Raw genomic sequence first — 125,159 nt, 5'->3', positions numbered from 1 at the left:
CTACACTCCAACAGTAAGCTCAATTCCAAATATCAGGATTCCAGCTCTATCCGTTCAACCAAATCCCTATTGTACCAAATTTAGTACTATTTAGTACTTTTCGTACACATAAGCACGAATTTCCAAAACTACACTCATATCTCAATCCTACACTACAACAGTTATCTTAATTCCAAATTTCAGGTTTCCAGCTCTTTACGTTCACCCAAATCTAAATTGTACTAAATTTAGTACCATTTAGTACTTTTCGCACACATGATTAGTAATTTTCCAAACCATTTCCTTTTAGAAGCACCACTTCCCAACCTAGATTTCCATACCAAATTCCATGATTCTAGCTATATCCGTTCAAAATATACAACTGGTACTAAATTTTAGTACTTTTCGTACACTTAGAGGTTGAATTTCCAAAAACCCTTTGGTACATCTTTCTAACTCTCCATCAGTTACCCTCATTCCAAATTTCAGAATTCTAGCTCTTCCCGTTTGCCTTATACAAAGGGTACCATATTTAGTACCTTTTAGTACTTTTCGTACCCTTCTAGGTCGAATTTCCAAAAACCCAGCCTTATCTCACCCCTACATACCGACAGCAACCCACAGTCAAAATTTCAGCTTTCTAGCTTCAGCGGTTTCGTCTGGGCGATGATATGTCAGTCACTCACTCACTCATCACTAAGCTCTTTTATATATATAGATTTTTGTTTGTTATAGAGAATTGCCTTATCCACTAATTCAATTTGAGTTAAATAAACAAATCGTAAGCCTTGGTTATGGAATCAGGTGGTCTCATTTACTGTTTATATAACCTGGTACCTTTTTCGTACATCTGGCAACCCCTTCTGATTTAATTATTCTGAAGGTAATTTTTATTTTAGTTGATGGCAATCCATCCTAGAAACTCATAAAAGTCTTAGTTTTCATATATTCCCGGTTTAAAACCTACAGGACCCTGTTTACATGTAATATGACCTGGTACTCCCTTGGTCCATATGGTAACCCTCCTAGTAGGGATATTCGATGCCTAATATTGTTGATACTTGTTAGTAGTAACTCCCTGTTAAAAATAAAATTCATAAATTGTCCTGATTCTCAAGTATTTACCAAAAATATGGGGTATATTGGAACCTCCATTACATTTCGAAAACATTTATTTGACAATTTGCATTACATGTAGTTATTGGTTTTCGTTATTTTTTGTTGGACTACGTGGTTTATTTTTTTATTTATACATCCTATCGTGTCTTAAATAAATCGTCCAAGTAATTTTTTCAAAAAACCCGACATTTTTATCAAAATTATCAGAAAATTTTCATAAATTAATACAGAAAATTTTTAGTTTTCTTGGTTCGAAAACAATTATTTGACAAACTGTATATTCTTTCTCATGATAGAATCTCTCAAATAAAACGCTTGCATTTAAATTATGAATGGTGGCAAAATTAAACGGCAAGCGTTTTATTTGAGAGATTCTATCATGAGAAAGAATATATTTATTGAGGCTTAGCGACAAATTATTTCCTAGTTTTAAGAGCATTTCTAAATAAAACACTGAAACTTATTTTTTTTTAAATTATTTTTTATTTTTAACTTTTTAGTAAATACATTTTTTGACCACTGAGATCCCCAAATGCCGAATTACAGTCCATTTGAGCAGAAAATGTAGATTAAAATGCTTGAAATTTGGTGGTACAGTTATATGGATGCTATATTAAACCTTGACCTACGTCCACAATTTTTAGTGGAAAAGTTCCTGGACTATTGAGAACTCCAAATGCCAAGTTACAGCAAATTCGGGCTAAAAATGAAGACAAAATCCTCAAAATACCAGAAGTCGGGTGGTACCGTTATATGGAGGCTATAGGAAAAAATGGACCCATGCACAGTGGATCCACCCATTGGCCAAAAATAAAAAAATGAATTTTGAAACAGTTCTGCCTCTCAACTGGTACATTAAACGAAAACACCGAAGAGTTAAATTTCAAATGAACACTTTTATTATTACTCTGAGCAAACTTATCTGATAGTTACTATAGCTCTGTTCCTTTACGTTCAAGAATCTTCAATTTTTACCACTTTTTACTCGAAAAGCGTTCCTTTACTTCAGACACAATACAATTCATATGGGAGCGGTTTTAAACTTTTACTACTTTTGCCGGTTTTACTATTTTCAGAAGTAAAGGAACAGACCATATGTAACGCGTTAGAATGGAGTTTGCTAAATGAGCGAATTCTTTAAATTTTCTTCCACTTAGCTGCTCGGTATGAGAAGCGCGAAAGTCGTCTAGACATAGTTGCATTTGAATACTTAATTTGTAATTCAATTCAGGGTTGTATTTCCTTAAACTAGGTTTACATTAATGTTTAAATTACTATATACGTTTACATATTAATTCATGAGTTTTAACATACTAAATAAAATATTTACAAAATATACACAGTGGACCGTTTCAGTCTCCCCCTCGGATGCTGAAGACGTCCCGACGAAGCATCCGTAATAAACTGGACTATCTGTTAGGAGGGAACGGCTGCTTCGGTTGGATCTCCCCCTGGAGATATGGTGGATACGGTAATACAATCTGCTTATGTTGGTCCTCCCCCTGAAGTGAAGGTAGATAACTAACAGCAGTGTCATCTTTATGGCTAACTCCAATGATGTGCGGCGGCATCGACGTATTCTTACGCGCCTCCCCCTGGAGTAAAGTTACCTTCGTTGCATGAGGAAGGACGACAGTGGGAACTTCTGCTCTGGCCTTTCTCTTACGAGATCGGTGCGGAGGTATTGTGTCGATTCGATGAACCTTCATTGTATTTTCTTCATTGGCAACATTTATAAATTGTATCGAGTACATTGGAATGGATGACACGTTCGAATATTGCGGAGGAATATCTTGTAGGGATTCGTTGGTTGATGGTGGATGCGGAATATTTTTGTTACCTTCCACGAACTGGACGAACTTTGATGCTTTCTCAGTTTTGATTGGCTCTTTATAAATGCGGTCATCAACAGAAAGAATCGGTATATTAATCGGACTGGAGAAGGGATACTTGACGCTATGGTCATCTTCAAAATACCAACAGCGTTTTCCCATATTCAAGACTATGCCGCATTCTTCCAAAAAGTCTGTTCCAAGTAATGTGCGATTATTGGTGGCATATGGAAGACAAACAAATCGGATCTTACGGCTTCTGTTTCCAATTACGACGTCACACACTGTTGATTCCACGACAGAGTTTTTTGATGAACCATCTGCCAGACTCACATCAGCATTTACTTTTTGGAAATGGCATCCGTTTCTTCTCAAAATATTTGTAAGGCTTGGGCTGGAAACACTTATTTTCGCTCCAGTGTCAAATATTGCTTCACCGTGTAACCCAAAGACTTCTACATGCGTCGTTGGAAGATTTCGACCCATCATTCCGGTTACAATTGTATTAAAATTTAGCTGCTGAGGACTTTCTTTGTTACTGCTGCTGCATGTTGCGCAGTTTGCTCTAAAAACCCCAGGCGCTCCACATCCATAGCACGCTATTGTTGTTGTTCTTTGTTGCTGTGTCTTACTCACATTATGCGTTTGTTCTTGTTTCAGTTGAGTCTTCGCATATTCGTCTTGCTGCTGTTGTTGGCGTGCCACTCGCTTTTCCAGTTTCTTGCACAGATCTTCGCTGTGATTAGTTTCCTGGCAGAAGCGACAGCGCACAAACTCTGTCGCACACTTTGGTTTTCCCTTGTTGTGTGTTTCGAAAAGCGTCAACTCAGCTTCTCTGCAGGTAGACAGCAAATCCTCAAATGTTTTCACATTTTCTCTACGCACACGCTCTCTAATGTTTGTATTGAGCAATCCAAAAACAATGTTGAGTTGAACCTCTTCAGACACAGGAACGGCCAGCTGTGCAAACAACAACCGTTGCTTACACACAAAATAGTCTGTGGGTTCGTTTTGTTGTTGCTTCGTCTCAACAATGCTTGCGAAAATGCGCCAATCAGGTAGCGGTGGTGCAAATGTTTTCTTGATTAGTTGTATTGCTGCATCAAATGTGGTGATTGTGTGTTTCACACCAATCCACCAGTTGGCAGCATAACCCTCAAATAAAAGTTGTAGCCCTTTGACAGCATCTGCATCTGTAATCGACTCAATTTCCTTGTACACACTTATCGCTGTCACAAATTCTTCAACAACGGCGGCGTCTCGCTCTCCCTTGAAGCGAGCAGTGCAATGCGCAAATGACCCAGCACGGCCAATTCTACGCATTGCCTGGATAAGTTGTTGGAATTGTGCATCGGTAAACTGCGCCATAATTTCGTCTCCAGACAGGTACTCGTCACTATCGGCTTTTTGTTCTTCCTCGGCTATAATGTCGTTGTCCGTGGCCACAGCGTTGGGCGTCAATGAAACAGTTCTTGTAGTGCTCCACGTTGGTGCGCCAATAAAACGGTGCTGGTCTCTCAACGTACATTAAATAGAAAGCACCGAAGAGTTTAATTTTCAAAAACACTTTTATTATTACTCTGAGCAAACTTATCTGATAGTTACTATGTAACGCGTTAGAATGGAGTTTGCTGAATGAGCGAATTCTTTAAATTTTCTTCCACTTAGCTGCTCGGTATGAGAAGCGCGAAAGTCGTCTAGACATAGTTGCATTTGAATACTTAATTTGTAATTCAATTCAGGGTTGTATTTCCTTAAACTAGGTTTACATTAATGTTTAAATTACTATATACGTTTACATATTAATTCATGAGTTTTAACATACTAAATAAAATATTTACAAAATATACACAGTGGACCGTTTCAATGTCAAAATTTTAGTACAACATCTGGCAACTATGACAGCTATGACATGGACCTTTTTAAAAATATATTAATTTTTTTTTGATTTGAACGCGATCTTCTTAAGAATAGCTTCAAAATTCGGAACATTCGACTAATATTTTTTCTTGTAAGTACAACCTATATTTTAAGTGCAAGTAAATATATTCAAAATATCGCGAAACTAATACGTATAGCAACATATTATAGTGGATTTTGAAGGAGGAGGTAATAGCTTAATTTTCATTAAAAAATAGTGTTTTAGCGTGTTGTGGAATTTTAGTTAGCTGCATATTTTCTTAGTGTATTTTGTAATGCCAATTCGATCATATACTTAAATTTGACGTAAGGTTTTAGTCATGATGCCCACCAGTGCCCACCTGGGGAATAATTTTCCAAAGTGGGTCATGGGTTAAAGATTATTCAGTATTAAAATCAGCTGCCATCTAGTGCCAGACTATAAATGGTGGGCTGCTGACTAAAGCTGCCCTCGAATTGGGTTTCTATGGATATATTAGCGTATAACTCTGTTATCTGACCACGTACAATAAGATAATTGGCATCAGTGGCAAGATGAAGAACTCTTTTTCCAAATTTGTCTTACGTTGGCGGTACGTGCCTTCTAGGAAGAACGCTATAAGATCTATATTAAAAATTTTACCAATTTTCAGACAAAAATGTTGATTTTTTTTAATCCGCCAAATTGGTTGGATTTTATGTTGTTTTGGGGATTGTTTTGTTTCCCCAAGCCTATTTTTGCATCATAAGATAATCGGGACCTTTGTTCATGTAATTTTGAATTAACAGTATAAAATAATTCTTACCGTATACCCCCTCCAGAGGGGAAAGGGGGGAGAATGTTACGCTCGTGGTTTTTTAAAACACTCTTCGCAGCAGCACAAAGCTGTACCCGGCGCATTGGCTTGATTTTTACACACTAAATATTTTTGGCCACTTTCTCCATACAAGTGGATCCACTGTGCCATGTTGGTTTTGGTTTCATATTCATGTGTTGTCATCTAAATCTGAAAAATGTGCAAAGTGTTAGTTCGATTGGTCAACTGCAACCGTGCTAAAAATCAGTTACCAGATTTTAAAAGGGGGTCAAGTTAGACACCGTAAAAACACTATAAGAATGGACCAATATTAGTTTTGATTTCATATTCATGTATTGTCATCCAAATCTGAAAAGTGTGCAAAGTTTAAGTACGATTGGTCACCTGCAACTGCGTGAAAAACGAGTTACCAGATTTGAAAAGCAAAATACCGGAAATCGGGTGATACCGTTATATGGGGGCTATAGGAAACAATGGACCCATATTTGTTTTGGCTTCATATTCATGTATTGTCATCTAAATCTGAAAAGTGTGCAAAGTTTTAGTTCGATTGGTCAACTGCAACCGTGTTAAAAATCAGTTACCAGATTTGAAAAGGGGGTCATGTTAGACACCGTAAAAAGACTGTAAGAATGGACCAATATTAGTTTTGATTTCATATTCATGTATTGTCATCCAAATCTAAAAGGTGTGCAAATCTTAAGTTCGATTGGTAAACTGCAACTATGTGAAAAATGAGGTACCATATTTGAAAAGCAAATTAGATAAAACACTGTAAAACAGTGTAAAAATGGACCAATGTTGGTTTTGATTTCATATTCGTGTATTGTCATCCAAATCTGAGAAGTGTGCAAAGTTTTAGTTCGATTGGTCAACTGCAACCGTGTTAAAAATGAGTTACCAGATTTGAACTAAACACACACCAAGGCAAGTTAAATAAAACACTGTAAAAAAAGAAGCAGCATGGCTGACTTCCGTATCGTCATTTGCTTTGTGTTGTTTAAACTTTGTTAAAATATTTCAGTTGCACACTCATGCATTGTACTCAAAAATGCAACTGTGAACATCGTTTACATTGACGATGTGAAACAGATGACAGATGTTATTAGGAAAAACAAACATGCAAAAATTTCGTTTGAACATTTTTTAAATTTATCACAGTGCGAGAATGATAAACAAAATAAAATGAAATATGGTTAATTACGCGGCCTTGTTGTGAGAAGAAATTTTTTGCTCGTATCTCCATCTATAATCACTGTTAATGAAAACAACATTTTTGTACAATAATTGCTATTATTTATTGCTTATATATACCTACCTTCTCGAATCATCAATTTTAATTATATATTTTTTTGTTTAATTACAAAGTTAACAAAATCACATGCGAATGCATCAGAAAACAAAGTGATGCTTGTTTGCTTTTTGTCTGCGTTAAAAATACCTGTTTTGACGTTTAAAAAAACGTAGCTACATACTTGTTAAGTACATCGGCGTTAAGAAACATAATAGGTCTGTACGATAACTTCGCAAGTGAAAAGCACTTGCTAGAAAGACTCTTGGTGACGACGCCGTGGCGTATAGTTGTGCTAAATTGTGCTTTCGTGAACAATAAAATTGAATCAAGTGGAATTGGACTTTCGTTCATCTAAAAACAAGCCGGCCTTTTGTGAACAATAAAAAACTCTTTTTCGTGAAAAACATTAAAACAATATCACATAAGTGAATTCTATTTAAAATTTTGTGCGGGTTTAAACAAAAACGCAAGGAATTATTGTGAAAAATCAAAAAATGTGTTGCGCCGCCGGCGCATAACCTCAAAGCATTGCGATGCTGAGGAGAGTTTGTTTAACAAAGAGGATCCTTATTTAAGCTCTGAAACTTTTAAATTAAATGATCAAAATTAAGTCGAATTAATTCAATTAACTTACTGAAGTGATTTTTACTGGCCAACTCAAAAATTTGGATATAAGAGTTTTTATGAATCATTCACAATAATAGTGAAATCGATAAAAGAAAAGTGATTTGCATAAATAAAATCGGCCTTAAAATAAAAAGGCTTTCGGTTTAATGTACTAAATTGGAAATCAGATTTAGTGAAATTATTATATAATCTATTCCAATAAAAATTCAAGTGGAAGTAAAGCAATAAATTATTGGAAAACATACTAGTTCCAAATATTCGGTTGTGTGTGTTTGCTTGGAAACAGCAAAAATTTGCAAAAAACTAAATTCCAGAAGTTACGGTAGTTAAATACCGTTACTTTTTGTGGCTCATCGGTGTATATCAGTGTATACATACAAGAGGACGCCATTAGAAAGAGACAAATATAACTTATATATGAGTTATGGAGGCGGGAGTAGGACCGCCGCCATGGCCGCAAAGAGAAAGAGCGGCAAGACTTAAGAGGGAGAATAAAGAACAAAAGAGGGATCGAAGTCGAAGTAATGTCAGGCAAGAAGGAAGCAAGAAAACAGCTGATAGTGAAAATATAAACAAAAAGCTTGACCAAGGAAATAGCAAAGAATCAGAGATGGATGTAAACAACCCAACCACAACAAATATGGATGTAGCTGAACAAGATTTCAATGTCACTCTAAGGGAAGACACAAACATCAACAATAGCCCCAGAGGCCTAGTAAGTGAAGAAGGGATCTCCTCAGGTAAGAGAAATGTAGTTACTGATGAGTGTACTTACGATGATGACCACAAAGGGCCATATATAGTTTATGTTGATAAAATTTACCAAGAAGGCGTTGACCGTACCACAATAAATGTTGTAAACCTTTCAAGACTGATTGATAAGCTTAAACTAAGGGGTATTCTAGATGTTAGGAAAGTCGGTTTTGGCAGAGCAAAAGTCCTTTTTAAAAGTGGCACTCTTGCTAACATATTTGCAAGCAATACTGATTTAAACAATGCTGGCTACCAGCCTAAAATCTTTGCGCATTTAGTCTCAAAAATAGGTATGGTTTTTGGTGTCCCTACGGACATACCTGAAAAAGAATTAATGGAGGTCATACAGTCGGACGTTAAATTCACCAAAATATTAAGAGTCACTCGTAAAGACGGTGACAACATAATACCAACTCAAAGAATCAAAATATTTTTCAAAGGCTCTGAAATACCAAAGGAAGTAAGGTTCTATAGTTATACCAAAAAAGAGGTTAGACACTTCGTATCTTTTGGTCAGTGCTTCAAATGCTACAGATTCAATCATTATGCGGACCATTGTAAACAAAGACTTCCATCCTGCGATAAATGTTTCACAACGCACAACAAAAGCGATGAATGCGTCTCACCTGTGGTTTGCCCTAATTGTAAGGGGGACCACAAACCGTGGGATAAAAGGTGCCCAACTAGAGAAGTAGAATACCAAGTTAAGCGGATGATGACCATTGAAAATCTATCCAGGTTAGAGGTTCGGGATAGATACGGCAAATATTTTGGTAATAGATATTCAATCCTTGAAGATCAAGTAGACAAAGAGTTTCCCACAATTGTAACAAAAGGTCCAAAGAGAATCGAATCTTATAAGACATCAGATAGTAGAAATACGGCCAATAATACAGAAGATGCTATGAAGTGGATGTTTTTGAAGAATCCCTTCTCAAAAGTAGTTAAACGTAATATAAATAGGGAAAGAGAGCAGGAAAATGCTAGAAAGAATATGGAAGAGTATAGGCAGGCTTTAAATGATGGAGAAAATTACGAGTTACCTAATGGTAGTGCCTTAAAGAGGGCCAGTGACAAGATTGACAACGTTGAAAGTTTGCTTAACGCTTTGACCTCCAGTGTCAAAGATCTCGTAGATGAGGAAGAAAAGGGCAACCTAAGCATTGAAGAAGCTAAATTAGTTAACCAACTTAAAAGAAAGCTGGCTGATGAAGTGATTAATATTGAAGTTTCGCTCGTTAGGGCAAGTAACAAGGAAGTAAATAAAGGAAAGAGCATTATACAGGAAGTAATATAGTATTATTTCTTTTTTTTATCTCATTTTATTTTAAATTATGTTAAAAGTTTTACAATATAACATACAAAGTATTAACAAAAAGCAAAATAAAGATTTACTTGAACTGTTTCTAGAAAATGAGGGTTTTGATGTTGCATTGCTGACTGAAACTTGGGTCAGGGATGCAACATCAACCAACATTTGTAATTTTAACTTCTACGGAAAAGGTAGAAGAGATGGTTATGGCGGCGTAGGAATCTACGTGAAGCGTAGCCTGAAATTTTCTCTTTTAAAATTTGATCAATGTGATGATGTAATTGGTATAACTACTCAAAGCTTGAAAAATAATCTTAATCTGGTTGTGGTTTACATTCCTCCTAACACCAGTGTCGATGTCTTTAAGAACATTTTAGTGGGTATTTTTAAAAAGATCTCAACGCTTAATCTACCGACTTTGCTTGTAGGGGATTTTAATGCAAAATCAGTGTCTTGGGGTAATTCTAACTCTAATCCGCAAGGAGAAGTCCTTAGCAGATTAGCTGACCAGAATCATTTTGTCTGCTGTAACTCAGGCGAACCCACATTCATCCTGAATGAAAATACTCAATCAGCTATTGATTTGACCTTCATTAATAGTTCGCAGTTTAGATTGAACTGGAAAGTTGGAGATGTTAAGGTTACTGGAAGTAATCACATGCCTATTACGATAGAGCTGGAGGGGAATTGTGTCCCTCTCACTGACACCAAGGTTCTACTAAAAAAGAAAATGATCAGGCAATTAGCAAATCTCAACATTGGTGACAATCTTAAGGAAACGTATGAGGCATTTAGGAAAGTTAGGTCAGATAATACTGTAGTTATTAACACCAACAACAAGTACATTCCCAAAGCCTGGTGGAATGATACTATACAACGATTGTACAACAAAAGGACTGCGCAAAGGAAACTTTATGAGACAACAAAGAAATGGGAAGATGTCCAAAAGCTTGCTGCTATTGAAAAAAAACTATATAGACAAATCGCTAGACTCAAAAACAAAAACTTCAAGGATTTTCAAAATCAGTTGTCCGAAGAAATTCCGAATAAGGAAATGTGGAGAAGAATGAGGAACCTCAAAAAATACCAAAAAATCAAACCGATTAACAACGTATGGGATCAGGAGCAGAACGGTGAATTTCTTAATCATATTGTCAGTTCGTCGCTGGTGGGAAGTCAACCAATGCCAGTCTCTTTTGGAAATATGTCCGGTACCAAACCCGTTCTTGAGGTGGCTGACATGGATAATTTTCTTAGGACTAGGAACTCGGATTCAGCTCCTGGGCCTGACCAAATTTCATATTCAATGATCGAAAGTCTTAATCAACAGGAACGCTTAAAATACTTTAAAATACTGCAGCAAGTGTGGACTGACGGAAATTTTCCGGAGGAATGGAGGAAGATAAAGATTGCACCAGTTCCGAAGCGGGGGAAGGACTTGTCGAATGTCACAAATTACAGACCAGTTGCATTGATGTGCACAGGTCAAAAAATTTTAGAAGGTGCTCTTAAAGTAATCATTCAAAGGCATATTGAGGAGAAGCATATTATACCAAAGAGATCATACGCTTTCTGCCCGGGTAAATCCACCACAAATTGCATAAATGATTTGGTGAATTCAGTTGAGGTACTCAGAAAAGAGAAGTTTACGGTCTTAGGGGCGTGTGTTGACATAGAAAAAGCCTTCGACAACACTGACATAGGCAAACTCGCTTTGATTTTATTTGGTTTTGGTTTTAACATGCATATCATTAAGTGGCTGTACGAAGGCATGGAGAGTCGAACACTAATCTTGAGCAATAAAAGCACAACAATAAGAAATGGGATCCCTCAAGGAAGTGGACTTAGTCCAGTCCTGTTCAACATTTATACTGCCGGTTTACACCACTTAAACACAGACAGTTGTACTCTTTATCAATTTGCGGATGACTTCTTCATCTTGTGTCACGGCAGAAGCTTCCATGAAGCCCAGACATTGATGAGGAACAAGATCATTGAATTTAAAAGGGAATGCGAACAACTTAGGCTGAATTTTAATATGGATAAAGTCCATATTATGCATTTCAGCAAAAAACCGCAGAGTTTAGATATGACTATTGATGGGAAAGTGATCAAATTAACAAATAAAATTAAATTTTTAGGCGTACACATAACATCAAGCGGTACAGCCAGGGTGCATGTGGATGAGACCACAGCTGCTGTTAAAAGTAGTTCTGGCTTCATACGGATCTTAAGTGGATGTAAATTTGGTATCAAACCTCAAAGGGCCATACATTTCTATAAAGCGTTCATAAGACCAAAACTTGAATATGGTGCAGCATGTCTCTCCAACTTGACTAAAGAATCTGAGCGTAAACTCACCTGCTGTGTAAATGACAACTTGCGTAAGGCTTTAGGTTTAATAAGATCAACCCCAATACCCATAATATATAACTTAGCTGCAGAACTGCCACCCAGGTATAGGTTTGAGCTGGCGACTGCAAAAGAGCTAGTGAAAAGTGTTGCTTTTAATCTCCCAATTGTTGAATTACTTAGAACAAACGCACAAATGAACACTAGTTGCTCGAGGGTATGGTGGAAACACAAAGATATTTTTCTAGAGGTTGCTAATACAGATCTTATGGGGTTTTCGTCGAGAAAAGTTAAAACGTTTGGAAATTTTTTCAATAATTTTGTTACCAGGAAGGCTGATGCTAACCATGACATTATCAGACAGTTGTGTAATGAAAAAGTCAATAAGCTTGTGGAGGAGGGTTTTGACATCTTCTTCACTGATGGCTCAGTGATTGGGGATGTCACTGGAGCAGCGTTCTTTCATGTGGATTCAGACACCACCAAATCATTTTTTGTAGACAAAAGATTTTGTTCGATGTCGGCTGAAATTTTAGCTTTTTGGCAAGTGGCACTTTTTGCTGAAAGCAGAAATATAAAAAAGCTTGCCATTTTTACGGATGGATTAAGTGGGCTGCAAGCCATCAACAATGGGAAACATAGGAATTATTTAATTGACAACTTTCTGAAAAAAATTGACTCTGTTGCTGAGGAGGTCGAAATACACTACATACCAGGTCATTCGAACATTGAACATAATGAAAAAGTAGACAAGGCGGCTAAGAATGCGAAGTTGGAGGGGGTTTGCCTTTCGGTACAGTGGCCGATAGGCGATGCTATCAATGCAGTCGCTAAAACCATCTGGGATGAATGGGGGAATCAGTATAGAGTTGAAGCCAATAATAGTAATTCTCAATTTTATAAAATATTCCCTAATATATCTAGAATACCCTGGTTTAAGAATACAAAGTTTAGTCCTGAGAAGCAGAAATTAATTAACAGAATACTAAGTGGTCATTGTTTCTGTAAAAGCACTCTAGCGAAAATGAATGTGGTTGATAATGGACTCTGTGAGGATTGTGAAGTAGACGAAACGGCCTCACACATAATTTTTAATTGTATAAAATATGACAATATGAGGAGATCCTTTCAACCACTGAACGAGTTCTTTACAATTGAAGATCTCGTTGGCGCCAAGGGCTTAGATTGTCTAAACATTGTGACAGAATTCTTGCAAAAGGCTAATATTGAGCTCTGACGAAGAGTTATGCCGAACAGATATGGCAAACACAATCATCCTTTGAGGAATATCATCTTTCATTGAACTCATTTTTAACATACCAACCATCAGACGAATAAATTCAAGCATCCAGTCATCAAGATTTAATCACCTTTCATTGATCTGAACCGTTTCATACTACCTCATGATTAACAACAAGCATCTATCATGCACGAGTTATCAATCTCCATTGAATTGCACCTCATCATATTTAGTACCTGTAGTGGGATTCTGTAACTCATTTTTGCTGTTATCGATAATTGTCGGTAAAATTAAAATGCTTATAATTTCGATAATTAACGAAATTTTTCGGTAAGTTAACGATGAATAAAAAGTAGTCGCTAGCCTCTACCGACACAAACAGTGATGCCAACTTTTCTTTATGTTTTTAGTCATAATTTTGCGATTTAATTTTACCGATTTTTGTCGGTAACAGCAAAAATGAGTTACAGAATCCCACTACTGAAGACAACTACAATCATCTAACTAAGGAAGAACAATCTTTTGATTTTTAACAAGGAATTACTCCGAATAAATAAACGTGCGCTTCACAGTTGAAGTTCACGTTGACGTCACTTGGCCACTGGTCTACAACATCAATTCAAATCATCACAGAAATCGGTACATGAAGGAAAATAAAAAAGAGGAAAACAGACAAACGTAGATAGTCTACACATTACTACCTGGATCTTTACCATTAAATTTGCACCATTTTTGGCTTTATGGTGGTAGCGGTGTGATCTAAGGGTTGAAGAAGGAGTTAAAAGCCAAAAAAAAAAAAAAAAAAAAAGCACTTGCTAGTACTCAGTAACGCCTCTCCACCAATTTTACTCTCTCGAAGCTAAAAATTTGCAGATTGTTATCGAACAGCAATATGCAAAAGCTTGCAAGAAGTCAGGTGATTTGAAGAAGAAGTTGGCGGAAAAGATTAAATAAATAAATAAAAAAAGTAGTCACCACAAACTACAAAATAAGTTATTTTATTTACATTATCGTTTTCCATAATTTAATAATTTTTCCCTTTCTTATTTCTATTTATTTTAATAACCAAACGTTTGTTTATATTTTTGCCAAGAAGTTCGCCACAAAACTACAGTGAGTGTCAAAAATATTCGGTTTTCAATTTCACCAATAATAACACCTCAGTATTTTAGAAGCCCATGTCCAATATTCAAAAACCAAAATACTTAAAAAAATGTTGGTCCTGCGGCAATTAAAAAGTGTATGTAACATGGATCCATGGCAACCCTATAAGCGAGAATAACAAAGAAAACGTTGTTAACCCTGTTATCTATGCGTCAAAAATATTCGGTTTTTGTTACTTTTGTTAAATATTTTGCCAAAAACAGGTCATTATCGAACCTTTTCTGCAATATTAGTATACATTTTGATAATTGCAAACAGAATCTTTGTTCCTGTGTGCAAAAATATTAAATTTTATAGCAAATTATTAAAATTTAGCGCTAAGGAAAAACGCTATCCCAGAAAAGAGAAAACTGGTCATATTTCATTATAAAAACAGCAGAAATAAAAGGAAATTTTGCTTATTTTTGAATATTTAGTCGAATATAGTTGAAATAATGTGCAAAAGTCACAAAAATATAGAAATAATCGATTTAGTGAAACACATAAGCCAGGCAAAACCAAGAACTGGGAGGGAAGGTAGAGGAACCTCCTGAAAAATTACGGCTAAATCGCCCTTAATTTTCTTGAAATTGGTCACTGAGTCCAAAATGACGTTCAGATGATAGAAAATATGCACTTACATTACAAAAAAATCGCAAGGATAAAGCCTTTCATGGCCTTGTAACACATCATAAGTCATTGATAAATACATGTCTCCTAGAAGCTCCTTTGTACTTTTTGTATTGGAGTACACAGAAAGGCCGGAAACTTGGTGGTATACTGATTTTCCGGCTTAGGCATTCAAAACTAACTCCATTTAACCAAGTTTCTGATGTACATCAAGTTTTGAAGGTACATCAAGGCGAAGCTTGAACTAGATTTTTGGTTATGTAAATAGCAGATGGTTTATGATGTGTTACAAGGCCATGAAAGGCTTTATCCTTGCGATTTTTTGTAATCTAAGTGCATATTTTCTATCTTCTGAACGTCATCTAGGACTCAGTGACCAATTTCAAGAAAATTAAGGGCGGTTTAGCCGTGATTTTTCAGGAGATTCCTCTACCTTCCCTCCCAGTTCTTGGTTTTGCCTGGCTTATGTGTTTCACTAAATCGATTATTTCTATATTTTTGTGACTTTTGCACATTATTTCAACTATATTCGACTAAATATTCAAAAATAAGCAAAATATCCTTTTAATTCTGCTGTTTTTATAATGAAATATGACCAGTTTTCTCTTTTCTGGGATATCGTTTTTCCTTAGCGCTAAATTTTAATAATTTGCTATAAAATATAATATTTTTGCACACAGAAACAAAGATTCTGTTCGCAATTACTAAAATGTATACTAATATTGCAGAAAACGTTCGATAATGACCTGTTTTTTGGCAAAATATTTAACAAAAGATACAAAAACCGAATATTTTTGACGCATAGAAAACAGGGTTAACAACGTTTTCTTTGTTATTCTCGCTTATAGGGTTGCCATGCATCCATGTTACATACACTTTTTAATTGCCACAGGTCCAACATATTTTTAAGTATTTGGTTTTTTGGATATTGGTCATGGGCTTCTAAAATACTGAGGTGTTATTATTGGTGAAATTGAAAACCGAATATTTTTGACACTCACTGTAAGTTCGAATGTTTTGTGGCGAACTTCTTCTTCAGCTGATCAAACTTGCAAGTTCTTACAAGAAAAATTTTCCTTGCAAAAACTTGTAAACAAAACTCGCCAAAGCTCTCCAAAATTCTCTCACTATTGTCTCCAAATTCGCTCTCTTTTACTTTACAAGTTTGTTATCGAACAGCATTTTGTAAAAGTTTGTGAAAATTTGTACAAACTTTTGGGTTATCGTACAGACCTAATATGTACATGGTATATAATTTGTCATTTGTAAAGCAACTGACGATACCGAAGTCAGCCCATATTTGATAAGGTATTTAGATGAATATCAACTCCCCGTGAGTTATTTCACTCTCTCCTTTAAATTGCGTTGGCAGAGAGACAAAACTCACGGGGACTTTACATTCATGATCGGTCTTATTAAGTAGGACAAATGTTCAATTAACTGTCACCTTAAGGCTGACTTCCGCGTATTGTCAGTTGCTTTGTATTCGTGCATGAAACTAGGGGGTTCTTAAATCGAGTTCCATACTGGAGTAATTTTATGAAATTGCAGTAGTGGGAAAATCGATTTAAGAACCCCTAGTTTCATGCACGAATACAAAGCAACTGACAATACGGAAGTCGGCCAAATACAACCCAATATTGTAGCCCTCTAATGGATCCAGGAAAACAGTTATTTCCCTTTCAAAACAAACAAAACCCTTTAATTATATTAAAGTATTCTTTACATTTATTATTTTAATATATATATTTTTTTAATATGTTTCCAAAGAGTTACAGTTAAAGTAAACACTAATATTTATAAGCTACAAAAATATAAGAAATTAAAACAAAGAACTACTTCTTGTTTTCTTCCGTTTTTTTTTTTTCAAATAGTTTGAATAATGGAACAATTTTTAAAAAAAATGTTTTATTTTTGTTTTTCAAATGTGATTGATGAAGTGACAAAAATAACATAAAAATGAGAGAAAGTGGTGAAAAACAAGTATGTTGTTGCATGGCTAATAAGCCATTCTTATTTGCAAATGAACTACAACTACAAAAAGAAAAAAAAACTAATAAATAATAAACGAACAAATACCAAAAAATAACATCGAGTAAGCGGCAACAAATTTAGAGATTTAGAAAAATGTGGAATAGTGGATTACCAGGATATCAACTTTCAAATCCAATAACCATCCAATTCCAAAAGTCCGTACTTCTCGAATAACATTGTTTTTTCTTTCTTCAAATATTCATAAAAACGTTTAAATTATCTTTAAAAAAATCTTATCCAATAAATATGTGTAAGTGTAAGTATGTATCTAGGTTTCTAAAGAAGTATTAAGTTATTTACGACGAACTCGCGTTGCACGTTTTGTCGTCGTTGCAGCTGTTGCTTGTTCTTCAGCAGCAGCATTTTCTTGTGGTTGTTGTTCTGTCGGCGTTGCCGATTCTTCACTTCCAACTACGGGAGTAGCGACATTTTTACGGCCACCTCTGGTGTTTGAGCGGCTACTAGTTGCTGTTTTGGCAGGTTCCTCTGCAGTCACAACTTGAACTTCATCATGGTCTGTGGCTTCTTTGCCTCCTCTGCGAACACGTTTGGCTACAGGCGCCACAGCTGGGGAATCTGTTGTTTCTGGCACAGTGGCCGTAGCTTTGCGTGTTGCAGCTGCACCTCTTTTTGAAGCTGGTTTGGGTTCAGCATCATCTTTGTTGTCTTCATGGTGTTCTGCAGACGCTTCACCTTTTTCTCCACCCTCCGTGGCAGATGAAGCTGTGGTTTGTTGTTCACGTTTTGTTACAGCCTTAACTGGAGTGTTTTTCACTCGCTTTTTAAGTACTTTGTCAATGGCAGCTGCGGTGAAAGCTTCTTCTTCCATTCTTACTTTTGCAGCTGCAGCAGCATTGCGACGTCCCGTTGTTCTGGCAGGTGTGGAGGAAGCTGCTTCTTCTGGAGATTCCAAATCTTTTTTCTCCGCCTCCAGTACTTGGGGCGATTTCTTGGCAGGTGGTTCTTCTGTGACATCTTCATGTTCAGCTTTAACTTTTCGTATGCCTTTACGTGCTTTAGTAGCTGTTGTGGCGGGTTGGGTTGGGGATGTGGCTGTATGACTTTCAGTATTAGTTGTTGGCTCCTCTACCTCAGCAGATTCCTGTTCTCCCTGTTTACCCTTGCCACGTTTAGTGGTTTCGGATGTTTCTGGCAGTTCGGTTTCCACAACATTAACTGTTTTGCCAACACCACGTTTACCGGCCAGACGTTTAGTTGGAGTCTCAGTACCGGCAGCAGCACTAGGTATGGCACCAACACGCTTTTTGGGTGATTCAGCCTTAAGCCTTTCCTCTTCCAAAAATTGTTGTACTCTGGCAGTGGGTTTTCTGGTACGTCCTCTGGCTGTTACTAAGCCGGGTGATTGATCTGATGAAGATTCTGAGGATTTCACAGTATCGACTTGTTTATGGGTTTCTTTGCGCGGAGATGTTTCAGTTTTCTTCTTTTTCTTTTCTGGTGGTACCTCGGAATCCGAAGTTTCGTCATAACTATGATGTAAGGAGGCCGCTCGACGTTGAGGTACATTACGGGCACGTTTTTCGGAATCAGGTGTTTGTTGTTCATTTGTTGCTTCTGGTAAACGTGTGGGCGTTTTTGGGGGTTCTGTCGTAGTTTGAGGTGTGGTACTGGTATGTTCCTCCACCTCGGTATTTGATTCTTTTCGTCGACGAGTTGTTTTCGCTTTTGTTGCCTGAGGAACTTCAGGTTCCTTAGTTTGTTCTGGAGGATGAGAAGAGTCTACTCGATTTCTACGACTACGCCCTTTCTTCGTATCTGACTTTTCCACTTCTTCATGAACTTCTTCGTGTGGTTTTTCTGAAGACTCTTGTACTGTTGGGTGTTCCTCCGTTTCTTCCCTCCCGTCTTTAGTAGCTGCACGTTTTCTAGCAGGACCCTTTCGCCGACTGCTATTTTCTGCATCATGATGTTCACTATCGTGGTCATGGTCTTCATTGTGAGCTTTACCACGCCCACGAGCTGCTCGAGTTGGTTTTTCTTTTTCAATACTTTTGTTGTGCTCGTCTGTAACCTCCTGCTTTTCTTCAGTTTCGGCAGCCGGAGCTTCTCCTTCGTGGTGTTCCTCTTCATGTCCTTTACGACCTCCCCGTCTGGATTTTGTGGCAGTTGTAGCATCATCTTCTTGATGTACAATCCCTTTACGTCTTGTCGCCTTGGTTTTAGGAACATTTTCATCACCTTGTTCATCTTTTTCTATGACGACTTCTTCGGCATGCTCCTCTTCTTCCTCATGATTTCGTGGTCTTACACGACGTCTAGATGGTGGTTCCTCATCATCGGCAACAATATGTTGACGTTTGGTTGTGCGTTTTGTCGCCGTTGCCTGGTCGTGTTCCTCGCTGGGGATATCCTGAACTTCTTGTTTTTCCTCAACAGGATGATCCTCGTGGTGATCATCCTTGGCATGGCGACCTCTTTTAGTTTGCCTTAGATTGCTATGTTCAGTTTCCTGTTGCTGAACTGTTTGTTGTTTACCACGTCGACCTCTACCACTTGATGGCTCCGAAACATCATTTGTAGGCAATTCGGATTTATGATCTTCTTTAGTTTCCTTTTCTGTTGAAATTTCTTCATGACCAGCGATTGCTTGTTTGCCCTTACGTCGACCACCAACTGCTCGGTTATGTTGGGAATTGTCTTCGTGTTCGTGTGCAGTTTCTTCTCTATCCACTACCACTTCAGGTTTATGAGCATCGTCTTTTGTATCGGCTTCTGTTGAAACTTCTTCAACAATATTTTTTCCCTTTCGACGACCACCAACTGCTTTTCGTGGATGTGAAGTGTCTTCGTGTTCATGGGAAGAAGGTTCTTCTTTATCGTCTTCTTTTGATTCAACTTCTTTTGAAACACTTTCATGTTCAACGGCGAGCTTTCCTTTGCGACGACCACTAATAACTTTGCGCGGATGTTCTGAAGTGTCTTCGTGTTCGTGAGTGCCTTCCATTTCATGTTTATCATGGGCTTTTGGTTCAGCTTCTTTTGAAACTTCCTCATGATCAGCGGCATGTTTGCCTCCTCTACGACGACTGACACCTCTTCGCGGATGTTCTGAGACATGTTCATGAGGTGGACTCTCAGGTTTATCATCTGATTTTGATTCGGCTTCTTTTGAAACTTCTTTAGCATCTGCTTTTGATTCAGATTTTTCTTCATGTTCAGCGGCATGTTTACCCTTACGGCGGCTTCCACCTCTTCGGGGATGTCCGGAGACATCTTCATGTTCGTGAGAGTCCACCGTTTCAGGTTTATCATCTGATTGTGATTTAGGTTCTTCCACCGCTACAGGTTTATTATCTGCTTTTAATTCGGCTTCTTTTGAAACATCTTTAACATCTGCTTTTGCTTCAGCATTTTCTTCTTGGTCAGCGGCATGTTTACCCTTACGACGACTGCCACCTCTTCGGGTATGTTCTGAGGCATCTTCATGTTTGTGAGAGTCCACCGCTTCAGTTTTATCATCAGCTTTTGATTCAGCATCCTTTGAGTCTTCATGTTTGCCTCTACGACGCCCACCAGTGGCCTTCCGAGAGTGTTCTGAAACGTCTTCGTGTTCATGAGAGTCCATCGCTTCAGGCTTGTCATCAGCTTTTGATTCTGCTTCTGCTGGAACTTCATGATCAGCAGCGGCCTTATTGCCCCTGCGACGACCAGTAACTTTTTGTGGGTGTTCAGATTCATGTTCAAGGGATTCCACCGCCACCGTTTTATCATCCACTTTTATTGCATTTTCTGTTGAAACTTCCTCATGATCGGTTGCATGTTTGCCTCTACGACGTCCACCTGCCTTTCGAGAGTGTTGTGATTCGTCTTCATGATGTTCTTGGGATTCCAACGCCTCTGGTTCTTCAATTTTCTTACTTTCAGATCCCGTTGAAGTATCTTCAGTAGCATTCTTGCCCTTGCGACGACTTCCTACTTTTCTAGGATGTTCTGAAATTTCCTCATTGTCATGAGAAGTTTCATCGATATGTGGTTCATCTTTTTTGACGGTTTGAGCCTCTTCTTCGTTTACTGCGGTTTCCGGCTCCTCTGAAACATCCACAGTGGTAGCCTTGCGCCGACCACCTCTGGTATGTTTAGATTCGGCATCATGATCAACTTCTTCATGATGATGCGGATCTTTACGACGACTTCGTTTGCTGGCGGCCTCATCCACATGTTGTTCAGTTTCATTTTCTTTGCCTTTGGCATCTTCTTGGGGCTCAGATGCTTTTGGCTCTTCGGCTTTGTTGTCATCTTCGGTGGTTTCATGAACTTTTCGACGGGTGGCTTTTCGAGGGGGAGCAGCAGTGCCGACTTCCTCGTGGTCAACTTTACGTCTTGTACGTTTAGTTGCAGCTGATGCTTCCTTTTCATCGGCTGCTTCTGTTGCTTCTTTATGTTCATCTGTTGACGCTGATTCCTTCACCGTTTCGGCTTGTTCATCTTTCTTTTCCTGAACATTTTCTTCGGGTACGGTGTCTTCAACAACATCCAACACATCATGTTTTCCACGATGATGCCTGCGTGTGGGAGCAGGAGCAGTGACTTCCTTGACTTCATCTTGGCTAACTTTTCTTCTAGTTCGTTTAGAGGATTCTGCCTTCTTGGCATCTTTATTTTCTTCAGATATGTGAATGTCTTTTTCGCCCGATTTAGTATCATCATCGGCATGATCAGTTTGTTGCTCTACAGGTTTCTCTTCAAGGTGATCGGTGGTATCTTCAGCAGCAGCCTTGCGTCGACTCTTCTTATTTGTTGTATGAGTTGTTTCAGTTTTTTCTTCTGCTTTAGCTGCTGACACTTTTTCTTTACCTGTAGTTGTTGTTGGTGTTTCTTCAACAGTAACCAACTCCGTTGGTATATCTGGAGTGCTTGTGTCTTCCTTGGCATGTTCTGTATCTTGACTTGCCTTTCGACGACTACGCTTGGCAACGGGTTTTGGTTTCTCAGTTTGTTCTTCCAACAATTTACCAGATTCTTCTTTGGGAACTGAAGTTTCATCAGATTCCCCAGCTACTACAGTTGAGGCTGGAACTTCTTTAACTGCTTCCAAAACATCGGTAGCATCTGATTTAGTAACTTCCTTAGCTGGGTGGGTATCCTGACTAGCCTTACGACGAGCACGTTTGCCAACAGCCTCCTTTTCTACTTTTGTTTCTTCGGGTTGTTGTTCATTTTCTTTTGATGCTTCACTTTCTTCTATCACTGTTTGTTGTTGTTTTGATTCATCAGACTTCTTGGAAGTAGAAGACACTTCAGGATTTTTAGTTTCATCAATTTTATCCAAAGCCGTTGTTGGATCTGTTGTTTTGTTGTCAACATTTTCAACTTGTGTATCTTGACTAGGCTTACGGCGTCCACGCTTGCTGGTCTTTTCTGGTTCTTTATGAGTATCTTCGGATGGTTGATTCTCACTTGGCTTGGATGTTTCATTTGATGTAGCAACCTCTTCGGATTTTTGGGTTTCCACATTTGGTAGAATCTCTTCAATTTTATCCAGAGTTGTTGCTTCAACTGCTTTTGTTTCTTCCTCGACTTTTTCGACTTGAGTATCTTGGCTAGGTTTACGTCGTGAACGCTTGGTGGTGGCCTTTTCCGGTTCTTTCTTCGCCTTCGAGGGTTGTTCCTCACTTTGTTTGGATGTCTCATCAGATCGTTCAGCCTCCATTGCAGGAGGGATCTCTTTTCTCTTTTCCGGTTCCTTATGTGTCTCTGATGGTTGTTCGACAGTTTGTTTGGATGCTTCATCAGATTTTTCAGCCTCCACTGGTAGGGGAGGGATCTCTTCAATTTCGTCCAGAGTTGGTGCTTCATCAAGTGCTTTTGCTTCGTCTTTAACTTTTTCGTATTGAGTATCTTGGCTAGGCTTACGGCGTCCACGCTTGGTGGTAGTCTTTTCCGGTTCTTTCTTTGTCTTCGAGGGTTGTTCCTCACTTTGTTTGGATGTCCCATCAGATTTTTCAGTCTCCACTGCAGGTGGAATCTCTTCAATTTTATCCAGAGTTGTTGCTTCAACTGCTTTTGTTTCGTCTTCAACGTTTTCGGTTTGAGTATCTTGGCTAGGCTTACGGCGAGCACGTTTGTTTGTCTTTTCTGGTTCTCTCTGTGTCTCTGATGGTTGTTCCTCACTTCCTTTGGGTGCTTCATCAGATTTTTCAGCCTCCACTGCAGTTGGGATCTCTTCAATTTGATCCAGAGTTGTTGCTTGAACTGCTTTTGTTTCGTCTTCAACGTTTTCGGTTTGAGTATCTTGGCTAGGCTTACGGCGTCCACGTTTGTTAGTCTTTTCTGGATCTTTCTGCGTCTCTGATGGTTGTTCCACACTATCTTTGGGTGTTTCAGCCTCATCAGATTGCTCAACATCCATGGCAGGTGGAACCTCTTCAATTTCATCCAGATTTGTTGGTTGAACTGCTTCTGTTGTTTTGGCAGCAACCTCACTGGATGTTTCAGCTTTCACTGTAGTTGCGATCTCTTCAATTTTATCTGAAGTTGTTGGAGTTTCGTCTTCAACTTTTTCGGCTTGAGTATCTTGACTTGGTTTACGTCTACCACGTTTGCTAACACTTTCATTTTCTTTCTGCACCTCTGAAGATTTCTCTTCATTAACCTTGTGTGCTTCTTGGGAGGTGGTAGCAAACTCATTGGATTTTTTAGCTTCCATTGCAGTTGGGATCTCTTCAATTTTGTCCAAATCCTCTGTTGGCGTATCTGTTTTTGCCACTTCTTTTGCTTTTTGAGTGTCCCGGCTGCCTTTACGTCCTCGTTTAGGCTTAGTGGTTACCTTAGATTCCTCCGTTTCAGTTTCAATTGATTTCTTTTCTTCAATTTTCTCCAAAACGTGGATCTGCTGTTTTACTTCTGTTTCGGCAGTTTTCTCTTGACTAGCCTTTCGACGAGTGCGCTTATTTGTTTCAAGGTCTTCGTGTGATTCTTTAGGTTCTTTTGAAGTTTCTATATTACTTTCTTCAGCAGGTAAGGGTTTAGGAATGTCGGCCGCTTCCATGGCTTCAACAGTAGGTGTTTCTATTTTTTCAGAATCTGTTTGCATTTGTTCTTCTGTTACAACGAACTCTTCTTGGGCGACAGTTGGTTGTGCATCCATTGCAACGTCTTTCGGTGCAACAGTTTCGGTTGTAAGGTCTTCAGCTGCAACAGTTTCAGTTGCAATGGCCACTTCAACCTCCTCTGTGTTATTTGATTTAGTGGTGTCTTGACCAGCCTTTCGCTTGCTACGTTTTTTGCTTGTTTCAGATTGTTTCTCTTGATCTTCGCTCGCTTTAGCTTCTTCTTCTTCTGACTTTTCTGTAGCTTGAGCATTTTCAACTTCTTCGGGATGATCCTTTTCGGCGGATACTTCTTGTGACCCGAAAGATTCTACGACTTTATCTGCGGGAACTTCAACTTCTGCAATTGTATCCAATTCAATGCCGACAACTTGCTTTGTAGATGTTGTACTTTCCTCCTCACCATGTTGAGAATCTTGGCTGGCCTTTCTTCGAACACGTTTAGATTTGCTCGCTTGATGTTCTTTGACTTCATTCTCCTCCGAAATTTGTACTTCGGGCATTTCTTCTTCCGCTTTCTCATTAACTAATTCCAAATTCGCCTCTCTATCGGCTGTATGTGTGGCATCTTGTCGTGATGTACGACTGGCACGTTTACTTGTGGGTTCTACAGTATCATCTGCCTGTAGACCACCAGCAGTTTCCTTTTCTAGATGCCCACGTTTACGACCACCAATTCGTCGTTTGGTGCTACTACCATCTTCAGAATGCATCGAATCAGAACTAGCTTTGCGACTTTGTGTACGTTTTGAAGACTTTTTAGGTAACTGTCCTTCATTTTCTTCATATTCTGGTTTCTCAACGGACAGTGGAGTTTCACCAACGGATGATGTTGAAGAAGCTTCTTCTACATGTTCCTTCACTGGAATTGTGAGATCTTGTGATTTTTCCGAAGAAGCTGCCGCTTGTTTTACTTCATTTTGTGTTGCTTCAGTGACCTCTTCTTGTGATTTTTCCGATGAAGCTGTCGGTTGTATTACTTCATATTGTGCTGCTTCTGGGGTGGTTGATTCCGCAGGCTCTGCGATAATAGGTTCATTTGTATCTCCTTCTTTAATAAAGTCTTGCTCAGATGAAACCTCTTGAGATGTAGACGAAGTTTCACCATCCTTTGCTGGCTTATCTTTGTGTTTGGATTTAAGTTGTTCTTTTTCGATACCAGACGGTTCTTCGGAAACAACAGACTTTTTATTGTTTTTATCTTCATCAATTGACTTCTTTTGCTTCGTATCGCACATAACTTCTTCAACCTCCACGACAGCCTGCAATTCCACCACTGGCGTTTCACTTCTTGTGGGTTCTTCAGTTTTTGATGTTTTTCGGGTTCGTCTTGTTCTTGCTGGCTGTTCAGAGATGTCATCATTTGAACATACACTAGACTGGGAACCTTTACGTGTGCGTCCAGTACGTTTTTTCGTTTTAGAAGCATCATGCTCAACATGTTGCTCAATAACTTCTTGGGTTACTTTAACATCTTTAATTGTAACTTCAATATCGTAGGTTTTAACAGTTTCAGCAGCAGCTTGGGAAGAAGAAATAATGTCCAGTGCCTGAGCGTCATCAGATTTTGTTACTGAACACTCTACAATAACTTCTGGTTGTTTCTTGATTTGCTCTGGCTCGATGGCAGGTGTTTGTTTGGTGTCCACATTAGTCTTGGAAGCAGATTGAAGTTGTTCGGCTTTCAACTCCGGTATATTAGTCTCGTTTTCCTCAGAGACTTTAGTCGCATCTGCAGTGATCTCCAATTCAGATTGTTTGGAGTCCATATCAGTCTTTGAATTAGATGAAAGTTCATCGGATTTAGACTCGGTGATGTTTGTCTCATTTTCCTCAGGACCTTCTTTAGTGGCATCTGGAGTGGTTTCCAATTCAAGTTGTTTCGAAACTTCTTCTTCTTTCTCATTTGAAGTTTTTGGTTCTTCAGATTTGGCACTTGTTTCTTGAGCAGTAACCTCATTTTTGTCTTCAGATTGGAGTTCTTTTGACAATTCTTGATTATCACCAGCTTCGGATATATTTTTACTTTCAGAATCTTGTGACCTTTCCGATTGAGACTCGGCTTCTTGCTGCTCCGATGATTGACTGCTAAAGATTTCGACTATATCTTCATCGGCTTGGTTTATATTGTCATCGGTTGATTGGCTGCTAGAGATTTCGATTATATCCTCATCGGCTTGGTTTATAATATCTTCAGATACACCTACATCCGTGGTTGCTTCCACATTTTCTACTGTCTCTTTGCCCTTTGAAAGAACTGTGTTTTCAGTTTCACTTTCATCGTTAGCTTGTTTAGTGCCCATCTCATGTTTATGAGTCTTATCATCAGAAATATCGGTCTCAGAAGATACAACGGCCCTTTCCTCAGTTTCTGTACCCTTTAGAGAAGAAGATTCATTATTGGCGTCCATTTTATCTGAAGTTTTCACTTCAGCCTCCTGGTCAGCAGATTGTGAAACCAACTTTTGAGACACTTCTTCCGTTTTATCCACACTTTCTGAAGTAGAAACTTCATCAGAAGTTTCCTCTTGAAGAATGACCTCTTTAGTTGTGGATTCCAATTCTTTATTGTTTTCCAGAATTTCCGATTCAGGAGTCTCCTTTTCGATATGTTGCGATTCGGGCAATGTTGTGATTGGTGTTTCAAGAGCTTCTTCTATGGTTTCTGTTTGTTCGGTTTCAGTAGGTTCTTTACTGGAAGTAGACGATGATACAGCATTTTCTGTTTCAGACTTCAATGCATTTTCCTCAAGATGTTCCTTTTCTTCGAAATTATCTGCTGAAGATTTTTCAGATATGTTTGATTCTGTCATTTGTATTGATGATGCCGCCGCTTCTGGTTTGGATTCCTCAAGCTCATCTCCTTCTAATCTTAAAGGCTCTAAAATATCTTCGTCTTCACCCATCAGTTGCGGTGTCATATCTTCCTTTTTCGATTCATTAGATGTTTCAGGGACCATTTCGGTATCTTTTGTTTGTTCAATTGGCTTTTCGTTGGTGGAATTGAGGGTTTCTACTTCATCTTCATCCGTCTTCTCTTCTTCTGGCTGTGCTAAAGACTCATTTATGTCATCGAATACCTTCTCTGATGTTTCTGGAATTAATTCGCTATCTTCAGCATCCTTTTCTGACGCCTCGGGCACTACTTCGGTTTCTTCCGCATCCTTTTCTGACGCTTCGGAAACTAATTCAGTCTTCTCTAAGGGGGAAGCTTCTTCGGGCTGTGTCAAAGACTCATTAATTTCAGCAACTACCTTCTCTGATGTTTCTGGAATTAATTCGGTAGCTTCAGCATCCTTTTCTGATACTTCAGGAACTAATTCGTTATCCTCAGATTCCTTCTCTAATGCTTCCGAAACTCTTCCGGTGTCTTCGACATCATTTATTGATTCGCTTGCTGCTGCTGAATCATTGGTAATGTTTACATCTGGCATTTCTTTTGCCTCTTCCTCCAAAAGAGAAGTTTCATCTGATTGTGTAACCGAAGCGTTCTTTTCATCATAAGATTGTTCCAATGTTGCTGTAACTTCTGTACTTGAGATTTCATTAGATGCCACCACATTATCAGCTACTTTCTCCAAATCGACTTCAGTTTTTTGATCCTTGGCAACATTGTCATCGGTTGTATTGCTCACAGGTTCATCATCAGGTTGATCGTCTGAAGTGGACGATATTTCTGCCCTTTGTGAATCTTCTTCAGTTCTCGTAGACTCTGCGTTTTTGTTCTCTATCACCTCTTGAATCACATCAGAGGACGATTCCACATGACTTTCTTGAGTTTCTGGGATTTCTTCATTCATGGAATCATCCATGAAAAGATCATCTTCCTGTTCTTTTTTGGAAGTATCTTTGTTAGTCTTTTCATGTTCCTCTTGGGTTTTCTCTGCAACTTTATCGGAAGATTTTTCAATTGCCTCCTCTTCTTCCTCCTCAATCTTATCCTTATTGGCACTGCTGCTTTCTTCAGTTTCAAGTGATTGGTCTAGGAAAATATCTTCATCCTTACTTTGCATTACTTTGGTTGGTGTTTTATCGATCTTGTCTTCCTGTTTACTTGCAGCTGAACATTTATCGGTGGTATCATTACCAGAGTTATTTTCTTCTTTAGCAAAACTGCTTGGCTCTTCGGCGGTTTCATCATTCATAGATTCATCTAAGAAAATATCTTCACACTCAATACTAGGTGTTTTGGTAATGATTTTCTTTGGGACTACATCCGTTGATGATTTAGCTTCAGCTTTATCAGCATGTTTATTTTCCTGCAGAGTAGTCACCATGGATACGTTGTTAGTTTCAGTTGCTTCTTCAGCTGAATCTTTAGATTCCACCTTTTTGGAATCTTGCTTTTTCTCTGACACATCTGTTTCTTTGACTTCATAATGTGTGACAGAACTCTCCAATAATTCCGAATCATCCTTCTTTTCAGAAACTTCCAATTTTTCATTTGATTCCTCGGCTTCTTTTTGTGTTGTGACAGAGCTTTGCAACAATTCCGAGTCATTCTTCTTTTCCGAAGCTTCCAAAGTTTTATTTGGCCCCTCAACTTCTTCAGGCATTACAGAGCTTTCCAGCGACTTTGAAGCGTCCTTCTTTTCTGAAGCCTCCAATTTTTCATTTGACTCCTCAACTTCATCATGTGTCAAAGAACTTTCCAACAATTCCGATTCATCCTTCTTTTCTGAAGCGTCCAATTTTTCATTTGACTCCTCAACTTCATCTGAAATTTCCAACTTTTCATTTGGCTCCACAACTTTTTCAGGGCTTTCCAACACTTCAGAAGCTTTCCTCTTTTCTGAAACTTCTGATTTTTCATTCAGCTCCGCAGCTTCATCGTGTGTTACAGAGGAGCTTTCCAACACTTCAGAAGCATCCTTCATTTCCTCCGATATCTCTTTTGGTTCCTTCTCCCCATCGCAAACTACCGAGCTTTCCAAATTTTCACTTGTTTCCTTTTCATTTTCTTCACTATCGCTGCTGATCAATAAAGATTCGGAAAGTTCATTAACCTCTTCGCACAATGTAGTATTTGTTTCCTTCTCTGTCTCCTCCTGCTCTTCTTTTGTTGCAGAATCGTTTAATGTTTGGTTTAAATCCACAACATCACTTGGATCGACTACGTCTATTGAGTTGTCAAGAGTTTTATTAACATCAGTAACTGGTGCCGCCTCTTCCTCATCATCACTAACAAGTAGGGAACCATCCAAAGCCGATTCACCAGTTTGATCGAGTAAATTAATGCCACTTATATCAGCATCGCCAGCATCAATGATTGGAGTACGTGGACGTTTTTCACTTGCTCTCAATTTTGATGCAGTTGTTGCCAAAGGATCCTTGGATGATGTACCCCCCACCACAGATGAACTAACATTTATCATTGCTTCGGATTTATTCAATTCAGTTTTTGTGCAAGTTTCGGGAACAACACACAGGGAATCGTCATCGTCTGCCAATTCAACAACTGATTCATTAGGGTCTTCAAGTTTGGATTCTGTCAAATCTTCTACATCATGAACTTCTTCAACATCTGCTTCAGAGGATATTGTTTGTTGTAAAGGATCAATTTGATCTGCCAACTCCTCTACTTCGGTTCTAGAGAGATCCGACAAAACATCTGCCGCTGTGAAAGGTGATTGTAGTTTGGATGTGCTTAGCAGCAGAGATTTACGTGGTAGAGTCTTGGTTAAAGGCGTTTTAATGTTGGAAATATCATGTGATTCAAGGTTTTCTTCTGATTCGGCAGTAGTAGCAGCTTCGTCTACTTCACCAAAGGAATCGGTAATTGTTTTGCCAAAACGGGAGACAACTGGTGTCTTAAACAACTCTTCCAATTGGCTAGTACCTGCCCCTTCATTAAGCGTATCATTTAAATCATATTCTGTGGAATGTACCATTTCCACGGAATCTTCACTTTTCTTGATGACAGCACTTGAGGGCGTGGTTGGTATCATAATATTCTTGGCAGTTGGTGTTTTAAGGAATTGTTCCAGATTGTCATCGCCTTCTTCTTCTCCTCGTTCAATCTTCTTTTGGGGTTTGGGAGTATCTAGCATTTCCTTGACACCACCCAGAATTGGAGTTGAGGCCAATTTAGGCGTTTTCATGAGTTCACGCATACCCTTGAAACGTGGTGTGCTACAGCTTTTAGGAGTTCTCATTAATTCTCTAACACCCCGCAACTCTTTGTTGGTGGCATTGTCTGCAGCAGCAGTTGATGTGGTGGCAGTTTCTTTACTTTCTTCAGCCTCTTCCATTAGTTCTTTTACACCACCCAAGGCAGGTGTTGATGCCTGTTTGGGAGTTTTCATTAACTCACGCATACCCTTAAAGCGTGGTGTGCTACAAGTCTTGGGCGTGTTTAATAATTCTTTAACACCTTTAAGGTCTTCATCTTTACAAGGACTCTCAGCTTCGGTTGCGGCAACTTTTTCTTCCTCGTGCTCTTGTTCTGATGTGTCCAAAAGTTCTTTCACACCACCCAAGGCTGGTGTGGAACATACTTTGGGTGTTTGCATAAGTTCGCGCATACCTTTAAAACGTGGAGTTGTTGAACTTTTGGGTGTTTTCATTAACTCCTTAACACCTCTTACATCAATGGCCTCCTCGTCCTCTTTCTCGCCAGTTGTTACTGCTGTAGCTGTAACAATTTCTTGCCTTGGTGTATCCATTAATTCCTTGATGCCCCCTAGTACAGGTGTGGCACTGGCTTTTGGTGTTTGCATAAGTTCACGCATACCCTTAAAGCGTGGTGTTTGACAAGTTTTGGGTGTATTTGTCATTTCTTTAAGGCCCCTCAAGTCAACTTCATCCGATTCCTCATTAAGGGCTGCAGCTGGGTCTTCTTTCGTAGCTTCTTTGGGTGTATCCAAAAGTTCCTTTACACCACCCAAAACAGGTGTATCACAAACTTTGGGTGTTTGCATAAGTTCACGCATACCTTTCAATTGGGGAGTGCTAAGAGTTTTAGGCGTTTTCAATAACTCCTTGACTCCTCTGACATCATCCTTCACTTTTTCCTCCTCTTGGCACATGACTGAAGAGCTGGGGATTTCTTCTTCGTATTCGTTTCTTGCAGTGTCTGGTTTGGGAGTGTCCAAAAGTTCCTTTACCCCACCCAACACTGGCGTGCCACTAACATTGGGTGTTTGCATAAGTTCCCGCATACCCTTGAAACGTGGCGTACTACAGGTCTTGGGTGTTTTAAGTAATTCTTTGACACCTCGCAGGTCTTTTGTTTCTTCTTCTTCCTCCTCTTTATTGTCGACTGTAGTTGGTTTATTGATTTGAGGTGTTTTAACCAGTTCCTGTAGGTCTTGTAGCTTTTCAGCCTCTTCTTCCTCAGTCTCATAAGGTTTCGATTTAGGTGTTCTCACCAAATGCCTTAAGCCTTTAAATGTTGGTGTACCTTGTTCGGCTTTAGGTGTTTTGAGCATTTCACGCATACCCACCATAGCCGGAGTCTTGGGACTTTCAACATCAGCTGCTATTTTTACAGATTTTTTCTTTCTTAGCGGTGTCTTAGCTGCTGAAATGAATTTTACATATTCACAATAATGCAGGGATTTATCCAAAAAGCTTTATATGACTTACCTGGGTCTTCGTCCTGAACAACATTTGTAGCTTCATCTCCGGATTGTTCCTCATCATCCGACATCAAAAGTGTTTGCATATCTACAAAGAATTGCAAAAAATGTTAATAAAAAATTGAAACAAAAAGGACAATAATAGTGGAATGGAATAAAAGAATGCCGTAGGGGTCTTCTATAGAATGGAAGACCACAGTAGGAGTCTCCTATAGAATGAAACGCCACCGTAGAGGTCTTCTATAGAATGAAAGACCACTTTAGGAGTCTTATATAAAATGGAAGACCATCGTAGGAGTCTTCCTTAGAATAGAAGATCACCGTAGGGGTCTTCTATAGAATGAAAGACCACCTAGAGAATAGAAGACCACCTTAAGCGTCTTCTGGAGAATAGAAGACCACCTTAAGGGTCTTCTAGAGAACAGAAGACCAGCTTAAGGGTCTTCTGGAGAATAGAAGTCCACCTTAAGGGTCTTCTAGAGAATAGAAGACCACCTTAAGAGTTTTCTAGAGAATAGAAGAACACCTTAAGAGTCTTCTAGAGAATAGAAGACCACCTTAAAGGTCTTCTAGAGAATAGAAGGTTACCGTAGGCGTCTTACATAGAATGGAAGACCACGGTATGGGAATTTAGAGTTCATAAAAAAAAAACACCACTAGAACCACATCAGAGATCTCCTGTGCCCCAGAATGGCTAAGAAGCTGAGTACAACGAATCAGAAAATTGATGGCAATCCAGGACCCCCCAAATCCACGATATAAGATCTGTTAATGCGCAGTCGTTGTTCAAATTGCATATATTTTGAAAAAAAAAACTCACCTTCTTCTGGTGCAATATCTTCGACAATATTTTCAGAATCGACATCTGTAAAATAGGATTAAAAAATAGATTAGAATGTCTAAGTTCCAGACGTACATGATTAAAAAAAATTAAAACCTACCTCTAGCACTTTCTATTGGAACATGCTCTTTTTCCTCCTCGACTGGTTCTTCTAAGGAAACTTCGCTTGACTTTGAATCCATTGCCTTTTGGCCTGCATTCGAATCTAACTCTCGGGTAATATTCTCATTGTCAACTTCAGTCGATGTAAAAAGGGAATTGACGGTAGATTCTTCTACTATCTCGTTAGCTGACTTATCATCAGTCTTTGTGGTTTCCTTATCATCGGTCGAAGTAATTTCTTCAGTAATCTTTTCACTTGGTAGCTCGTTAGAAGGTTCCAATTTATCCTCCTCTTGGTTCGTTACTGGTATTTCTTTATTCTCCTCCGCCTTAACAGCTTTGTTTGCTTCTACATCTTCTTCCTCCTCCTCCTCAATTATGGCACCCATATCTTCCACAATAGGTGCTTGATCAGCAGCGGGAGCAGTTTGTGTTATTTCATCAGAAGGGGTTATTGTTGTTGGTTCTTCTGGTACCACAACACTGCTAATTTCTTCTGCTTCCAATGACATGGAAGATCTACGGCGTGTAATACGTTTTGGTGTTAAAGGTGTTTCACTAACTGCCGATAGGGAAGCTCTTCTAGTTTTCTTAGTGGTGGGTGTAAAAGCGGAGGATGTGTTGGTTGTCTCTGCTGACATGGATGCCCGTCGTGCACTACGTCTGGGGGTGAAAGTAGGCAAAGGTTTTACCTCATTATTACTTTCACCATCCGATTCCATAGATGCTGTAGATTTTCTACGTGAGCTACGTCTGGGTGTTAGGGCAAGTGTTTCTTTTTGTCCCTCGGCCAATTTTTTAGCAACATTTTGCAAAGAAATTTCCACATTTTCTTTACCTTCATCGGCAGTAGTTGTTTCAGCTGCTAACATAGAGGCACGACGGCTGCGACGTTTGGGAGTACGCGTGACGGCAGTAGTTTGATTTTCAATTAATTTATTGGCAATAGTATCTTTAGAGGAAGAGGGTTTATTATCTTCGACTTTAGAAGCAACATCATCGGGAGTTGGTTTAGTTTTCTGTTCATCGTTATCTTCTTCTTTAGAAGCAACATCGGTTGTTAATGATTCTAGCGGCTTTTGATCTTCATGAAGTTCCGTGCATGAAGGCTTTTGTTCATCCTTGGAAGCAACTTCAGCTCCTAAGGATTCTAGCTTTTGATCTTCTTGATCTATGGATTTAGATTTCTGTTCCTCATTGGAAGCAACATCGTTTAAGAGGTCAGTCTTTTGCTCCTCTTCTTTATTTTTATTAGTTGAGGAAGATTTCTGTTCTTCTTTTGTAGCATCAGCCTTTTGAACTTCTTCGTTGTTAGGAACTAAGTCAGTCTTCTGATCTTCATCTTTATTAGGAACCTCAGTACTGTTTTGTTCAGTTACTGCTTGCTCGCAGGAGTTGGAATCTTGATCGGCATTGGAAGTAACAACTTTGCCTAATAGCTCCTCTGGTTCTGTGGAATTAATATCAGTTGGAGAAGTAGGATTCTGCTTGTCTTCTTCATTAGAAACATCTGTGTTTGATTGTACATTTTTGGGAGTTTTTTCATCTTCCATAGCTAGGGAAGTAATGACCTTTGGTGAAGAAAGGCTATGGTCATTTTCTTTATTACAATCTTCAGCATCGGATTGTTCGCTCTTATTAGACTTATCGGTATTTCGAATTTCCTCCACCAAACATTCCTTGTCATCTTTGGAAGTGATTTCCATTGTGGATTCCTGATCACCATTTTCTTTATCAGAAACGTCAGGCTTTGCTTCCTCCGACTCTTTACATACTTCGGAAGAATTTTCCACACCCTTTTCTGAGGATTCAATTGCCAAATTCTCTGTTATTTCCTCTGTGGCTTCTTTTTGATTTTCATTTTCTTGACTTTCAATAATTTGATTTTCTTCGCCATTATTTTGCTCCTCCTCATGTTCGTTGCTTACATATTCAACATCTTCGGTTTCTGTATACTCAGATGAAACAGTTTCCTGTGTGAGTCTTATGCTTTCATTTTCTTCGGTAAGTGTATTAATACTCTCCGAATCATCTTTGTCTTCTAAATGCTTTAGTTTTATTTCATCGGATTTGTTAAGAACATCTTCGATTTCTTCCAAAAGTTTATTGGTATCGGGCAAAACACTAACATTCTTTTGTTCCTGAGGTTCCTCTGGAATATCAGACTGCTCGTTAATATTGTCAGTTTTGTCGGCAACATTATCATCCTCTTTAGCTGTTGTGTCGGCTTTCTGAGTTTCAATATCATCATTATCCAAAGCATCCTGAGTCTTTGAAACATCTGCAGAAGTTTCTTCGGCTTCTGAAGCTTCATCAATAGGAATATCTGATTCACTATCGACAACATGTTCGCCTTCTTCATCAGTTGCTTCGGGTTTATCAGTTTCAGTATCCACTTTTTTCGAAACGTCCTGGGATTTTGAAATATCTGAGGATGTATCTTCAGTTTCTTGAGTTTCAGCAACAGATATATCGCCGGGTTCCTCTGATTCATCAACCTTCTCAGAAACATCTTGAATCTTTGAAACGTCCGAGGAAATATCTTCTGCTTCTGGAACGTTGCCAACCGCTTCGGGTTCAGTTTCAGTATTCACTTTTTTCGAAACGTCCTGGGAGTTTGAAATATCTGAGGATGTATCTTCAGTTTCAGCAACAGACATATCGCCGGGTCCCTCTGATTCATCAACATTCTCAGAAACATCTTGAATCTTTGAAATGTCCGAGGAAATATCTTCCGCTTCTGGAACGGTCTTATTACTAATTTCAGATTCTTCGGCAAGATTTTCCACATCAGCAGGCGCATCTGCGGTTTCTTTAGAGTTTTCTGTTGTTTCTTTGGAAGCGGCATCAGCTAAACCTTCTTCTTGCTTGGTAACATCTTCAGTTTCTTTAGATACCTCATCATTCTCTTCGTAATCATCTTCAGTTTTTTCAGAAACCTTTTTATCAGCTTCTTTAGAAACATCTTCAGATTCCTTAGAAACATCTTCAGTATCTTTAGGAACATTTTCAGTTTCAGAACATTTTTTAGTATCATCTCCAGTATCTTTAGAAATTTCAGCTTCCTTAGAAACATCTTCTGCTTCTTGAGAAACATTTTCAGCTTCTTTAGAAACATTTTCAGTTTCCATAGAAAGATCTTCAGTTTCCTTAGAAACATCTCCAGTTTTATCCGCAACATCTTCACTTACGTCAGGAACATCTTCAGATTTTTTGGAAAGTTCTTTCGTTTCCTCATTTATTCCTTCATGTTGACGTTCGGAGACATCTTCAGTTTCATTAGAAGCATTTTCAGTTTCCTCTGATACATCTTCCGGTTCTTTAACATCCTCTTCAGATATGGTTTCATCCTCCACCGTACTGGCTTTTGAAATATTTTGTTGTTGCTGTTCTTCTTCATCAGTCTTTTCAATATTTTCTTCCTCGCTTTCTTTTAGATTTTCACTATCTTGTGCAGAAATATCCTTCTCTTGTTCTCCCTCCTCTTCCTCCCTGTTGGGTTCTTTTTCCGCTACAACAGAATCAGTGGTTTGATTCTGCTCAATAAGAGAACCTTCCAGGGTAATATCTTCACAAATTGGATTATATACTGTCTTGGGTTCAGATGGGGATTCTTTGGCCTCCATCACTTCTTTAGTTGTTGATTGAATTTCTTCCCCTGCCCCAGTTTTAACTTCCGTAGAAACAATATTTGACTCATTCAATGATGAATCAGCAGTGGAATCAAGTTCAATAACATCACTGGATTGTCTGCGAACACTTACAGATTGTGGTGGTTCTATTGGAACTTCAATGACATCACTGGACATTCTCCGAACACTGGCAGCAGATTTTGGGGATGGTTCTACTATCTCGACAACATCACTAGATATTCTTCTTACACTTACAGCTAGGGGCTCATTTTCATCATCACCACCGCCTTCATCATCCTCAGCAATACTTTCCATGTTCGAGCCCTGCTTAGCATCATCTACTAAAGATTCTTCACCAAAACCTGTCTCCGTTTCTTCCGTTTTCTTTAAAGAATCATCTTGTTTTGTCTCACTTTTGGCATCTTCTTCATGCTCCACAACATCATTAGTTTCCACAATCTGTGTTGAATTTTTATTGGGTGATATGTTTTCTTCTTGCGAATCATCTACAACTTCAGCAAAACTTTCTTCGGCGGCACAAGCTGCGGTTTCTAATGGCTTAGCTTCAGCTTCCTGCGAAGCATCATTTGCCAAAGCATGTTCCTGTAAGATGATTTCCTCCTGGGAATTGTTTGCCTCTTCCTCCATCTCTTCTTTGTTTTCTAATGCCGGGGAATCAACAACCTCCTGCAATTTATCTGCTGCCAATTCCTCAACATCAATTGGTGTTTCAAGACTACTTTTCAATTCCACCACCTCCTTCTTTTCGGGAGAGAAGGTTACATTCAATGTTGTCTCCTTTTCAGCTTTCTTTTCCTTTTCCTCATCATCCGAGTCAACAATGAATGTCAGACTACGATCCGGTTTTTCACTCAACATTGCCTTTTGTTTATCTGCAAACAACACCGAACGTGAGGGTATGGAGGCTGCCATTGATTTCCTACCAGCCATTGGTGTTTTCTTTAATATGCTGGGAGTACGTCCTCCTCCTCCAGGCGTCTTAGCTGCCTGAACCATACTAATGGCCGCTTTGGAAATAGTTGGTGTGGCACTCAATGACTTTCTAGCTCTTGTCACAATGCGATCACTCATCTTTTGTTGTGGTGATTTCTCTTTGATAGATGTGTACTTGGCCGGTGATGCTGCTATAATCGAACGTCGAACCTTTGAAATATGTGATGATAGTGGTATCCCTCCCACAGATTTTCGCACCTTATTTAGGGGTGATGTTTTGCAGGCTGATCTTCGATTGGAAGCACTAAATGGTGTGGAGGTTTGGGCCCGACTTGCCGATACGGGTATAAGCGATGAACGTCGAGTAGATCTGGTGGATGGTGTCGTTGTGGTTGTAGAATCCCCAGTTGTCTTTGCACTCGATTGGGGTGTACTCTCAAATCTCTTTGCAGGCATACTCTTCCGCGAAGGCGTAGACATGCTAATTCTTCTTGAGGGCTGTGCTGTTGTCTCAGGTGTGGCAGGTGTTTTTGGTGTAACCGGTGATCGTAGGGCCCCTATGCTACTACGCAGAGGAATACGATTAATGGGTTCTCTGCGTGGCGTAGTTGGAGCTTCCGATCTTTGCGGTGTGTTCATTTGTTTCTTTGTACTTGTTAATATTGCTCTCTTCATTAGTGATTGTGGTGTTCTCATTGGAGTGGTGGCTTGTGCCTTTCCAGCTTCAGTTTTACCCGGTGTTTTCAATACCATATTTGCATTGATACCCGGTGTAGATTCATCACTTAATACCTCTATGACACTTGACGTATCGGTGGAATCTACACTTATGACTGATTGTACAGAACTGGGTGTTTCTAATCTCTTTTGACCATCTTCGCCGCCCACTACTGGAGTTGTAAGTAATGTACTTACACCCAAATTCTCCTCCGTACATGTTTTGTTTTTATTTCCTGTTTTACTTGTTGGCGTTTGTGGAAGCTTTTTCGCGGAGGCTTTCAATGCTGATTTTAAATAAGGACTTGGTGCCAATTTTGTCGGTGTGGTGAAATCCACTAAATGCATGGAAGTATTTTTCCCAGTTGCCGTGACAGCCGCAGCAGCAGCTTTACGCGATGTCGATGGTGTGTGGAAACTACTTTTATCCATCACTCCTCTTCCATCTTCATCATCATCGTCGGCAGTTAATACACTTTTTGGTGTACTATAAACACTTTTCGGTGTACTGGGAGCCTTAGTGACCAGCACCTTTGGCTTAAGTATAGCCGTAAAGGATTTCTCAATTTTAACTCCCGCTTCACGTGGTGAGAAGGATGTTATGACCACATCCGATTGATGGCACAATGATAAATGTAAATTCTTCTTTTTTTGTGTGGATGATGAGTTTTCTTTGTTGTTGGTACAGTTGATTAAATTCATTTTTGGAGTTTCTTGTAGGGCTTCCGTTGTTGGGCTTTCAGTTTCACGTTCAGGTGTTACCTCACGCCCTGTTTCTTCTGTTGTTGGCAACAAAACTGTTGCGGCGGCTACATCATCTGTTTGTGGCTTTTCTTCGGCAGTCTGTTTATCATTTCCTAGTACTTCTTCATTGAGGTTTTGTTGAACCTCTGATTTCTCATCAGGATTTTCGGCAGTGGATTTTTCGTTAGATTCAATTGATGTATTACCCTCCTCATCCGATTGTATACAATATGCAAAACTTTGTGATGTGAGCAAAAGAAACGCAAAAAAATTGTGGTTAGAAAAATTGGAAATTGTGTGAATATGAATCACTGAAGTTGATGAATAGGCCTATAGTTTAGTGTACTTACTTGTGAACCGTAAACCTAGGGGCAGATTTTTGTGTATTCTAAAAAATATAAAAGAGAAAATTCATTAATTTTATTTTAATTACAATGAATGAAGCGGATGACTCTATAAAAATAGTTGAATAAGACATTTGATGAAATTAACTTAAGGTAAGAATTAATAGGCGATCTCTACGGCCCTCGGCCCTCTACAGGCGTGCTGAACGATGGAAATGTACCTTTAAAGATGGAAGACACCTTTATTGTGACATGATTGGCGTCATAAAATACATTCAGGGTCATTATTACATGTTTACTTTTACTATTAAGCCAATTTGGAGGCATTAAAATTATAATTTTCACATTAAAAGTTTGTGCCAAGAAGGCACTCCTTGAAATGTAATAATCATTTTTAAGTTTAAGGTAACTGGGCCGCTATAAATCTGATTGGTAAATCCAAACTATAACAAAAGAGTACTTATAATAATGGGGGGGTGAGAGTGAATTTTTAGGGCCGATATTAAAAATTAACCAGTAGGTCAGCATAAAAGCGAGCATAAGGAAATACTTAACGCTACAGAGTAGAATGGTGTTAAATAATGAAATATCTGAATAAGTTTCTTTGGATTCCTTTAGCAAAAGGCATATCTGATTCACAATAAAACATATTTTTTGAACTTTCTTAACAGTTGTTTCAAATATTTTCCATTTCAAACTTTCCGAAAAAGTCCAAGAATGTATCTTTGGTTTCTTTAGTTTCAGCCACAAGTATATCGTCGCCTTCCCTTAACTCCTTAGCCTTCTCAGAAACATTATGAATTTAAATTTTTTTAATTTATTTATTTTATTTGTAACTGAAGCAATATTGTAACACGTAGGCCAATTTAAATGCCTGCGACTTCCGCTGATAACTCTTCTGTTTCTGGAACATCGCCAACAGTCATTTCCTATTCCTTAAGCACATTATTAACATCATCAGCGGACAAGTCATTAATTTCTTTAGAAATCGCTGTAGTTTCTTTGGGAATTCATTAGGTTTCTTTATTGGAAACTTCTTCAGTTTCTTTAGATACTCTTAGTCTCTTCAGAATATTTACACATCTTCAGTATTTTCAGAAAAATCTTCAGTACCTTCAGAAACATTTTTAGTACCTTCAGACACATCTTCACTGTTTTCAGGAACATCTTCAGTACCTTCAGAAACATATTCAGTTTGGAAACTTCACATATGGTCTGTTCCTTTACTTTTGAAAATGATAAAACCGGCAAAAGTCGTAAAAGTTGAAAACTGCTGCCATACGAACTATATGGTGTCTAAAGTAAAGGAACGCTTTTCGAGTAAAAAGTGGTAAAACTTGAAGATTCTTGAACGTAAAGGAACAGAGCTATATTCTTCAATATCTTTAGAAACATTTTCAGCTTCCTTAGCAACAACTCCAGGCTCATTAGCAACATTTTCAGATCCCTTCGAAACATCTTCAGTTTCATCAGAAAAATTTTCGGTTTCTTTAGAAGCATTTTCTGCTTCCTATGAATATGAATATGAACAGCCTTTCGTGTGATCTCTTCAACATCCTGCTGGAAAAGGTTATACGAGAGGCAAACGTCAAAAGAAGTGGCACAATCTACATGGGACGATCAGTAAAAGAAGTAACTGATACCTTTATGAAGGTCGAAGAAGAATCTGCTAAAGTGGGTCTGGCGGTAAATTGTGAGAAGACCAAGTTAATGGTCTCGACGCGCAATGCGTCCATTGAGCTCGGACCAACTGTGGAAGTTGGTTCCTATAATTTTGAGGTAGTAAAAGACTTCGTCTACCTCGGCACCTCTGTTAACACAACAAACGACATCAGTTGTGAAATAAAAAAAAGAATTGTATTGGCCAACAGATGCTACTTTGGTTTAAGTAAGCAGTTTAAAAACAAAGCCATATCTCGTCAAACAAAAATAACGCTCTACAAAACACTGATACTACCCGTGCAGACAAGGCAGTGCTTGGTGTGTTTGAGACAAAAATTCTTCGAAAGATCTACTGACCAATCTGCGTTGACGGTGAATATCGACGTCGCATGAACCACGAGCTGTATATGCTATACAACGACATCAATGTAGTTAAACGTATCGGGATGCAGCGTTTGCGTTGGCTAGGCCATATCATAAGAATGGGCGAACATGAACCCGCTAAAAAGGCGTATAAATACGAACCGCTTGGCGGTGCACGCTGAATTGGCAGGCCAAGGAATAGATGGCGCAAACAAGTGTATGAAGAGATGAAAAGGCGCTGTATTCCAGAGAGCGAAGCAACAAATAGAGAGAATTGGAGATCTTTTTTTAGTTCGGCCTATGGAACAACTGTTCTGTAATAGGCCAGCTAAGTAAGTATGAATATGATATGTTTCTTTTCCCCATGGGACGGATGGAATTCATCTTTTGAAATATTTTGTTGTCCTTCTTTCTCGTTTTCGTTTGGGTTATTAACAAAATGGGGGTCTATAAAGCATACTAGATTGCGGCTTTTAAACCATATCGTACCGAGACAATTTTTTTATTTATTTCTTAAGAAAAAATACTTTTTTAGGGTAATAAGGACCCACTGACGTCAAAAATGTACTCAAAAAAAACCCGATTTTTTGTTTTCCTAGAAAATGGTTTTCGAAATTTCGAACACTGTATGCGTAGAAGTAAAAAAATTGATTTATTTGCTGTTTTATTGATTTATTTTATCATTTTTGAATGAGAAAGTGGTTGAAGAGTGATATTGAATCTTCTTTGGGCCTACAAAACTTTTCCCCGGAAATGTGTCAGTACTGGTCCACGTTTTTAACTTTTTCATCCATAAATATTTTTTTGAAAAAAGTGATTTTACTGTTCGAAAAATCGGATACCAAGTACGAAATGGGTTAACCAAGATATGATCAGTGCTTAGACGTTTCTTGTATATTTTATTACTTAATTAATTTTTTATTTATTTATTTACATATTTATTTGTATGTTGCAAAGAAGCCATTTGGCCTATTAATCTGCCTGTCTGCGTACTCGATAATTTGTAATAATTATTACAAATGTTTCAAATTTTGACAGTTGTATAAAGTAAAAGTTGCTGAAAAAACTGTTTCAGCAACATTTAGGGCCTGTTTATGTATGTCGATAAGAAAACGAATGCGGAAGAAAAACTACCAAATTTGAGTGTGTATTTCAAATTTGTTTTTTGTTTTGAAGCAAAAGCAAATGAAATAATATTTCAAAAACTAAAGTTTGGGTGTCTTTCATGCGCACACATTTTCGTTTCGAAATACATAAACTGGGGGATAGTATGTAAAAAGACACATCAAATAGGTTTGTCCTCGTACTTAATAAATGTTGCTGAAACACTTTTTTTCAGCAACTTTTCCTTTATACAACTGTCAAAATTTGAAACATTTGTAACACAGTCGAAATCGTTTATAACGTCGGTCAAGGGACCGGCCAAAATCGGACGCTATAAGCGATAGTCGTTATAAACGATATTTATATAATAGGTAATATTATATTATGTATAGTGACGTTTGGGTATAAATACGTTGTTTTATTAAGTAAATAAATAAAATCAATTCAATTTTTTACTTTTCATTCTATAAATGACAAAATAATAAAAAAATAACGATATTAAATTCATTCTTCAGCAGATCACCTTTAAATAGGACATGGGTCTATTTCTAAGAGTCTGTTATTTTAGTTTGTGCCTTTGAATTCCGACATAAGTTTTAAATTTAACTCAGATCTGAGTTTTGAAAGGGTTTCAAAAAAAAAAACATTTTTGTTTGTAACATCTTCTGAGTAAACAAATTTTTGAAGAGTTTCTACAGCTAGACACGCCTCTGACACTTACAGCATTTGAAACTCTGTTCATTAGAATTGCTTCCATCTAAAACTTCAAATATTATGTCGTCGTCATTATATATGGCAGATGTGAAAACTTTGTCATCGATGGCAAATAATTAATGAATATCTTCTACGTGTTGGGAGAAATTAGAACGAAGATAAATGTCTTCAGAAACTATTAAAGGTCCATTAACAATACCGCAAGATGAAGAAAATTATCAATGACAGAAGACGTTACATTTTTTCATGATTCATCTAACACTAACACGGCATCCAACACATTTAATTTCGTAACAGGATAGTGGATATTTGCTTACCCGGCAATGCTATTTTAATGATTTTATTCCACCTTGGTCCATGGGTTGTAAAACAGATGTGACATTGGGTGGCAAACATTCAAGCTTAATTGACTTGAGACCGCCATTTTCGAACATGTTGTGCATAAGTTTGGTATTTTGTTGTTGTTTGAGTTTGACAAAATATACATACAACAAATTATTAAGAGACAATTTCCTTCTTCGTATGATTCGACGTTATAACCGATAGCAAAATTCAAATATTTCACAAAAAATCGACGTTACAACCGATATGACGCTATAATCGATGACGTTATAAGCGATATTTATTTGTGTGGAATATAAAGGGCAGAAATTCGGGACTTTTGGATTTCGTCGCTATAAGCGATATGACGTTATAAACGACGACGTTATAAGCGATTTCGACTGTAATAGGTTTCTCCTCGTACTTATTAAACGTTGCTGAAACATTTTTTTCAGAAACTTTTCCTTTATACAACTGTCAAAATTCGAAACATTTGTAATAATTATTACAAATTATCGAGTACGCAGACAGGCACCCAGCAAAAATTCGGATCCGTTAGTCATTACGTGACCCATTACAAAGTAATGTAAACAAGCTTCTTTTTGCATTACAAGTAATCTGAAAAGTAATGGGTTACTTCTTAAAAAATTTACAAGGCAAACCTACGACTATAAATCCTAGGGTTGTGTGTTCAACGCTCACCGTCGGCACGCGAGTTTTTTTTAATTAAAAAATAAAAGTTCTTGGTGCAAATGTGCAATGCACATTTAAGTTCTTAAGCAACCCTTAATGTTCGTGTGCGTGGAACAGAGTGTTGTGTCTTTGGCTAGAAATCAGAGGGTTCGTGTGTTCAACTCGCCCAGAGAGCGAAATAAAATAAAGTAAAATAAAAGTAAGAAGTGTGATGAAATTAAAAACAAATTCTCTAGAGCAACTGTTCTAAAAATAGAATTTTTCACCTTACTTTTCAACTTCTAGTGGCCACAGAATAACTAGTTATTCTAGTGGTCATAAAATAACCACAAACTGAGTGCGACATGCCCTTGTAAAAATAATGGGGAAGAAAGGGGGGTTTGCGAGTAGTTACGGCCGCCAAAAATCCCTTACAAAACCCATGATTTTGGGAGGACTTTTTTTGCTGGGTATAATATCACAACATGCTAAAAACTACAAATGTGTTCTTCGAATTAGGAAATCCCCCCATACCTGTTGCTAATATTATTCGAATGTTTGCCACAAATGTTCGGAAACGATATCATTTTCGAACATTTTCTTGTGTTTTTCTTTTGTTCGCCAAAAGTTCGAAAACGATATCATTTTCGAACATTTAGCAAATGTTTGTTCTTCACAAGAAGAATTGTTTCGAGAAACATTTTTTAATTTGGATGTTTTTTGTTTTCAAAAATAATTTTATAATTTAGTTTGTAAAAAATTCCCACTTGCTTTTTTTCAAATAATTTTGATATAAATGCTGCGTATAATACAAACAATAAGTGTTGATAAACACAACATATGGCTATGTTACAAAATATAAGACAACAATGTTTATCAACACTTACACATCAAATTGCAAACATGAAAAAGAAATAAAGACGAAAAAGGCACATAACAGAAACATCAAAGAAACTCCACCAAAAATGTTTTTCGCCACTATCGTAAAAACTATCGTCGATCATTCGCTAATAATATTATTAAGAATATTCGAAATCGAAGGATTTCCTGCCACAAACTGAGCGACGAGTGAATCATTTTCAATTCATTCTGGTGTGTCGTTCTCGAACAAAATATCCGCAAAACTCTCGAGAAACATCCGAAAACGATATCGTTTTCGATAGCAATGTCGACATATTGTCGAATGTGACTCCTTTAATCTTGGGTAGTTAGCGGTCGGAATTCTGTTACCATCGACCGATGAATTCAACCCTGTGCTCACCTCTGCAGCCCCATGTGGTGAAGAGAATGACCGTATAAAGTGTGGCTCTCTCGGATAATTTTGGTTTGGGTGTCCTCATTCGCCGTAAATACGTCAATTTATAAATCAATCATTATATATAGAGGGGGATCCACCAACTTGGAAATGTTCATTGCCGACCTTTAATTTATGTATGTATGGCTCCTAAAGTCTATTTTAAGCGATATAGGCTTATACTGAACAGGTTGTAACTATCACAATGCTGCATGCTGGAATTTATGTAGAAATGCGATTTCCTGCTCCCCAAAGACATTATTCGGGATCAATATACCACTATTTCTTTTCTTTAATTCCCGTGAAAATCGTGGAGCTATCTATCTGAGCTGCGTCTGCAATACCCCCTGGTCCTTAGTTAGGACGGAACGTCTCAACTCGTGTTATGTATCGAAGACTTCAGACTGGTATACATCATGGTTCACTTTTCGGCATAGTCATCATATAATTGGATCGTCAGATTTGTTGTAATTTGAATTTTTGGCTTCCTATTTGTTGGGAACCATCATGTTTTCATAGGATAAGGGAATTAAAAAGGATGGTCAAATTAAAATTAACGCCGTTTAAAAAGAAGGTTGATTTCTAAAGACCATTTTTACAAAATTTTGCCTCATACAAAAGCTTTTATATCCCGATTTGTCCAAAATCATAAAATCGAAACCATTTTGGCCATTGGCCATTGTAATAACCTCAACAAGCGTGTGGTGAAAATTCCAAAAATATCCAAGAGTAGCTCCTAAACTGGACTTAAAAATCGGAGAAAGTGAATCAACACTAAAAACATCAAAATACGTCAAATCTGAAATTGTATTAACATTTACAAACATATAAGGTGTCAGTTTCGGTTTGTCTTTCCTTTAGCTACCGCTCTCGAAAAAATTGTACAGATATGGCTTTCTGAAGCTTCGAAAATTCGCTTGTTTAAAGGTCGCCTATTCAGAGAAAAAATTTACCCCAGACGTTAAAAAAATGTTATCCACTTAAAAAATGTTTCGCGCGCTTTCTTATCTTTTGTTTGTGCGGCACTTTTCTTCCCTCTCCCAAAAGGGACACAGTACAGCATATTTTTGTAAGCAAAACAAATTCAAGCGAATGTTATTGCATTGCAACACAAAAAAAATCTTTACAAGAATTGAAAATTCCACATAATTATATCGGTTAGGTATGTAAGTAGGTACATAGAAAGTAATTTCAAGCTGTGTGTGATAAGGACAACAAAACGGAACGACGGTCCAGCAACAACAATAACTAGTAAGTAAAAAATTCATACATATTTACCTTCACATCAGGACAGGAAAATGCCGACGGCTGTGGTGGTATGCCTATTTGTTTTTGTGGAGTTGATACATCTGCATTTTCCACATCTTCAAATTCCTTGGCATTTTTATTGGCAAATTCCCACAAATAATGTTTATTCAGAATTTGAATTTTAGTGTTGTGGAATAAATTTCGTTTATTTTCCACTACTTCGCCATTAATGGTGACTGGGTATTCTGTGCTGAAATTGCGTATGGTGATCTGGAAAAAGATGGAGAATGGGGAAACACAAAAGAATTAACAAAACAAAATACAAAATAACGCCCGCTAAGTGTGCCCGCCCACTTAGCAACATTTGAAATTTAATACAAAACTTACCCTGCCAAAGGCATCCGCTTCAATGGTACAGTGTATATTCTCTACTCGTATATCATCAAGAATCAAATCACAAGTTGTAAAACGGCCCACAGAAAATTTCCGGCCTTTGGCCACAATAATTCTGTCATGATTGCCGGTCTCGTCGAGACATATAAATTTAGCGCCTTCAAGCGTCATTTTTACAGAAGAAGGGCAGAAACTTGCCGTCGACTTCTTTTTTGCAGCTACAGACAGACAGACAGACACAAAGGAAGGATAAACACTATTTTCCTTTTTTCAATATCCTTATTGTGACTCTTTTCAGTTGTTGTAATACTTCTTTTCAGGTTTTAATAATTATAGATTTTATTCCTTTTCTTCCTTCAAATTTCTTACTATTACAAAATTTCCTGTTTTTTCTCTTCATGTACACTTTTGATTGAACAATTTTGCATATGTGTGTGCGAATGAATGTTGTGTTCGCCGCATTTGCAAAAAAAAACTCTATTTCACAAACAAGTCAACAAGGAGGAGGTAGCCGACGAAACGAAGCTGTATCGAAGTAAATGAAAACGAGTATAGAAAGTTTTTTTCGTTTCATGTAAATTTTTCCACTGGTCGGCTGGCCTTTGCTACACTTCTTTTTCGTTTAAATTCACTGCTTAAATTCCATAAATTTCTTTTGAATATTAAATAACTTATATTGATTGATTAATCACTTCACTTTTTTGTAGCAAAATATTTCTTTAGTATTGGAATTTATTTAATTTTTCATTATGCCTTTAAGATTTCGTGTTTTTTCCTACTTTCTGCAACACAAACCCAAACGACGCCGCTTTGCTTTGCCGACCGAATGCCGAATATTTTGTGTTTTTTTGCTGTTGTATTGCCCACCGATTTGGTCGTTTGAAAATTTCAAAAGCAGGGTTGCATTTGTGCGAATAAATACAATATTAAAAAGCGGCAAGTAAAGGTGTGGAACAAAAATAATTAATGCGATAACTTAAGTGACTATAATTATATCTTGCTGTATTATTTTTATATGAATATTATGCTAATAAATATGAATAAATTAATGTAAATAATACTGAAATACAACGCTACTGTCATCCATTACGAGAAATTAGCACACATAACAGTGTTGCCATACTGCGGGTGTTAACAGTGTTGCAAATGAAACCATAAGAAAAAGCGTTCACTTTGTGACTACCAAATAGAAGCCAGTTCACATGTTGTGATACGTTGTTGTTTGGCTACAATCATGGTGGAATAAGAAGGTGTTAAGAACAGAACAGAATCAATCGTCGCTTACTTTGCTTGCTTCCCCATATGTCAAATTACAAAGGAATGCCAGAGCCTCTTTGCAAATCCGCCTGCGTTCCCCTTTAGGAGGCTCTGGCATTCTTTTATAATTCGACATTTGGAAAGCAAGCGACGATTGATTCTGTTTTGGCCCTTACATCAAATCATACCAAACGTCAAATTTGGTCACAATAATTAATTATTTTGAATTGCTTGTTTCCATTTTGTATGTGTTTTTATTCACAATAATGAATTTTGACAACTAGTGTGATAACCAGCTGTTTTTGCCGCTGTACCTGTATTAAGCTGAAAGCACATACAACGTTTGAGTAAAGTTTTGCGTTGGTCGTTGACAAAAAAACAACAACAGGGCGACGCCGACATCAAAGTCTGGCGTTGATGTGTTTGTCGGCATATATTTCAAATGATTTTGAATTTTTAGGCATCATGCCCAACAGTGTAAAAACGGCCAAAACGACACAAAACTTTACTCAAACGTTGTATGTGTTTTCAGCTTTATTGTGGCATGGCTACAATCAAGGCACATTTATATAACCCAGCGTTTACACATGCCAGTGACAGTTGGAAAAATGCAATAAATACACAATTTTTTATTACCCCAATTACATTTTTTGAATTGTCGACTCCAGTAAAATTTTGAACTGGCTGCCAGTGATATGTCGAAAGTGAAAAAGAGTTGCCGAGACTATTTTCTAATGCATGTACATTTTTGTTTCTTTTAAGAATGCAAAGATTTAATGCATATTTTCAAAAAGGTTAGGAAACACAAATAATACATCTCGGTAGCTGCAATATATTAGTGGTAAGTAAAGACATCATTTTGATGTTTTTCATACAAATATAGGTTGACAAATAATTTCCCCTCAGGGATTATACAACGGCAATACCACATTCATTATGTTTATGATTGAAAACAATCTTTTTAAAACGAAATAAAATAAAAATAATAAAATATGTTGTGAATTGTGTTTTAAATCTGGAATATAATGCAATTTTGTGTTTATATGCGGCTTAAAATAATTTTGAAATCGATCTTGCACTGGCATGTGTAAACACTCATGAAAACTGCATGCCAGTCAAACACTTTTTCGTCATTTTCGAGTATAATACTGTTAAGGCCGCTGCACATACGGCGCGTTCAGCGTTGCCGTTCCAGCCGTTCACCACCGTTCAGCGTTGCGTTACAACAACCAAGAACAAACTTGGCATCACTTACACATTTTTCATGTGGTTGTTGTTTTCAACGCGCAACGCGTCTCACTACGGACCGTATGTGCCGCGGCCTTTACGGAATTAGGTTTAACTAATCTCCGTGTAGACGTTGTTTTATTCCCCGATGCGATTTGTACAAAATAAAACAGGGTTCGTTTTAGATTACGTTTCTACAATGCTTTATTTAATTTATTACACTTATTCGGAACTGACTGTTCCCAGCAAAAAGTTTGCATCCGCGGATGCAGTTAAATCACTAGAACTATTGCCGCTGGAGTACATCTTTTCCTACGAATTCACCTATGAATTTTACAAGAGAGCGCGCAGCTAGGATGCACTCCATTTTGCTTCCACGGCACACAGCTAGGATGCACTCTATTTTCGATCCAAATCACAGCCTTTGATGTAGTGTTTTGGATTGAATTTAAATGCAGTCTAAAGATGCTATAAAATGCAAGCCATTGCAAATATCCCTAAATAAATAAAATGCATTGCTTATTCGTGTAAACAAGAATATTAACTTTATTACACTAATACAAATTATAAAAACTCTCCATTAAATTTGATCATAACTGAGTTTACTTCCTCTGCTCTGCTTTTTGTGACACCGCAACTGATATTGCTTCATCATCCAAATGGTTTTTCATTTTTCCTCCAACTCCAGTTCAGATTTCCAAAAAACTCTAACTCCACTTCAAAAATAATTTGCGTCTCGTGAATTACAGCAATGTTCGTATCTTTAGTTTGTATTTATTTTTTTTACACAAATTCTTATAATTTTAGACACTCTTTCTTGTGTTCTGCGACTGTAGGGATCAAAAAATTGGCTTGCTTGGCTGGGGATCTATAAGCGAGTGCTTCTGAAATGTACTGCATCGAAAGATGTATTGAAATCATAACTCTGCATTGCACTACTTCCAAACTTTTTTGCTGGGTTATAGCTAAGTACACAGCTTTACTTCTTTACTAGCCGATGTCTACACTTCGCGACAAAATTCATAATTGACTCGTCGTTGCCGTTTCCACCTGTATTTTTCCCAAAATCTCCCTGTTGGGGAATTCTCCAGAACGTCTGGTAACACCTCGAATCTGTGCAACGAACATTCGCACTAAGCGAACAACCATACTCACATACATGTGCGAAGATCAATACAAGTGGAAAAGCGCACTAATGACGTAATTACAACAAAAATAAATACAAGAAGTAGCAAACTAAACGATAATTACATGATTATGGCAAAACAAAAGCACATTAATGAAAGGTAAAGTAAGAACTAGAATGATGAAGAGAATTCTACATGGTAGTTGTTGTTGCTTAAATAAAGTAACTGCGTAATAAAACTTTACGTTACAATTCAAATTTTTAAATTAACGGAAATTAAACTAAATTAATTTAAACCTATCAGTTACATTCGTAACATTGCCTCCCGCTTAAGCCTGTTCGTCCCGAATAGGCACAGTTCCCTCTCTGTGGTATGTGCATTGGTAACACTGCCTCCCGCTTAAGCCTGTTTCTCCTGACTTGGCACAGCCTTCGTTCCGTAGCGGGCCAACCGTTCTAGATGTACCACCTTCATCTTCGATCTAGGGCTGTCGCTCTTCTGTATCCGATACACGACGTCATTTTTTTCGTGACTACCTTGTAGGGGCCTTTCCAGTGCGTTTGGAGTTTGGGACATAGTCATTTTTTTCGTTGTGGGTTGAACAATAGTACCAGTTGTCCTTCCTCGAACCCATCAGTATTTGCCGCTCGATCGTACCTCACCTTCATGCGGTTGCTGACCATTTTAATCCGATGGCGTAATGCATCGTGGACTTCACTGAAAGAGTTTTGACTGTTTTCATCGTTATCAGTTTCGGAGTTTGGTTTGGCACCGAATATCAAGTCACCAGGTAACTTCAATTCATTTTCGAACATAACTTTGGCTGGGGTCCGAGATGTGGAGTCATGAATGGCCGACCTATAGGCCAGTAGGAATTTTGGAATATGTTCATCCCAGTCTCTTTGGCCGCTATCTACTACCTTTCGTAGATGCTCCTCCAGGGTGCGATTAAATCTGTCCTCGTTTTCTTGATTCCGTAGGTGTCAAACATTTCTTTGAATATCGCTGACTCAAAATTTCTTCCTTGATCGGAATGAACCTCGGTGGGGACACCATAGCGACAAATCCAATTCTTGCTGAACACATTCACTATTGTCTTGGCTTCCTGGTTGGGAATGGCTTAAACCTCGGGCCATTTGTTGAAGTAGTCCATGACCACCAAGACATACCGGTTCCCAAAGTCGCTTATTGGGAACGGTCCGGCCACATCCATTGCGATTCTCTCAAATGGAGCTCCTGAATTATACTGTTGCATGTAGCCTCGACTTTTCCGGGTTGGACCTTTAGCTCTTATACGCCTCTCACAATTGGCAATCCAGTCGGCAATGGATTGCATCGTGATACTCTGACAGGACATCTTTTATTTTGGAGTCTGGTACGACAATCAAGTTACGGTGAGTTTTCCCATCGTCGCTCTCCCACTTACGATGTAGGCACCCATCTATTAGAAGTAGACTGTTCCACTGAGGGCTTTCGGGAGCTATTTCTTTGCGACTAGGGCGTTCGCCCATTTCAATAGCAGTAAATATTTTGCCTTTGTTCCGCCGACCAATCCTCGCCCTTTTTCAATATCCTTGTTGTGACTCTTTTCAGTTGTTGTAATACTTCTTTTCAGGTTTTAATAATTATAGATTTTATTCCTTTTCTTCCTTCAAATTTCTTACTATTACAAAATTTCCTGTTTTTTCTCTTCATGTACACTTTTGATTGAACAATTTTGCATATGTGTGTGCGAATGAATGTTGTGTTCGCCGCATTTGCAAAAAAAAACTCTATTTCACAAACAAGTCAACAAGGAGGAGGTAGCCGACGAAACGAAGCTGTATCGAAGTAAATGAAAACGAGTATAGAAAGTTTTTTTCGTTTCATGTAAATTTTTTCCACTGGTCGGCTGGCCTTTGCTACACTTCTTTTTCGTTTAAATTCACTGCTTAAATTCCATAAATTTCTTTTGAATATTAAATAACTTATATTGATTGATTAATCACTTCACTTTTTTGTAGCAAAATATTTCTTTAGTATTGGAATTTATTTAATTTTTCATTATGCCTTTAAGATTTCGTGTTTTTTCCTACTTTCTGCAACACAAACCCAAACGACGCCGCTTTGCTTTGCCGACCGAATGCCGAATATTTTGTGTTTTTTTGCTGTTGTATTGCCCACCGATTTGGTCGTTTGAAAATTTCAAAAGCAGGGTTGCATTTGTGCGAATAAATACAATATTAAAAAGCGGCAAGTAAAGGTGTGGAACAAAAATAATTAATGCGATAACTTAAGTGACTATAATTATATCTTGCTGTATTATTTTTATATGAATATTATGCTAATAAATATGAATAAATTAATGTAAATAATACTGAAATACAACGCTACTGTCATCCATTACGAGAAATTAGCACACATAACAGTGTTGCCATACTGCGGGTGTTAACAGTGTTGCAAATGAAACCATAAGAAAAAGCGTTCACTTTGTGACTACCAAATAGAAGCCAGTTCACATGTTGTGATACGTTGTTGTTTGGCTACAATCATGGTGGAATAAGAAGGTGTTAAGAACAGAACAGAATCAATCGTCGCTTACTTTGCTTGCTTCCCCATATGTCAAATTACAAAGGAATGCCAGAGCCTCTTTGCAAATCCGCCTGCGTTCCCCTTTAGGAGGCTCTGGCATTCTTTTATAATTCGACATTTGGAAAGCAAGCGACGATTGATTCTGTTTTGGCCCTTACATCAAATCATACCAAACGTCAAATTTGGTCACAATAATTAATTATTTTGAATTGCTTGTTTCCATTTTGTATGTGTTTTTATTCACAATAATGAATTTTGACAACTAGTGTGATAACCAGCTGTTTTTGCCGCTGTACCTGTATTAAGCTGAAAGCACATACAACGTTTGAGTAAAGTTTTGCGTTGGTCGTTGACAAAAAAACAACAACAGGGCGACGCCGACATCAAAGTCTGGCGTTGATGTGTTTGTCGGCATATATTTCAAATGATTTTGAATTTTTAGGCATCATGCCCAACAGTGTAAAAACGGCCAAAACGACACAAAACTTTACTCAAACGTTGTATGTGTTTTCAGCTTTATTGTGGCATGGCTACAATCAAGGCACATTTATATAACCCAGCGTTTACACATGCCAGTGACAGTTGGAAAAATGCAATAAATACACAATTTTTTATTACCCCAATTACATTTTTTGAATTGTCGACTCCAGTAAAATTTTGAACTGGCTGCCAGTGATATGTCGAAAGTGAAAAAGAGTTGCCGAGACTATTTTCTAATGCATGTACATTTTTGTTTCTTTTAAGAATGCAAAGATTTAATGCATATTTTCAAAAAGGTTAGGAAACACAAATAATACATCTCGGTAGCTGCAATATATTAGTGGTAAGTAAAGACATCATTTTGATGTTTTTCATACAAATATAGGTTGACAAATAATTTCCCCTCAGGGATTATACAACGGCAATACCACATTCATTATGTTTATGATTGAAAACAATCTTTTTAAAACGAAATAAAATAAAAATAATAAAATATGTTGTGAATTGTGTTTTAAATCTGGAATATAATGCAATTTTGTGTTTATATGCGGCTTAAAATAATTTTGAAATCGATCTTGCACTGGCATGTGTAAACACTCATGAAAACTGCATGCCAGTCAAACACTTTTTCGTCATTTTCGAGTATAATACTGTTAAGGCCGCTGCACATACGGCGCGTTCAGCGTTGCCGTTCCAGCCGTTCACCACCGTTCAGCGTTGCGTTACAACAACCAAGAACAAACTTGGCATCACTTACACATTTTTCATGTGGTTGTTGTTTTCAACGCGCAACGCGTCTCACTACGGACCGTATGTGCCGCGGCCTTTACGGAATTAGGTTTAACTAATCTCCGTGTAGACGTTGTTTTATTCCCCGATGCGATTTGTACAAAATAAAACAGGGTTCGTTTTAGATTACGTTTCTACAATGCTTTATTTAATTTATTACACTTATTCGGAACTGACTGTTCCCAGCAAAAAGTTTGCATCCGCGGATGCAGTTAAATCACTAGAACTATTGCCGCTGGAGTACATCTTTTCCTACGAATTCACCTATGAATTTTACAAGAGAGCGCGCAGCTAGGATGCACTCCATTTTGCTTCCACGGCACACAGCTAGGATGCACTCTATTTTCGATCCAAATCACAGCCTTTGATGTAGTGTTTTGGATTGAATTTAAATGCAGTCTAAAGATGCTATAAAATGCAAGCCATTGCAAATATCCCTAAATAAATAAAATGCATTGCTTATTCGTGTAAACAAGAATATTAACTTTATTACACTAATACAAATTATAAAAACTCTCCATTAAATTTGATCATAACTGAGTTTACTTCCTCTGCTCTGCTTTTTGTGACACCGCAACTGATATTGCTTCATCATCCAAATGGTTTTTCATTTTTCCTCCAACTCCAGTTCAGATTTCCAAAAAACTCTAACTCCACTTCAAAAATAATTTGCGTCTCGTGAATTACAGCAATGTTCGTATCTTTAGTTTGTATTTATTTTTTTACACAAATTCTTATAATTTTAGACACTCTTTCTTGTGTTCTGCGACTGTAGGGATCAAAAAATTGGCTTGCTTGGCTGGGGATCTATAAGCGAGTGCTTCTGAAATGTACTGCATCGAAAGATGTATTGAAATCATAACTCTGCATTGCACTACTTCCAAACTTTTTTGCTGGGTTATAGCTAAGTACACAGCTTTACTTCTTTACTAGCCGATGTCTACACTTCGCGACAAAATTCATAATTGACTCGTCGTTGCCGTTTCCACCTGTATTTTTCCCAAAATCTCCCTGTTGGGGAATTCTCCAGAACGTCTGGTAACACCTCGAATCTGTGCAACGAACATTCGCACTAAGCGAACAACCATACTCACATACATGTGCGAAGATCAATACAAGTGGAAAAGCGCACTAATGACGTAATTACAACAAAAATAAATACAAGAAGTAGCAAACTAAACGATAATTACATGATTATGGCAAAACAAAAGCACATTAATGAAAGGTAAAGTAAGAACTAGAATGATGAAGAGAATTCTACATGGTAGTTGTTGTTGCTTAAATAAAGTAACTGCGTAATAAAACTTTACGTTACAATTCAAATTTTTAAATTAACGGAAATTAAACTAAATTAATTTAAACCTATCAGTTACATTCGTAACATTGCCTCCCGCTTAAGCCTGTTCGTCCCGAATAGGCACAGTTCCCTCTCTGTGGTATGTGCATTGGTAACACTGCCTCCCGCTTAAGCCTGTTTCTCCTGACTTGGCACAGCCTTCGTTCCGTAGCGGGCCAACCGTTCTAGATGTACCACCTTCATCTTCGATCTAGGGCTGTCGCTCTTCTGTATCCGATACACGACGTCATTTTTTTCGTGACTACCTTGTAGGGGCCTTTCCAGTGCGTTTGGAGTTTGGGACATAGTCATTTTTTTCGTTGTGGGTTGAACAATAGTACCAGTTGTCCTTCTTCGAACCCATCAGTATTTGCCGCTCGATCGTACCTCACCTTCATGCGGTTGCTGACCATTTTAATCCGATGGCGTAATGCATCGTGGACTTCACTGAAAGAGTTTTGACTGTTTTCATCGTTATCAGTTTCGGAGTTTGGTTTGGCACCGAATATCAAGTCACCAGGTAACTTCAATTCATTTTTGAACATAACTTTGGCTGGGGTCCGAGATGTGGAGTCATGAATGGCCGACCTATAGGCCAGTAGGAATTTTGGAATATGTTCATCCCAGTCTCTTTGGCCGCTATCTACTACCTTTCGTAGATGCTCCTCCAGGGTGCGATTAAATCTGTCCTCGTTTTTTTGATTCCGTAGGTGTCAAACATTTCTTTGAATATCGCTGACTCAAAATTTCTTCCTTGATCGGAATGAACCTCGGTGGGGACACCATAGCGACAAATCCAATTCTTGCTGAACACATTCACTATTGTCTTGGCTTCCTGGTTGGGAATGGCTTAAACCTCGGGCCATTTGTTGAAGTAGTCCATGACCACCAAGACATACCGGTTCCCAAAGTCGCTTATTGGGAACGGTCCGGCCACATCCATTGCGATTCTCTCAAATGGAGCTCCTGAATTATACTGTTGCATGTAGCCTCGACTTTTCCGGGTTGGACCTTTAGCTCTTATACGCCTCTCACAATTGGCAATCCAGTCGGCAATGGATTGCTGACAGCCGACCCAGTAGAACCTCTGCTTTATCTTTTCAGCAGTCTTTGTTACACCAAGATGTCCTCCATCGTGATACTCTGACAGGACATCTTTTATTTTGGAGTCTGGTACGACAATCAAGTTACGGTGAGTTTTCCCATCGTCGCTCTCCCACTTACGATGTAGGCACCCATCTATTAGAAGTAGACTGTTCCACTGGGGGCTTTCGGGAGCTATTTCTTTGCGACTAGGGCGTTCGCCCATTTCAATAGCAGTAAATATTTTGCCTTTGTTCCGCCGACCAATCCTCGCCCTTTTTCAATATCCTTATTGTGACTCTTTTCAGTTGTTGTAATACTTCTTTTCAGGTTTTAATAATTATAGATTTTATTCCTTTTCTTCCTTCAAATTTCTTACTATTACAAAATTTCCTGTTTTTTCTCTTCATGTACACTTTTGATTGAACAATTTTGCATATGTGTGTGCGAATGAATGTTGTGTTCGCCGCATTTGCAAAAAAAAACTCTATTTCACAAACAAGTCAACAAGGAGGAGGTAGCCGACGAAACGAAGCTGTATCGAAGTAAATGAAAACGAGTATAGAAAGTTTTTTTCGTTTCATGTAAATTTTTCCACTGGTCGGCTGGCCTTTGCTACACTTCTTTTTCGTTTAAATTCACTGCTTAAATTCCATAAATTTCTTTTGAATATTAAATAACTTATATTGATTGATTAATCACTTCACTTTTTTGTAGCAAAATATTTCTTTAGTATTGGAATTTATTTAATTTTTCATTATGCCTTTAAGATTTCGTGTTTTTTCCTACTTTCTGCAACACAAACCCAAACGACGCCGCTTTGCTTTGCCGACCGAATGCCGAATATTTTGTGTTTTTTTGCTGTTGTATTGCCCACCGATTTGGTCGTTTGAAAATTTCAAAAGCAGGGTTGCATTTGTGCGAATAAATACAATATTAAAAAGCGGCAAGTAAAGGTGTGGAACAAAAATAATTAATGCGATAACTTAAGTGACTATAATTATATCTTGCTGTATTATTTTTATATGAATATTATGCTAATAAATATGAATAAATTAATGTAAATAATACTGAAATACAACGCTACTGTCATCCATTACGAGAAATTAGCACACATAACAGTGTTGCCATACTGCGGGTGTTAACAGTGTTGCAAATGAAACCATAAGAAAAAGCGTTCACTTTGTGACTACCAAATAGAAGCCAGTTCACATGTTGTGATACGTTGTTGTTTGGCTACAATCATGGTGGAATAAGAAGGTGTTAAGAACAGAACAGAATCAATCGTCGCTTACTTTGCTTGCTTCCCCATATGTCAAATTACAAAGGAATGCCAGAGCCTCTTTGCAAATCCGCCTGCGTTCCCCTTTAGGAGGCTCTGGCATTCTTTTATAATTCGACATTTGGAAAGCAAGCGACGATTGATTCTGTTTTGGCCCTTACATCAAATCATACCAAACGTCAAATTTGGTCACAATAATTAATTATTTTGAATTGCTTGTTTCCATTTTGTATGTGTTTTTATTCACAATAATGAATTTTGACAACTAGTGTGATAACCAGCTGTTTTTGCCGCTGTACCTGTATTAAGCTGAAAGCACATACAACGTTTGAGTAAAGTTTTGCGTTGGTCGTTGACAAAAAAACAACAACAGGGCGACGCCGACATCAAAGTCTGGCGTTGATGTGTTTGTCGGCATATATTTCAAATGATTTTGAATTTTTAGGCATCATGCCCAACAGTGTAAAAACGGCCAAAACGACACAAAACTTTACTCAAACGTTGTATGTGTTTTCAGCTTTATTGTGGCATGGCTACAATCAAGGCACATTTATATAACCCAGCGTTTACACATGCCAGTGACAGTTGGAAAAATGCAATAAATACACAATTTTTTATTACCCCAATTACATTTTTTGAATTGTCGACTCCAGTAAAATTTTGAACTGGCTGCCAGTGATATGTCGAAAGTGAAAAAGAGTTGCCGAGACTATTTTCTAATGCATGTACATTTTTGTTTCTTTTAAGAATGCAAAGATTTAATGCATATTTTCAAAAAGGTTAGGAAACACAAATAATACATCTCGGTAGCTGCAATATATTAGTGGTAAGTAAAGACATCATTTTGATGTTTTTCATACAAATATAGGTTGACAAATAATTTCCCCTCAGGGATTATACAACGGCAATACCACATTCATTATGTTTATGATTGAAAACAATCTTTTTAAAACGAAATAAAATAAAAATAATAAAATATGTTGTGAATTGTGTTTTAAATCTGGAATATAATGCAATTTTGTGTTTATATGCGGCTTAAAATAATTTTGAAATCGATCTTGCACTGGCATGTGTAAACACTCATGAAAACTGCATGCCAGTCAAACACTTTTTCGTCATTTTCGAGTATAATACTGTTAAGGCCGCTGCACATACGGCGCGTTCAGCGTTGCCGTTCCAGCCGTTCACCACCGTTCAGCGTTGCGTTACAACAACCAAGAACAAACTTGGCATCACTTACACATTTTTCATGTGGTTGTTGTTTTCAACGCGCAACGCGTCTCACTACGGACCGTATGTGCCGCGGCCTTTACGGAATTAGGTTTAACTAATCTCCGTGTAGACGTTGTTTTATTCCCCGATGCGATTTGTACAAAATAAAACAGGGTTCGTTTTAGATTACGTTTCTACAATGCTTTATTTAATTTATTACACTTATTCGGAACTGACTGTTCCCAGCAAAAAGTTTGCATCCGCGGATGCAGTTAAATCACTAGAACTATTGCCGCTGGAGTACATCTTTTCCTACGAATTCACCTATGAATTTTACAAGAGAGCGCGCAGCTAGGATGCACTCCATTTTGCTTCCACGGCACACAGCTAGGATGCACTCTATTTTCGATCCAAATCACAGCCTTTGATGTAGTGTTTTGGATTGAATTTAAATGCAGTCTAAAGATGCTATAAAATGCAAGCCATTGCAAATATCCCTAAATAAATAAAATGCATTGCTTATTCGTGTAAACAAGAATATTAACTTTATTACACTAATACAAATTATAAAAACTCTCCATTAAATTTGATCATAACTGAGTTTACTTCCTCTGCTCTGCTTTTTGTGACACCGCAACTGATATTGCTTCATCATCCAAATGGTTTTTCATTTTTCCTCCAACTCCAGTTCAGATTTCCAAAAAACTCTAACTCCACTTCAAAAATAATTTGCGTCTCGTGAATTACAGCAATGTTCGTATCTTTAGTTTGTATTTATTTTTTTTACACAAATTCTTATAATTTTAGACACTCTTTCTTGTGTTCTGCGACTGTAGGGATCAAAAAATTGGCTTGCTTGGCTGGGGATCTATAAGCGAGTGCTTCTGAAATGTACTGCATCGAAAGATGTATTGAAATCATAACTCTGCATTGCACTACTTCCAAACTTTTTTGCTGGGTTATAGCTAAGTACACAGCTTTACTTCTTTACTAGCCGATGTCTATACTTCGCGACAAAATTCATAATTGACTCGTCGTTGCCGTTTCCACCTGTATTTTTCCGAACATTCGCACTAAGCGAACAACCATACTCACATACATGTGCGAAGATCAATACAAGTGGAAAAGCACACTAATGACGTAATTACAACAAAAATAAATACAAGAAGTAGCAAACTAACGATAATTACATGATTATGGCAAAACAAAAGCACATTAATGAAAGGTAAAGTAAGAACTAGAATGATGAAGAGAATTCTACATGGTAGTTGTTGTTGCTTAAATAAAGTAACTGCGTAATAAAACTTTACGTTACAATTCAAATTTTTAAATTAACGGAAATTAAACTAAATTAATTTAAACCTATCAGTTACATTCGTAACATTGCCTCCCGCTTAAGCCTGTTCGTCCCGAATAGGCACAGTTCCCTCTCTGTGGTATGTGCATTGGTAACACTGCCTCCCGCTTAAGCCTGTTTCTCCTGACTTGGCACAGCCTTCGTTCCGTAGCGGGCCAACCGTTCTAGATGTACCACCTTCATCTTCGATCTAGGGCTGTCGCTCTTCTGTATCCGATACACGACGTCATTTTTTTCGTGACTACCTTGTAGGGGCCTTTCCAGTGCGTTTGGAGTTTGGGACATAGTCATTTTTTTCGTTGTGGGTTGAACAATAGTACCAGTTGTCCTTCTTCGAACCCATCAGTATTTGCCGCTCGATCGTACCTCACCTTCATGCGGTTGCTGACCATTTTAATCCGATGGCGTAATGCATCGTGGACTTCACTGAAAGAGTTTTGACTGTTTTCATCGTTATCAGTTTCGGAGTTTGGTTTGGCACCGAATATCAAGTCACCAGGTAACTTCAATTCATTTTTGAACATAACTTTGGCTGGGGTCCGAGATGTGGAGTCATGAATGGCCGACCTATAGGCCAGTAGGAATTTTGGAATATGTTCATCCCAGTCTCTTTGGCCGCTATCTACTACCTTTCGTAGATGCTCCTCCAGGGTGCGATTAAATCTGTCCTCGTTTTTTTGATTCCGTAGGTGTCAAACATTTCTTTGAATATCGCTGACTCAAAATTTCTTCCTTGATCGGAATGAACCTCGGTGGGGACACCATAGCGACAAATCCAATTCTTGCTGAACACATTCACTATTGTCTTGGCTTCCTGGTTGGGAATGGCTTAAACCTCGGGCCATTTGTTGAAGTAGTCCATGACCACCAAGACATACCGGTTCCCAAAGTCGCTTATTGGGAACGGTCCGGCCACATCCATTGCGATTCTCTCAAATGGAGCTCCTGAATTATACTGTTGCATGTAGCCTCGACTTTTCCGGGTTGGACCTTTAGCTCTTATACGCCTCTCACAATTGGCAATCCAGTCGGCAATGGATTGCTGACAGCCGACCCAGTAGAACCTCTGCTTTATCTTTTCAGCAGTCTTTGTTACACCAAGATGTCCTCCATCGTGATACTCTGACAGGACATCTTTTATTTTGGAGTCTGGTACGACAATCAAGTTACGGTGAGTTTTCCCATCGTCGCTCTCCCACTTACGATGTAGGCACCCATCTATTAGAAGTAGACTGTTCCACTGGGGGCTTTCGGGAGCTATTTCTTTGCGACTAGGGCGTTCGCCCATTTCAATAGCAGTAAATATTTTGCCTTTGTTCCGCCGACCAATCCTCGCCCTTTTTCAATATCCTTATTGTGACTCTTTTCAGTTGTTGTAATACTTCTTTTCAGGTTTTAATAATTATAGATTTTATTCCTTTTCTTCCTTCAAATTTCTTACTATTACAAAATTTCCTGTTTTTTCTCTTCATGTACACTTTTGATTGAACAATTTTGCATATGTGTGTGCGAATGAATGTTGTGTTCGCCGCATTTGCAAAAAAAAACTCTATTTCACAAACAAGTCAACAAGGAGGAGGTAGCCGACGAAACGAAGCTGTATCGAAGTAAATGAAAACGAGTATAGAAAGTTTTTTTCGTTTCATGTAAATTTTTCCACTGGTCGGCTGGCCTTTGCTACACTTCTTTTTCGTTTAAATTCACTGCTTAAATTCCATAAATTTCTTTTGAATATTAAATAACTTATATTGATTGATTAATCACTTCACTTTTTTGTAGCAAAATATTTCTTTAGTATTGGAATTTATTTAATTTTTCATTATGCCTTTAAGATTTCGTGTTTTTTCCTACTTTCTGCAACACAAACCCAAACGACGCCGCTTTGCTTTGCCGACCGAATGCCGAATATTTTGTGTTTTTTTGCTGTTGTATTGCCCACCGATTTGGTCGTTTGAAAATTTCAAAAGCAGGGTTGCATTTGTGCGAATAAATACAATATTAAAAAGCGGCAAGTAAAGGTGTGGAACAAAAATAATTAATGCGATAACTTAAGTGACTATAATTATATCTTGCTGTATTATTTTTATATGAATATTATGCTAATAAATATGAATAAATTAATGTAAATAATACTGAAATACAACGCTACTGTCATCCATTACGAGAAATTAGCACACATAACAGTGTTGCCATACTGCGGGTGTTAACAGTGTTGCAAATGAAACCATAAGAAAAAGCGTTCACTTTGTGACTACCAAATAGAAGCCAGTTCACATGTTGTGATACGTTGTTGTTTGGCTACAATCATGGTGGAATAAGAAGGTGTTAAGAACAGAACAGAATCAATCGTCGCTTACTTTGCTTGCTTCCCCATATGTCAAATTACAAAGGAATGCCAGAGCCTCTTTGCAAATCCGCCTGCGTTCCCCTTTAGGAGGCTCTGGCATTCTTTTATAATTCGACATTTGGAAAGCAAGCGACGATTGATTCTGTTTTGGCCCTTACATCAAATCATACCAAACGTCAAATTTGGTCACAATAATTAATTATTTTGAATTGCTTGTTTCCATTTTGTATGTGTTTTTATTCACAATAATGAATTTTGACAACTAGTGTGATAACCAGCTGTTTTTGCCGCTGTACCTGTATTAAGCTGAAAGCACATACAACGTTTGAGTAAAGTTTTGCGTTGGTCGTTGACAAAAAAACAACAACAGGGCGACGCCGACATCAAAGTCTGGCGTTGATGTGTTTGTCGGCATATATTTCAAATGATTTTGAATTTTTAGGCATCATGCCCAACAGTGTAAAAACGGCCAAAACGACACAAAACTTTACTCAAACGTTGTATGTGTTTTCAGCTTTATTGTGGCATGGCTACAATCAAGGCACATTTATATAACCCAGCGTTTACACATGCCAGTGACAGTTGGAAAAATGCAATAAATACACAATTTTTTATTACCCCAATTACATTTTTTGAATTGTCGACTCCAGTAAAATTTTGAACTGGCTGCCAGTGATATGTCGAAAGTGAAAAAGAGTTGCCGAGACTATTTTCTAATGCATGTACATTTTTGTTTCTTTTAAGAATGCAAAGATTTAATGCATATTTTCAAAAAGGTTAGGAAACACAAATAATACATCTCGGTAGCTGCAATATATTAGTGGTAAGTAAAGACATCATTTTGATGTTTTTCATACAAATATAGGTTGACAAATAATTTCCCCTCAGGGATTATACAACGGCAATACCACATTCATTATGTTTATGATTGAAAACAATCTTTTTAAAACGAAATAAAATAAAAATAATAAAATATGTTGTGAATTGTGTTTTAAATCTGGAATATAATGCAATTTTGTGTTTATATGCGGCTTAAAATAATTTTGAAATCGATCTTGCACTGGCATGTGTAAACACTCATGAAAACTGCATGCCAGTCAAACACTTTTTCGTCATTTTCGAGTATAATACTGTTAAGGCCGCTGCACATACGGCGCGTTCAGCGTTGCCGTTCCAGCCGTTCACCACCGTTCAGCGTTGCGTTACAACAACCAAGAACAAACTTGGCATCACTTACACATTTTTCATGTGGTTGTTGTTTTCAACGCGCAACGCGTCTCACTACGGACCGTATGTGCCGCGGCCTTTACGGAATTAGGTTTAACTAATCTCCGTGTAGACGTTGTTTTATTCCCCGATGCGATTTGTACAAAATAAAACAGGGTTCGTTTTAGATTACGTTTCTACAATGCTTTATTTAATTTATTACACTTATTCGGAACTGACTGTTCCCAGCAAAAAGTTTGCATCCGCGGATGCAGTTAAATCACTAGAACTATTGCCGCTGGAGTACATCTTTTCCTACGAATTCACCTATGAATTTTACAAGAGAGCGCGCAGCTAGGATGCACTCCATTTTGCTTCCACGGCACACAGCTAGGATGCACTCTATTTTCGATCCAAATCACAGCCTTTGATGTAGTGTTTTGGATTGAATTTAAATGCAGTCTAAAGATGCTATAAAATGCAAGCCATTGCAAATATCCCTAAATAAATAAAATGCATTGCTTATTCGTGTAAACAAGAATATTAACTTTATTACACTAATACAAATTATAAAAACTCTCCATTAAATTTGATCATAACTGAGTTTACTTCCTCTGCTCTGCTTTTTGTGACACCGCAACTGATATTGCTTCATCATCCAAATGGTTTTTCATTTTTCCTCCAACTCCAGTTCAGATTTCCAAAAAACTCTAACTCCACTTCAAAAATAATTTGCGTCTCGTGAATTACAGCAATGTTCGTATCTTTAGTTTGTATTTAATTTTTTTACACAAATTCTTATAATTTTAGACACTCTTTCTTGTGTTCTGCGACTGTAGGGATCAAAAAATTGGCTTGCTTGGCTGGGGATCTATAAGCGAGTGCTTCTGAAATGTACTGCATCGAAAGATGTATTGAAATCATAACTCTGCATTGCACTACTTCCAAACTTTTTTGCTGGGTTATAGCTAAGTACACAGCTTTACTTCTTTACTAGCCGATGTCTATACTTCGCGACAAAATTCATAATTGACTCGTCGTTGCCGTTTCCACCTGTATTTTTCCGAACATTCGCACTAAGCGAACAACCATACTCACATACATGTGCGAAGATCAATACAAGTGGAAAAGCACACTAATGACGTAATTACAACAAAAATAAATACAAGAAGTAGCAAACTAACGATAATTACATGATTATGGCAAAACAAAAGCACATTAATGAAAGGTAAAGTAAGAACTAGAATGATGAAGAGAATTCTACATGGTAGTTGTTGTTGCTTAAATAAAGTAACTGCGTAATAAAACTTTACGTTACAATTCAAATTTTTAAATTAACGGAAATTAAACTAAATTAATTTAAACCTATCAGTTACATTCGTAACATTGCCTCCCGCTTAAGCCTGTTCGTCCCGAATAGGCACAGTTCCCTCTCTGTGGTATGTGCATTGGTAACACTGCCTCCCGCTTAAGCCTGTTTCTCCTGACTTGGCACAGCCTTCGTTCCGTAGCGGGCCAACCGTTCTAGATGTACCACCTTCATCTTCGATCTAGGGCTGTCGCTCTTCTGTATCCGATACACGACGTCATTTTTTTCGTGACTACCTTGTAGGGGCCTTTCCAGTGCGTTTGGAGTTTGGGACATAGTCATTTTTTTCGTTGTGGGTTGAACAATAGTACCAGTTGTCCTTCTTCGAACCCATCAGTATTTGCCGCTCGATCGTACCTCACCTTCATGCGGTTGCTGACCATTTTAATCCGATGGCGTAATGCATCGTGGACTTCACTGAAAGAGTTTTGACTGTTTTCATCGTTATCAGTTTCGGAGCTTGGTTTGGCACCGAATATCAAGTCACCAGGTAACTTCAATTCATTTTTGAACATAACTTTGGCTGGGGTCCGAGATGTGGAGTCATGAATGGCCGACCTATAGGCCAGTAGGAATTTTGGAATATGTTCATCCCAGTCTCTTTGGCCGCTATCTACTACCTTTCGTAGATGCTCCTCCAGGGTGCGATTAAATCTGTCCTCGTTTTTTTGATTCCGTAGGTGTCAAACATTTCTTTGAATATCGCTGACTCAAAATTTCTTCCTTGATCGGAATGAACCTCGGTGGGGACACCATAGCGACAAATCCAATTCTTGCTGAACACATTCACTATTGTCTTGGCTTCCTGGTTGGGAATGGCTTAAACCTCGGGCCATTTGTTGAAGTAGTCCATGACCACCAAGACATACCGGTTCCCAAAGTCGCTTATTGGGAACGGTCCGGCCACATCCATTGCGATTCTCTCAAATGGAGCTCCTGAATTATACTGTTGCATGTAGCCTCGACTTTTCCGGGTTGGACCTTTAGCTCTTATACGCCTCTCACAATTGGCAATCCAGTCGGCAATGGATTGCTGACAGCCGACCCAGTAGAACCTCTGCTTTATCTTTTCAGCAGTCTTTGTTACACCAAGATGTCCTCCATCGTGATACTCTGACAGGACATCTTTTATTTTGGAGTCTGGTACGACAATCAAGTTACGGTGAGTTTTCCCATCGTCGCTCTCCCACTTACGATGTAGGCACCCATCTATTAGAAGTAGACTGTTCCACTGGGGGCTTTCGGGAGCTATTTCTTTGCGACTAGGGCGTTCGCCCATTTCAATAGCAGTAAATATTTTGCCTTTGTTCCGCCGACCAATCCTCGCCCTTTTTCAATATCCTTATTGTGACTCTTTTCAGTTGTTGTAATACTTCTTTTCAGGTTTTAATAATTATAGATTTTATTCCTTTTCTTCCTTCAAATTTCTTACTATTACAAAATTTCCTGTTTTTTCTCTTCATGTACACTTTTGATTGAACAATTTTGCATATGTGTGTGCGAATGAATGTTGTGTTCGCCGCATTTGCAAAAAAAACTCTATTTCACAAACAAGTCAACAAGGAGGAGGTAGCCGACGAAACGAAGCTGTATCGAAGTAAATGAAAACGAGTATAGAAAGTTTTTTTCGTTTCATGTAAATTTTTCCACTGGTCGGCTGGCCTTTGCTACACTTCTTTTTCGTTTAAATTCACTGCTTAAATTCCATAAATTTCTTTTGAATATTAAATAACTTATATTGATTGATTAATCACTTCACTTTTTTGTAGCAAAATATTTCTTTAGTATTGGAATTTATTTAATTTTTCATTATGCCTTTAAGATTTCGTGTTTTTTCCTACTTTCTGCAACACAAACCCAAACGACGCCGCTTTGCTTTGCCGACCGAATGCCGAATATTTTGTGTTTTTTTGCTGTTGTATTGCCCACCGATTTGGTCGTTTGAAAATTTCAAAAGCAGGGTTGCATTTGTGCGAATAAATACAATATTAAAAAGCGGCAAGTAAAGGTGTGGAACAAAAATAATTAATGCGATAACTTAAGTGACTATAATTATATCTTGCTGTATTATTTTTATATGAATATTATGCTAATAAATATGAATAAATTAATGTAAATAATACTGAAATACAACGCTACTGTCATCCATTACGAGAAATTAGCACACATAACAGTGTTGCCATACTGCGGGTGTTAACAGTGTTGCAAATGAAACCATAAGAAAAAGCGTTCACTTTGTGACTACCAAATAGAAGCCAGTTCACATGTTGTGATACGTTGTTGTTTGGCTACAATCATGGTGGAATAAGAAGGTGTTAAGAACAGAACAGAATCAATCGTCGCTTACTTTGCTTGCTTCCCCATATGTCAAATTACAAAGGAATGCCAGAGCCTCTTTGCAAATCCGCCTGCGTTCCCCTTTAGGAGGCTCTGGCATTCTTTTATAATTCGACATTTGGAAAGCAAGCGACGATTGATTCTGTTTTGGCCCTTACATCAAATCATACCAAACGTCAAATTTGGTCACAATAATTAATTATTTTGAATTGCTTGTTTCCATTTTGTATGTGTTTTTATTCACAATAATGAATTTTGACAACTAGTGTGATAACCAGCTGTTTTTGCCGCTGTACCTGTATTAAGCTGAAAGCACATACAACGTTTGAGTAAAGTTTTGCGTTGGTCGTTGACAAAAAAACAACAACAGGGCGACGCCGACATCAAAGTCTGGCGTTGATGTGTTTGTCGGCATATATTTCAAATGATTTTGAATTTTTAGGCATCATGCCCAACAGTGTAAAAACGGCCAAAACGACACAAAACTTTACTCAAACGTTGTATGTGTTTTCAGCTTTATTGTGGCATGGCTACAATCAAGGCACATTTATATAACCCAGCGTTTACACATGCCAGTGACAGTTGGAAAAATGCAATAAATACACAATTTTTTATTACCCCAATTACATTTTTTGAATTGTCGACTCCAGTAAAATCTTGAACTGGCTGCCAGTGATATGTCGAAAGTGAAAAAGAGTTGCCGAGACTATTTTCTAATGCATGTACATTTTTGTTTCTTTTAAGAATGCAAAGATTTAATGCATATTTTCAAAAAGGTTAGGAAACACAAATAATACATCTCGGTAGCTGCAATATATTAGTGGTAAGTAAAGACATCATTTTGATGTTTTTCATACAAATATAGGTTGACAAATAATTTCCCCTCAGGGATTATACAACGGCAATACCACATTCATTATGTTTATGATTGAAAACAATCTTTTTAAAACGAAATAAAATAAAAATAATAAAATATGTTGTGAATTGTGTTTTAAATCTGGAATATAATGCAATTTTGTGTTTATATGCGGCTTAAAATAATTTTGAAATCGATCTTGCACTGGCATGTGTAAACACTCATGAAAACTGCATGCCAGTCAAACACTTTTTCGTCATTTTCGAGTATAATACTGTTAAGGCCGCTGCACATACGGCGCGTTCAGCGTTGCCGTTCCAGCCGTTCACCACCGTTCAGCGTTGCGTTACAACAACCAAGAACAAACTTGGCATCACTTACACATTTTTCATGTGGTTGTTGTTTTCAACGCGCAACGCGTCTCACTACGGACCGTATGTGCCGCGGCCTTTACGGAATTAGGTTTAACTAATCTCCGTGTAGACGTTGTTTTATTCCCCGATGCGATTTGTACAAAATAAAACAGGGTCCGTTTTAGATTACGTTTCTACAATGCTTTATTTAATTTATTACACTTATTCGGAACTGACTGTTCCCAGCAAAAAGTTTGCATCCGCGGATGCAGTTAAATCACTAGAACTATTGCCGCTGGAGTACATCTTTTCCTACGAATTCACCTATGAATTTTACAAGAGAGCGCGCAGCTAGGATGCACTCCATTTTGCTTCCACGGCACACAGCTAGGATGCACTCTATTTTCGATCCAAATCACAGCCTTTGATGTAGTGTTTTGGATTGAATTTAAATGCAGTCTAAAGATGCTATAAAATGCAAGCCATTGCAAATATCCCTAAATAAATAAAATGCATTGCTTATTCGTGTAAACAAGAATATTAACTTTATTACACTAATACAAATTATAAAAACTCTCCATTAAATTTGATCATAACTGAGTTTACTTCCTCTGCTCTGCTTTTTGTGACACCGCAACTGATATTGCTTCATCATCCAAATGGTTTTTCATTTTTCCTCCAACTCCAGTTTAGATTTCCAAAAAACTCTAACTCCACTTCAAAAATAATTTGCGTCTCGTGAATTACAGCAATGTTCGTATCTTTAGTTTGTATTTATTTTTTTTACACAAATTCTTATAATTTTAGACACTCTTTCTTGTGTTCTGCGACTGTAGGGATCAAAAAATTGGCTTGCTTGGCTGGGGATCTATAAGCGAGTGCTTCTGAAATGTACTGCATCGAAAGATGTATTGAAATCATAACTCTGCATTGCACTACTTCCAAACTTTTTTGCTGGGTTATAGCTAAGTACACAGCTTTACTTCTTTACTAGCCGATGTCTACACTTCGCGACAAAATTCATAATTGACTCGTCGTTGCCGTTTCCACCTGTATTTTTCCCAAAATCTCCCTGTTGGGGAATTCTCCAGAACGTCTGGTAACACCTCGAATCTGTGCAACGAACATTCGCACTAAGCGAACAACCATACTCACATACATGTGCGAAGATCAATACAAGTGGAAAAGCGCACTAATGACGTAATTACAACAAAAATAAATACAAGAAGTAGCAAACTAAACGATAATTACATGATTATGGCAAAACAAAAGCACATTAATGAAAGGTAAAGTAAGAACTAGAATGATGAAGAGAATTCTACATGGTAGTTGTTGTTGCTTAAATAAAGTAACTGCGTAATAAAACTTTACGTTACAATTCAAATTTTTAAATTAACGGAAATTAAACTAAATTAATTTAAACCTATCAGTTACATTCGTAACATTGCCTCCCGCTTAAGCCTGTTCGTCCCGAATAGGCACAGTTCCCTCTCTGTGGTATGTGCATTGGTAACACTGCCTCCCGCTTAAGCCTGTTTCTCCTGACTTGGCACAGCCTTCGTTCCGTAGCGGGCCAACCGTTCTAGATGTACCACCTTCATCTTCGATCTAGGGCTGTCGCTCTTCTGTATCCGATACACGACGTCATTTTTTTCGTGACTACCTTGTAGGGGCCTTTCCAGTGCGTTTGGAGTTTGGGACATAGTCATTTTTTTCGTTGTGGGTTGAACAATAGTACCAGTTGTCCTTCTTCGAACCCATCAGTATTTGCCGCTCGATCGTACCTCACCTTCATGCGGTTGCTGACCATTTTAATCCGATGGCGTAATGCATCGTGGACTTCACTGAAAGAGTTTTGACTGTTTTCATCGTTATCAGTTTCGGAGTTTGGTTTGGCACCGAATATCAAGTCACCAGGTAACTTCAATTCATTTTTGAACATAACTTTGGCTGGGGTCCGAGATGTGGAGTCATGAATGGCCGACCTATAGGCCAGTAGGAATTTTGGAATATGTTCATCCCAGTCTCTTTGGCCGCTATCTACTACCTTTCGTAGATGCTCCTCCAGGGTGCGATTAAATCTGTCCTCGTTTTTTTGATTCCGTAGGTGTCAAACATTTCTTTGAATATCGCTGACTCAAAATTTCTTCCTTGATCGGAATGAACCTCGGTGGGGACACCATAGCGACAAATCCAATTCTTGCTGAACACATTCACTATTGTCTTGGCTTCCTGGTTGGGAATGGCTTAAACCTCGGGCCATTTGTTGAAGTAGTCCATGACCACCAAGACATACCGGTTCCCAAAGTCGCTTATTGGGAACGGTCCGGCCACATCCATTGCGATTCTCTCAAATGGAGCTCCTGAATTATACTGTTGCATGTAGCCTCGACTTTTCCGGGTTGGACCTTTAGCTCTTATACGCCTCTCACAATTGGCAATCCAGTCGGCAATGGATTGCTGACAGCCGACCCAGTAGAACCTCTGCTTTATCTTTTCAGCAGTCTTTGTTACACCAAGATGTCCTCCATCGTGATACTCTGACAGGACATCTTTTATTTTGGAGTCTGGTACGACAATCAAGTTACGGTGAGTTTTCCCATCGTCGCTCTCCCACTTACGATGTAGGCACCCATCTATTAGAAGTAGACTGTTCCACTGGGGGCTTTCGGGAGCTATTTCTTTGCGACTAGGGCGTTCGCCCATTTCAATAGCAGTAAATATTTTGCCTTTGTTCCGCCGACCAATCCTCGCCCTTTTTCAATATCCTTATTGTGACTCTTTTCAGTTGTTGTAATACTTCTTTTCAGGTTTTAATAATTATAGATTTTATTCCTTTTCTTCCTTCAAATTTCTTACTATTACAAAATTTCCTGTTTTTTCTCTTCATGTACACTTTTGATTGAACAATTTTGCATATGTGTGTGCGAATGAATGTTGTGTTCGCCGCATTTGCAAAAAAAAACTCTATTTCACAAACAAGTCAACAAGGAGGAGGTAGCCGACGAAACGAAGCTGTATCGAAGTAAATGAAAACGAGTATAGAAAGTTTTTTTCGTTTCATGTAAATTTTTCCACTGGTCGGCTGGCCTTTGCTACACTTCTTTTTCGTTTAAATTCACTGCTTAAATTCCATAAATTTCTTTTGAATATTAAATAACTTATATTGATTGATTAATCACTTCACTTTTTTGTAGCAAAATATTTCTTTAGTATTGGAATTTATTTAATTTTTCATTATGCCTTTAAGATTTCGTGTTTTTTCCTACTTTCTGCAACACAAACCCAAACGACGCCGCTTTGCTTTGCCGACCGAATGCCGAATATTTTGTGTTTTTTTGCTGTTGTATTGCCCACCGATTTGGTCGTTTGAAAATTTCAAAAGCAGGGTTGCATTTGTGCGAATAAATACAATATTAAAAAGCGGCAAGTAAAGGTGTGGAACAAAAATAATTAATGCGATAACTTAAGTGACTATAATTATATCTTGCTGTATTATTTTTATATGAATATTATGCTAATAAATATGAATAAATTAATGTAAATAATACTGAAATACAACGCTACTGTCATCCATTACGAGAAATTAGCACACATAACAGTGTTGCCATACTGCGGGTGTTAACAGTGTTGCAAATGAAACCATAAGAAAAAGCGTTCACTTTGTGACTACCAAATAGAAGCCAGTTCACATGTTGTGATACGTTGTTGTTTGGCTACAATCATGGTGGAATAAGAAGGTGTTAAGAACAGAACAGAATCAATCGTCGCTTACTTTGCTTGCTTCCCCATATGTCAAATTACAAAGGAATGCCAGAGCCTCTTTGCAAATCCGCCTGCGTTCCCCTTTAGGAGGCTCTGGCATTCTTTTATAATTCGACATTTGGAAAGCAAGCGACGATTGATTCTGTTTTGGCCCTTACATCAAATCATACCAAACGTCAAATTTGGTCACAATAATTAATTATTTTGAATTGCTTGTTTCCATTTTGTATGTGTTTTTATTCACAATAATGAATTTTGACAACTAGTGTGATAACCAGCTGTTTTTGCCGCTGTACCTGTATTAAGCTGAAAGCACATACAACGTTTGAGTAAAGTTTTGCGTTGGTCGTTGACAAAAAAACAACAACAGGGCGACGCCGACATCAAAGTCTGGCGTTGATGTGTTTGTCGGCATATATTTCAAATGATTTTGAATTTTTAGGCATCATGCCCAACAGTGTAAAAACGGCCAAAACGACACAAAACTTTACTCAAACGTTGTATGTGTTTTCAGCTTTATTGTGGCATGGCTACAATCAAGGCACATTTATATAACCCAGCGTTTACACATGCCAGTGACAGTTGGAAAAATGCAATAAATACACAATTTTTTATTACCCTAATTACATTTTTTGAATTGTCGACTCCAGTAAAATTTTGAACTGGCTGCCAGTGATATGTCGAAAGTGAAAAAGAGTTGCCGAGACTATTTTCTAATGCATGTACATTTTTGTTTCTTTTAAGAATGCAAAGATTTAATGCATATTTTCAAAAAGGTTAGGAAACACAAATAATACATCTCGGTAGCTGCAATATATTAGTGGTAAGTAAAGACATCATTTTGATGTTTTTCATACAAATATAGGTTGACAAATAATTTCCCCTCAGGGATTATACAACGGCAATACCACATTCATTATGTTTATGATTGAAAACAATCTTTTTAAAACGAAATAAAATAAAAATAATAAAATATGTTGTGAATTGTGTTTTAAATCTTGAATATAATGCAATTTTGTGTTTATATGCGGCTTAAAATAATTTTGAAATCGATCTTGCACTGGCATGTGTAAACACTCATGAAAACTGCATGCCAGTCAAACACTTTTTCGTCATTTTCGAGTATAATACTGTTAAGGCCGCTGCACATACGGCGCGTTCAGCGTTGCCGTTCCAGCCGTTCACCACCGTTCAGCGTTGCGTTACAACAACCAAGAACAAACTTGGCATCACTTACACATTTTTCATGTGGTTGTTGTTTTCAACGCGCAACGCGTCTCACTACGGACCGTATGTGCCGCGGCCTTTACGGAATTAGGTTTAACTAATCTCCGTGTAGACGTTGTTTTATTCCCCGATGCGATTTGTACAAAATAAAACAGGGTTCGTTTTAGATTACGTTTCTACAATGCTTTATTTAATTTATTACACTTATTCGGAACTGACTGTTCCCAGCAAAAAGTTTGCATCCGCGGATGCAGTTAAATCACTAGAACTATTGCCGCTGGAGTACATCTTTTCCTACGAATTCACCTATGAATTTTACAAGAGAGCGCGCAGCTAGGATGCACTCCATTTTGCTTCCACGGCACACAGCTAGGATGCACTCTATTTTCGATCCAAATCACAGCCTTTGATGTAGTGTTTTGGATTGAATTTAAATGCAGTCTAAAGATGCTATAAAATGCAAGCCATTGCAAATATCCCTAAATAAATAAAATGCATGGCTTATTCGTGTAAACAAGAATATTAACTTTATTACACTAATACAAATTATAAAAACTCTCCATTAAATTTGATCATAACTGAGTTTCCTCTGCTCTGCTTTTTGTGACACCGCAACTGATATTGCTTCATCATCCAAATGGTTTTTCATTTTTCCTCCAACTCCAGTTCAGATTTCCAAAAAACTCTAACTCCACTTCAAAAATAATTTGCGTCTCGTGAATTACAGCAATGTTCGTATCTTTAGTTTGTATTTATTTTTTTTACACAAATTCTTATAATTTTAGACACTCTTTCTTGTGTTCTGCGACTGTAGGGATCAAAAAATTGGCTTGCTTGGCTGGGGATCTATAAGCGAGTGCTTCTGAAATGTACTGCATCGAAAGATGTATTGAAATCATAACTCTGCATTGCACTACTTCCAAACTTTTTTGCTGGGTTATAGCTAAGTACACAGCTTTACTTCTTTACTAGCCGATGTCTACACTTCGCGACAAAATTCATAATTGACTCGTCGTTGCCGTTTCCACCTGTATTTTTCCCAAAATCTCCCTGTTGGGGAATTCTCCAGAACGTCTGGTAACACCTCGAATCTGTGCAACGAACATTCGCACTAAGCGAACAACCATACTCACATACATGTGCGAAGATCAATACAAGTGGAAAAGCGCACTAATGACGTAATTACAACAAAAATAAATACAAGAAGTAGCAAACTAAACGATAATTACATGATTATGGCAAAACAAAAGCACATTAATGAAAGGTAAAGTAAGAACTAGAATGATGAAGAGAATTCTACATGGTAGTTGTTGTTGCTTAAATAAAGTAACTGCGTAATAAAACTTTACGTTACAATTCAAATTTTTAAATTAACGGAAATTAAACTAAATTAATTTAAACCTATCAGTTACATTCGTAACATTGCCTCCTGCTTAAGCCTGTTCGTCCCGAATAGGCACAGTTCCCTCTCTGTGGTATGTGCATTGGTAACACTGCCTCCCGCTTAAGCCTGTTTCTCCTGACTTGGCACAGCCTTCGTTCCGTAGCGGGCCAACCGTTCTAGATGTACCACCTTCATCTTCGATCTAGGGCTGTCGCTCTTCTGTATCCGATACACGACGTCATTTTTTTCGTGACTACCTTGTAGGGGCCTTTCCAGTGCGTTTGGAGTTTGGGACATAGTCATTTTTTTCGTTGTGGGTTGAACAATAGTACCAGTTGTCCTTCTTCGAACCCATCAGTATTTGCCGCTCGATCGTACCTCACCTTCATGCGGTTGCTGACCATTTTAATCCGATGGCGTAATGCATCGTGGACTTCACTGAAAGAGTTTTGACTGTTTTCATCGTTATCAGTTTCGGAGTTTGGTTTGGCACCGAATATCAAGTCACCAGGTAACTTCAAATTATTTTTGAACATAACTTTGGCTGGGGTCCGCGATGTGGAGTCATGAATGGCCGACCTATAGGCCAGTAGGAATTTTGGAATATGTTCATCCCAGTCTCTTTGGCCGCTATCTACTACCTTTCGTAGATGCTCCTCCAGGGTGCGATTAAATCTGTCCTCGTTTTTTTGATTCCGTAGGTGTCAAACATTTCTTTGAATATCGCTGACTCAAAATTTCTTCCTTGATCGGAATGAACCTCGGTGGGGACACCATAGCGACAAATCCAATTCTTGCTGAACACATTCACTATTGTCTTGGCTTCCTGGTTGGGAATGGCTTAAACCTCGGGCCATTTGTTGAAGTAGTCCATGACCACCAAGACATACCGGTTCCCAAAGTCGCTTATTGGGAACGGTCCGGCCACATCCATTGCGATTCTCTCAAATGGAGCTCCTGAATTATACTGTTGCATGTAGCCTCGACTTTTCCGGGTTGGACCTTTAGCTCTTATACGCCTCTCACAATTGGCAATCCAGTCGGCAATGGATTGCTGACAGCCGACCCAGTAGAACCTCTGCTTTATCTTTTCAGCAGTCTTTGTTACACCAAGATGTCCTCCATCGTGATACTCTGACAGGACATCTTTTATTTTGGAGTCTGGTACGACAATCAAGTTACGGTGAGTTTTCCCATCGTCGCTCTCCCACTTACGATGTAGGCACCCATCTATTAGAAGTAGACTGTTCCACTGGGGGCTTTCGGGAGCTATTTCTTTGCGACTAGGGCGTTCGCCCATTTCAATAGCAGTAAATATTTTGCCTTTGTTCCGCCGACCAATCCTCGCCCTTTTTCAATATCCTTATTGTGACTCTTTTCAGTTGTTGTAATACTTCTTTTCAGGTTTTAATAATTATAGATTTTATTCCTTTTCTTCCTTCAAATTTCTTACTATTACAAAATTTCCTGTTTTTTCTCTTCATGTACACTTTTGATTGAACAATTTTGCATATGTGTGTGCGAATGAATGTTGTGTTCGCCGCATTTGCAAAAAAAAACTCTATTTCACAAACAAGTCAACAAGGAGGAGGTAGCCGACGAAACGAAGCTGTATCGAAGTAAATGAAAACGAGTATAGAAAGTTTTTTTCGTTTCATGTAAATTTTTCCACTGGTCGGCTGGCCTTTGCTACACTTCTTTTTCGTTTAAATTCACTGCTTAAATTCCATAAATTTCTTTTGAATATTAAATAACTTATATTGATTGATTAATCACTTCACTTTTTTGTAGCAAAATATTTCTTTAGTATTGGAATTTATTTAATTTTTCATTATGCCTTTAAGATTTCGTGTTTTTTCCTACTTTCTGCAACACAAACCCAAACGACGCCGCTTTGCTTTGCCGACCGAATGCCGAATATTTTGTGTTTTTTTGCTGTTGTATTGCCCACCGATTTGGTCGTTTGAAAATTTCAAAAGCAGGGTTGCATTTGTGCGAATAAATACAATATTAAAAAGCGGCAAGTAAAGGTGTGGAACAAAAATAATTAATGCGATAACTTAAGTGACTATAATTATATCTTGCTGTATTATTTTTATATGAATATTATGCTAATAAATATGAATAAATTAATGTAAATAATACTGAAATACAACGCTACTGTCATCCATTACGAGAAATTAGCACACATAACAGTGTTGCCATACTGCGGGTGTTAACAGTGTTGCAAATGAAACCATAAGAAAAAGCGTTCACTTTGTGACTACCAAATAGAAGCCAGTTCACATGTTGTGATACGTTGTTGTTTGGCTACAATCATGGTGGAATAAGAAGGTGTTAAGAACAGAACAGAATCAATCGTCGCTTACTTTGCTTGCTTCCCCATATGTCAAATTACAAAGGAATGCCAGAGCCTCTTTGCAAATCCGCCTGCGTTCCCCTTTAGGAGGCTCTGGCATTCTTTTATAATTCGACATTTGGAAAGCAAGCGACGATTGATTCTGTTTTGGCCCTTACATCAAATCATACCAAACGTCAAATTTGGTCACAATAATTAATTATTTTGAATTGCTTGTTTCCATTTTGTATGTGTTTTTATTCACAATAATGAATTTTGACAACTAGTGTGATAACCAGCTGTTTTTGCCGCTGTACCTGTATTAAGCTGAAAGCACATACAACGTTTGAGTAAAGTTTTGCGTTGGTCGTTGACAAAAAAACAACAACAGGGCGACGCCGACATCAAAGTCTGGCGTTGATGTGTTTGTCGGCATATATTTCAAATGATTTTGAATTTTTAGGCATCATGCCCAACAGTGTAAAAACGGCCAAAACGACACAAAACTTTACTCAAACGTTGTATGTGTTTTCAGCTTTATTGTGGCATGGCTACAATCAAGGCACATTTATATAACCCAGCGTTTACACATGCCAGTGACAGTTGGAAAAATGCAATAAATACACAATTTTTTATTACCCCAATTACATTTTTTGAATTGTCGACTCCAGTAAAATTTTGAACTGGCTGCCAGTGATATGTCGAAAGTGAAAAAGAGTTGCCGAGACTATTTTCTAATGCATGTACATTTTTGTTTCTTTTAAGAATGCAAAGATTTAATGCATATTTTCAAAAAGGTTAGGAAACACAAATAATACATCTCGGTAGCTGCAATATATTAGTGGTAAGTAAAGACATCATTTTGATGTTTTTCATACAAATATAGGTTGACAAATAATTTCCCCTCAGGGATTATACAACGGCAATACCACATTCATTATGTTTATGATTGAAAACAATCTTTTTAAAACGAAATAAAATAAAAATAATAAAATATGTTGTGAATTGTGTTTTAAATCTGGAATATAATGCAATTTTGTGTTTATATGCGGCTTAAAATAATTTTGAAATCGATCTTGCACTGGCATGTGTAAACACTCATGAAAACTGCATGCCAGTCAAACACTTTTTCGTCATTTTCGAGTATAATACTGTTAAGGCCGCTGCACATACGGCGCGTTCAGCGTTGCCGTTCCAGCCGTTCACCACCGTTCAGCGTTGCGTTACAACAACCAAGAACAAACTTGGCATCACTTACACATTTTTCATGTGGTTGTTGTTTTCAACGCGCAACGCGTCTCACTACGGACCGTATGTGCCGCGGCCTTTACGGAATTAGGTTTAACTAATCTCCGTGTAGACGTTGTTTTATTCCCCGATGCGATTTGTACAAAATAAAACAGGGTTCGTTTTAGATTACGTTTCTACAATGCTTTATTTAATTTATTACACTTATTCGGAACTGACTGTTCCCAGCAAAAAGTTTGCATCCGCGGATGCAGTTAAATCACTAGAACTATTGCCGCTGGAGTACATCTTTTCCTACGAATTCACCTATGAATTTTACAAGAGAGCGCGCAGCTAGGATGCACTCCATTTTGCTTCCACGGCACACAGCTAGGATGCACTCTATTTTCGATCCAAATCACAGCCTTTGATGTAGTGTTTTGGATTGAATTTAAATGCAGTCTAAAGATGCTATAAAATGCAAGCCATTGCAAATATCCCTAAATAAATAAAATGCATTGCTTATTCGTGTAAACAAGAATATTAACTTTATTACACTAATACAAATTATAAAAACTCTCCATTAAATTTGATCATAACTGAGTTTACTTCCTCTGCTCTGCTTTTTGTGACACCGCAACTGATATTGCTTCATCATCCAAATGGTTTTTCATTTTTCCTCCAACTCCAGTTCAGATTTCCAAAAAACTCTAACTCCACTTCAAAAATAATTTGCGTCTCGTGAATTACAGCAATGTTCGTATCTTTAGTTTGTATTTATTTTTTTTACACAAATTCTTATAATTTTAGACACTCTTTCTTGTGTTCTGCGACTGTAGGGATCAAAAAATTGGCTTGCTTGGCTGGGGATCTATAAGCGAGTGCTTCTGAAATGTACTGCATCGAAAGATGTATTGAAATCATAACTCTGCATTGCACTACTTCCAAACTTTTTTGCTGGGTTATAGCTAAGTACACAGCTTTACTTCTTTACTAGCCGATGTCTATACTTCGCGACAAAATTCATAATTGACTCGTCGTTGCCGTTTCCACCTGTATTTTTCCGAACATTCGCACTAAGCGAACAACCATACTCACATACATGTGCGAAGATCAATACAAGTGGAAAAGCACACTAATGACGTAATTACAACAAAAATAAATACAAGAAGTAGCAAACTAACGATAATTACATGATTATGGCAAAACAAAAGCACATTAATGAAAGGTAAAGTAAGAACTAGAATGATGAAGAGAATTCTACATGGTAGTTGTTGTTGCTTAAATAAAGTAACTGCGTAATAAAACTTTACGTTACAATTCAAATTTTTAAATTAACGGAAATTAAACTAAATTAATTTAAACCTATCAGTTACATTCGTAACATTGCCTCCCGCTTAAGCCTGTTCGTCCCGAATAGGCACAGTTCCCTCTCTGTGGTATGTGCATTGGTAACACTGCCTCCCGCTTAAGCCTGTTTCTCCTGACTTGGCACAGCCTTCGTTCCGTAGCGGGCCAACCGTTCTAGATGTACCACCTTCATCTTCGATCTAGGGCTGTCGCTCTTCTGTATCCGATACACGACGTCATTTTTTTCGTGACTACCTTGTAGGGGCCTTTCCAGTGCGTTTGGAGTTTGGGACATAGTCATTTTTTTCGTTGTGGGTTGAACAATAGTACCAGTTGTCCTTCCTCGAACCCATCAGTATTTGCCGCTCGATCGTACCTCACCTTCATGCGGTTGCTGACCATTTTAATCCGATGGCGTAATGCATCGTGGACTTCACTGAAAGAGTTTTGACTGTTTTCATCGTTATCAGTTTCGGAGTTTGGTTTGGCACCGAATATCAAGTCACCAGGTAACTTCAATTCATTTTCGAACATAACTTTGGCTGGGGTCCGAGATGTGGAGTCATGAATGGCCGACCTATAGGCCAGTAGGAATTTTGGAATATGTTCATCCCAGTCTCTTTGGCCGCTATCTACTACCTTTCGTAGATGCTCCTCCAGGGTGCGATTAAATCTGTCCTCGTTTTCTTGATTCCGTAGGTGTCAAACATTTCTTTGAATATCGCTGACTCAAAATTTCTTCCTTGATCGGAATGAACCTCGGTGGGGACACCATAGCGACAAATCCAATTCTTGCTGAACACATTCACTATTGTCTTGGCTTCCTGGTTGGGAATGGCTTAAACCTCGGGCCATTTGTTGAAGTAGTCCATGACCACCAAGACATACCGGTTCCCAAAGTCGCTTATTGGGAACGGTCCGGCCACATCCATTGCGATTCTCTCAAATGGAGCTCCTGAATTATACTGTTGCATGTAGCCTCGACTTTTCCGGGTTGGACCTTTAGCTCTTATACGCCTCTCACAATTGGCAATCCAGTCGGCAATGGATTGCATCGTGATACTCTGACAGGACATCTTTTATTTTGGAGTCTGGTACGACAATCAAGTTACGGTGAGTTTTCCCATCGTCGCTCTCCCACTTACGATGTAGGCACCCATCTATTAGAAGTAGACTGTTCCACTGAGGGCTTTCGGGAGCTATTTCTTTGCGACTAGGGCGTTCGCCCATTTCAATAGCAGTAAATATTTTGCCTTTGTTCCGCCGACCAATCCTCGCCCTTTTTCAATATCCTTGTTGTGACTCTTTTCAGTTGTTGTAATACTTCTTTTCAGGTTTTAATAATTATAGATTTTATTCCTTTTCTTCCTTCAAATTTCTTACTATTACAAAATTTCCTGTTTTTTCTCTTCATGTACACTTTTGATTGAACAATTTTGCATATGTGTGTGCGAATGAATGTTGTGTTCGCCGCATTTGCAAAAAAAAACTCTATTTCACAAACAAGTCAACAAGGAGGAGGTAGCCGACGAAACGAAGCTGTATCGAAGTAAATGAAAACGAGTATAGAAAGTTTTTTTCGTTTCATGTAAATTTTTTCCACTGGTCGGCTGGCCTTTGCTACACTTCTTTTTCGTTTAAATTCACTGCTTAAATTCCATAAATTTCTTTTGAATATTAAATAACTAATATGCTGTTTATATTAGAACTTTTTGCAGGGTTAACCTTCTTTATGAGGATTTGTTTGAAATATAAGCAATGGAATTGACATTTAAAACCCAGTCGGTTTGTTAAATCCGGTTATATATAAACGGGGTATTATATTGATTGATTAATCACTTCACTTTTTTGTAGCAAAATATTTCTTTAGTATTGGAATTTATTTAATTTTTCATTATGCCTTTAAGATTTCGTGTTTTTTCCTACTTTCTGCAACACAAACCCAAACGACGCCGCTTTGCTTTGCCGACCGAATGCCGAATATTTTGTGTTTTTTTGCTGTTGTATTGCCCACCGATTTGGTCGTTTGAAAATTTCAAAAGCAGGGTTGCATTTGTGCGAATAAATACAATATTAAAAAGCGGCAAGTAAAGGTGTGGAACAAAAATAATTAATGCGATAACTTAAGTGACTATAATTATATCTTGCTGTATTATTTTTATATGAATATTATGCTAATAAATATGAATAAATTAATGTAAATAATACTGAAATACAACGCTACTGTCATCCATTACGAGAAATTAGCACACATAACAGTGTTGCCATACTGCGGGTGTTAACAGTGTTGCAAATGAAACCATAAGAAAAAGCGTTCACTTTGTGACTACCAAATAGAAGCCAGTTCACATGTTGTGATACGTTGTTGTTTGGCTACAATCATGGTGGAATAAGAAGGTGTTAAGAACAGAACAGAATCAATCGTCGCTTACTTTGCTTGCTTCCCCATATGTCAAATTACAAAGGAATGCCAGAGCCTCTTTGCAAATCCGCCTGCGTTCCCCTTTAGGAGGCTCTGGCATTCTTTTATAATTCGACATTTGGAAAGCAAGCGACGATTGATTCTGTTTTGGCCCTTACATCAAATCATACCAAACGTCAAATTTGGTCACAATAATTAATTATTTTGAATTGCTTGTTTCCATTTTGTATGTGTTTTTATTCACAATAATGAATTTTGACAACTAGTGTGATAACCAGCTGTTTTTGCCGCTGTACCTGTATTAAGCTGAAAGCACATACAACGTTTGAGTAAAGTTTTGCGTTGGTCGTTGACAAAAAAACAACAACAGGGCGACGCCGACATCAAAGTCTGGCGTTGATGTGTTTGTCGGCATATATTTCAAATGATTTTGAATTTTTAGGCATCATGCCCAACAGTGTAAAAACGGCCAAAACGACACAAAACTTTACTCAAACGTTGTATGTGTTTTCAGCTTTATTGTGGCATGGCTACAATCAAGGCACATTTATATAACCCAGCGTTTACACATGCCAGTGACAGTTGGAAAAATGCAATAAATACACAATTTTTTATTACCCCAATTACATTTTTTGAATTGTCGACTCCAGTAAAATTTTGAACTGGCTGCCAGTGATATGTCGAAAGTGAAAAAGAGTTGCCGAGAATATTTTTTAATGCATGTACATTTTTGTTTCTTTTAAGAATGCAAATATTTAATGCACTTTTTCAAAAAGGCTATAAAATACAAATAATAAATCTCGGCAGCTGCAATATATTAGTTGTAAATGAAGTCATCATTTTGATGTTTTTCATGAAAATATAGGTTGACAAATAATATTAATATTTTACAGTATTGGAAAGACGGTAATACCAGTATTGATTGAAAACAATATTTTTAAAACGAAATGAAATAAAAATAATAAAATATGTTGTGGATTGTGTTTTAGATCTGAAATATAATGCAATTTTGTGTGTTATATGCGGCTTAAAATAGTTTTGAAATTGAACTTGCACTGGTATGTGTAAACACACAAGAAAACTGCATGCCAGTCGAACACTTTTTCATCATTTTCGAGTATAATACATCCCAGCAAAAAGTTTGCATCCGCGAATGCAGTTAAATCACTAGTACATTTGACGTTGGAGTACATCTTTTCCTATGAATTCACTTATGAATTTTACAAGAGAGCGCGCAGCTAGGATGCACTCCACTTTGCTTCCACAGCACACAGCTAGGATGCACTCCATTTTCGATCCAAATCACAACAATTGATGTAGTGTTTTGGATTGAATTTATATGCGTTCATCGCATTGCATTTTTAATCAGTCTAAAGATGCAATTAAAATGCAAGCCATTGCGAAATATCCCAAAATAAATAAAATGCATTTATTGTTTGTGTAAAACAAGAACACAAACAACTTTATTATATAAACACAAATTAAAAAAAGTTTCCATTAAATTCAATCACATTTGAGCTTACTTCTTCCGTTCTCGATTAATTCAAAGCGCATCTGATTTTCTTTCATCATCCTGAAGTTGTTTTATGTTGCCTTCCCATCACTAGTTCAGCTTCCGAAATGGACTCCAACTCCACTCCATTAAAAATTTCCGTCGCGTGAATTACAGCAAAAATGTTCGCAACTTAAGTTGTTAAGGCCTGCGTACATAGGCTGCCTCGCCTGGTTGCCTTGCTTTCCTACTTCATTTCTGACATAATAAAAATAAAAGAATAAAGAAGGCCGAGCAAATTTCGGACTGGGTTGCCCTTTTCTTTTTTATTATTTTAACAGAAGCAAGCAAGGTAAGCAGGCGAGGCAGCTTATGTACACACGCCTTTATTTCTTTATTTTATAACAAATTCGAAATGTGTACACTCTCTCTTATTTTTAGTATAAGTGATTTCGACAGCGGCGGGTAGGGATCAACCAACTGTTTTTTTCTGTAGGGATCTCCACAGCAACTGCTTATAAAATGTATCGAACGGAGTGAATTTTTCATAACTCTGTTGTGAAATCATAGCGCCAATTGCACAACTTATACAAATTTTTGCTGGGGATGATAAGAGAATGGAATTTTTAGCTCTGTTCCAGAACTAAAAAGTTTTTACAATTTTTACCACTTTTACACATTTTGCGTTCCCGTACACAAAATTTATATGAAAATCGTTTACGACTTTTACAACTTTTACGACTTTTACCACTTTATAAAGTACGGGAACAGGCCATTTGTTTTCACTGTCTTATGCTTGGTTTACATTCAATTCCATTGCTCAAACGTCAAATGAAATCCAATCGATTTCAGATGAGTTTTCATTTGACGTATACGCAAAGGAATTGACAGTTGAAATCGAGTGGATTTCGTAAATGTAAACAAAGTATTAAGTTTTAGGTACAACTGAAGTGATTTTTATTTTTAACGAGGCGTTTACACCAGAAAGTTTGTCTTCAATGACAACTCTGACTTATACTATGTTTACACTTACGAAATCCACTCGATTTCAACTGTCAATTCCATTGCTCAAACGTCAAATGAAATCCAATCGATTTCAGGTGAGTTTTCATTTGACGTGTGCACAAAGAAATTGACAGATGAAATCGAGTGGATTTCGTAAATGTAAACATAGTATTACAGCGTGTTTTTGTAAAAAGTTTTTGCCCATTCGTTCGTCGATTTCATGAACGAAGACACAATTTGGTTTTCATAGCGGTTGACGTTTGTATTCGTGTGACAAACAAATTAAAAGCTTCGTTCCCGTACTTTTTAATAGTAAAACTCGTAAAAGAGAGAAATAGAGAAAAATTGTTGTCACAAAAAAGTTTTTTCAAAAAGTTCGGGAACGGAAAAATGGAAAATACGTCAAAAAAACTGGAACAAATGTCAAAGTCGGCGTATCAGCCAATCAGACGCCGGCAACCATGTTACTATTTTTTTACTCGCCCAAATTTGTCGTGTAAAAAGTTTTTAAAGAGAGCGTCATTCAGCGCCATTTTTGTTTAAAGAGAAGTGAACATTTTACAACTTTTTTGTGTACGGGAACGCTTTTTCGAGTAAAATGTGTAAAAGTCGTAAAAATTGTAAAAACTTTTTAGTTCTGGAACACAGCTAAAGCTTTTATTTTCGTAATTTTTTTGGGTTTCATAACAAAATCAGACGAACGAATACGTCAAAAATAAACGAATAGAAAAGACCCATCGTTTTAAATGAAAACTGAAGTATTTGACTAATAAATGACACAAAACACATGAAAATTGGTGGGAATGCCATTTTATTTATTTTCACAGAAGGAGAAGTACCGCCATTTCTTCATATTATCACAATTATTTTTGGACAAATTTGATTAAATTTTTTTCTTATTTTTTGTTTGTCATCTGTTTATCGGGGTTGCCATCAAGTAGCACATTTTACGTGCAGATGCCTATGCAAAATTCACAAAATAAGTATCATGGAAACTCTGAAATATAAAAGCTTTTATAAAATAGACGAAAGCTTTTAGTTCGTAAAATGTTACAAGAACCAAATTTTGAACGTATACGTTTTAGTACGAACGGTTCGTGTGACAGGCAAGCATTTTTACAAAAACACGCTCTTACTAATGGGTGTTTTACAAGATATGTTATTTTACATATGTGTTGTCACATTGCGTATACATTTTGTATATAAAAAGTGACAACTCATATGTAAAAAACATATCGTGTAAAGTACCCATAACACATAGATATATTTGTCGTTTGTCTCCCAGCTGCCCATAATTTTTTCATAGACAGTCGGGTTAACAAATTTTTGACATTTTTGTGAAAAAGAAGTGAGATGATAATTCAAATGTGCTGAAAACAAAAGAATATGCACAAAAACAAAAAAGTGAACGGAAAACGAAAAGTAATCAATGATTTTCATTCATAATTTTGCAACTGTTTTTGCAGTTGTCTGGACGCTTAGGTCACACAGGCAAGTTTTGGGTTTTTGACAATCAATACGTGAACTCAACTGTCCTGTCATGTGTAAACGCAGGGTTACTCTATTTGGTACTTTTAAAATAAACAGTGAAGTTCTATATTTCATATGTTTTTATAAAACCGATTAACTATAATATACATCTATCTTTATTATTACTCCATGTCATTTGAAGTTTTAAGCCATGGATACAGGGTTGTATTTTTCAGCGATTTTCATACCTGGGGCTCAATTCTTGTTGTATGAAAATTTGAAATGAAATGTTTTATAAAGGAAATCAAGATCTATTTAACAGGTCACGTAAGTAGCACAAATACAACTCTGTTTTTGCCAAAAATTCTTCAATATGTCAAAACGTTTGTTTACGTTTTCATACAATTTATTCACAATAACAAAAAATGTGACAGATTGAAACCAATCATCTGGTGATTTTACGCCACCTTATTATTTCATCATGAAGGAAATAAATGTCAAATGAAAAAATATAAAGGAAATATTTTTCATTTCAAATTTTCATAGAACAAGAATCCAGTCCCAGGCCTACCTCTACTTTATTATGTCATGGGTAATATGGACGCTCAGAGAGCGTTTTTGTGGTAGGAAGGTGCAAGGCACATTGAATAATGTTTGGTTTACATTCGGCGTCTTTTCGTGATTTCGAAGGCGTTTCGTGATTTCGCGCGAAATCATGCAAAATTTATCATGATTTCGCATACAAAAATGAAATCATCTTATTTCGTGATTTCAGCGAAATCAACATCGAAATCACAGTACACATGATATACAACCTTGCTTTTGCCTAAAAAAGTACCAAAAGTTGCAACACTTTTCACGTATCACAATAAACAAGGTAGATGTGCGAATTGCTGAAACAAAATATGTTAATATCAAAATTTGTAAACAACGTGAAAAAATATTAAATTACATTGTTACAATGCTATTTTTCATTGTGTTCCCGTACTTTTTTCAATCGTAATGTTAGAAAATAGACCGAATTGTCAAAAATTGCTTCCCCATACAAATTTCTTAAAAAATACGGGAACGAAAAAATGACGGAAATTGCAAAAACTCCAGCAAAAATGCCAAAATCAGCGTATCAGCCATCGTGTTCAGATGCCAAAAAACATGCTGCCAGTTTTTACTTGGCCAATTTTTTATAGCAGAGAACAGGAGAAGAGGCTTTTATTCAAAATCAAGTGCAAGTCTTGCTAGATTTCGGAGTACTGGAACGCATTTCTAGCACTAAACGGCGGGGAAAATACTGCAAGTAGTAATATTTTGCAGTTTCTGAACACAACTTTTATGTATCAAAATTTATTATTATAATGTCTCAACGATAAAATCATTTTTTAGTTTTAAATTTCTTAGTATTATAAACAATTAATACGATATATAGATAATTTTACGATCATTTTCGAAATAAAGCAGTAAAGTTCTATATTGTCGTAAATTTTTGATGATTAATTCAATTTACAACAACTTTTTTCTAAAATTCATGTTTGATCAGCTGCGCATTTGCATCTACCTTGATTATTGTGATATGCTTGAAATCAACAAAAAAATAAGTGTAAACACCGGGGTGTATTTCAGGATTTCGTGAAATCCTGTGGATTTTAGAGCGCAAGTGTAAACTTGGCATAAGGTAGCCGACTCACGGCAGCTGATTGAACATAAAGTGTCAAAAAAGTTGTTGTAAACAACATACAACAATTCTTCATGCAAAATCATAACAAATTTTGACGTTTAAAGTGTACAACAAGTGGTTTTTTGTTGTCGCCATTTGACGAATAGGTTACCTGTTAAATCTGCCTTGGGAAGGTGAATATTTTTGTTCATCCGTTGTGGAAAAACTAGTGAACCCTACATCTTAACAGACGTACTGATTTTAGCTCAACAAAAATAATTAAATTTTGTGGATTTTAACAAACATATCTTGTATACAGGCATCCAAATTTGCATTTTTTTGCAATGAAGATGCCTGATACCCCTTCTGATATGGAACATGATGTGGCAGAAGTTGTGGCAACAACTTCTATCCATCCTTCACCGGCGTTAACAACAACAAATAAACAAACAAAACAAACCAAACAAAATGAGCGGAAAAGGCAGAGGCTCGAAAGTGCACTTTCCCCTATACATGTTGATATTTCTGGTCTAAATGATCAATTACTGAAACATAATGCGCAGGATCAAAACAGGTTCGGTATTCTAGGAGCCCTAGCAGACATCGACTTTGAGTTGACAAATCAAGTCGGCAATCCAAAACCTCAAAAACCCAGTGATGGAGTACCCAAGGCCAAGAAAACATGGTGCCCTCCAATTTTCTTATTTAATGTCGACATCAATGCTTTAGTGGAGACATTAAGAAAATCCATACCGGAATCTTCGTTCAGAATAAAAAATGTCAACAAATCGAAAAGCAAACTTTATTTCGCAGACCCCAAATTGCATGCTTCAATGATGTCAATCCTGAAGGCCAAAAATATAAACTCCTACTCTTTTACACCAAAAGAGCTCAAGCAAGTCCCGATGATAATAAGGGATCTTTACCCACACACTAACCCCGACCATATAAAACAGGAACTTGATAACCTGGTGCCGGATACAGTGGCAAGCGTGTCCAAATTCAAAACGGCCAGATCCATAAAAACAAACACAGACACTGGACTTTTCTTGGTAACTTTGTTACCAGGTAAATCATTTGGAGAAGTTTCCCACATTCGAGGTCTGCAAAACCAATCAATTTCATGGGAAAAGCCCAAAAAGAAAGACGGCGAAATTCAATGTCATAGATGTCAACGTTGGGGTCATCTTTCACGAAACTGCAACTCGTCTTACATGTGCGTCAAATGCAGCCAAGTTCACCTTCCAGGGGAATGCCAACGTAATAGCTCTGACACCACCGAGCCTTTTTGCATAAACTGCAACAAATCTGGACATCCCGCTAATTACAGAGGCTGTCCGTCTTACAAGCAGTATATTGCCGCCAGAAAAAGTAAGGTAGCTAAGGCTATCGAAACCAAAAACATTGCTCAAGCTAATGTTAAACGGATGTTGAATATGTCCATCATTTCTCCAGGAAAGTCATTTTCCAGTATACTTAAACCAAGCTCTTCAAGCAAAGAAGAAACTCAACAGCCTGCGTTAATTCAGGAGTTCATGAAACTTGCCAACGTATTTCTTGAGCCAGAAACACTAACTCTAGAGCAAGAAATTGAATTGTTTTTAAAAAAATTTAAAAACATGTCAAAAACAGAAGCTAAAAAGGAGTTTCTGAGGCTTTTTACAAAAGTTAAGACTCATTATGGACCATAGGTTCATAAAATTCTTAACCTTCAATGTGCGCTCACTAGTTGATGCGAGTCGTCGATTGGAACTGAGAAATCTTCTTCATAATGAAAAGATTGATTTTGCTTTTATTCAAGAATGCCATCTTCGGAAGAATCGTTACGTGAAAATAGATGGATACAGCTTTATTTACGACAATTCACCTATAGGAATTGGCGTTTTTGTGAAAAATAGCATTCATTTTACTCGGGTGAATACAAGCGATATTGGTATTAATACCTCTCTCATAAAGGTAGAAACTTCTTCAGACAATGGAAGCAAAAAATATTTGATTGGGTCGGTTTATATACCTTGCAATCATCCAGTGAGCAGACTAGAAGCAGATCTAAATAATCTTCTCCAACTGTGTAATTCTTTTGATGGGTTCATCCTCGGTGGAGATCTCAATTCCAAAAGTCCTATTTGGGGTGATTTATATGAAAATTCTAATGGAAAAGTTCTTAATTCGTGGCTTGATAACAACGCATTAGATGTCACTAGACTTTGTGACATAACACCGTCATACCCTAACGGACCTTCCTTCTTGGACCACTTTTTATTAAGCGCTCACCTAATAAACCACTGTACCCAGAATTATCGAATATCCTCCTTGCCGACTTTTTCAGATCATTTCCCGCTTAAACTCATGCTGAAATTTGATAGTTTTAGTATAATCCTGAGTCAGCCAAAATTCTTCATATCATATAAAAATACAAATTGGAATGATTTCCGACATGATTTGCAGTCAGCATCACAAGAAATCATGCCCCCAACAAATAGAAACATGGATAACGACGAGATTGAAACAGTCATCGATAGTTTTAATAGCGTATTTAACCGCATTCACAACTCCCACTCGGAAAAGGTTATGCTAAAGGATGGAAAGCTTCCTCTATCTAGTAAAATCCAGAAGTTTCTCAAAATTAAACATCAATGGCAGAATGAACTTAAAAAAATTTTTCACCGAACAGGAAACAGGATCAGCCGTGAGTACACAATCCTTTCCAAACAAGTACAACTACTAAAAACTATCATAAAAGAGCTAATAGAAATAGAATCTGCTCATGCTTTCAACAATAAACTGAAAAAAATTAAACCTGGCCCGTCGGCATTTAAAAAAATTTCACAATTTACGGGGAAGTCCAAATCTTCTTTTTGCCAGAAGCTCCAAAGTGGTAATGACATTATTACAAACAGTACTGAAATTGCAAACCAGTTCCAATCATTTTATTGCTCAATATTTCAAGAAAAATTGCCATTAAATCCAGTCCATGATCTCAATTCTAGAGTTACATCTTGTATTGACGCCACTTCATCACGCATTTACTCCTTTGATAATGGTTTCTCTGCTTTGAACAATCCAGACACCCATCATTTCACTGGCTCTGAAAAGATAAAGAGCATTATTTCTAATATTAATTCAAAAAAGTCTAGCGGCCCTGACGGAATATCAAACTATATGATTAAAAAATTTCCAGAGGCAACAATAAAACTTTTGGCCTGCTTATTTAATAATTGCATCAACAACGGCTATTTTCCATTGCAATGGAAATGTGCGAAAATCATACCGATTAAAAAAAAATCAAATAGTGCATACGTGGATGATTTTCGCCCGATTTCTTTGTTATCCAACATAGGAAAAATCTTTGAGTCGGTTCTAAAGGAAAAAATTGAGAATGAATTAATAATTGATCCAATTTCTAACTTCCAATTTGGATTTAAACCTGGCCATTCAACTCAACACGCTCTGCTCAAGTTTCATAGCGATATTACTTCGAACTTAAGGAACCAAAAATGCACTGTGGCGATATCCTTAGATATCCAGAAAGCATTCGACTCTGTATGCCACATGGGAATCCTGTATAAATTAATTGAAATTGGTATAGATCCATATCTTGTGAAAATAATGAATAGTTTTTTCACATTACGTTCGTTTTCGGTCCGTATTAATGAGGCATCATCACCATTGGGTTCAGTAGAAAGTGGTGTCCCTCAAGGCAGCATTTTGGCACCATTTCTCTTTAATTTGTTTCTTCATGATTTTCCTCATATCATACAGGATTCACAAGCTATCTTATATGCCGATGATTGTTTGATCTACGCACATAATGTATCACCATTTTTAGCGTTAAGTGACGCAAAAAATCACCTTCTAATTGTGAACGATTATTACAAGAAGTGGGGTATACAGATTAATGCCGCCAAATCAGTTGCAATCTGCATACGCAACGCTTCAGGAAAATGTCCAAGGCACGTAGTTCCGGAGAGCAAACTGCTAGAACTATCCTTAGAAGGAGTGGAGATACCCTTCAAAACAACATTGAAATACCTCGGCATCCAATTCAACAACCTCATGAAATTTAACTCACACGCGCGAGCCAACATGCAAAAAACAAAGGGTATATTAGCCAGGCTTGCGTTTATTCTAAACAGCAAACACTTACCAGAAAAAACCAAGCTCCTTCTTTACAAGGTAGCAATAAGGCCCGTTCTGCTATATGGATTCCCGATCTGGTTCTCTATTTCCCCAATAGTGGCCAAAGAATTGGAGATCCTGGAAAGAAAAATATTGCGAAAATGCATCAACAAGAACTACATTAATGAATGTAAAAGATACTCCAACACACATATATACAATGCATCCCGCATTGTTCCCCTTTGTGAATATGCCATGGTCCATCAAAAAATATTCATCGACAAATTGGCCTCGCACGAAAACTCCTTGATGAAAGAAATTTATGAAGCTGATAAGAATATTTCCTGGACAGACTCTTCCTATCTGTCATCTGTAGGGGTACTAAACGAAATATCAGACGTTACAGATGGTTACAACTTGTCTCAGTTTTATGTAAAATCCACTCCTGGAAGTCACAGAGGATAATTCATTTATTAGTTTATTCGGTCGTTAAAAGTAACAACTACACTTACCTCTTTTTTCATAAATAATAAGCTCATTGAGCAATCGATTGGCATAAAATGCCACTAATATCTGTGTTAAATACATGTAAATTTTTAATGTTCATTTTATCCATAATAAGCTTTTTTGAGCTATCGATAATCTGTGATAATAATTATATTTTACTATAAAAAAATGTCAAATTAAAATAATGACTTCTGTCACATCTGTTAGACATTGTATTCAACAGACATCTTTGTTATTTAGTTTTTTAATGTTTGTTTTTGTTTTTTATTTATTTTGCTACAGACGTATACGCTCTGTTCGTAACAGCTGAGGCCAGGAGCGAGCCTCATTCTCTCTTATCATATTGTACCAATTCTCTTGTACGTTATACATTAATATTTCTCGCGTGTAGCATATCTTTACGTATTTACTGTATATTAGAACAAGACGACAATAGTTCTAAGTAAAACTTTTTTTGCCATTCGATTACTATGTACATTTACTGAAAAGAAGAAGACTCAAATAAATATTACTTACTTACTTACTTCATCCGTTGTGGGTTAGGTATAGTTGTTATTTCACACCATGTGAACCGCACTGTATGTGGTGAAAAACCCCGTAGCTTATCCACATAAACATTCAACGCCGACAAACATATGTTTAAGCGCCCCATACACTATCAAATTTTGATGTCAACATTTGTAGTAGTATGTGTACATTTTTCAAAATATGAGAATGTGTGTGTGTATTTTATGGATTGAGGAAAATCAAAACAGTTTTGATTTTCAAAATGAAACCCAATCAATCCAATGAATATGGTTTATTTTCAAAATTGTCGAAAAGAAATTTTGGAAAAAGAAAACATTGTGTTTGGTATGAAATAAAAAAAAATTAAGTTCATTCGTTTGGTAGAGGAAAATTTGAAGATTTTGGTTGCAGATTGAAGGCTGATTGAATGCTTTGCTACACACTTATCAAGCACACACGTACAGAAGGAGTTCATCGGATGGACAAGCCAATTTGATAGTGTATGCCATGCTTTATGCTTTCCTTGTTCATTCAGTGATTAGAGTTGTATAGTTCATGAACGAACTAGTTCAATTGAACGATTCATTGAAAAGAGCGTATGAACTAGATCAGTCGATATAGTTCATTATAGTTCAATAGTTCACTGAACTATAATCAGTCGGTGACCGTACGATCTACGAACGATTCACAATCTAGTTCAACATGTCGTTCACAAATACATACATAAAGTGACGGCTTCGTCTATGTTAAGGGATGCCTTTGCAATGTGATCAGTTTGTTTATGTTTTGGATCAAGGTACATGGAATAGCTGTCCGAAAATGAAGATTTCTACAAAAACATACGAGACATAACATATTACAATATGTCGAATCCATTACCTATTGAATCTGCCTTTTTGGATAGAAAAAAGGAAAAACAAGTAAGAAAAGCGTTAAGTTCGGTCGGGCCGAACTTTTTATACCCTCCACCACAAATTTCAGCCATTTCGGTGGATTAATGTGGCCACAACCTTCAAAATACCAAAATTCGGAAGGTACCGTTCCATGGGGGCTATATGATGGCTTGGACCTACACCTACAAATTTCTGGGGGAAAGTTTTATACGCCTAAAGAAGACTAAATACCAAATTTCAGCCATCTCGGTGTGATAATGAGGCTAAAACCTTCAAAATATCGAAAATCGGGAGATATCGTATTATAGGGGCTATATCAACACGTGGGCCTATATAAACATTTTATGGTAGAACTGTTTCTTAGCCTCTGGAAACACAAAATACAAAGTTACAACCGATTCTTTGGTCAACTGGGTCTAATACATTCAAAATATATTAAAATGACGCGTACTTTATAAGGGGCCTTATGTGGGGGCTATACCAAAACGTGAACCTATATAACCCAACTTTGGTAGGAATGTTTTCTGGCCTCTGAAGACACAAAATACCAAATTACAACCAATTCTGTGGTCAAATGGGTCTAATACATTCAAAATATATTAAAATGACGCGTACTTTATATGGGTCCTTATATGGGGCCTATACCAAAACGTGGACCTATATAACCCAACTTTGGTAGGAATATTTTTTGGCCTCTGGAGACACAAAGTACCAAATTACAACCAATTCGGTGGTAAAATGGACCAAATATTTAAAAAATTCCTTAAAACGACGACGCGTCACGCGTCATTTTGTATGGGGGCTATACGAAAGCGTGGACCTACATAGCCCGCTTTCAATACCAAAAGTCCTACGTAAATATAACATATATTCCCAAAATTTCATCAACCTACGTCAATCCGTTCGGACGCTAGAGTGATTTCCACAGACGGACAGACAGACAGACGGACGGACATGGCTATATCGATGTAGAATTGCACGCTGATCAAGAATATATATACTTTGTGGGGTCTACAATGATTATTTCGAGTAGTTACAAACGTAGTGACAAACTTAATATACCCCCATCCTATGGTGGAGGGTATAAAAATAAAAAGAAACACACACACAAAGCTTTTTTACAATGACAATTTCTACACACACAACATACGATTTTTTACCAGCCACCTAAATGAATGTTTTTCTAAAATTAATTATTCTTTCTTTAAAAATGCAATAAAACTATGCAAATGTAATATTTTTGTTATGGAGTAGTTAAATTAGATTAGTCTTTTGTTTGTTTGTATATGGAGTATGTATGCGTTTTTATCAAACGACCGATTAAGAGCCGATGAACGATTTTGATCCGAATGATTGAACTGGACAGTGAACTATGAACTAGATTACTGACCTAGTTCAGTTTAAAGAGCTGAGCTATTGAACTAGATCCTTCAAATGAACTAGATTGCACAACTCTATCAGTGATATCCATTAAAGGGTATTTATAAGTTCTGTTCCTTTACGTGCAAGAATCTTCAAGTTTTACCACTTTTTACTCGAAAAGCGTTCCTTTACTTCAGACACCATACAATGCAATGAGTTTACAACTTTTACTACTTTTGCCGGTTTTACCATTTTCAAAAGTAAAGGAACAGACCGATAATTTGACGATTTTTTCCTTACGTATTCTCGTGGAGAATTCTTAATAAATTAAAATGAAACGTAAATTATCACATTGCACACTTTTCAATGCAACAAATAATGTTTATCATATGAAAATGAAATATTATATGTAAATTATGTATAAAAGTAAAATTTTAATTTAATAATTATTTTTTAAGCATTTTTCTGACCTCTAAAGTTGACAACACTGTTATTTGCAGAAACAGTTGGTCCATACAGATATCCATGGTACCATGGTAGAATAAAGTAAAGGTAGGCCACAGCTCACAGCTGATTACAATTTTTTTCTTTTTATGGCCTAATCTGTCAAAAGCAGGGTTGACATTTTGTACTGTTTTTGTCATTATGCAATCATAAATGTAGATGTATTGCTGAATTGTTCCAACAAAAACTTCTGCTGTAACACTATATCTTAAAATTGAAAACAAGGACAAAAATGTGTATTCGCGTGGCAAAATAAAATTGTTGATTTTTTAGCAAAACTTACGAATGAAAATTTTATCAAATATTGATATTAATTTAAATTCGTTCCAAAAGTACGGGAATGTAAAAAATTAAAATTTTTGTAAAAATTCTGCTGACATTTATCAGCAAATCGGATGCCAGCCATCACGATGTCAGATTAGCCAAACTTGTCAAGTAGAAAATAAGTGAATGATATGTTTTCACTGTCATAAGTTTGGGAAGAACTTTTGCTATTTTTGGAACACTTTTCCAACAAGAATATTCTGGAGCCTATCTAAAAAAAAGTTTTTTACTCTATTTGGTACTTTTAACATATAAAAAGTGAAGCTCTAAGTTCCATATGTTTTTGTAAAACAGGATAGCTATTCAGATACATCTACCATTATTATTGTACCATGCCATTTGACGTTTTAAGCCATGGCTGCAGGGTGGCATTTTTCAGTGATTTTCATACCTGGCCTACCTCTACTTGATTGTACCATGCATGGTACAATGAAGTAGAGGTAGGCCAGGTATGAAAATCACTGAGAAATGTTACCCTGCAGCCATGGCTTAAAACGTCAAATGGCATGGTAAAATAATAATGGTAGATGTACGTGCATAGCTATTCGTATTACAAAAACATATGGAACTTAGAGCTTCACTTTTTATATGTTAAAAGTGCCATATAGTGTAAAAACATTTCTTTAGCTAGGCTCCAGAATATTCTTGTTGGAAAAGTGTTCCAAAAATAGCAAAAGTTCTTCCCAAACTTATGACAATGAAAAAATGTCATTCACTTATTTTCTACTTGACAAGTTTGGCTAATCTGACATCGTGATTGCTGGCATCCGATTTGCTGATAAATGTCAGCAGAATTTTTACAAAAATTTTAATTTTTACATTCCCGTTCTTTTGGAACAAATTTAAATTAATACCAATATTTGATAAATTGTTCATTCGTAAGTTTTGCTAAAAATCAACAATTTTATTTTGCCACGCGAATACACATTATTTGTCCTTGTTGTCAATTTTAAGATATGTTACAGCAGAATTTTTTTGTTGGAACAATTCAGCGATACATCTACCTTTATGATTGCATAATGTCAAAAACAGTACATAATGACAACCCTGCTTTTGACAGATTAGGCCATAAAAAGAAAAAAATTGTAATCAGCTGTTAGCTGTGGCCTACCTTTACTTTATTCTACCATGCAGATATCCATGGTAGAATAAAGTAAAGGTAGGCCACAGCTAACAGCTGATTACAATTTTTTTCTTTTTATGGCCTAATCTGTCAAAAGCAGGGTTGTCATTTTGTACTGTTTTTGACATAATGCAATCATAAAGGTAGATGTATCGCTGAATTGTTCCAACAAAAAAATTCTGATGTAACACTATAGCTTCGTTCCCGTACTTTTAATGGTAAAACTCGTAAAAGAGAGAACTGCAAAAAATTTGTTTTCACACACAAGTTTTTTGAAATAGTTCGGGAACGGAAAAATGGAAAATACGTCAAAAAAACTGGAACAAATGTCAGAGTCGGCGTATCAGCCAATCAGACGCCGGCAACCATGTTACTTTTTTTTTACTCGCCCAAATTTGTCGTGTAAAAAGTTTTTAAAGAGAGTGTCGTTCAGCGCCATTTTTGTTTAAAGAGAAGTGAACATTATACAACTTTTTTGTGTACGGGAACGCTTTTTCGAGTAAAATGTGTAAAAGTCGTAAAAATTGTAAACACTTTTTAGTTCTGGAACACAGCTTATATCTTAAATTGACAACAAGGACAAATAATAGCTGTGTTCCTTTACTTACCTGAGGTTACCATTTTAACCATTTGTTACCATTTTTAACCTGCAAAGCGTTCCTTAACCCCGAAAAGTGGCAAAACTGGAAGCAATTTTTAAGAGAGTGAGAGGGGAGAGAGCGAAAATAGCTTTCTCTTCCACCAGAGGCTACCAGCAAAATTTCTGCAGGTAGAAAATGGCAGAACTGATTTTTCGACTTTTGTTTGACGATTATTTCACAAAATGGACGAAAAACCGAAGAAAAAGTCGAACACTGACAACACTAAATTAAAAACTGTGAAATAAAATACGAAAATTGATTTTTTATGTTTTTTTCTTATATTGCTGCCGGATCAACCATTTTTCCGTTCCTTTACTTTTCTGGTAAAAATGTTCATGAGAGAGCAATTTTGAACAATTTTGACACTTTTCTCTTTTACCACTCTTACCATTAAAAAAGTAAAGGAACAAAGCTAATGTGTATTCACGTGGCAAAATAAAATTGTTGATTTTTTAGCCAAACTTACGAATGAACAATTTATCAAATATTGATATTAATTTAAATTTGTTCCAAAAGTACGGGAATGTAAAAATTAAAATTTTTGTAAAAATTCTGCTGACATTTATCAGCAAATCGGATGCCAGCAATCCCGATGTCAGATTAGCCAAACTTGTCAAGTAGAAAATAAGTGAATGACATTTTTTCATTGTCATAAGTTTGGGAAGAACTTTTGCTATTTTTGGAACACTTTTCCAACAAGAATATTCTGGAGCCTAGCTAAAGAAATGTTTTTACACTATATGGCACGTTTAACATATAAAAAGTGGATCTATAAGTTCCATATGTTTTTGTAATACGGATAGCTATGCAGGTACATCTACCATTATTATTTTACCATGCCATTTGACGTTTTAAGCCATGGCTGCAGGGTGACATTTCTCAGTGATTTTCATACCTGGCCTACCTCTACTTCATTGTACCATGCAGATATCGATAACATAAGGAAAAAAATCTTATCGTAGTAAAAAATAGTAGCATCTTGCAGGTTCTGGAACAGATCATACATGGTACAATGAAGTAGAGGTAGGCCAGGTATGAAAATCACTGAGAAATGTCACCCTGCAGCCACGGCTTAAAACGTCAAATGGCATGGTAAAATAATAATGGTAGATGTACATGCATAGCTATCCGTATTACAAAAACATATGGAACTTATAGCTCCACTTTTTATATGTTAAACGTGCCATATAGTGTAAAAACATTTCTTTAGCTAGGCTCCAGAATATTCTTGTTGGAAAAGTGTTCCAAAAATAGCAAAAGTTCTTCCCAAACTTATGACAATGAAAAAATGTCATTCACTTATTTTCTACTTGACAAGTTTGGCTAATCTGACATCGTGATTGCTGGCATCCGATTTGCTGATAAATGTCAGCAGAATTTTTACAAAAATTTTAATTTTTACATTCCCGTACTTTTGGAACAAATTTAAATTAATATCAATATTTGATAAATTGTTCATTCGTAAGTTTGGCTAAAAAATCAACAATTTTATTTTGCCACGTGAATACACATTAGCTTTGTTCCTTTACTTTTTTAATGGTAAGAGTGGTAAAAGAGAAAAGTGTCAAAATTGTTCAAAATTGCTATCTCATGAACATTTTTACCAGAAAAGTAAAGGAACGGAAAAATGGTTGATCCGGCAGCAATATAAGAAAAAACATAAAAAAATCAATTTTCGTATTTTATTTCACAGTTTTTAATTTAGTGTTGTCAGTGTTCGACTTTTTCTTCGGTTTTTCGTCCATTTTGTGAAATAATCGTCAAACAAAAGTCGAAAAATCAGTTCTGCCATTTTCTACCTGCAGAAATTTTGCTGGTAGCCTGTGGTAGAAGAGAAAGCTATTTTCGCTCTCTCCCCTCTCACTCTCTTAAAAATTGCTTCCAGTTTTGCCACTTTTCGGGGTTAAGGAACGCTTTGCAGGTTAAAAATGGTAACAAATGGTTAAAATGGTAACCTCAGGTAAGTAAAGGAACACAGCTATTATTTGTCCTTGTTGTCAATTTAAGATATAGTGTTACATCAGAATTTTTTTTTGTTGGAACAATTCAGCGATACATCTACCTTTATGATTGCATTATGTCAAAAACAGTACAAAATGACAACCCTGCTTTTGACAGATTAGGCCATAAAAAGAAAAAAATTGTAATCAGCTGTTAGCTGTGGCCTACCTTTACTTTATTCTACCATGAGAGCATATATGTCTGTTTCTTTCAAAATTTGAAATATTTATAATTTTTACTCAAATAATGATGATATATGGTAACATGGGGCGCCTTCGCCACTGGGGCGGCTACGCCAGCGCCGATTTTCTCGTAAAATATAAGTGCTAGAAAAAACCCCGTTAAAAGCAAAATTGTGAGTTTAATGAAGATCTATCATCTCCTAAAAGTTGGCGTTTGTGTCATAGGTATGGTAGCGGACGCACGCGGTTATATGTTTTCAGGGTATTGGGAAAAATAATTATGGTAGGTATTTTATGTGATATCTTCTTTACCTTTTGTGATATCAAAAACACATTTTATACCGTAAGAAGACAACTACTGAAGAATATAAATCCCAATAATTCGCATGAAAAAAGTAATTGCAAATGTCAATATATTAATATTATGAAATATGTAAGGGGTGGGGCGCCTACGCCATGATAGGGGCGTGGTGGGTTAATGTTAGAAATTTGTCATGTTCAACTATAATATGAAGCTAAAATCAAATAGTATCCTAAACGTATCTTGTTTTAGTCATATTATGACTTTTGTACCTAAATTCAAGGCACCTACTTCAATTAACCGCTAGAAACGGTTACTTTTTGTGAGTTTTAAAATAATTATTATACCCTCCACCATAGGTTGGGGGTATATTAAGTTTGTCACTACGTTTGTAACTACTCGAAATAGTCATTGTAGACGCACAAACTATATATATTCTTGATTAGCGTGCAATTCTACATCGATATAGCCATGTCCGTTCGTCTGTGGAAATCACTCTAGCGTCCGAACGGATTGACGTAGGTGGATAAAATTTTGGGAAAATCTATTATATGTACGTAGGACTTTTGGTATTGAAAGCGGGCTATGTAGGTCCACGCTTTCGTATAGCGCCCATACAAAATGACGCGTGAAGCGTCGTCGTTTTAAGGAATTTTTAAAATATTTGTCCCATTTTACCACCGAATTGGTTGCAATTCGGTATTTTGTGTCTCCAGAGGCCAAAAAACATTCCCACCAAAGTTGGTTTATATAGGTCCACGTTTTGGTATTACCCCCATATAACGCCCCATATAAAGTACGCGTCATTTTAATATATTTTGAATGTTTAGTCCCATTTGACAACATAATCGGTTGTAACATTGTATTTTGCATTTCCAGAGGCTAAGAAACATTTCTAACATAAAATGTTTATATAGGTCCACGTTTTGATATAGCCCCCATAGGACGATATCTCCCAGTTTTCGGTATTTTGAAGGTTTTGGCCTCATTATCACACCGAGATGGCTGAAATTTGGTATTTAGTCTTCGTTTCGGGTATAAAACTTTCTCCCAGAAATTCGTAGGTATAGGTCCACGCCATCATACAGCCCCCATAGAACAGTACCTTCCGATTTTCGGTATTTTGAAGGTTGTGGCCACATTAGTCCACCGAAATGGCTGAAATTTGTGGTGGAGGTATAAAAAGTTCGGCCCTACCGAACTTAACGCTTTTCCTACTTATTCAATAGAAAACATGTTCCTTTTTTGCATATTGTTGATATTTAAGGAAGTTTTAGAGTCCGTTGGAGAATGTTCAATATCGATGGCGAAGCTGCCCCATGGGTGGGGAGGCTTCGCCACTTTTTACACATTTTGTAAATTCTCAAAAATAATATTTTGAAAACAAAATTATAACCATTTATATATCAAAACTTATAGTCAAGATATGCTAATATTTGTACAAAAAATAATATTTGAAAAAACTTTTAACGGTGGCGGTATGAGAACATTTTGAACAAAAACGTGGCGAAGGCGCCCCATGTTATGGGTACTTTACACGATATGTATTTTACATATGGGCTGTCACTTTGCGTATACATTTTGTATATAAAAAGTGACAACCCATATGTAAAATACATATCGTGTAAAGTACCCATTACCATACATGTATTTTGTTTTTGCTTTGAATAACGCTCACGCAATATGCAATAAAAACGCCAAGTGTGAAAATAAACGCACAATATACAACTCTGTTGGCGAAGCAATCCCTGTAGGAAATGTCAATAGTGAATCTATACTGACTTACTACTGACATTGTCAACAGTACTACTGACAAACTGTAGACAACTAATGTAATTTCCTATAGACATTTTGTATGAACGTGTCATTCGAAAGTCAGTACTGACAATGGAACTAGTATGTCAATAGTAAGTCAGTAGTTCCTGAGGAACCACGTGTTGACATTGGAGGTAGTGAGTCAGTATAGACAATGGAGGTAGTGAGTCAGTATAGACATTGGAGGTAGTGGGTCAATAGTACCAGATTTTCAATACTAAATTTTTTAGCTTATTTGGAACTTTTCATAGATAAAACAGTTATATAGTACGTTTAATAAGAAGATGAGGCTACACAATTGTTTAAATACTATATTTCATTAATGAATAAAACAAATAATATTGAAAATGCTAAAAATTTACAAATTGCGTAATTTGCTAAGTTTACATTTACGAAATTCACTCGATTTCAACTGTCAATTCCATAGCTCAAACGTCAAATGAAATCTCATCTGGATTTCATTTGACGTTTAACCTATGGATTTGACAGTTGAAATCGAGTGGATTTCGTAAATGTAAACCAAGCATTACAGTATTTTTATATTTTTAAATGGCTAAGCCAAAGATTCCACATAAGTAAAAATTAGTAAATAAAGACAATGTTTTCATTTTAACATATCATTAATAAAAAACGTTTTCGTTTTATTTTCTTGGCCAAGTCGCACCAATGACTTGTCTGCTTAAAATAGTTCTTCTTCTGTTGCACTTAACGTTTTATCAGGCGATTGGCTGTGTAGGCTGAATGTTGATATACATAACATCTAGGAATTGAAAAGAATAAACATGTATAAATAAACATAAATAAAAAATATGTCCTTAAATTTGCTTGCCTATTACAGCTGTATATCATTGGAAAAATCTCACAATTGATTTTTGCCAAATAATTCTTCAACATTGTAATTCATTATTATGTTTAGTTGCATTCAGCATTTCCAGCGAGACGGGACAATATATACATCAGGCTCCACAATCTTCTCTAAAGGTTCCACATACTGTCTAATTGTCGAAATTTCACCACAAATGTTGTTAGTCGCCTCAGAATTCGTACTTTGCCATGGTTCAATTATTAGAAGGTTGGGCAGGTTCATGAAATTATAAAAAAACAACTCTGATGCCGGTTTGCTTATAACTTCAAATGACTAATAACAAATGCAACAGGTTTTGTTTATTTGAAATATTGTCAAATATTTAAATTGAAACATTTTATATATGTATGCGCACGATTTGGTATAGCCCCATATAACGCGAATTGTCGCTTTCAGGAAATTTGAATATATTAGCCCAATTTGCCCTTGTAATTTAAGATTTTGTATCTGCAGAGGTTAAAACACATTTCCACAAAAAATTGTTTATAAAGTCCACGTTATGGTTTAGCCCCCATATAAGGGAACCTGCAGATTTTAGTTCAGAAAACTTAACGGTGGAGGATATAAAACGTTCGCCCGTGGACACTAAGCTCACCGTGGTGCCACCTTCCAAGCTACCTTTACCATATGTTAAGGTTAGTGAGCTAACATGTTTACTCATAACAACGTTAAAAACTTGAGTTGGGCATTGGGCTAGTAACCCATCGCTCCAAAAGATCGTATTATGAAAAACAAAGAAACAGAAAACAACCCCCATCTTAAGCTGACGACCTCGCAAAAGTTTAATGGATTACAAACAGCGAATCTGCACCTGGAATGTTCGGAATCTTGAAGTAATCAGAAGGTGCAGTTTACGCTTTGGAATATGTACTTGAAAAATACAAGACCGATATTACTGCCATACAGGAAATACGATGCATTGGGAAAGGCGCCACAACAACACCTAATGGCCCCGGCACATACGGTCCGATATATTTTACGAGCGCTTAGAAGAAACACATGATTGTTGTCCTGCCCACGACACTACATTTCTTTTATGTGGTTTTAATGCCGAAATTGGAAAGGAGAATGACTTTGGTCCAACAGTCCGAAAATGCAGTCTTCCCAGTGAAACATCTGCCAAAGGAATCAGGTTGATAGACTTCGCAGCGACAAAAACATAACTGTTAGCAGTATTAGATTTATTGTTACGAACAGACACAAAACGGAAGTTGGACATCGGTAAGCTGCAATCTCAACACATATCCACAGCATATTCTAGCATATTCCACTCATCTGACCCCATTGTTTAATGCAAGAACAAGTCGACAATGTTGAAGTCATTTCTGCTTTCAAAATTGTACATCTTCTATATTTGTTTTGTATGTGTACAATTTGATTTTGAATAAATTTATTTTGCCGTTTGTCAACTTTGTCAAAACTGTTTTGACACAATGTTTTGTTGTTAGTCGCCTCAGAATTCGTACTTTGCCATGGTTCAATTATTAGAAGGTTGGGCAGGTTCATGAAATTATAAAAAAACAACTCTGATGCCGGTTTGCTTATAACTTCAAATGACTAATAACAAATGCAACAGGTTTTGTTTATTTGAAATATTGTCAAATATTTAAATTGAAACATTTTATATATGTATGCGCACGATTTGGTATAGCCCCATATAACGCGAATTGTCGCTTTCAGGAAATTTGAATATATTAGCCCAATTTGCCCTTGTAATTTAAGATTTTGTATCTGCAGAGGTTAAAACACATTTCCACAAAAAATTGTTTATAAAGTCCACGTTATGGTTTAGCCCCCATATAAGGGAACCTGCAGATTTTAGTTCAGAAAACTTAACGGTGGAGGATATAAAACGTTCGCCCGTGGACACTAAGCTCACCGTGGTGCCACCTTCCAAGCTACCTTTACCATATGTTAAGGTTAGTGAGCTAACATGTTTACTCATAACAACGTTAAAAACTTGAGTTGGGCATTGGGCTAGTAACCCATCGCTCCAAAAGATCGTATTATGAAAAACAAAGAAACAGAAAACAACCCCCATCTTAAGCTGACGACCTCGCAAAAGTTTAATGGATTACAAACAGCGAATCTGCACCTGGAATGTTCGGAATCTTGAAGTAATCAGAAGGTGCAGTTTACGCTTTGGAATATGTACTTGAAAAATACAAGACCGATATTACTGCCATACAGGAAATACGATGCATTGGGAAAGGCGCCACAACAACACCTAATGGCCCCGGCACATACGGTCCGATATATTTTACGAGCGCTTAGAAGAAACACATGATTGTTGTCCTGCCCACGACACTACATTTCTTTTATGTGGTTTTAATGCCGAAATTGGAAAGGAGAATGACTTTGGTCCAACAGTCCGAAAATGCAGTCTTCCCAGTGAAACATCTGCCAAAGGAATCAGGTTGATAGACTTCGCAGCGACAAAAACATAACTGTTAGCAGTATTAGATTTATTGTTACGAACAGACACAAAACGGAAGTTGGACATCGGTAAGCTGCAATCTCAACACATATCCACAGCATATTCTAGCATATTCCACTCCTCTGACCCCATTGTTTAATGCAAGAACAAGTCGACAATGTTGAAGTCATTTCTGCTTTCAAAATTGTACATCTTCTATATTTGTTTTGTATGTGTACAATTTGATTTTGAATAAATTTATTTTGCCGTTTGTCAACTTTGTCAAAACTGTTTTGACACAATAGGAGGACCTCAGGAAAAAATTGTAATCAGATGTTTGCTGTGCCCTACCTTTTAATGATTGTACCATGGTACTTTGCTATAGAATTGTTTATTTTCCACATGTCTTTTATATTTTCTTTTGCTCATACTTGTTATTGAAATTATATGCTTTAAGTTTTCACGATATTTTATTGATTTTTACGAAAACATTTTTTCACCAACCGTAAAAATTATTTTACGCAAAACAATTAAGAAAATTAAAAAAAGATGCTTCGTTGGGCTATCATCTGTCAATATACACAATGCTTCTTCTTATTAAGGAAAAGGTATCAATAGTTGACAAAGTGTTGACTTTGTCACCATATTAGTAGACAAAGTGGCGACATGTCAACACATGACCCAACACTTCCTACAGGGAATGTGTCACCATGGTACAATAATACAGGTAGCATTATCATGCCAGCTGATGGTAACATAATGTGTCAATTGCATTGAATTGAAGTCAAATTTTGACATCTTATGTTGCCAACAATTGCCGATGCGGCTACCTGTGTAGTTGTACCATGTGTGTCACAGAGATCATCAATGAGTTACTTGTCCCCGTAAGCCAATTGTGCACGCACAAGTTTTTTGGGCCTTTTGCTTTTTTAATGCGTGTGTTTTCTTGCACTCTGTATTTTTTCCACCACCACCAAAAATACTTGCGACGCATCAAGACCGTTGCTTGTGCGTAATAAGTAAAACAAGTATTCATCATATTTTGCACTGTTACAAACTTCGCAATCGTAGATAGTTTGCCAAGTGACTTATCAAGTGGAAGCACACACACAACATTACAAAAAATAAACATTTCTAATTTTATTTTTAGTTGTTTCGTTTGTGTGTGATTTTCTTTATTTGCTTGGAATGTTATGCGTGCTTTTGAATGCTCTTCTAACCTTTGAAAATCAGTGTTAGAAAATTATTTTTGCTCTCACTCTCCCGGAGAACATAAGACAAACGGTTGAATTACAAGGGTTGAAAACAACACTTGATGTGCGATGAGCAAGAAAGTAAAACAGAAAATGTAATTGCGTATTTAAAACTACTTGGCAAAGCATACGCAAGTGTCAAAAAATATCCATTTTTAAATAACTTATTTTTTGAGTGGCTAGCCACACTCGTACATATTTTGAGAATGGCAAGCAACACTTGCATTTATTTTTTAGAGTAGCAAGCCGCACATACGCTTGTTTTTTTGCATGTGGCTTATGAGTGTCAAAATCAGCTACTTACGCAGTTCTCTGATGTGTCAGCTGTTTTCGTGCAAAAACCGTTTGGATTCTGCTCCTTTCGATCTTGTGTGCCCTAACCGTGTATCGGTGTTTTTGTCTTGATTTTCGCCATTCTCTTCTGTTTCTTCTTTAACGGCGGTGGTTTTTGAGTTGGCTTTGTATTCTGTTCTATGTTAGGAATTCATCAAATTCGATATCCTCGGTAAAAATGGACGCTGAATCCGCTCGCAGATCCTGGGAATTGGAAAATAATATTAAGACACTGCCAGCATGTGATGAAATCTTTCGCTATGATGCCGATCAACAACGGCAAATTCTGGATGCTAAACCATGGGAAAAGGATCCACACTATTTTAAGGATATTAAAATTTCAGCTTTGTCCCTGCTGAAAATGGTAATGCATGCTCGCTCTGGCGGCACTCTGGAGATTATGGGATTACTGTTGGGTAAAGTGGAGGACAATACAATGGTAAGACAGCATAAGGATGGATATTTTGGTGTACTTCAGTACTTCATCTTAGAATGTTATAGATTGTCATGGATGCTTTTGCCTTGCCGGTTGAGGGCACTGAAACCAGAGTTAATGCCCAATCTCAAGCTTATGAATATATGTCGGCATATATTGATTCAGCCAAAGAGGTGGGACGTCTTGAAAATGCCATCGGCTGGTACCACAGTCATCCCGGTTATGGCTGTTGGTTATCTGGCATTGATGTCTCTACGCAAATGTTAAATCAAAACTATCAAGAGCCGTTTGTGGCCATTGTTGTGGATCCCGTACGTACTGTATCGGCTGGAAAAGTTTGTCTTGGTGCATTCCGTACCTATCCCAAAGGTTATAAGCCCCCAAATGAAGAACCTTCAGAATATCAAACAATTCCATTGAATAAGATCGAAGATTTTGGCGTTCATTGTAAGCAATATTATCCATTGGAAGTGAGTTACTTTAAATCAGCACTGGATCGCAAACTATTGGATTCATTGTGGAACAAGTATTGGGTAAATACATTGGGCAGTTCGGGTCTTTTGACCAACACAGAATATACAACCGGTCAAATATTCGATTTGTCCGAAAAATTGGAACAAAGTGAATCGAGTTTGGGTAGAGGCACATTTTTGTTGTCGGGTAAGCATTTGTGCATTTGTGGTTATTTTATTATATCGTAGTTTGCAATAAATGCATCATTCTTTCTAGGTGGTGATGTCAATGAAAAACGCACTGAAGACAAATTAACTAAGGCCACCAGAGATTGTAGCCGTGCATCGATTGAATTGATCCATGGCCTAATGGCACAAATTGCCAAAGATAAACTATTTAACAAAGTTGGTTTGGATAACAAATAAATTATTGTGTTTATTGTGTGATTTCTGGTAATGAAACTCTCAATTTTTGTCTAAATACATTTTTTTCATATGTGATGAATAAAAAAGAAAAATAATTGTGTGTCTGAAATTTGAAACATTTTATGGACATCCGCGATGACCATTATAAAAATGTTTATAAAGCGGACAATTTGTGCTTTGATAAGTAAGGGGACGGAATTGTTCTGCATTTCTTATGCGTTTTAAGCATAGTACACACGGTCCAAGAAAACTGACAGTCAACGTACTTTTACGGCAGTTTTCTGGCAAATAAAAACTTTTTGTTACCTAAAAATGATTGAAATACAACATTTAAGGTATAATTTAGTGATTAGGAAAGTAATTATTCAGCTAGACTTTGATATTAACGAAATAGACCTCGATGACTGTCAGTTTTGTTGGACCGTGTGTACTATGCTTTATAGAGCCTGCTTAAATTGACTTCAGGTTTACTGCTATTGAATATGCTATTTCCTGTTTCACAAGAACATCTTCCGGTGTGCTTACCTCAAATCAACGACGTTGGCCCCAGACGGAATCTCAATGGCGATGATTAGAGTTCAGAATCTAACAAGTGTTCTCACTGTATATTTAGACGCTGTATTGTACACAAAACCTAACCAAATCGTACCTTCTGTCAACAGTAGAGCAGATTCCCGGGACACTTCTCCTCTCCATGAATAAAAGCAGTTGCCGTCAACATGGTTTGCGAAAAATGCACAGTACTACATCAGCATTACAAGTCATATACAGTACCGTGCAAAATAATATCAGTGTGGAATTGCTTTGTACGAAAATTGCAATAATACTGCTATAAATGCTTAAAGCAATTCAATTATCTGCATCAGGCGAACGGTTATAAGGTGCCTGACCTCACGGGCTAATATATTTTACTAAATATGCAACTATTAAGAAACACCATTAAAGTTTTCTGCTCAGGAGGGGTTTTTCGTGTGCAAAATAATAGCAGCGCAAGTAAGTCAAGTAAAATGAACATGTTAAAAGCTATTTACCTATTTATAACTTTTTAGAGTTGAAAAGTATTTTGGAATGAAAATAAGACTAAATAGAGACAATATTTGTACAAATGTGGATCTTCACTCCCTTTAGTGCATCACTGATGGTCATAAACATAAAAAAAATAAAATTTCCAAGGAAAAACTTACCACATAGTGGAATATATCGGTGGTATTATATCAAAAATTATTTTATATGCTCGAAAATCGTCCTACGTATCCTCAAAGCTAACTAACATCCATGCTACGGATACTATTTTTGGAATTTAATGTAAAAATAATCTGACAAAGTGAAGGCAATAAGACCAAATCTTTTGGAAACGTACTAAATTAAATAACACTTTTATGGATTGGTATGACCTTCATTTTTGTTATCCAGAACTAGAGCTACAAGTTTGCCAAAGATCCAAAAATGAAAATCCAATCGGTTTCCGAGATATGAAACCAACAACTTATAAACATAAACTAAGATTAGCCGGCTGTAGATGAAGCCATAAAGTGACCGGACAATTATTGCAGATTGGCAATTGCGTTGTCAATTTCTACTTCATTTTGAGGTTTTTCATTTTCTACCTCAGCAGATTGTCCGATTTCACTGTTATTGTCATCCCATGTCTCTTCAATTCCGTAGATCGCACCTGCAGGATTTGAAACCATATTAATTTGCAGTAAGTCTGCTACCGCCTGCTCCATCGACGACAAAGATATTTCTTGTGATGGTCCACCTCCTGTAGCTGTAATGTTCTTCATTTGAGACATTCTATTCTTTAGTTTGGATTCAAAATGAGTCCACACTCTGTACGGGTTGGTGGACCACAACTATTTAATTGCTCCGTATCATCCTTCCACACCTGATCAAAAGTGGCTTTAATTTCGCCAAAATGTCTGACTCCTCGAGCTACGTTTGGATGGGCTTCCATTTTTTCAAGCAGCATTTCAAATTGCTGTTTTGTAGTAATTTTTACCAATATAAGTACTGAAACACTAAAAAACGTATATAATATTAAATAAATTCACTTAAAATAAATAAAAAAAGTTACTTACGTTTCAATTTTTCGTTTTTATTCGTTTGTAAAAATGCACGGCGACAACTAATTTGTTGTCGCCGGAAAATGAACTTTATGGCGACAGAATTTGACGTCGTCGGGCGACTTTTGCCATACGTAATGGAAAAAATGCAACTGGCAATGCGACACGACTCGCGTCGTAATACGGAATCGACCCATTAATGAATTAAGCTAGAAATCCTCTTATGTGACGAGGCCTTAAAGGATTCGATTTATCTCTTAATAGTACGCTTACATATAACCGGATTTAACAAACCCACTGGGTTTCAAATGTCAATTTCATTGCTTATATTTCAAACAAATCCTCATAAAGAAGGTTAACCCTGCAAAAAGCTCTAATATAAACAGCACATAAAAGGCTAATATAAACATGACCTAAGTGTCGTCTTATAAATGCTACGACCGTGTTTAGACATTCAAACTGGAAAGAAAATTTTTCTTTTCAATTTCTTTTAAAATTTCCTTGTTCTTTAGACACGGAAATCATGTTTGTGTCAATTTTATAATTTCTCTTATTCATCTTCACACTCATTTTCTCATTGCGCCGTTTAAAAACAAAGCCAAGGCAAAATTGTAACGAAAAGTAAAAAATGGAGGTGAGTGATAAATAATTAATTATTAAAGGAACCCTTAAGTTGCATTTTAATTTTGATATTTCCACTTATTTCGAATTGTTTTTGCTTAAAAAAATGGTTTTTCCTCCAAAAGGTTTTTTCAATTTTCTTTGCTGTTGTTTGTTTCTCGGCAGAGAAAATAAAATGAAAGAAAATGCAAAAACAAATCTGCAGCTAACTTCAGGTTGTATACGAAGAAAAACGCCCATAAACTCAATTTTCTTTCCCATCAACTTTCCCTGTATAAACACGGACTACGTTAACTATATTTTCTTCACTATCATCAAAAATAGTTCCACTGAGCTTATCATTTTAGAAAACTATAACTTCTGTGTACAACTTGTTCTGATATTTTTTCTGATTTATTCAAATCAGAACAAAAAACTCTCCGCTACATCACCGATAACTTGTTATCGACGATTATTTTCTATCGCTTAACGTAGTACAATTTTTTAATTTTGTCGCAGAGACGATTGAAGACGCGACATGACTCGCGTCGCAATACGCAATCGACCCATAAATCTTTTCCGCCAAACTTCTTCTTTGTCAAATCAGGTGACTTCTTGAGAGAAGTTCATTGAGAGAAGTTACTGAGAATTTGCTGAGCACTTGCAAGTTCTTTTTACTTGCGAAGTTATCGAACGGACCCAATATAAATAAAGAAAAAAATACTCACCACGGGAATGAACAAATTTCAGGAACATGCACAAAAAACAGTAAACACTTCAACAGTTCTCAAGCAATTGACTACATTTTTCACTTCTGTCGATTATCTTTAAAACTAACGGGAATTGTCGTTACATTTACAGATCACATATAAACAAAAAGCCGGTTTAAAGTATTTTTTCTTAATAAACACATTTCTTAATAAACACGACTAAAATGTCTCAAAATCATAATTTAAAAAATAAAATTATATTTATGAAATTAAAATAGAATTTGTTCATTCTTCTAGAGCAACTCGGCGTATTTTATTTATATTATATATTTTGAAATATTAATGCATATCAGTGTGTTTGAGCAGAAAACGACTAAGGACACGCCACGGTAGTGAGTATTTCGTCACCATAAATGTCCGAAGATGTAACCCACAAAACCAAAGCTTAACAGGAGAAGCAAAAAACGTTATAAAATTAAAAACTGTTTTACCGAATATTAATCTTATGAAGGCGAGTATATGGGATATTATCGATCATATACGAAGGGGAATAAGTAGTGAAACCTAAACCGCTGAATTGCTTAGTTTTGAGATCCTCCATTACAACAAAATCTGCAATATTATCCCATTTTCCGAAATACCATTTCTCGAATAGGATCGTTGTTTTTGAACGTAGTAATTTTGCCAGAGCATGTATTTTAGCTTTATGTATCAGATTACGTTAAAAAACAAATTTCGATGTTCATGTCGGTTACGTCTTCGGGCATTTATGGTGACGATTAAAAAATTTAATCACTTTTGAAGGAAAATGTCAAGATTTCGAGTATTGACTGAAAGCTTTGCTACACACTTATTATGCACACACATACAACTTCTTAATAGACTTAACTTCTTTTAATTGACGACATAAATTGCCCGATATTGAACCGTATTGGTGACCAATATAGAATATTGGTTATCAAGGCGACTGTAGGAAGGTGATCCAAAAGAATCCACATAAGGTGATGTTTATACTATAGCCTTTTTCAGGGTTAACCGTCTTAATGAGAATTTATTTGACGTATACACAAAGGAATTGACATTTAAAACCCAGTGGGTTTGTTAAATCCGGTTATATATAAACGTACTATGAGAGAGAAGAAAACAGTAAAATTTGGCTGACTTGCGTATCATCAGATGCTTTGTAGTTTTTAAACTTCGTCGAAATATTTCAGTTGCAGACACATACATTGTTTCTCGAAAATGCAACAAAATGCATCAGAAATAAAAAAATGATACATGTTTGTTTTTTTTTTTCCAGCGTTAAAAGTGCGCAATTGTGGAGTTTTGAAAAACATACCATCGCATTTGTTAAGTATTACGGCGTTATGAAACACATTACTTCAGACATTTGCAGTCATTTGCCAAGCATCTGGCGAGACGGAAGTCAGCCTATACTTCGCGAAGTTCAAATAAAGATGTTGTACTCTGATATTCTTTATAGAAGCTAAATATTTTTTTATTTATATTTGATTAAAAATATGTTTTGAGAGCAAATGAAGACATACTCGTAAGTTGGTATTTTTGTATCACCTTCTTTCTTGCACCATGGAACAGATTTAATGAATAATTACTTAAGAACATAGAAACTAGGCCTTAAGGGAGAACCTTTATATCTTTTATGAAGACTGCATTCAGCTCGTTTGTAAAGACCCCCTTCCACCCACCCGTCTATAAAGACTCCCTTCAGCACGTCTGTAAAGACTCCCTTCAGCACGCCTGTAAAGACTCCCATCAGGGCACTCTTCAGCTCATATATAAAGACACCCTTTTCTTCATATATAAAGACTCCCTTCAATACGTCTAAAAAGACTCCCATCAGCTCGTCTATAAAGACTCCATCCATCTATCTCTCTATGAAGACTCCATGAAGACTCCCTCCCAGAACATCTAAAAACTCCCTGTCGTTCGTATAAAAAGACTCCCTTTAGCTCGTCTATGAAGACTCTCCTCAGTTCGTCTACAAAGACTCCTTTCCGCTGATCTATAAAGACTTTCTTCAGCAGACCTATATACACTCCCTCCGGCTCGTCTATAAAGACTCACTTTAACTCGTCTATAAAGACTCCCTTCCGCTATTCTATAAAGACTTCCTTTAGCTTGTCTATAAAAACACCCTTCAGCTTGACTATAAAGACTCCCTGCCACTTGTCTATAAAAACTCCCTTCCGTTCGTCTATAAAAACATCTTTCAGCTCGTCTATAAATACTCCCTACCGCTTCACTATAAATACTCACTCCGGCTCGTCTATAAGGACTACTTTCCTCTCGTCTATAAAGACTCCCTTGAGATTTTCTATAAAGACTTCCTTGAGTTTGTTTATAGAGATTCCCTTCAAGACCTTTATAACAACTCCCTCCAGGTCGTCTATGAAGACTCCCTTCATGGCATTTAAGAAGACTATTTTTTTTATTTAAAGAGTGCCTTTAACTCGTCTATAAAGTCTTACTTCCGCTGATCTATATGGCTTCCTTCCGCTCGTCTTGAGCTCTTTTTTAAATACACCCTTAAGTTTGTCTATAAATACTCTTCAGCTCGTTTATAACGACTCCCTTCCGCTCGTTTATAACGATTTCCCTCATCACCTTCAGCTAGTCTATAAGGACTCCCTTCCGATTGGCTATAAAGACTTCCTTCAGCACGTCTATAAAGACTGCCTTGAGATTTTCTATAAAGACTCCCATGAGTTTGTTTATAGAGACTCCATTCAAGACCTCTATAACGACTCCCTACACGCAAAAAAAAATCGGCCTCTCTAACATATGTCCCAAACATATTTTGCAGCAAACATATATATGTTTGCAACAGTCCCAAACATAATATATGTTTGGGTGGAAACAAATATATGTTTGGGTGCAAACATATATATGTTTGGGTGCAAAGATATTTATGTTTGGGTGAAAACAATTTTATGTTTGGGTGGAAACAATTTTATGTTTGGGTGCAAACATTTTATATGTTTGGGTGCAAAAAAATACAAACCCAAAAGGCACAAAAAAAAAACAAACACATGCACCAGTGAGCGCTTACTAAGAGCAAGGGAGCGTAAAATTCAATGTAAAACACTTTAAAATGTGTGCTCACTTTCTCTCAGTAAGAACTCACTGGCTATCTCCATAGTATACACACAAATGTTGAGGTTGTTTATTGGAAGGCAAAAGAACAACAAACACATAGGTACATACAAAATTCCAAAGAAATACATAACACAATTTAATAAAAGAAAAACTGATTGAAATAATTTGTAAATAGTCACACTTTTAAAAAGAAAAAATATATAGAAACGTAGTTGAATGCTTCTCCTTTGTTGTGAAATAAAACAAATTGTCCTCATAGTTGAAATCATCAGCGGGGAATCGGCATCTAGAATCAAATGATTATGTAATGTAATAAATAAATATGGATATGCCATATTTCAAATATACACAAGTATGTATGTAATTACCAATATTAAATGCGATTTCTTCCTTGTCCAATAAAATAATTCCATTCAACTTTCCGATTCAATTATAAAATGTATTGGGCATTTAATTTACTAAAAAGCACAATTTCTTTAAGAAAACACAAAACACTGATTTATTCACTCACTTTACCGTCTTGACTCTACAAAGGCATCTAAAACACTGAAGAAAGAAATAAAATATAATTCATATCATTTCTTCTTTTCTTATTCTCCTCCTAAGTTGGTTAACAACAACAAAACAAGAAACACACGAGTTTGTCGCATACACGCCACCAAAGCCCCCTTCTTCGCTTCTACGTCTTCTATTATACAATACACACAACTCTTCATTATAAAACAGCAATCCACCGCCGCGAGAGCACTGTTATTACTCTCGTTGACAAACATCCTCTCTCCACCCATGAAAAAAATGTTCTAACATAAAAAATATGTTGGTACCCAAACATATCAAATTGAGATATGTTACAAAATGTTGCAAACATATATTTGTTTGGACCCAAACATATTATGTTTGGATCCAAACATTAATTTGTTTGCAACCGGTCCCAAACATATATTTGTTTGGATCCAAACATATTTCTAACATAAATTTTTCTGCGTGTACAGGTCGTCTATGAAGAATTTCTTCATGACGTTTATGAAGACTCATTTTTTTATTTAAAGAGTCCCTTTAACTCGTCTATAAAGTCTTACTTCCGCTGATCTATATGGCTTCCTTCCGCTCGTTTTGAGCTCTTTTTTAAATACACCCTTCAGTTTGTCTATAAATACTCTTCAGCTCGTTTATAAAGACTCCTTTCCGCTCGTTTATAACGATTTCCCTCATCACCTTCAGCTCGTCTATAAGAACACCCTTCAGATTGGCTATAAAGACTTCCTTCAGCTCACCTATAAAGACTCCCTTCAGCTCGTCTATAAAGACTCACTTCAGCACGTCTATAAATTCACCCTTAATTTCGTACACAACGATTGCTTTCAGCTCGTCCGTAAAGACTTTCTTCAGCTCGTTTTTAAAGACTCCCTTCAGCTCGTCTATAAAGACTCCCTTCAGCTCGTCTATAAAAACTCCCTCCAGCTCGTCTATAAAAACTTACTTCCGCTCGTCTATAAAGCTTCACTTCAGCTGGTCTATAAAGACTGCCTTAAGTTTGTCAATAAAGACTACCTATAAAGATTCCCATCAGCTCGTCTATAAGGATAGCATTTAGCCCGTCCATAAAGATTCGATTCAGTACGTCTATAAAGACTTCTTTCCGCTCATCAGTAAAGACTACTTTCAGCTTCAGCTGGTCTGTAAAGATTCCCTAAAGACATCCTTCTGCAGATATACAAAGACTTCCTTAAGGATTCAGCTCGTCTGTAAAAATTCCTTTAAGCTCGATTATAGAGACTTCCTTCAGCACGTTTATGAAGACTCCCCTCATACCAATTGCGGATATTATACGAATGTTCGGCACAACTTTCGAAAACGATATCACATTCGAAGAATTAGCAAATGTTTTTCGGGTGTACACAAGCACGTTGTTCTTTTGTTCGTCAAAAGTTTAAAAACGATATCGTTTTCGAACATTTGGCGAATGTTTTTTCTTCACAAGAAAAATTGTTTCGAGAAACATTTTTTACTTTGAAAATTTTTTTGTTTCAAAAAAAAAATTATATTGTTTGTAAAAAATTCCCATTTGCTTTTTTCAAATAATTTCGATATAAATGCTACGTATAATATAGACAATAAGTGTTGATAAAGACAACATCTGGGTAGGTTGCCAAACACAAGACAACAATGTTTATCAACAGTTACATATCGAGTCGCAAACATAAAGAAATAAAAACGGAAAAGGTACATAACAGAAACATCAAAGAAACTCCACAAAAATGTTTTTCGCCACTATCGTAAAACTATCATCTTTCATTCGCTAATAATATTATTAACGATATTCGAATTCGAAGGTTTTCCTGCCACAAACTGAGCGACGAATGAATCGTTTTCAATTCGTTCTCGTGTGTCGTTTTCGAACAAAATATCCGCAAAACTATCGAAAAACATTCGAAAACGAATCGTTTGCGATAGCAATGGTATGGGGGGCTCATTTATTTACATACATATGTATGTATGAATGTATTTTTGTACAGACTCATTTGTCTTTCAAGGCACCTTCGAAACCCATGTATGTATGTATGTACTTACAACCATCAACAACAGAAGTTTCTTTAATATATCATTAACTGTTTAAGTCAGTGTTCACCAAAGAATGTTAGTGGACGTTTGTTTATCCCCAGATATCATTCTAAGTTAGTTGGTGTCAATTAAAGATTTGTCACATTTATCACTTTAATGCGAATGAATTTGATGGGTTAGTGTAAGAAAATAAAAGGACATAGAAACACGCAAAATAAAACACAAACAACATCCCAGTGGGTCGGTATCGTTCAGTTACAAGAGTTCTTAAGCTCATAGATATGAACTTGTATTAGTTATTTATGAGTACATAAGAGTGGAACGTACGATATTTAATTTTTTTTCATCTGTCAAGTCGACGTGGAAATAAGTTCAGATTTGATTAAGGTCATTTTATTTGCGCCAATTGTCGATGAAAGGATGTTAAAGGGTTTCCATTCACCTCTCTCGTATATACTGACAATTGCCGCAAGTGAAATTGCCTGTTGTAAATCTGTTAAATATTTTATTTTTGTTATATGTTAAAAATATCTTCCATGTTTGTATCCCTACGACCCACATCAATGTACATAAACTTGATGCCACAGCCAACTCCAATGGTTGAGGACACTAAAAGACATCTTCATACATACCTACACAGGATACCCGTGTTTATATTATTTTCTTATCAAAATATCGCTGTGTTTTGTGCTTGGAAAGGCCAAACACAACCACATAAACCTATTTTGTTCTTATCCTTTTTCAGCAGTAGCGCAAACAGCAGGCACCAATTAACTTAATGCAATTTCAATAATCTACATGGCATGCCGGCAGGACACTATATGTTGTTTTTCCTTTCATATCTCATTAGAAAAGATAGAAGCGCTTAGATTTTAATGTGAGTTTCTTTGTTTTTTTTTAATGCTATTTTCATAAGAAAACTAAAATCGTTTTTATAAAATACTGAATTTTTAATTTTTAGAGAGAGATATAGCTTTATAGAAAATTGTTTTAAGAAATTCATGTAGCAAAAAGTACTATCTGGGACAGTTCTTACTTTAAGGAATAAATCTAAAAACTTGGGTTGGACTAGTAACTCATCCCGTCAAAACAGCTTACTATAAAAAACAAAGAAAAAGAAGAAAAACAAACTTCTCTAAAGTTGACGACCGTATTAAGGACCATGATCTGCGAATCTGCACCTGGAATGTCAGGACTCTTTACAGAGTAGGTGCAGTTTGCCCACTGGCGGATGTACTTGATAAGTACAAAGCTGATATTATCGCCTTATAGGAAGTGCGATGGAATCGGGCAGTCGTAATGATCACAAACGATTACGCAATGTATTATAGCTGCCATGAAACAAAGCATGAGCTTGGTGTTGGATTTATGGTAAACCGGAAGCTTAAAAATCTGGTATCCAGTTTCACTCCGGTTGATGAGAGAATTGCCACAATCCGTATATAAGCAAAGTTGTTTAACATTAGTCTCATCTGCGTCCATGCTCCGACCGAACAGAAAGACGAACAGACCAAGGATATATTCTACGAGCGCCTAGACAGAGCATATGACAGGTGCCCTGTCCATGACATTAAGATTGGTCTAGGAGATTTTAATGCAAAAATTGGAAGGGAAAAGAACATGGTAGTGAGCAGCACCAGGTTCCAACACCTCGACATACACAAGGCTACGTGGATATCCCCAGATGGGAAAACTAAAAATCAGATTGATCATGTTGTGATAGATGGAAGACACTCGTCCAGCGTGTTAGATGTCCAATCGATTCGAGGTGCGAACATCGATTCGGACCATTTCCTTGTAGCAGCCAAGGTACGCACTCGTCTTAATGTTGCGGCAAAATTGCGATCTAACACAGGGCGGAAAATGGATGTCGAGAAGCTGCAAACACAACAGACAGCACATGCCTACTCCGCTCAACTGACCCGCATGCTGGAAGACAGCACTCCTTGTCCCGACTGCCGCAAAATCGATACATGGGTACCAAAAACCTCCACCTAAAAATTTATGGTACGATCAGGAGAGTCGTAAAGCTACAGAAGAGAAGAACGCGGCATACAGAGAAACACTGCATTCAGAAGCAAGACGAAGAGCGAATAAAAATTATCATGAGAAGAGGAGAGAGGAGAAGCTTTTTTTTAGGAGAAAAAAGAAGGAGCAAGAAAAACGTGAGCGTGAGATACTCGAGATGTTCAGGAGTCAGAATGAAGTCCAAAAATTTGACCAAAGTGTAAAACACCAAACTGAAGGTTATGGTCCAGGCACATTCTCCTGTAAAGATGGCGAAGGGAATCTGGTAACTTATACAGATAGCGTACTGAGGATTTGGAAGGAACACTTTATGAAGCTTTTGGTATCGAATATGGGTGGCGATGAAGATACGCCAGAACCAATCGTAAATGACCACGTTGAATGTCTACCACCTTGCCAAAGCGAGGTTATGACAGTTATTAATCGGCTGAAAAACAATAAGGCAGCAGGAGCTGATGGACTTCCCGCCGAACTGTTCAAGACCGGTGGCGTAATGCTGATAAGGAGTATGCCTCAGCTAATTTGCGAAATTTGGCAGGATGAAAGCATACCCAACGATTGGAACCTCAGCCTACTATGTCCCGTACACAAGAAAGGAGACAAGACGGTTTGTGCAAACTACAGAGGCATACGTCTCTTACCCATCGCATACAAAGTGCTGTCGAGGATACTGTGTGAACGTTTAAAACCCATGGTCAATGAAATAATCGGGTCATACCAGTTGACCAAATCTTCACACTGCTCCAAATATTAGAAAATACCCACGAAAGACAGATCGACACATACCACCTATTCGTCGACTATAAGGCCGCGTTCGACAGCCCAATTAGAGCAAAGGTGTTTCAAGCCATGTCTGACTAATTCGACTATGCAGGATGAAATTGGCTGACACAAGATCAGCAGTTGAAATAGGAAAGAACCTCTCCGAGCCTTTCAACACAAAACAAGGTTTCAGACAAGTTGACCTATTTAACATTTTACTGGAAAAAGTCATACGAGATGCGAATCTATATACGGCCAGAGACAAAAACTGCACGATATACAATAAAGATGTAATGTTGCTTGCATACGTAGATGACATAGACATGATAGGTAGATCAACGCTAGCCGTAACAGCCACCTTTGCAAACATTGAAAAAGAGTCTGCCAAAGTGGGTCTGGCAGTAAACGGCGATAAGACCAAGTTTATGCTATCAACACGCAAGTTGTTCAGTAAACTCGGACCAACTGTGGATGTTGATAATTACAAATTTGAGGTAGTAAACGACTTTATTTACCTCGGCACCGCCATAAATAAAACTAGCAATATAATAGGCCCTTCAGATATGAGCTCATTAGCCGGATTTACCGCATTATCAGGTTTTATTTGCTAAATCTGGTCATAATCCACCAGATTTACCATACAAAAATAAATCCTCGTATTGAGTGTTTTTCTGTTTTTTGCAACATGTTGCTAGAAAATACAAAAAGTTGCAAGCTGGAACAAGAAACAAGATAGATGCATCGGTGAATTGCTAAAACAAAAATAATTTAAAATGTAAAATTTTTTAAACAAGGCAAAAAAATGTAATTTGCTTTGATATACAAAGTTGATTTTAATTAACCAAGACTAATACCCCGTTTATATATAACCGGATTTAACAAACCGACTGGGTTTTAAATGTCAATTCCATTGCTTATATTTCAAACAAATCCTTATAAAGAAGGTTAAACCTGCAAAAAGCTCTAATATAAACAGCATATAATATTTACGATGTCTAAACGATAAAAAATTCAATATTTGCTCATTAGTTAGCATGAGTAGCATAATGTGCTAAAATGTTCAATAGTAAACAATAAATTTGTAATTTGCCGTATGTTTTTTGAGACAAATTCAATTTACAACAACTTCTTTTGACGTTTCAAATTCGATCAGATGGGCTGATACATCTACCTTGGTAATTGTGCTATGAACAAAAATCAGCTGACTTCCATTTAAATCATCCAAAGGTATATCTAAATGCAATGAGATTTTTACTGGATTTATTAAATCTAAAAATAAGTAAAAAATACTTTAGCCGAAAAATCATCAATATGGGTCCAGTTTGTCCTATGGCCCCAATGTAGCGGTACCACCCGATTTCAGGTTTTTTGAAGCTTTTTTCTATATTTTCGGCCTTATTGGCTGTACTTTGGTATTTGTGGTTTCCAGTGGTCAAAAAACTTCTGCGCCAAAAATTGTGGTCTTAGGTCCAGGTTTCGGTATAGCTCTCATATTACGATACCTCCCGATTTCAAGTATTTTGACGATTTTATCAACATTTTCGGCCCGAATTGGTGTAATTGGTGTAATTTGCCATTTGGAGTTCTCAACGATCAAAAACCTTCTGTGACAAAAATTGTGGCCTTAGGTCCAGGTTTCCGGATAGCCCTCATATTTCGGTACCTACCGATTTCAGGTATTTTGAAGATTGTATCAACGTTTTCGGCCAGAATTGGTTGTAATTTGCCATTTGGAGTTCTTAATGATCAAAAACCTTCTGCGCCATAAATGTTGGTCTTAGCTCGAGGTTTCGGTATAGCCCTCACATTACGGTACCTCTCTATTTCAGTTATTTTGACGTTTTTATCTACATTTTCCGTTCGAATTGGTTGTAATTTGCTATTTGGAGTTCCTAGTGGTCTAAAAACGTATCCGACTGGTATCGTGGACAGGAAAGGAAACAAATTATTCCATTTGAGGTCAGAATATTTCATGGTAAGGGATATAATAAAGTTCGGTGCGACCGAACTCTACATTTTTACTTGTTTTTCATATTATATATAGCATCATACATATATCAAAAATATATATAATAATATAATTGTTCCACAAACATCCCATATGAGACAAGGGAGACTTCTCTCATATCAATGAGTGCACCCCGATTCATATTAGCTCAATGATATGGGACCTACTGTTTATCGCCGAGTCCGAACGGCGTGTCTTACGACACCACTTTATAGAGAAGTTTTACAAGGCTGAAATACTCAGGAAATGTCGCCAACATTACTGAGGGGTATTTTGCCACCGTTGAAAAGTTTGATGTTGCCTGGCCGGGGAATCGAACCCACGACCTTCTGCGTGCAAGGCGGGTGTGCATACCATTGCACCACGGTGGCACCCAAAAATATATAATATATATATATAATTGTTCCACAAACATCCCATAAGGGACAAGGGAGACGGGAGACTTCTCTCATATCAATGAGTGCACCCCGATTCATATTAGCTCAATGATATGGGACCTACAGTTTATCGCCGAGTCCGAACGGCGTGTCTAAGACACCACTTTTGTAGAGAAGTTTTACATGGCTGAAATACTCAGGAAATGTCGCCAACATTACTGAGGGGTATTTTGCCACCGTTGAAAAGTGGTTTGATGTTGCCTGGCCGGGGAATCGAACCCACGACCTTATGTGTGCAAGGCGGGTGTGCATACCATTGCACCACGGTGGCACCCAAAAATATACAAATGTAAAAAAATACACTCATAAGAAGATCCCAAAAAAATGTCTAATTGGCCTGTTTCTCTAAGACGATTCGAATTCAAATTCGTTCGAATTACTACCAAACTCCTGTTGTTGTAGGTTATATTTGTTTGATTGAAAATAAAAGCAATTCAAATATTTTTCAAAAAACAGAAATTCGGTAGTAGTTCGATCGAATTTTTATTCGAATCGTCTTAGTGAAACAGGCCACAAATCTTTAAAAAACAAAACCAAAACAAAAAAAAAAAAAAAAACAAACTAAAACACAAAACAAAGAAGAAACTGAGAATACAGTAATATGGCATATTCACTGAAACGACCAGAGGCATCGTCAGTATTTTTAATGTCACACACGTAAATGCAAATATATGCAGCTCGAACCATTTTTTTTTTTGTAAACTTGACACTATTTCGAACATTCTTCGAAAAATTTGGAGAGTGGCGAAGGATGGCGAAGTTAGTAAAACTCAACTTCAATTTTTAGGACTTGGAAAAAAATCCACAGAAAAGTATTATAAAAAAGGGTTTCCAGCACATTTTATGCGAATAATAGCTTTGTTTCCGTACTTTTTAATAGTAAAACTCGTAAAAGAAAGAACAAATTGTTGTCACTCAAAAGTTTTTTCAAAAAGTTCGGGAACGCAAAAATGGAAAAAACATCAAAAAAGCTGGAACAAATGTCAAAGTCGGAGTAGCAGCCAATCAGACGCCTGCATCCATATCTGTGTTCCTTTACTTACCTGAGGTTACCATTTGTTACCATTTTTAACCTGCACAGCGTTCCTTAACCCCAAAAAGTGGTAAAACTGGCAGCAATTTTTAAGAGAGTGAGAGAGGAGAGAGAGCACCTATGCCTTTCTCTTCCCCCACAGGCTACGAGCAAAATTTCTGCAGGTAAAAAATGGTAGAACTGATTTTTCGACTTTTGTTTGACGATTATTTCACAATGAAGCAAAAAATGGACGAAAAACAGAAGAAAAAGTCGAACGCTGACAAAACTAAATTAAAAACTGTGAAATAAAAGATTGATTTTTTACGTTTCTTTTTGACATTGCTACCACATCTACAATTTTTCCGTTCCTTTACTTTTCTGGTAGAAAAAATTTTGACACTTTTCTCTTTTACCACTTTTACCATTAACAAATTAAAGGAACAAAGCTCATGTTACTATTTTTTACACGCTCAAATTTGTCGAGTAAAAAGTTTTTAAAGAGAGCGTCATTCAGCGCCATTTTTGTTTAAAGAGAAGGGAACATTTTACAACTTTTTTGTGTACGGGAACGGGTTTTCGGGTAAAATGTGTAAAATTCGTAAAAATTTTAAAAACTTTTTAGTTCTGGAACAAAGCTAATGTGTACACATTTTTATGTGAAAGTAATTAGAAAACCTTGTACTAAAACTTATATTTCGAAAAAAAATAATTTTATTCATTCGATTTTGAGTTACTTGCATTGTAAAAAGTCACAACCTTACTGATATTTTTAAAGTTTTTAAGAGATCATACGTAAATGTCAACTTCTACTGTTTTGTTTTGTTAAATACCGCTATAAACTACAAAAACAGTGCTGGAATATTAAAATATGATATGTTTAGAGACAATTTGCTGAATTGTCGCAGAGATTTGCTGATATCGATTTTTCGATTTTTGTCGCAAGTTGGGACCAGTGTGCAGTGTCCTCAAAAAATTGCCCATAATTTTGATAAATTCAAATTTTAAGATCACATTATGCGTGAGGTTTTTTCATCGAATCAGCTTATAATTAAGATTTTATGTAATCTTATGTAGAAACTCATCACGCTAT

General features: G+C 37.1%; 3 protein-coding genes and 2 long non-coding RNA genes across 9 annotated transcripts; 1 reads left to right on the top strand and 4 right to left on the bottom strand.

Annotated features, from left to right (window-relative positions):
* Positions 1–3,465: 3,465 nt before the first annotated feature.
* On the bottom strand, positions 3,466–4,298 carry LOC141391939 (activity-regulated cytoskeleton associated protein 2-like). Its single transcript, XM_073964745.1, has 2 exons — positions 3,567–4,298; positions 3,466–3,495 (listed from the first exon to the last, which is right to left on the bottom strand). The coding sequence occupies exons 1-2, from the start codon at positions 4,296–4,298 to the stop codon at positions 3,466–3,468; spliced, it is 762 nt and encodes a 253-aa protein (XP_073820846.1).
* Positions 4,299–16,740: 12,442 nt separating this feature from the next.
* On the bottom strand, positions 16,741–47,865 carry LOC141402133 (uncharacterized). Of its 2 annotated transcripts, none has more exons than XM_073982853.1 (7): positions 46,782–47,865; positions 46,425–46,664; positions 39,023–39,060; positions 32,624–38,910; positions 32,503–32,547; positions 31,690–31,770; positions 16,741–31,624 (listed from the first exon to the last, which is right to left on the bottom strand). In XM_073982853.1, exons 1-7 carry the CDS (start codon positions 46,956–46,958, stop codon positions 17,325–17,327), a joined length of 21,168 nt encoding a protein of 7,055 aa, XP_073838954.1. In that variant the 5' UTR covers positions 46,959–47,865; the 3' UTR covers positions 16,741–17,324. The 2 variants fall into 2 exon arrangements, with proteins under 2 accessions (XP_073838954.1, XP_073838962.1); XM_073982861.1 differs by having other exon boundaries at positions 16,741–31,621.
* Positions 47,866–91,215: 43,350 nt separating this feature from the next.
* On the bottom strand, positions 91,216–93,517 carry LOC141402182 (uncharacterized). 4 transcript variants are annotated; one of them, XR_012412553.1, is made up of 4 exons: positions 92,939–93,390; positions 92,638–92,871; positions 91,735–92,564; positions 91,216–91,667 (listed from the first exon to the last, which is right to left on the bottom strand). It is a non-coding gene; the product is annotated as an uncharacterized lncRNA (long non-coding RNA). The 4 variants fall into 4 exon arrangements; XR_012412552.1 differs by having other exon boundaries at positions 91,216–91,868; positions 91,939–92,564; positions 92,939–93,387; XR_012412554.1 differs by lacking the exon at positions 92,939–93,390 and adding an exon at positions 93,458–93,517 and having other exon boundaries at positions 91,216–92,564; positions 92,638–92,807.
* A 9,545-nt stretch (positions 93,518–103,062) lies between these two features.
* Positions 103,063–106,428, bottom strand: LOC141390644 (uncharacterized). Its single transcript, XR_012409431.1, has 3 exons — positions 106,219–106,428; positions 103,416–103,632; positions 103,063–103,346 (listed from the first exon to the last, which is right to left on the bottom strand). It is a non-coding gene; the product is annotated as an uncharacterized lncRNA (long non-coding RNA).
* A 1,013-nt stretch (positions 106,429–107,441) lies between these two features.
* Positions 107,442–108,859, top strand: CSN5 (COP9 signalosome subunit 5). The gene is made up of 3 exons (XM_073982996.1): positions 107,442–107,892; positions 107,955–108,549; positions 108,619–108,859. Exons 1-3 carry the CDS (start codon positions 107,632–107,634, stop codon positions 108,765–108,767), a joined length of 1,005 nt encoding a protein of 334 aa, XP_073839097.1. The 5' UTR covers positions 107,442–107,631; the 3' UTR covers positions 108,768–108,859.
* Positions 108,860–125,159: the final 16,300 nt, after the last annotated feature.

Source organism: Musca autumnalis, unplaced genomic scaffold (genome assembly GCF_047663935.1).
Source record: "Musca autumnalis isolate F117 unplaced genomic scaffold, ASM4766393v1 scaffold_1, whole genome shotgun sequence".
Taxonomy (NCBI): domain Eukaryota; kingdom Metazoa; phylum Arthropoda; class Insecta; order Diptera; family Muscidae; genus Musca; species Musca autumnalis.
Note: the sequence above shows the minus strand (reverse complement) of the source record. Positions and strands in the feature narration are given on the sequence as shown.

What these genes read in the sequence shown, in the direction of transcription:
- LOC141391939 (XM_073964745.1), bottom strand. Translation starts at nt 4,298, where the DNA reads ATGGCGCAGTTTACCGATGCACAATTCCAACAACTTATCCAGGCAATG. An exon ending in AACAAGAACAAACGCATAAT is followed by an intron (nt 3,496 to 3,566) that starts GTGAGTAAGACA and finishes TGGGGTTTTTAG; the next exon opens with AGCAAACTGCGCAACATGCA.
- LOC141402133 (XM_073982853.1), bottom strand. Translation starts at nt 46,958, where the DNA reads ATGACGCTTGAAGGCGCTAAATTTATATGTCTCGACGAGACCGGCAAT. An exon ending in CCTAGGTTTACGGTTCACAA is followed by an intron (nt 38,911 to 39,022) that starts GTAAGTACACTA and finishes CACATCACAAAG; the next exon opens with TTTTGCATATTGTATACAAT. An exon ending in TCCAATAGAAAGTGCTAGAG is followed by an intron (nt 32,548 to 32,623) that starts GTAGGTTTTAAT and finishes CCTATTTTACAG; the next exon opens with ATGTCGATTCTGAAAATATT.
- CSN5 (XM_073982996.1), top strand. Translation starts at nt 107,632, where the DNA reads ATGGACGCTGAATCCGCTCGCAGATCCTGGGAATTGGAAAATAATATT. An exon ending in AAGTGGAGGACAATACAATG is followed by an intron (nt 107,893 to 107,954) that starts GTAAGACAGCAT and finishes AGAATGTTATAG; the next exon opens with ATTGTCATGGATGCTTTTGC. An exon ending in AGGCACATTTTTGTTGTCGG is followed by an intron (nt 108,550 to 108,618) that starts GTAAGCATTTGT and finishes CATTCTTTCTAG; the next exon opens with GTGGTGATGTCAATGAAAAA.